The 144,179-nt window shown below is 35.8% G+C and overlaps 2 protein-coding genes and 1 pseudogene across 27 annotated transcripts; 1 reads left to right on the forward strand and 2 right to left on the reverse strand.

Annotated features, from left to right (window-relative positions):
- The first annotated feature begins 11,322 nt into the window (after positions 1 to 11,322).
- On the forward strand, positions 11,323 to 90,744 carry PCM1 (pericentriolar material 1). Of its 26 annotated transcripts, none has more exons than XM_033104083.1 (44): positions 11,323 to 11,919; positions 13,474 to 13,543; positions 21,037 to 21,181; positions 21,825 to 21,942; positions 23,374 to 23,619; positions 24,639 to 24,908; positions 25,614 to 25,784; positions 25,969 to 26,085; positions 27,571 to 27,759; positions 32,074 to 32,251; positions 32,415 to 32,504; positions 34,620 to 34,729; positions 36,837 to 37,050; positions 39,028 to 39,154; positions 40,279 to 40,452; positions 40,941 to 41,098; positions 41,224 to 41,462; positions 43,886 to 44,040; positions 44,178 to 44,307; positions 45,281 to 45,421; positions 46,137 to 46,327; positions 47,548 to 47,751; positions 49,095 to 49,314; positions 49,418 to 49,563; positions 50,075 to 50,268; positions 52,313 to 52,484; positions 54,937 to 55,295; positions 62,109 to 62,273; positions 64,505 to 64,561; positions 66,881 to 67,053; positions 67,401 to 67,532; positions 71,621 to 71,741; positions 73,235 to 73,393; positions 73,645 to 73,781; positions 78,750 to 78,884; positions 80,631 to 80,828; positions 82,466 to 82,525; positions 82,792 to 82,924; positions 83,229 to 83,389; positions 86,069 to 86,144; positions 86,649 to 86,923; positions 88,608 to 88,700; positions 88,814 to 88,931; positions 90,402 to 90,744. In XM_033104083.1, exons 4-44 carry the CDS (start codon positions 21,847 to 21,849, stop codon positions 90,425 to 90,427), a joined length of 6,510 nt encoding a protein of 2,169 aa, XP_032959974.1. In that variant the 5' UTR covers positions 11,323 to 11,919; positions 13,474 to 13,543; positions 21,037 to 21,181; positions 21,825 to 21,846; the 3' UTR covers positions 90,428 to 90,744. The 26 variants fall into 26 exon arrangements, with proteins under 26 accessions (XP_032959974.1, XP_032959977.1, XP_032959978.1 ...); XM_033104086.1 differs by having other exon boundaries at positions 24,738 to 24,908; positions 38,968 to 39,154; XM_033104071.1 differs by having other exon boundaries at positions 11,330 to 11,919; positions 38,968 to 39,154.
- Positions 90,745 to 98,080: 7,336 nt separating this feature from the next.
- ASAH1 (N-acylsphingosine amidohydrolase 1) lies at positions 98,081 to 131,838 on the reverse strand. Its single transcript, XM_033104908.1, has 14 exons — positions 131,259 to 131,838; positions 119,710 to 119,756; positions 115,814 to 115,904; positions 115,179 to 115,265; positions 112,992 to 113,070; positions 107,712 to 107,786; positions 106,377 to 106,422; positions 105,651 to 105,795; positions 105,064 to 105,118; positions 104,857 to 104,938; positions 101,053 to 101,184; positions 100,825 to 100,948; positions 100,344 to 100,400; positions 98,081 to 99,187 (listed from the first exon to the last, which is right to left on the reverse strand). Exons 1-14 carry the CDS (start codon positions 131,334 to 131,336, stop codon positions 99,098 to 99,100), a joined length of 1,188 nt encoding a protein of 395 aa, XP_032960799.1. The 5' UTR covers positions 131,337 to 131,838; the 3' UTR covers positions 98,081 to 99,097.
- Positions 109,648 to 111,658, reverse strand: LOC117021667 (heat shock cognate 71 kDa protein-like; annotated as a pseudogene).
- Positions 131,839 to 144,179: the final 12,341 nt, after the last annotated feature.

Raw genomic sequence — 144,179 nt, forward strand, 5'->3', positions numbered from 1 at the left:
AGAATTGTACACCTGAAATCTATGTAATTTCACTAACAATTGTCACCCCAATAAATTTAAAAAAAAAGAAGAAAATTAGAGGTTTAATTTTAGTAAGTGAAGCATGCACCTAATAAAACTTGCAAAAAAGACACAGGAAACAATGGAGAGCAAATTATCAAAGAAACAATAGGAAAATAATTCCCAGAACTGAACTAGAGGAAGCTGAAAGAGCCTATTTAGGGCCCAGCACTATTACTTTCAAAAACAAAACAAAAAAACCACTCACCCTTGGGCATATTATCATGAAATTTTGAACAGTGATAGTGAAAATATGCAAAAAGGTTTCAGAAGGAGTGAAATCACATAAAAAGTACCAAGACTCAGAATGGTGTCATGTTTCTCCACAGAAAGAATGCCTTAAATTCTGAGGGAATTTACATTTTACAAATCAGGACTCTATATAGCCAAGCTAGCAATTATGTATGAAAATAGAAAAAAAACATTTCAGACATGCAAGAACAACAAAGAAATTTACCTTCACCTAGCCTTTCTGAGAGTTTGACAATACGATCTAAAAAAAATAAGGGTGAAGGAAAAGGAATCAAGAAAAAGTGGGGGGTTTTGTCATGTGGCAATTTGGCTAGGCTAAACTACATTTCCCAGAATCCCCCTTCCTTTGTTTCCAGTTTGACCACAGTTGGAATTCTTATGGGATATTTGGAGGGCAGAAATGAAGAGGCAACCTTTGTAGCTCTCACATGCTGTTGGCTATCTGTTGCCTCATCTCGTTCGCCTATATTGGTGATCAGGCCTGCAACTGCCCAGTCTTCCCTGGATCTTCCTCAGCACAGGACAAGGAGTTCTGCTCCTACAGGACCTCCACATCACCAAGGTCAGTGGCAACAAGAACTGCCACGGGTTTCAGTCCGTCTTCATGGTCTCCAGCTCCTACTTCCCTCACAGTCATCTACCCTTCTCACTTACCTGCCTTGCAGACTTGGAGCTCCAGCATCATATGTGAAGAAAAGAGCCTTTCAAAGACTGCTTAACCAGCTCCCACAATTGCATACACATAAGATCATCCTTTATATATCCTAGAGGCTCTGCTTCTCTGATTGAACTCTCTTACAAACAGGAGCCAAACAGGAAAGCCAAATGCCTGAGAAGGAATTTTTCAAATGCACTGTTGTTTTTTGGACGTCTCCCTGCCAGAGTCCACTATTCTTTTGCTCAAGTCTGGACCATTTCCCAACTCGGAGGGCTCCATGAAGCATGTAAAATATAATATTGAGAGACACAAGACAGATCCCCCAAAATGTATTGCTTCAGATCCCACAAAACCTGCATCCTCCCTTGCATACAGTTAAGACAAAATGGATTACTTAGTCACTATTCTGCTCTCCAGAGGTTTCTCATCTGAGGAATGACTGAAGAAAACAGGATAAAGTCAGTATAGCTAAGCTGACTTAAAATGGAGTCTGTGTAGTCAAGCTGACGAAACTGGTTCAGGCAAAATAGGCTAAAGCATGAGGAATAGATTTTAGTTTACTTGAACTAGCCTCAGGACTTAACCCTTTGAACTTGTCTGTTGAGCATAAATGCCTGGATATATAGATGTGGATATAGATATAAATATAGCTAACCCTCTGAAGAACTTAGAAAAAAATGTTCACGTGTCCAGACCACCTGACATCCATTATCAGTGCCATTGCTACAACCTCAATGCCACTGCCACTTTAATTTATGTCCTTCCCACCTTAGCATAACGTGTTAGTACCTCTTAGTAGATCAATCTACTTCCGGTTTCTTTCCCATGCAGACCATCTCGTAGGCAGTAAAAATAACAAAAATGTGGTCTCTATAAAAACAAATGTGACCACATCACTCCTCTACTTAAAAAGGCTTGGTGACCCTCCATAATCAACAAGATAAAATCTAATTTCTTTCATCTGGTGATCTAGCCTGTGTCAGTATCCAGAGGTAGTTATGTAGTCCCTGTAGTTAAAGCCATCCTGGGTCCAGCCATCCTGACATGGTGTGGAGGCTTTGAAATCTATGCTAAAATGTGAGTACGGGAATGGATCCTGAAAACTTGGCGGCCCAAGTCAGTATTGTTACAGAGCTTTCTTTGTAAGCTTAGTAAGTATAAACACACATATGTCATGTACTGTGAGCCAGCTACTATCGGAACACTTTCTGTATATTAATTCATTGAATCCATGTAGCAGCCCTTTGACATATATGTATTATTTTTAATCCCTACTTTGCCAATGAGATAACTGAGACAAGGCAAGCAACTTGCTCAAGGTCACATATGCCAGAATTTGACTAGAAGTATGCTGGCTCTACAAGCATGCTCTTATCCACTTGCTCTAGTGCGTCACTAACTGCAAACGGAGGCAGTGAGGTCGCCCAACCTTAGAACATGATTACAGCCTGCGCAGGGATGTATGCTAATCAGAGGCAAAAAGTGGAAGCCCAAGCCAGTGGTGGCTGAGGGCAACCTAAACCTGGAGCATAACATTATAAGGAGAATCCTTGTCTTCACATCTTCCCAGTGCCCTGCAATTCCCGTACCCAGCACACACACACACACACACACACGCGCGCGCACACACTCCATGAGACGCTTCTGAGACCAGAAGATAATAGAATCACTGCTACAGAGGATAATGATAGCCCCAGAGCCCATGCAAATGTTTTCAAAAATGACAAGATGAAGGGAGTGTAACAAAGAATGGAGAAAGAGACCTACTTAGAAAACTAGATATAGTCTCCATTCCTCTCTCCATTATGAGTTTGGAGTAATGACTGGCCCCCAAGAACTGAATTAGCTCTCTCTCATTCCAGTCTTAAGTAACAAGGGAGGAGAAGAAGTCAGGGAAATGGAAATGTTTTCTTCTTACAATACATGTTAAATAGAAGAGTAAAGGGTCTTACGCAACTAACTTTAGTAATCAAAGAAGATATAACTTTCTTTGACCTCCATGCTGAGTAAATGGGGCATACTAATTAGTGGAGCAGAGAAAGAACAGTGTTTATTTAAATAGTGGGTCTAGAAGGGAGAACAAGGGAACAAAATTGTTCTGTTAAAGACGAATTTGGAGTTTGCATAGGTAACCCAAGAGGAAGAGGGTGAAAGCTAGGGGTAAATGAGATTAGAATGAGGAGTAGAATGTGAAGACAGAATCCATCAGGATGACAGGAAGTGGACAAGAGGCAGCCAAGAGAAGTTACAGGCTACGGACAAAGATCTTTAAAAAACAGGGTGTCAAGTACTCAGTTTTAAGACGTTTGTTGCAGTGTAAATTCCTCTTCCTCTTCTCTCTTCCACTGTTAATGCCAAAGCTATTACTCAGAGGTGCCTTGTGTCCATGTATTCTGAGAAACAAAGGGGGAAGAAGCTGTATTCTGCCATGGGGATGAGGTGGGATGGAGAAAAAGAACAGCCAAAAGAGGCCAGACTTGAGGGAAATGAAGAATTCAGCAGAAGCAATAAATAATAGGAAAACATTAGCTCCAAGGATCCTGGAAGCCGTCAGCAAGTGAGAGTTGGTTTCCTGCTGTACATGTGATGGAGATCTGGTTAACCAACAACTTCAAGGGCTTGGGAACATTCAAGTAGCTGACATTTGAAGTATGTAAATAAAGTGGGTGTGTTTCTCATGCCACAAACTTGAATGTGAAAGATACATGTACTCTTGTTTTTCTAATTGGATTTCAGGACTGTATTCTATGGGCTTGGAGAAACCTGTAATCTCACTCAATTCAGTATCATATCAGACAATTTAGAGTCTCTCTCCATCCTTGGTCTGGAGTTGACTTCCAGGGCTTATGGTAAGTGAGGTTTGCATAGTGCCACTCTACCCATCTATTCCTGCTGCTGTCACCGGGCTCTCCAAGTCCTCCTCAGTCATCAGTCCACACACATGGCACCTTCCTCCTCTTCCTTTTCAGAGATGCAGGAGAAATCATCAAGTTCTGTTGATTTCCCATCAATTCTTCCTTTTTCCACCCAGGTCAATTGTGAGGGGTAGGAATTGCCCTTACTGATTTTAATCTTTTATCTTGAATTTTTTAATCTTTTGTTTCTAGAGTTACTGGCTGCGACAATCTTCCATGGAGGCAATGTATGCCTACAGCTAGTCTGAATGGGGGAAGACAAAATACATAAGAAAATGGTACAAACTAATACCTATAAATATTGTTCAATTGCTTTATATCCCTCCTTTCTTACTAGTTCAAAATATTCCTTATAAAATAACCATCCTGGCTCAGTACTTTGGGAAAGATCCCGCTGAGCCCACCGGCGTAATAAAGCTGACCTTCCTAACTCAAAAAAAAAAAAAAAATAAATAAATAAAATAACTATCCTGCAAAGTAATGATACGGTATTTTCTTCCATAGCTAATTTCTCTTTTATCATTAATTTTCTAAAATCTTAAAACATTCTGTATGCTACATTGAGAGTCAGCAAACTATGGCCTGTGGGTTAAATTGGACCCACTGATTGTTTTAATATTTTTAAATGGTTGAAGATGATTAATATTTTTTGACATGTGAAAATTATATAAAATTTAAATTTGTTCCAATAATAATATTTTACTGGAACACAGCCATGCTCATTCATTATATATTGTCTGTCTGCTTTCACTCTACAATCACACAGTTGAGTAGTTGGGACAGAGACTGTACGGCTCCAATACCTAAAATATTTAATAACTGACATTTTACAGAAAAAATTTGTCAACCCCTGCCCTACACCATTCTGTTGCACCCATTTGTCAGGGTTTTACTTTTTTCCTTATCTAGATTGGATTGTCCATCCTGCCATCCAATATCCCCCAGGATACTTGAAAAGTACTTTTAACCTTGAAAAGTATTCAGAACGCTTTGATAAAGAGTGTTCTATCCTGTCTTACCAGGTTAATCTGAGTTTACACGTGTTTTGCCAGTTCTCCCTTGGCTTTAGAATCTTTCTTATTGAAGGAGAATTGCAGTGTGGGAAGCCTTTTACGGTAAAAGAGTAAAAAATACAGCCTATCTAGCTGTAGCTTCCCTACAGAAAGCAGTGGATTTAATATGGACCAATGTAACCCCAGACACGATGGATATTCTTCACTAGCCCATGCTTATTTGCATGCGTATACAAAATCTAGGTGTCACCTGCAAATCTCCTTATTTATGTGAGAAAAGGCACTTTTCTGGCTCAGAGTTAACCTTTTATAAAGTGACTCTAGATTACTATCTTATAACTGTGGTAATCGTTGAGTACTTATTTCATATATTTTTATTTTTAAAAAACAGAGTTTTAAAAATAAAAGCTGAAGGTTAATTTTCATACCTTTCTAACATTTTTCCTATTAATGAGGAAACAAAATCTGTATCAGCTTATATTTCCATATTTTTGGAAACTTCCCACCTGATTACCTGGTTTTTCTGCTTAATTAACACCCTATATCTACTTATACTTAATATTTTTCTGCTGTAGGGTGGTGGAAGGCTAGGAAAAAGACATAGATTATTTTCTTTGTAGTCTTTGATTGTTACATCATCCCTTCGTTTAAACCCTCGAACTTGATATGTCCTGGGAAGCAAGATTTCCACACAGGACTACGCGGTTGCATCTCCGATCAGGTTTACGATGAATAAAGAAGGTGGACTAAAAATATATAGACCCCCAAGAATATGTACAAAAAAAATGTAGTAAGAAGTATATAGTAATTATACCTCTATAGATGTAAAGCCATGTAAAAACTGATGAAATGCAAATATGGATGGAATTGTCAGAATCACAGGGTTACCTTTATTGAAGGAGTGATTTTTGAAAGGACATAAATTGGCTATGAAGGACAGAGCAGTTCAGACTGGTGTAAACATTAATATTGTATGTTGAGAGCAGCAATTGGGTATTTTGGAATCTAGTAATAAAAAGTCTGCACTAGGGAGTAATGAGAGATGTCAGGTAATTAGATATGGGAAAAACAGAGGAAGGTAACAAGAGCCTTGGAACATTACTTATGCATGTGGATTTGATATAATTAGATGATATAATTATGTATAGTAATTAATTGATTTAATTATTTATAAGTTCAGGTTTGTGAGCAAAAGAGGTACATAAGAAAAATCATAATTAATATGTTTTTCTCAATGCAAAGACTAGATCAGTGTTTCTCAATGGGGAGTGATTTTGCCCTCATCCCCCACTATGAGGGATATTTGGCAATGTCAGGAGTCATTTTTGGTTGTCACCACTGGTGAAACAGAGTGCTACAAGTATCTAGTGGGAGGCCAGGGATGCTGCTAAACATCCTGCATTGTGCAGGACAGCCTCCCACAACAAAGAAGCATCCAGCCCCAAATGTCAGTTGTACCAAGATTGAGAGACTCTGGGCCAGCTTAAGGCAGAGAAGTGCTTAAATTTAAGCAAAAGGCCTAAGAACTAGGTCAGAGATCTCCAACTAACCCCTTGTTTAACATGATTAATCTCTTCTTTCATCAAGTTACCCACAAAGCTAATATGAAGAGTAAATATAAAATCAGTTATATTCAATTATAGAAATATTCCAAAATTAATTTTACACTCTGCTCTTAATAGACTTTGTGTTTGTAACCATCAACATGGATGAATCTCAGAAACATAATGTTGAATGAAAAAGCAAATCAAGCAAGAATATATACATACATACATATATATATATATATATATATATACACATATACACACACACATATATGAGGTTATAGGAGGAAAATTAAGGAATGATAACACTGATATCATTCAGGATTACATTTATGTCTGCAAAGAAGGAAAATGTGTATGAAGAAAAGCACAGGGGCTCTTAAATACATTGATTATAGTCTATGTTTTAGATTAGGTAGTGGGTTCTTTAGTGAAATTATTGTACTTTATAATTTACATAAATGTCATATAGTCTCTTGGTATATCAAAAATCACATAATAAAAACAATCATAAAATTTAGTTACAGTAGTAGTATTGTGGTCACTGAAGATTTTTCCTTTAAATTCTATCACCACCTGCAGGTTAAATCTAGGTACTGCACAAGACTGTCTTCTCAAAGACCAAATTAATGAACATCAAAATAAATGAACCTGCAAGGCATTCCGGACATAAAGAAGTACAAAAGGCAGGGTTTGGGTTCTAGCCATGCTTAAAATCCATCTTTGGATAAAGAACACACAGAAAACATTAAAGAAATAATCCATATAGCCCAAAATGTTATATTGCAAGTACCCCCTGGTCAGTGTCATACTTAATATTAAATAATAGAAACAAATGGTATTTTACATGATTAAAATAGATAGTATTTTAAATGATTTAGTTTACCTAGCATGATACACTGATTTAGTTTACCGTTAAAATCCAACTCCTTGACTCATTCTGTCACTACCTTAGGTCAGGCCTCAGTTACCTCATGCCAGTTGCCACCTGTTCTTGTCTTTCTCCTCTCTTCTCTTCGCCCTAGTTTGTTCTAAACATTGCCACTAAAGTATTAAAATAGCTCCTTAACTATAACATTGCCGCTTCCAAACGCTCACACTATCTATAGAACAAAGTCCAAACTCTTCAGATCAACATTTAAGATTTTCTAGCTTGGTATCAGTCTGTTCATCAACCTTGTTTTCTTCTTCTGCCTTCCCATCCCCCACTGCACATGCCTCCTCTACTTCACCTAGCCTGCTTTCTGCATTATCTATTGCTTATTCTGGATGTATCATCTATGTTGAAGGTGTGGTCCTTTTCATTGAACATCATTCTTACATTTAGGCCTCCTCCTCCATCTTTAATACACGTGTTAAATTGTTCTTAAATGTTGGAAAACTGAGATGTAGTTTCAATGCGTATCTCTTAGAGGCCACTCATGTTCCCCATCTATATTTCCACCAGACAGTTGCTCCCAATTTCATTCTACATGGAAATCATGGAACTATCATTACCTTGCAGGTAGTTTGTCAATACTCTTTCTCTGAACTCCTAAAGCACTTACTGTCTGTATTATTTATTTGCCATATTCATACACTACTGGTACTAAACTGATCATTTGCACAAGTTTTCTTTTCTAAATTAGATGGTACCTTTTTTTGGAAGTCCGGATAGTTTTGTAGTTTGTTTTTTTCTTTCCTCTCTCCCCTGCTAAGATCAGTAATGCCCATATTTGAGTTTAAGTACCCCTTTATAATGCGAAAAATTTTCAGACTTCTCCCTCCACCACAGACATATTTCCGGGTCCATAAATTAGAAAAACATTAATGATCATACTGATTTTAGTAATGTTTTTGAATTCATATGAATTGTTTCAATGACAATAGCTTCAACATACTTAAAAATAATGTTATATATGTATGTGAGGGAACCAAAGTTTTGCCACCCCAAAATTGCCTTTTGGCATATTGATTTTAGGCTGGTTGTTAAGAAACAAGACCCTTCGCCTTACCTGCCTAAAGGAATTCAGGTAGGAAAACCTGCTTAAAGGAAGGGAGCATCACTTAGCACAACCTAAACTAACAGTAGCAAAGAGAGAAATCTAGGAAGTCCTGTGTGTTGAACTTCCTTCTGCATACCATTGTTTCTATGTGGCCCAGCAAGAATTTGTTTATCACGTTTGCTCTTTCTACTTACCTGTAAATTGCCTGCTTTCCCTTTGAAGTCCCAGGCGTCTGTCTTCTCTTTTGTCCAGAATGGCATGTAAGCCTCAACTGCCCAATGTTTCCTTGGGGCTCATGTTCTTATGGTACTTCCTGCATATACATCTGTGATAAATTCTGGACATTTTCTCCTGTTAATCTGTCTCCTGTTAATTTGATTATTATCTCAGCCAGAAGAACTTAGGTGGGAGAAAAAATTATTTTGCACTCCCTCATATAAAACAAATGGTGATGATAATGATGATGACAGCTAATATTTTGGGGTCTTATCATATGCTAGTACTTATTTAATCAGAAATCCTTCCAAGGCATCAGTAGACCTCAGTTTAAACCTGGGCTCTACCACTTGGAGTCAGAGCTTTGGTGATTTATTTAACCTCCCATTTGTAAAATGGAACCAACGTAGAATCAATCTCTTCAGTATAGTTGTGAGAATTAAGAAAACCACAACAGATGAAATGCTTAATCCTGTGCCTTGTACAAAATAAACATTACTTTTTAAAAAAATCCCAGGTAGGCAATATTATCATTCCCTCCCCTTCCTTTCATAGATGGGGCAATTGAGGCTCAGGAAGGCAAGTAACTTCTCCAAGACCTTAGAGCTGCTGGAGTGGTGGAATTAGAATGAGGCCTAGGGCACCCTGGACTACAATAAACACCTAATCCTTGGTTTCTCTGTTCTCTGAGTTCCCACAGCACTTTGTTTTCTTACAAAACAGAATTTACTTACATCACACCCTATTCCTTCACCATTGACTAAAGTATGAACACTTCAAAGGCAGGGACTATATTTTTGTTACCTAATTAGCAATGTTAAAACACACAGAAAGTACTAAAAAAATGTATGACAGAAAAATAGTGTCAAAGATTATTGCACTGACTACACCTGGATACAGTAGCAAGATACAGTAGGCTGGAAGAGCTGAATTTATCTAAATTATGTATTGAGTTCTAGTAATTGGTTTTGCAAACAACTTCTGTTGGTTATTGAGAACAATTTGTTGTTGGAACCCAAATGCCCATTGTAATGCTGGGTCTTAGCTCCCGCTCCCCACACAAGAACGCAGGATATGGTAAGGCCAAAAAGGAACAACAACGGCCACAGATAGGGAAGTTATACCATTATATTATTGATGCCAGCTGGTCGAGACACAAAAGTGAACATCTGCCAGTGCCCCAACAAGGGGTCTTCCTGCACCCCAGTCTCGCTGGTGCCTGGAAGAGACACAGGATCAACACGATCCGCAATGCAATCCACTTGCTAACCGCACTTGCTAGGTATGGGCACAGAGTCCCAGAGAACAGTTTCCAGGCTCTTGGCCTCACGTAGAAAGGTGCTGGCTCAGGTAGTAGATGGTCATCAGCTGTGGCTAATTGTCCGTCAGCTGTAACCAGTGAGACAAATAGCCACTGATATAACTGCCGCGGATGCGCTGGTTGGAGTCGGGAGTGGAGTCAGTGAGTTGGTTGGTTGGCAGGCAGAAAAGCTGACAGCAGGTTACAGGTCGTGTGACTCCAGCCTCCAGTGAGACTATAGTGCCACCAGTGAGACTATAGTGGGGGTGTCCAAACAGCAGCCCGCAATCCATTTTTTATTGGCCTGCAGCAAATTCCAAAAATATATTTAGTTTACTTAAATAAACCAGGTGAGGCAATACATACTTCACCTTGAGTGAGTGGCTTGGCTGTTTGTGTATTTTACCGCATATGGCTCTTGGTGAAAAACACTGAAAAACGTTTGGACACCCCTGCTATAGCGGTATGACTCCCCTACCTATGGCTCCGTGGGTGTTGCTTTTTGGCTTAGCCACATCCTGCGTTCTTACGTAGGGAGCGGGACTAGAGGCCCCGCAGGCCACCTCGCAGGACACTAGGTGCAATCTGCTGTCGGCTTCTCTGCCAACCAACCAATCCCCTTGCCAGCCTAGCCATGGCAGTTATATCAGTGGCTAATGGCTAACTGGTTACAGCGGATGGCCACCTAGCCACAGCTGATGGCCACTTATTAACTGAGCCAGCAGCTTTCCACTTGAGGCCGAGAGCCTGAAAACTGCTCTCTGCCACTCTGTCCCCACACCCATTCTTCATTCCTCATTTTGCTTGAAACAAACTTATCCTACAATTACAAACGGTCTAAAAGGAGAATGCCCTTACACTCAAGTAATATTGACTTGTGTTTTACCTTTTCAGGTAGGCACACCGAAAGCCTTAATTATCCCTTTGTTGTATTTTGCTGTTTTACGAGAGAACCTGTCAATTTACTAACCTTAAAAAATCTGCAGCTGAGAGGAGCGTAAAGAATTCAGTGTATAGTTTTAGAGAAAATTTCTCGATATAATATTTGATGTAAATCATCTGGTTCTTCTAAGGAAAAAGTAGGACATTAACCCAAGGTGATATTAATTATTAACATTTATTATTCTCCCATTAACTATATGACTTCAAGCCAGTTAACTCCCGTGGCTTTATCCTTCACCTATAAACCTAGGGCGAGAGAGTAAAGACCGTTTTGTTTCCATGCTTTCGTGACCAGGATGTGGGTGGACAGGAACCAGAAAAAGCTATCCCTGTCTTTGGTCTTTTGTCCTCCTTCCGGCACCGTCCGGAGCTGACACCCCCACGGAAAACAAGGAGGAACCCACGCTGGTTTTCCAGCCTCCACGAAGGAGTCGGCGGGGGCGGGGCCGTGAGGGGGGGGTGAGGTCAATGCACTTCCGCTCGGGCCTTGACTCCCTCGTTCAGCCGACCAGCGCCGGAAATCGCGTAGTACGCTGGGATTTGTATTCATCTCCCTCGTGGCGGATGGGCAGGAGCTTATATCCCGGGGTGGAGCTGGTATTCTGGGATATGTAGTCTCTGCTTGTTCGTTGGTGTAATTGGAGTCTGGCTGAAGAGCCAGGGGTTGATACCAGACTCCGGCGGGTCACATGATTCCAGTCCAGAGCGTTGATCGCACTGCGGCTTCGGCCTGGGAGAGTTCTCGCCTGCGCGCGGCCGTTGCCGAGGAGACGGCGCAAGTCTCGCCGCGCGTTGCCCCCTCTGCAGTCCCCCGCCCCTCTTCTCCCACCACAATGAGATCCTAAGATGGCGGTGGCTGCGGCGGTTGGCGCCGACGAGCTAAAGTAGGAAAGGCAGCCATTGGGCCGTAGGCAGCCAGGGAACTTGAGGACTCCCCTGCTGTGGTCTCTCAGGGAGGACCGCTGTCGGTGGCGGGTCGTGGGGGCTGGCCGCTACTCCGCCCTTGGCAGGAGCGGCTGCTTCGTTTACAGGTAATGCCTGCGCGTCCCCAGCCCCTGGCAACCGAGGGCAGCGCGGAGCGCAGGGGCGGGAGAGCAACAGCTCTGGGACACTTGACCCTGTAGGGCCTGGCTTCGGGCCCACGCGTCTCCGTGGGCTCCTGGGTCTTCCCGTTGCCTAGGCAGACAGTCCGTTCCCTCCGCGGGACTAACCGACGCGATCTCCGGGTGAGCATCTAGACTCGTTAGCGACTGCGGATCCCCCTTCTTGCGTCCTCGCCCCTCTGTTTTTTTCCTGGCCCTGAGGGGGAGGCCGCCCTGCGTCCCGGGTGCTCCAGGAATATCCCTTGCGAGCGGAGGAGGCGGAGCTGGGGCTGTGGTTTGGTTCCCAGAGGCAGGGGGTCTAGTTTTCCATAGCAAGGACTTTGCGCCCCCTCCACCCCACCCCACCAATTCCATTCTGTGGGGGCATTTAATGTCCAGAATTTCGGGTGAGGTAGGGCGGGTGAGGAGCGAGGCGACTTTTGGGTTAGGCTGTGAGCAGCGGGATTTCTGCTGCTTCGGGTATTAGAGCAAGCAAAAGGGCCGCGCGGGAGGAGGCGTTCCTGACTTTGGCTAAGTGGTGCTTTCTACTTGCGAGGAGAATGGTTATAGGTCTTACCTGCCTTCCTCCCATTTCTTCCCTTCTTCATCCCTTACTGCAGTCCAGTTGGAATGGGCCCAGTATGGGGAAAACTAAACGCCAAACGGGTTTCGGAAAACGTGGCTTGCTTTGCAGAAACTGGTGTTCGGGGATTAGGTAGTAGGCCCCACTAGGGAGACGGGTCCTCCAAACTTTTCATCCCGCGGCTTCAGGAGTTAGCCTTGTCTGAGGGTAAAAAACATTTTTTATTTTTTTTTATTTTTTGGCCGTTTTGAGGTGTACCTCATGTGCCCTGCTGGTGACAGATCGTGTTTTGGCGCTGGAAGAAGCGGGCTTTCTGGGCGCCCCTACCACCCCCACCACCCCCACCCCATAACTGTTTTCCAGACTCCGCCTACGGGTATTCTCTAGTTACTGGAGTGGGTGTTGTAGAGCTGCCCGGTGCACCTGCTCGTTCCTTTCCCTATCACCTTCCCGGTGATAGGGAAAGCAACCATTAAAAGACTGAGTTTTTGAACTGCAGGCAAACCTTGTGTTTACGTAGTGACAAGGTTATTATGAAACCTAGCTTTAAATAAACTTTTTTTCTTCATCGGATAGGCAAAGTTCTTGAATCGTTTGAGTGATAAGGAAGTTAAGGACTTGATCAATCCGAAAAGTAAACTTTGGCATGGATCTTTACATAATTAGAATTAACCATTGGCCTTACATTCCAAAGTAGGTATCAGATTGTTGTTTGGTAGGATCTTAGAAGTTTGGAGGATTTAAACATTTATGTATATCATCACATTGTTTTTCAAAAGGATTAAAGTAAACAAGTTTAAAATACTGGATTTTTTCTTTCCTTTGGTTTTCTAAACATATTTTAGGTTATAAATGTAGTATTTGTTATTCTATACTTCAAGTGTAAATAATTTACTGAAGGTTTTTTTTTTAATCAAAAGCAGGCAGCAGCTTTGAAGTGTGAAGCAGGAAAAGAGGTGTTTCTGAGCTGCAAAAACTTGTTTCTAACAGGTAATTTGACATCTTTATATATGTATTGTCCTTCCTATTAAAGTGGAAGAATACTTTAGGATGGAGAATGCTGTCAAAATACCAGTGCCTGGTTGAGGCCCTCTCTACTTAGTAAACAGACCGTCTGGGTTTGCTGCCCTGTTTGCCCTGCTTTTTGGCATGCCATTTTAGTCTGACTTCATACTTTTGTTAGAAAGGAGCCACTGACTTCATACTTTTGTTAGAAAGGAGCCATGCCATTCCTAATTATAAAATACTAGAATAGTTTATGTAATACCTTTTGAAATGTCTTTGTTTTTTTCAGTCCATTTGAGTTGGAATTTGTCATGTAACAGCTGTTTGGGTAGCCAAATCATTTCATCTTAAAGTTATCTTTTACAACTTTTGTATTAATTGGCTGTTCCTATTTTTTATTCACAAACTTTACTTTTTGAGGTTATTACATATACCACTGACTGAAGTTTTGTTTTTTCTTTTAGCTTTATAAAATTACTTTAAACATTAGTTTCTATGTATACTCATTATCAAATGCCAGTTAGGTAAAGATATTCTCTGACCAGAAGAAAAAAGTCAGTATAAGTTCATTGAGGGAAACTGCAGTTTGCTAAAAACAACTTAGATATTAAATGACTAAAGGATGGGGATTAGAAGAAATTTTTGTTAGAAGAGTTTTCGAAATGTTCTTTGAAGAAAATCTCACAGTCTGAATTTAATTCTGCTAAAATTTTAGGACAGCCCGTTTAAAAATTTTTTTTAGTATGTTCTTGCTTTCGAGGAAATCAGACAGCTTTTCAGCTCTGTTATGAAATAAACTGACCCTCGTGAAAAAATAAGGACTGACGGTAGATTTGTAGCTTATTTATAATTTTCAGTAGTATTTTCTTTTTTAATTGGAAGACTGTAACAAAGTAGGACAAGAAAAATTGAACTCGGGAAAGGTCAAATATTAGTGTGTGTATTAGAGTTTTTAACACGAGAGTATATGGTAGGAATCTGGTAAAAGAATTATAGAATCAGATATAAACTAGTTTTCCTTTTAACACATTAGGGAAGGTTGATAAGATGAAATAAAAACAGGGCTATTGAGTCAACTCACATTAGAAGACCTTGGTTTTCTTGATAGGGGATTTGGCTATTTATGAAGGAGGCAAGTGTATTTGAGACTTGGAAAGAAATATGAAGCGTTTGGAATTACCACGCTAGGGAATTCAGTAAGCCAACAAGGGATACATAGCAATACATTCATCTTACAAATTTAATTGAGTGCCTCCATATGCTACTTAATGTACTGGAGATACGGCAGTGAGCAAAATAGACCAGATGTCTTAACTCATGGAGTAGGCTTACATTTTGAAAATGTTCGTGTGTGTGTGCGAGCGCGTCTGCACGCGTGTGTGTACAGTATAGCTTAGTATACCTTATGGTGGACACAGGCAGTACCACTTTATAACTTTTCCCCACTGCTTGACAGTGTGAGAGGAGAAGCACAGAAAGCCTGTAGTGGGCTTTCTCCAGGATTGATTTGGCAGAATGGGCAAATAGTAAGGAAGTCAGGGATGCTGACAAGGTATTTTTGGTATGGCATACTTGGGTGGGTTCCTGGAGAGAGAAATGACAGGGTCGAGAGCAGGTTCAGCAGGAATGAGAAAACGAGAGATAGAATGCAAGAATTTATGATCAGAAAGAGGGACTTCAGAAGTTCAGGAGCTTGAACAAATTACCACTTCAGAGTGAAAACAGTATTGGAATAGAGAAGATGAGATGGACATTGGAATTGAGGCCAGAGTCTTAGAAAAATCATTGCAGATGTTCAGGTCATGCAAGCAGGGAATGAAGTGGAGAGGGAAACCATGAGCTAGTGGTTATCAAAATTGCAAGATTTTCTTGGGGAGGAGAGTGGGAAATGGTGCCCAAGATAGGGGGAGTGATATTTTTGATGGCTAATTTGTTCAAAAGAGGAAAATTAAGCATTAGTTAAATAAAAAAGGGCTGCAGACGGTAGCCTTTCCCCATGAATCTGGGAGATTAGGAATAGTAGCATTTTTTTATAAATTATTTCCAAGGAAATAGTGCTTTCAGAGGGATTGGAATTTTATTGAAGCCAAAGAAATAGGAATGTTTGGGAACAGATGGAGAATGTATGTCATACCAAATACTTAGTGCATTTTGTTTTCCTCAGTTTCCATTAAAAGTGCTTATTGTACACTGTATTGAGACTTTCAAAACTACGCAGTATTTCCTTTTTATGATTTGTAAAAGAAATACCCCAAATTATGCAACCTTTAGAAAATTTGTACAGATACATAAAATGCCAGCTTTGGGTATTTCTGACTTTAAGTAAATATTTTGAAAAAAGCTGTACTTGATACATTATTTTATTTGGATGAATATTTTTAAAACCTTCATTTACAGTGGTCAATTGATAAGAGATGATTATGAATAATTTAGTGCATTTAGGAAATAATATCTGAACTTTAAAGATTTTAGGAAAATAATCTTTTTTCTTGATTACTTAATTTCTTTGAATTTCTTCTTTGTGTTCTTACTTTAAAAGTAAACCTTAGTTCTTGCTGGAGGGATGTCTGCGGGCGGTGGGACACAGGGCCGAGGCGCCTCGTGAAATAAATACAGGAAAGTAAGGGGTGAAGAGGCCCCAGTTTCCTCTCATCCCTCGTGCATATCTCGTTTCATAGTTAAGCTGCACCTTCGTTCGACTCACCACTGCAACTGAAACTTTATAGTCGACAAGAAATGAAGCTGGTCAGCAAACTAAATATCGCCCCTGTAACTGATCAGGATTTTACTCTGAAATTATCTGAAAACGGAAACCAAGAAATTGTCAGAATCCAAATCGTTAAGCGTGTTCACAGTGACTTTGGAATCTTTCCGCAGTTAAAAATCTATCAGCTTATGAACTAAAGATGGTAACTTGAGTACAGACAGATTCATTTTATAATCAGAATTCAGGTTTACTTATTTTGATCATACCTGTGGCACCGTCCATTCCCTTTCCCAATTACATATTTTGCTGGTGGGACAATCTCAGGAGCTTTTTTCCAGTCTAATAAAACAGCACAAGAAAAAACCCAAACCAAAAGTAAGCCTTAGTCATAGGCATTTTCATGGCAATTATGCTGTGATATTCTGCTTACTAGATATACAGAGGGTACCAAAAAATGCATATACATTTTAAGAAAGGAAAGAAACTATTAAAATTGTAATAATATATACCCATAACAAAAGATGAATACAAGTCACGTGTATACATTTTTTTGGCACCCCCAGTATATGACACTTCGCTGTAGTGAATTCTGCAACCAGATTTGCTTCAAAAAGATCACTCAGTGAAAGTAGCTTATAAATTGTATTTTTGCATTTTGTATCTTTGCAAGATAAGAGAGCCAAATAAGACTGTCATAAATAGCTAAATGAAACTTATAAATAATATTTTCAACGTAGTTTAGTAGGTCAGAGGATGCCTAGAAGTGCTTTTTTAAAGTAGAATTTTCCTTTTATCCCCAGACCATTATCCATCACTTGCACCAATTGTATTCCAATGGTTTCACCTTTTCAGTCTCATTGTCTGTCTGTTAAACTTGCCTGGAAAAATACCAACCTTCGATGGATTCAATGGAGTGTTCATATCAAGGCTGATGAGAACTGCTGGGGAAAAAAAAATTCACACTGCAGATTAGTAACCTCAGTGAATGTTCTCTGCTCTTACCTGGGTCCTTAATGCTCCCATCATTCTGTTTCCTACTTTTCTCATATCTTTCAGACACTGCCATCTCACCTTCTCACATTTAAAGAATAATTCTATTTCATACCACTTAGGAACTCCCTGAACTTCCAACCACAAAATCTGCTAACCAGCCTTATCCGATTCCTTTTTCCCTTTCCCTTTTGGTTTCTATGAAGAGATGTTTCTCTGCCTGTCTAAAGCTAATCATGTTTCTCATGTTCTGGATTGTTTATATTAGTATGTTACAGAATAAAATTGAGAAGGTTAGAAATACTATATTTTTAATGGTGACTTTGAGGTGGTTAGAGATGTTGGCATGAAGAGAGAAATGACTTGCCTTTATTTTTTAACTGTAATATGGGGAGATAGTTACTCTCTTAGAGAAATCATCTGAATGTTAACATAATGAGTACTGATCCACATGCAGTTATTTAGTTTCATACTAATAATTTTATTTATATATGGATGTGCCTTTTAAACACATTTGGTATCATTATGTTATTAAATATTCTAATTGTTCATGAGACCTCGTATGTCAATCACAATATAGCAGTAAACAAAGTTGTTTATTTTGCAAACTAAGAGACTTTGCTTAGTAAATAGTCCTTTAAGAAAGATTTAGAAAATATTTGATCTATTTTCCCCAAATTTATTTTAATGTATTTAAATTGTTTTAGAAACTTATTTTAATAGTGTTCAGTCATTAGCCTATAAATAGATCCTTAGAAACAGCTCTTCATTTTAGGGGGAATTTATCATAATATAAAGATAGGATAGAAAACATTTCTCCAAATATATTTTTAATAAGTTTATCTTAAGTAAACTTGCTTTATTACTCTACTGATAGAAAGTATAACAATCTCTATTTTGAGAAAAAATTGATACGTAAGAGTTTTTACTTAAATAACCTTAATTTCCATTTTAATTTACAGTTTTAGACAGTTTGCTTTTAGTACTTTTAAATACAGTATCACCTCTACTGCAAATGTATTTTTTGAGCTCCTAGTTGCAAAATGTTGAGTTATTTAAATGGGTCATTTCAGTTCACTGGACATACTTCTCTATGGGTATTGATTATTTTGTTAAGTTCTTAAGTATATTTCCAGCATAAAAAATAATGTATTGCTGAAAATTGGTAAAGACAGAGGAAAGAGGAAAAATCATCATATTCTTAGTCCTGTAACTGACAATTTCTTTAATGCAAGCATTTTAGTATATGCGTATTTTCTTAAAATCTGTGTGCAATTTTGCATTGCTTTTTTCCTCTTTTATACTGTATGATATAAATGCAGGCAATATTGTTCAGCCTTCATAATTATGTGTTTTGAAGGGTATTCTTGTCTAATAGCATTCAGGCTATCGTTTGATATTTAGTTTGTTTGCAGTGGACCAAAATTACAGCATAATAAACAATTTCCTTCATTATAGTGCCCCCTCCATATTTAAGATTGTTTCTTTAGACTAGCTACTGGGTCAAAACTCAATTTTAATTCTTGATACAGTATCGCCAAAATGCATTTCAGAAAGGTTATACGAGTTTAAATTCTCACCATAGTGACGGAATTCTGGTTTCCCTTTGCTGTCATTAGTATTAGGTAATACTGAGTAAATTTAATAGTCCCTTATTTTAATTTTCTGCTGGACTTTATTAATATTTTTATCATTTTATGTTTACTGATTTCTTTGTAAATTGCCCGCTCATACTTATTTTTTTGTGTTTTCTTTCTTTTTTTTTTTTTTTGGTGATTTTTGTTTGTGTTAATTTTTAACAAATTCTTCATGTAGTAAAGATAATAATAATAACTATATACATTTCTTTTATGGTTTTTTTCCCCCCAGTTTGTCATTTACTGTTTGTTCTCAGCATACTTAGGATTCACTTTTATGTGACAAAAATCTATTGAGATTTTTTTCTTTTTATTTCTGCTTTCCAAATTAGTAAGATCTCTCTTTTTAAAGGCCATTCTATTTTCTTATTTGTCTGTTGTTTGACTTTTAAAATGTTATTTATCTATTTTTTATCTACTTACTATCTTGGTGTTATAGTCTTTTTCAATTGGAGAGAATTAAACTCTTAATGCTCTAAGGCATCCATTGTTTACTGTGAATTCCTCTTCTGTGTCTGGGATGGTACTGGGTATGTACCATCCTTGGAAGAATTGAAAAAAACAGTCTTTCAAATCTTTTTTCTGTGTTCTATGTTTGAAATGAAGAATCCCAGTTAAAAAAAGGCTGGTAAAGCTCTAAATCTTTTTCAAAATTGTTAGCAAATTGTCCCATCAATTAAGTAATCCTACATCATAAAATTGTAAAGATTAATTGATAAAATGCACATAAAATATTTAGCATGGGGCTTGGCATATATATACATACAGTAAATACCAATATGTAGATGTTAAATATATTTGATTTTTCTCATTTCTTTCTAATTGGGTATATTTGAGGATTTTTTCTGGGGGCTGGTACTAATTTGGCTATGTAGCCACTCAATGGGGTTGACTATCTTACTCTCCCAGCCTCTATTGTTGCTACTCTTGCTTTTATTTTTCAGATATTAAAATTTTTTTCTGGCTTGTTTATTCTGACTTGCTTTGTCAAATTCCAAGAAGAATCCCAGTGGGTTCATTAAGCCTATACATTTAGAAAAAAATGGTATGTGTATATTTGTCTTCCCACCAGGAAGGTAGTTTGATTTTTGACTTACTGAAATTCTGTGGGTTTTTTTTGTGGTTTTTTTTTTTAGTTTAATAGTGCTTCTTCACATAGGGCAAAATTATGTTATTCCTAGATACTTTATTTTTTTATCAGTATTATAAGTGATTATTTTCCCCTGGTATATTTTTTTTTAAGAGGCGATTGGTGGCGTTTTGAAGTTCTCGAGGTTTTTAAATGCATCTTCTTTAAGAGTGCCACCTTTTCTCTTTTCAATATAAATATTTCTTTCATATTTTTCTGTTTAGAACTTTTAAAACAGTGCTAAATAACTAATAAATGGCATTCTTGTTTTGGTCTTTATTGTAATAGGGATGTCCTTTGTCTTATTTTAAAATTACTGGTTTAAAGCAATACTTCTTTCAACTCTGTAGAAATTTATTAAAGTAATATATGCTCCTTGAAAAAAAGCAAGCTTTATAAAATACAACTGTAAGGAAGTGTCAGTGTATTGTACTTTTTAAGATTTTTTTCTTTTCCAAATTTGAAGTGTTGAATTTTATCACATCATTTATTATTTTGAGATGATAAAATTTAACCTGCTACTTCGTCTGTTAATATATTATTCTAATAGATATTCTAGCATTAAAACATCCATTTGATATATACTACTTTGTCATGGATGATAACCCTTTTAATATTGTGCTCTCGTGAATGGGATAAAGTAGGATCTTAGAATCCAAGCAACTGGGATTTGTATTCCTTTGACGTTTTTAGCTGAATGACCTTGGCAAGGTTATCTACCGTGTTTCCCCGAACATAGACCTAGCCAGACAATCAGCTCTAATGCGTCTTTTGCTTAATATAAGACTGGGTCTTACAGTAAAAAAAGAGCGGGTCTTATATTAATTTTTGCTCCAAAAGATGTATTAGAGCTGATTGTCTGGCTAGGTTTTTTGTTTGGGGGAACACTGTAACTCCTTTGAATGTTAGTGTGTGTACTGTTTGTAAAATGAGAAATGTATTATAACCCTGCTGTGTAATGGCCTTCCCTTCCCTTGGATGATAAAGTTATCTCACCATCTCTTCTTTCACTCAGTCCTCTGACCTGTGCATTTCCACACCCAATGGAAATCCAAAGTCTTCCACCAAATATGTAGAGATCTTAGTTTCTCATGATCATCTCTGCTTCTGAACCTCTGCTTCTACCATTGGTGCTTCTGTTTCTCATCTCTCTGACCCAGGTATGAAATTCGTTACTACCTTCCTTGATTTTCACAAAGTCTCCACAATACAATTTAAAATAGGGTACTAGGCACTAATATTTTTAAAGTGTTTTTAGGCACTGTCTTTGCACTTAGTCCTACTTCTTTCTTCCTGCTTTCTTCTCATCTTACTTACCATTACTTTAGTTCCTAGTAAAATCAAACCTTTCTCCATGTTTCATGCGGAGCAGTTTTGCCTTCTGAATCTTTGACACAAAATGAATGCCCAGGTCTTTGGGGAGTGGGGGTCTTTAGGTTCTTTTCTAAGAGCACTTTTGGTTCTAGCTATTAATAACTTTTTCTTACCTTGTTACCTTTTAGGACTGTATTGAATAAATTAAATAAAGTAATCTTAAAGCTTGCAGGCCAGTACACTTAGTGTATATTCTGAGGTTTTCCTTCCCCTCACCATCACTCCAGCTGTTGTTTAACTCATGTTAATCATAATGTGCCTTCAACTGCTAAATCAATTTGTTTGTGATGAGTGGTTGACAGTGTCTCTTTTTATTTTATAAAATCAGCTTTTCTGAGATTCCTTTATATTGCTAAGCTTCATGGAATGGTTTAAAAATTAGAGTTTGTTTTTACTTGTTAAAAAGGTTAGTTTTCACTTGTTTTACAGAAAGTTAATTGTTAAAGCCAGTATGGCCACAGGAGGGGGTCCTTTTGAAGAAGGTGTGAATGACCAGGATTTACCAAACTGGAGCAATGAGAGTGCTGATGACCGACTCAACAATATGGTATGACATCCTATTGATAGTGTGTTGTTGACTAGTAGTATTAAAACACAACTTGCCCTTACTTAGCCAAATCGAACTCACTGAAGTTCTTTGTAAAGCAAACACATTTTTACTTGCTGGCCAAGGTATTAACTGACGCAAGATATTAGTTGAAGATATTTTTGTTTGCAGGTAGCAGATATCACTTGAGTTAGCCTAAACCAAAAAGGACGTTTTTTAAAATAAGGATGTAAAGGTGTTTTATGGAAAACAATTAAAAGGAATAAAGCTGGGTTTTAGGAAGGAATTGGAAAAAACTAGAAGGTTGTCAAGAATCAATTTTTTGCTACCCTTACTCTGCTTCTGAGTGCCTCTGCTTAACACAACTTTTTCTTCACAGACCAGCTTTCTCTCTTGTCCACATGGTGTACTGTAGCTGCCTTTTCATTCTAAGGTTTTCAGTTATGGCTGCAATTATATACTGACTAGTAATCTCTTAGCTACCATTTGAAATTTTAAAGTATAATTATCCCAATTTGAATTAGATATGCATCCCTTTTTCAGTCAGCTATGGCCAGGATGGAGTTGGGTAGGTAGAACAAGAGGTTGGCAGGAACACCCACACATGGGTTGGGGTAGAGGGACAGTTTGTAGAGAAGGGAGTTTTGTAAATGAGGAGGATATCCCAAAGATTTTACTAACAAAAGCTAAAAAAATTATTTGGTGGGAATTTATAGACTTTTTGTTGTTGAATGAGTTAGGTTATGTGGGTATAACCAAGTACATAAAAAAGTATTTTAGATAAACAAGTATTTTTTATCAGATCTTATATAATGCATTGTTGCCTATAAAAAATAATTTATATATGCTTACCATACACTAGGCGCTGTGTTTTTATGTATGCTATTTTTAATTGTGTTTTAAAGGTGACACTATTTTAGAGATTAAGAAACAGAGACTGGGAAGTTAATTGCCTAGGGTCACACAGTGGAGCATTTTTTCAGAAAACATTATTTTAGAACTCGAGTTAATTATAGGTCTATTTTCTTCTTATCATACATAGTGACTTTAAAGGAGGTCAGTAAAGGTATCTATAATTCATTTCATTATCTAATTATAAGTAGTAAAGAACCATTTCTAAAAATGCTTTTGAAAATAGACTGTAGGGTTGGAATTTGGGGGTTTACATTTGTTAATCATCTATGAAAAGGAAAGTAATCTATTTTTTTTTTTTTTGAAAGTAATCTGTTTTTTGAAGAACAATCCAAGAAATTTAGACTAGACATAATGGGAAATTGGTTAGTAGAAGCAAATAATTGTCCCTAGGACTGTGTGTTTATGTGAACAGTGTTTTGTCATTTTTAAGACTGACCAACGTTTTTTTTCAGCATACCAAATTATTTTCCTGGTTTGATAGAGTACATAGTAACTCTTACCTTTACTTTTTTAAAGGATTGGGGTGGCCAACAGAAGAAGGCAAATAGATCATCAGAAAAGAATAAGAAAAAGTTTGGTGTAGAAAGTGATAAGAGAGTGACAAATGATATTTCTCCGGAGTCATCACCAGGAGTTGGAAGGCGAAGGACAAAGACTCCACATACGTTTCCACATAGTAGATATATGACTCAGATGTCTGTTCCAGAGCAAGCCGAATTAGAGAAACTTAAACAGCGGATAAACTTCAGTGACTTAGATCAGGTTTGTGAATTATTTTAAAAATCAAGTCATAACTGGGGGAAATTTTGCAATGGATTAAATCATTTGTCTTAAGAATAAAATACTGAGCTGTTTGTTTCCTTTTCTTAGTTTCTGTGCATATGAAAAGAATTTTAATCAGTGGTTATGGTAACTGTTCTTTGAAGGGCAACAGAGTCTTATTTCTAAACTTGCTAAGGACAAGTCTTTCTGGACTTTATCACTATAGGATCTGACTAACTTAAACAATTTCATTATGAAACTAAATTTTGCATGGTAGTACTGAATAAGAATGCTATTAAGGAAAAAGGAAGATCCAGTTTAGAATATGTAGTATTGGCTCATAGTGGAATGCTCTGGATAACCTCAAGTTTAGAGTAAAACTATAGTTCGTATTTGTAATCACTGAAATAAAGTTTAGAACTAAGAGCAAGTAGAAATGATAATGAACTTGTAACAGATAATTTACTATCACATCTATACTTTACAAAGATAAACAGGTTTCCAAATATGGATAAAGGTAGATCAAGTCTGGCATGGTAAAGATAATGATCATATATCATTTAGTCATCTATTTACTAATTGTTGAACACTTACTGTATGCCAGGCACTGAGCTAAGTACTTTTTCAGATAGTGCTTCTTAAAGACACATCGTTTTGCTGATGTTCGTATTAATTAACGTTGATTCATTGGGTCTAAAGCCTATATAAAATTCTGTGGACAAGGAAGAATAGCACTGTAAGTTATAAATATGGTTCATAGTCCTAGTACTTCATTTAGATTAATCTTCTCATATTCATCAGTTGAATTGTGTGATAAAATTAGAAATCGGAAGTACTAATCAAATTTTGGTATTTTAGTAGAATTTTGTAGATCTGAAGCTGTTTCAAATCTTACTACAAGCTGTATATGCACACCTCCCGCATCAGTATGTGATGGTGAAACTAAGTACACTGGAATATTTTTTAAAAAATTGTTGGAAGATTAATGTTTGTGGATTTGATTTCTTTTTCATATATAGAGAAGCATTGGAAGTGATTCTCAAGGTAGAGCAACAGCTGCTAACAACAAACGTCAGCTTAGTGAGAACCGAAAGCCCTTCAACTTTTTGCCTATGCAGATTAATACTAACAAGAGCAAAGATGCTGCTACGAGTCCTCAGAAGAGAGAAGTGATTGGATCAGCACAATGTAAAGAGTTGTTTGCTTCTGCTTTAAGTAATGACCTTTTGCAAAACTGTCAAGTCTCTGAAGAAGATGGGAGAGGAGAACCTGCAATGGAGAGCAGCCAGGTGATAAAATTTGCTACTTTTACTCTTTGCTTTCACAAACCTCAAAGTATAAACATTAACATAAAGAAAATTAAATTAGGTTATCTACATTGGAATTTTAGTTAGGTAGAATTAAAGTACTTCCCTGACACTCATCATTAATCTATCACATTTGTTCAAAATAATGCGAATTTCTTTTTACCCAAAGTGACCATAGAAATAAATGGCATATTCAGGTAAATCAAGCCTTCTATTTATCTGTCAAATGCTGTATTGACCATTATTAGTAAAGGGGATTGGGAACAATGGGATTAATAGATTGTTGTAAGAATTTTTTTAAATGATGATATAATTCTTTTAAAAGTGCTTTCAAAAGCATACTACTTGAAATTTATAAATAAATATAAACATTAGAAAAAAATTAAATAATAGTTTGGTATGCAGCTCTATAAATAAAATTTTTTTAGGTAATATAGATTAAAACTAATTTTGAAATTTTAAAATTAATAGTAGTTGGAGCTGTTACTATTGGCGGTTATGTTTTGGTTAAATTCTAAATTTGATTCAGATCTTTTGCATGTATGAATTCACACTAGAATTAGAAGTATCTTTTGTTGTTATATCTGAAATTTAAAATCCGTAAAATTGTTGCTGTTGAATGAGTTATGCTAAATTTTACATACTGTTTACTTTCATGTTCTTTTTTAAAAATATTTCCCTCTGCAGATTGTAAGCAGGCTGGTTCAAATTCGTGACTATATTACTAAAGCTAGTTCCATGCGGGAAGATCTTGTAGAGAAAAATGAAAGATCTGCTAATGTTGAGCGCCTTACTCATCTAATAGACCACCTTAAAGAACAAGAAAAGTCATATATGAAATTTCTCCAAAAAATCCTTGTAAGTTTTAGACCTTTTAAATAATGTATTAAGTTATTTTTATAGCATGTAGTGTGTATGTACTGATGACATTCTGATGCCACCTCAGAGGATTTGATATATTTTCAGAAAATCGTGTCATCCATTATAACATTTTATTGCCCTTTTTAATAGTTGTATGATTTATACCACTAAAATATTTCAGGCTAGAGAAAATGAGGAGGAGGATGTTCGGACTATAGATTCAGCTGTGGGATCTGGTTCTGTAGCTGAGAGCACATCGCTAAACATAGATGTGCAGTCTGAGGCTTCAGATACCACGGTAAGCGGCTTTTTGGTAATTAAAGTGCTAGAAATGAAGACTTAAACTTGTCCTCCATTTTCCAAGATGATATTTTTATCAGCATTCCTTAATGCAAAGTGTATTTTGGGGAAGAAACCCTCAAATTATTAATGCTGAATGTATTCTTTTTAAACATGGAAGTTAAAAGTTTTATTTATTACCATTAAAGATAGTTTTAATAGTTGATTTTAAAATCTAGTAATTTCTGGTCTTCAGCTTACAGACACATGGTTTTTCTAGTTTGTTTCATGAAGCACAGCTTTATTCATTTGGAGGAACATGGGGAAAGTTCACATTCATCGCGGATGTAAGAGCTATAAGTAGAGAATATCATTCCTTAGCATATTGTCTATTGGAAAAGTCTCTAAGTTCATTGGCCATTGAGGAGTCATTTTAAGGCTGTAAGGATTTTTTATTTCTCAGGCTAGCCTAAAACTGGAATAAATCAGATGACTGAAAAGTGGAGATGAAAATGGGACAAGATAGCATTTCCATTGTGATTCATTCACAGTGAGAAAAATACTATAATTTCTGACTGCAAAATGAAATTTATTAAAATATGTCTTTCAAAAAAAAAATCAGGAATTTATTTTTGAAGAAAGATTTGTGAAGTAAACTTACAGAAATTAGTGTGCTTTGAAACGAGTTTGCTTTTAAGCATTTTTATTTTATGCATAACAGATACACCTATAACCATGCATTTGTAAACTTGAAAACCTGTTACCAGTAATGACTTTTCTTGTGAAAGGATAACGACGTTTGTCTATCTTTTGTTTTTGAGATACATTCCAAATACCATTCAGCATTAGGAATTGGAGGGTTTGTTTCCTTTTAGAATTGACTTGCATAGTTTATCTGCCTCCTTTCTCTTTCCTGCCCTTCTTAATTTGAAGAGGAAATTTGAATTTTTTTCCTCTACATTATTTTCACCAGTAGATACTCAGGGCTGATCCAAACAGTTGTTGAAGAATGAATTCTACTGTGGGGAAATTATTTTTTCTATTCACAGTGGTGCTGGGAATAATTTCTTCCTCACATTTCATTCTTGCAGAAATCGAAGGGTTGGGGGTGTGTGGGTAAAGGAATGCTATTGGGGTGGGGTCGGGAATGGTATAGTTGATTATTATAATTTATATACTAGCACATATTGTGTTTACTGTGAAGATAACTTTTTATAACAAAATCGTGATATTATGAAAGTTGATTAATAGCATAAATGTTAAAATATGCTTCAGCAGTTGTTGTATAGCTTGGGAATTGCCCAGCATAAGATACTTAATTACAATAAGCAATAGTCTAGTGTACAGAAATTTAAAAGTCTTAATTAAGCTTATTGCCACTTGGGGGAGGGTGGATTGATTTTTTAAAAGATGGATTGGTAAATTTTTTGTATTTATAAGGCTGGCTTGTATGTTAAACAGGAGTTTGTGTTAAGAAATTAATATGCTACACTATTTAATAAAGGAGGCATCTTTTAGTCTGAGAATTCGGCCGTGCATTGAGGACAAACTAGGGAATTCAGCTTCACAAGAACAGGTTTCAGACATTGACGTTACTACAAGTCCAAAAGGGAAAGTTGACAGACCTCCTCAGAATGACAGGGAACTGAGGCCTAATAGGAAATATAGCCGAAAACGTGGATTTCCCTCAAAGGTATACTTCACAATATTAACTTGGGAAGTCTCTAAATGAGCAACTCTTTTGTTCATATTTCCTTTTTCTTATTTGCTTTTCTGTTGTTGCTATTACTCTCTTAAATATGTAAATTGTTAACGTGCTTAATTATGCTGTAATTTGCTATAGTAAAATGCTGTCCTTTAGTGTTTTTATTCTTTTCTGTTTTCTTATATTCTTCTCCATAGATTATATTTTGCGTGAACAAAGGACTTGAAACTTAGGACTTGAAACTTTCAAAGGACTTGAAAATTTCCTTTTAAAAATTTTTTTTGTGCTAAAATCCATTTCATTTTTTTGCTACTGAGAACTCATAACACAAAATATAGCAGAATATTTGCTTGGACCATTAATTGCCTTTTGTTTCTGATATTTGTGTTCATGGATTAAGATGATACTTTTAAGTTTTGTTTTATTTCCTGTAGTTATTCGTTAAAGAAAAACAAAATAGAGCAAGTTATTAGCATTCCTGTCTTTGTAAGAATAAAATATTTTTAGTGTTGGTTTATGGTTTTGATCCTGTTGGAAACCCTTACCATTTTTTATTTTAAGATAATACTTAACTTGTTTGCTAATATCTTTGCTATTTTTTTCCCTCGAATGTTTGCTGTAAAGGTTCTTTTTTTTAATTTTTCATGATTTGTCTAAAGGCACTCAGGAAAGGTTTAAAGACAACTATTTGTGTACTTTCACTTAAACAGTTTGAATAAAAAAAATAGTATTTGTAAAAAGGCTCATATCCATTTGGCAAGACTAAAGTACTATTTTAATAATCGAGTATAGATAGGACTTATTTCATGTTTTATGAAATTAGTTTATTTATAGCTTATTTCCTAGGATTAGCCTTTCTTTTCTATTATGTACCGTGTTTCCCCGAAAATAAGACCTAGCCAGAGAATCAGCTCTAATGAGTCTTTTGGAACAAATTAATATAAGACCGGGTCTTATTTTACTATAAGTAAAATTTTACTATCTTTTACAGTAAAATAAGACACGGTCTTATATAATGTAATATATATTACTTTTTAACTATAATGTAATATAAGACTGGGTCTTACATTAATTTTTGCTCCAAAAGACGTATTAGAGCTGGTTCTCCGGCTAGATCTTGTTTTTGGGGAAACATGGTACCTATTTTATATTTTTGTGTCTGTTTAAAAATGACAAAACTTAACCTGTAGGTATTTTGGCTTTTTTGTTTTTTCTGACTCTCACAAGAGTTTGAAGATATGGTTGGAAATAATCTCTGGTGATGTTACCATCAAGTACCCCAATTCAATAGAAGAGTAAATAAAAAAGTAGCCGATTATTTTTAAAACCACTAGCATTGTAGAAGAGAAAGTGAATGTGAAGCACAAGTAGATATCCTTTGGAACTTATTGTTCTTCTCTTTAAGTCTTCTGAATAGTGACAAACAACTTAAGAGTTGACAATTACTACAGCATAGTATCTGCCAATTTTACTTTTTTTCCCTAAAGCATTATATTTACTTTTAGAAACCACTTTCCTCTTAAGTTTCTTCGGATAATATCCTTGTAAATAAATACTATTCTCTCTTAAACTTGCTTCTTGGAATTTATTCTAATTTGAGTCTCTTTAATCTTATGATTCTTAGGGCCATCCAAGGGTAGTTCTATCAATACTCCGTTCACAAAATGATTTTAATTTCTTTAAAAAAATTCCTAATTCCCACCATCTGACTTTATTTTTTCTCTGCTATGCAGAATCTGTTCTCCCCACCCCATCTTCATTCCTTCCTTAACATCCTTTCAAAATGTATTCTGTTAGAAGAGGAGGAAAAAAAGTTGAGGTCTTAACTGAGATTCAGAGTTTAAAGTAATCTTGTGACTTGCAGTTTAATAGGAAATGATTAATATTCTTGAGCGCCTACAAGGGCAGAGTCCATTTTGTGGAATATTTCATAAAACTTGATGATATTTTGCATAATTTTTAAAAAGAAGCCTTCCACAAATACCCATGCCTTCATTATTTTTCCATACTCATCTTTCCCCCTACACTTAATCTTAGCTTTTACAGGATTTATAAGCTTATTTTATACCATCTACCCTTTTTTGCTATTATTTTCATCATTTCCAGTTATTCCATATGGGCTGGTTTTGTCTCCCAAACCAGATTTCAGAGAATTGTATGTTAGACTTCTGTATTTAGAACTATCTAAGTGAATAATTTTGGGGTAGATCGGTGTGAAAACCACTGAACCTAGAATTCTGACTTCCCCTAACTGTGATATTGGATAAATTCACTGTTTATCTCCTCTGGGCTTATAATTCCTTACTTTTCACATGAACAAAATTGGAATATTATCTGAAGTACTTTTTAACTATAAAAAAATATTTGGATCCATGAAGAATTACTAGAGGAACCTCAGTTGAGTAGAAGAAAGGAAGACTATGGGTTTTCTGAAATTGGTCTGTTACCTCTATGTAAATCAGGATTTTATACCCAAGTTTTTTGTTTCTTTTTAATCTGTAAACTAAAAATGTGCTTGCTGAAAATGACTGAAGAAGTTTAGATGAAAATATGTATTGGAATTGTGGATATAGTCCTAACTCCCTTTTTGTATTTCCTTTCCATGCAACATTCTCTTAGCATGTTCCTATCCCTGAGTATTTTTATTTCTATTTTTTCATCTTCCCTTTCTTTATATTTGATAGTAGTCCCCACCCACCTCCCTCAGCTCTGTTTTTCTAAGTATTCTTTTTAAATGTTACTTTTATGGATGCAAAAGTTATTAAGCAGTAATAAAACCTCTCGAACTTAAAAAATTGTTGGGAATTCATCTTTGGATTAGTGAAAAATCTGAAGGTAATTGTGTTTACTTCAATAAATAGTTCAGAATTCTTTATAATTAGAGTATCAAAGCTTTGCAAATAAATGTGACTAACAAGGATTAAAGTTCTTTTAAAAAGTTTTTTTTTTTTGAAGTGTAAAAATCCATGATATAAAATTGTTCAGTACACTAGGTAGCTTTCAAGCTACTTTGATGTCTAAACTATTTTTGGGATGTGGGAGGAGTATAAATTGGGTGTAGATGTACATTTTTGAAGGTTTGTAAACTAGATGACATTTTGCCTTATTTGTGTAATGTTTCTTCTAATGAATAACCATTGATAATTCGCTGGAGTATTTGTTGATACCAATTTGGAGAGATTTCTCTTAGTTTTTCTATTGAGATCTGTACCTATTTGGGTCTGGTTTTACATTTTACCAGTGATTTTGATGAAATTATTTTGGATCAAATATGAGAAAGATAGCTATTGATAGTTATCCATCCCCCTTCAAATTGTTTTTTCAAGATGTAAACAGTCTTGAAATATGCCAGAACTAAGAAGAGGAGTTTTGACAGAAAAGAATGTGATATTCTAGGTTAATAGAAATATTTTATGTAAATATTAGGTAAAATCATAAGATTTCTTTTAGAAGGCAAGTCAGTGATGAAAAATACCATTATGGTATAATTTCAAGCATAATTTGGCTTGTTTTTTAGTTATATTTAAATTTGTCTTTTTGCTTCACTGACTTTTATTTTCTCTTGTTGGGTTACGTTTGAATAGTTTTAAGCCTTTAAAACTTAGTATTAAAGTAATGTGATCCTTCACTTTCAAGCAAAATGCTAGGTTTTGGGGGGAATTTTAAAGTATCCTATTTTTACGTCCTCAGATTCAGCTAAAGGAACGTATTTTAAAAGAAAAAATAGTGATATTTTTGATACAAAATTTTCTGCTTTATTGTTTGCTTATATAATGTGATGCAAGTAAATTAAAGCCTTTATATCAGATTATCAGATAAAAAAATATATTTTTTAAATTCCTGTCCTTGATTAGAAAATAGTGTGTTTGTTTTTGTTTTGTTGGTTTTTTGAAACATCACTTATAGGAGTAGTGTGATCTTTTTCAAGGATACTTTTAGGGCGTTAACCTAGTGTGATCTGCTCCTTCTATGTAAGGCCTGGATCCCGTGTGTGTACATGCTTATAGCGCCTTTTACCTTCATGGCCTTCCTGTCTTTTTTGTGTGTCTTTTTCTTTCCTTTTGTTAATACCTCTTTATGCTAAGCCACTCCTTATGTTCTTTCACCATCAAATTACCTAACTCTTAATATGGCAGGCTATCTCTGTGTTACCATTTTATTTTTTCTTCAAGTCTACTAAAATTATATCCAGGGTTGTATATTTAATACTAATTTATTATCTATGTATGTACTTGTCCATTGCTAGTTGAAACAGGAACGTGAATTTTAATAGATATAAGTATGGTTGGTCTTATTTTCTAGGCCAGAGATCCTCAGCAGGAGCCTATGGAAGAGATAGAAAGTTTGAAGAAACAACATGATTTATTAAAAAGGATGTTACAGCAGCAGGAGCAACTGCGAGCTCTGCAGGGACGACAAGCTGCTCTTCTTGCTCTGCAGCATAAAGCAGAGCAAGCGATTGCTGTGATGGATGATTCTGGTATGCCACAGTCTTAGAATGTTGTTTTTATAAGCAAAGTTCAATAAACAGTGGCATTGCAAGATGGATGCTGGTTATTGTATAGTCAGATCTTGATTGTTGACTTGTTTAGAAACCTACACGTGAGGCTTACCCTGTCCTGTGCTTTTCTCTGGTTATGCAGAAAAGATTGCAGGGACAACTCCTGGCCATCATACTGTACCGTGCAGACAGCCAGCTCGCTCTCCTTTTCATCAGAGAGCACCCTTAAGAGGTAAAAGGACAGGCTGTAGTTCTGCTTTTGTACCTCAGACTGACAGAGCTGTTGATGCTTTTATTTCTACCTTTTGTACTTCATTTAACTGGGATTGCCGTACTTTGGTTGGCTCCTAAAAAAGGGTTAAAACCTTGATATAGTGATTATATTTACAGACCTTCCTTAACATCTAAATTTTATTAAATTCTTTAGTATTGAGTCTAATTTTATAGTCTCATCACCTTCAAACCTAAGTGTTTAATTTCTCAAGTTGAAAACAAATTGTTACTAAAACTCAGTAAAACTAAGATGTATTTTCTAGTAGACTATCATCCCAGTCTAATAATAATTTGTCTACTGTGGGCTCTCCATTTTAGGTCCTTGCTGAGGTTACCCTGTTGTTACTCAGTTTATCCTGCTGCCCACACCTAGCTTATTGGCTCAGCCCTCTGATCACTGTTATGCATAATTTAATTTTGCATTTTCATAAGGAACTTAATGACTTGCAAGTAACTTACTTTTTTGTAATAATTATATAACGATATGTAATTTATGTAGTATAGTACATAGTAACAATTATACAGATTTTCATCCCCACTTTTTCCTTGTAAAATCCAAACTGTCATTAGCTTTTACATTTATATTTAGGAAAAAACAAAATATTTTGCCAATGACCAATACTAGTTTGGTTAATGACTAACCTATTAAATACTTTTCAAATTTGGAGTATCAGATTTCAGACTTTCCTGTGATAGTTATGTTATTTCAAATACTTATATTTACATCGTCTCATTTGATCATCACAAAATTGTAGGTTAGTTGCTGGAGCCTTTGTTCTTATTCTCATTTTGTAGAGTAGGAACTCTTAACAGAGTTTGTGACTTACCTAGGCTTATACAGAATTTTAGTAGAATCAGATCTCTTGAGTTCTTGGTCAGTGGTCTTTATTTTACGAATATGAACTTTTAAGTAAGCAGATGATCACTTTAAAAAAAATGTGTATGTACCATCATTAAGCAGGGACCAGGAGTAGAATGAATAAGAGTATACTTTTATTTTATATACTATTTTAAAAAGAGAATTTTAGGTTAGAAATTTTAAAACAGATTTCCTCTTGGATTTTTGACATTGTGCAGGGCAATACTGAATGAAAACCAGAATTGTAGTATTTAATCTTCCGGTATATGAGAGGCATCATCATTGTCGTGGGAAAGAGTGCTCGTTTCATCATTTAACTAGAAAGTTATTTATTAGTTATCTAGACTGATTTCATTCTTTTCAAAACAGAGTTTGGATTAGATATGTGGGATTCTCTCCAGCCCTGAAATTCTAATCTCTCAATGGAAAAAGCTAGTGTTTTCCTGTAAAACATAAGCAGTTTGTAGCTAGTGTCTCTTTTAGAGCTGGAGAGGATAACCATGGGGTGGTTGGGTAGTAGAGCAGTAACTTATCAAAATTTTCATCAGCATACTGCCTAAGGAAGATAAAAACAACTGTCTTTTAGTATGACTTTTGCATCACAAGCAAAGTACTTCAGTAAATTACCTGCTCTATTGCAGGGATCAGCAAACTATGGCCAGCTGAATTTGGCCCTCTGCCTGTAATAAAATTTTATGGAACACAGCCATGCCCATTTGTTTATGTATTATCTGTGGTTGCTTTTAACTTATAATGGTAGGGTTTGGGCAGTTGAGACAAAAACTGTATTTTCACAAAGCCTAACATATTTACTTTCTGAATCTTTAAAAAAGTAGTACAGCCCTCAAACTAGAGCATTGATTCTGTTGGGAGACGTGTTAGAATCTACTGTTCTTTTTCAGACTACCCACTTTCCTGCCACTCCCCCAACCCAACCTGGTAGACCTGCCCCCACTTTGAATGTTTGAACAGAAAAAGATAAATCACTATACTAGAGTTTTGTGAGTTTCCCTTTATTTTCAGCTTAGATGGAAACTTAATAAAATGATCGGTTGGCAGATAAATCTGAGGGTTAACTAATTTTAAATTATGTTAGGTGAGATTTTTTTTTTTTTAAATTTCCTTTTCCCCCTAAAATTTAATTTTAGCTTCCCAGAAATTGTAAAGGTGTTCTATTTATTTGCTTTAATGAATGATTGTTAATTTTCTTTCCAGCTGTAACAGAAACTACTGGTAGCCTGTCTGGCGTCAGTATCACATCTGAACTAAATGAAGAATTGAATGATTTAATTCAGCGTTTTCATAATCAGCTTCGTGATTCTCAGGTAACAATTTTTTATGGTATAGTTGAGTTTAAAATCACATTAATTGAAACAATAGTGCTCAAACTTGACTGAGCGCAAGTATCACCTGGCATGATTGTTAAAAAAAAAAAATGTAGATTTCTGGTCAGTGGGATCCCCCTATCTTCAAAATTATGATTGATACATTTGGGGTGGGCTTCCCCGAATGTGATTCCAGTACTGGTAATGGGGGGCCTATAAGAAATACTAAATTAGGGGAAAATCTACTTTGAAGTGATTATTGAAATATTTCCGTTGTATGCTACTAGATAACACGTTCTTTTTTCTCTAAGGTTAATGGTCACAACTTTTAAACTTAAGTTACATTTGAATCTGTGTCCTTATAGTATTTTACTAACAATTTTAAGAAAGTTCTTAAGTTTAATTTCAGAGTCAGTAAGTTTATAATTTGTTTACCTTTTAAAATAATGATACAAATGCAAAATTTTCAATCTGTGGGCCTTGAGTAAGAAAAGGTGAATTATGAATTAATACATGTCCACTGGAAATAAATATGATTGAAGATTCAGTGTCTCCTGACCAAGTGAAAAATAAAAGAATAAGGTCTAACCACTTTGGGGAGTTATTTAGCAATATGTATAGTACATTTTTTTTTCTAGTAACCCTGCAGTGGCCTATCTTAGAGAAACTCATGTTCACAAAGAGATATTTGCAAGAATGTTCATGGAAGCATTATGTTAATAGCAAAAAATCAGAAACAATTTAAATGTCCATGAACAGGAAAATGGACTAATAAGTTATAGAGTGAACTCCTATAGTCTGTTACAATAACTGAACCAGAGCTAATGAATAAAAAAATACAAGTTTAAGAAGGCTACCACTTAGGTTATGTTTGAAAATGTGTGAAGAATGTATAGTTTTTTATGGATACATACAAAGGCATTACAAAATAAAAGCATGTGTAAGAATGGTAGATAATCAAATTTTAGATTGTGGTTATCTCTGGAGAGAGTAATGGGATTGGGGCCTGGTACATGTACAGCTTTAGCTATATCTTTAATGTTATATTTCTGTTTGAAAAAAGAATTGATGCCATGTAGCAAAATATTAAAATTTGACTGAGCTCAATGGTGTTTATTCATTATATGATTTCCTAAGCCTTAGTGGATTTTTGAAATGTTTTATATATGTATGTATATATTTGTATGTATATATATACACACACACACACACACACATATATATGTTTGTTTTTTTTAAACAGAAGAACATGGGAAAAGAAGTGGTAGGAAAAACTGATAAGTTAATAAGTTAGAGTTAATGATGGTAGTTCTAAAAAAATGGCAAGAGAGAATATTCTTGAAGGTTTGTGTAAAATGTGGAATTTCTAGATTAATTTAGACCCACTGAATTTGGATCCAGATAATGTCCAGTGAATCTGAGACCACTGTTTACAATAATTATGTGTATCTATAAAACTGTGTACGAGGTGTGATCAAAAAGGATGGTGAATGTTTAAATTTAAAAAAAATTATTACAGTAAAAGACACATTTCCATTAATCCTCCTCAAATACTCCCCCTTGCTTTGAACACAGTTATCCCATTGTTGTTGCCACTTTCTGAAACAGTTTTGGAAGTCCTCTTTCATGAATGTCTTGACTTCATCCTCCATCATTACAACACTACGTGTCACACGTTGCTTCTGGTACGGCAGTTTCTGTCAAATAAAAACACTATGGTGTGTCCTTATCCACTTTATTCACCGGCTCTGGCACCGTGAACTTCTGGTTTTATCCCAGAGTTAAGATGACCACGAAAGGTAAACATTTTGAATCAATTCAGGTCATGGAGGTAGCCACGACAGTGCAACTGAAGACACTCATGAAAGAGGACTTCCAGAAGTGCTTCAGAAGGTGGCAAGAACGATGGGATAAGTGTGTTTTAAGTGAAGGGGAGTATTTTGAGAGGGATTAATGGCAATGTGTCTTTTACTGTAATACATTTTTAAAATTTAAACCTTCACCGTATTTTGTGATCACACCTTATGGTTAAAGACTGTGCATTTTTAAAATGAAAATGCAACCTTTAGTTGCCTTAGTTTTACTTTTTCTTTTTTCTTTATGACAGCCTCCAGCTGTTCCAGACAATAGAAGACAGGCAGAAAGTCTTTCATTAACTAGGGAGGTTTCCCAGAGCAGGAATCCATCAGTGTCAGAACATTTACCTGATGAGAAAGTGCAACTTTTTAGCAAAATGAAAGTATTGCAGGAAAAGAAACAAAAAATGGACAAACTGCTGGGAGAACTTCATACACTTCGAGATCAGCATCTGAACAATTCACGTAAGTCAACCTTAGCTGCGTTAGGTGTAGGACATGTAAGTATTATGGCAGCACATGGAACTTAGTGAACATTTGGTGAATGAATGAATACATAGTTCCTCAAAATTATAATTTTTGTGGGGAGATAGGACTTGCATGTGAAAAGATTTTAAGTAAAAAGGCAGTGTATGATAAAAGCCAAATAGATGGTAGTTCTGTTCTATAAGTCATAAAATAGAAAGGATAAAGTTGGGCCTTGAAAATTGGTAGGGTTTTAATGAGAGAAAAGAAGAGAAGGTAACTATTAGATACTTGGACATAATAACACTGCATTTTCTGGCATATTCAAAATTTTTCCTTAAAAACTAATCCAAATTAGTACTTTGATTTAAAAACTACGAAACAGATTTAGAAAGTATACAAAAACAATGAAATATGGAAAACTTACATAGTACACATGGTTTAGTGCAGAATTTTTATAACCTGCATCCTTTTTTAACATACATAGTCATCTCAGGTGGGAATAGGAAAGGCATAGTCATCATAGTTATACTAGTTCTACAGGAAAGGCAGTAATCATCCAGTTATACTATAGGAACTATCTTCTCTACAGATGTCATATTTGCCCCTAATCCAGATCTGGCACACTTCCTATCCTCATACTTTCCCAAGCCTGGTTCCTACCTCCTTCCCAAGCAGTTAGTAGTATGAGCTCAAACATTGGAAATTGAGTCTGTAGGGTCAACCCAACTTGTCATTATTCTTCAACATAGCTGCTGTTTTATTAAAGAAAAAACAAGGGATAGAAACATTCCTCAGGTCCCTGTTCCTTGTTTTTTACCCATCTCCTATTTCTCTGCCACCTCCATAAGAACCTGACTATTTCTACCATGAAACGTACTCCTTTCTTTTACCTGATCTCTGTTAGTCATCTCTTCTACAGTATAATCTAATCTCAATGCTTATTCTTCCTAAACAGATTTAACACAGCTAAGAAAACCTTAAAATTTGAAGGTTGTACTCAAGGCCTTGTGATCAGTTTTATACATGTAAAGAAAGTAGCACTTTGCCTACTGAAGATGCCAAAAAATAATTTTCTTCCCATTGGGAAACAGAATGAAAGCAGTAGCAAAAAGTAGAACAGTCAAGGAGTAGAGTGAAGACACTATTTGGAAACCAGCCATAGCAATTGATAATATAGGCAACAAGTAATCATTGTTGTGAGAAAGAGATAAATGACAAGTAGTTTTAAAGTGGTAGGAGATAAAGAAGTGCAAAGGTTCTTAATCTTCATTCATTAAACCCTTAAAGGCATAAGATACTCTTTGTTTGATCTTTGTGGACAGAAAAGTAAAACATAGTTCAAGGACTATAAGGGATTAGCCATCATCTACTTAGAACATTTTATTGCTGAGCAGTATTCCATTGTATGTGTATACCACAGTCTCTTTAACAATTTTGCTTTATCTTTTGGAACAAGAAAAGTTTCATCTTGGAGACCAGATACAATTTCCTCTGTGCTGTGGATTTGGAACACTCTTAAGGATGTAATATGCTAGGGCTGCCCTGTAAAGATTTGTAGGTTGGTGTACCTCACATCAGACACAGTGACCTTGTTTAGCTTTACCTGGAACCAAGTTTATCAAGGAAGACTAGTTACTTTTTAAAGGTTGAATATCATAATTCTTGTCAATTTCCATCTTGCCTGTCTTTATTCTTTCCTTTCTGTTTTAACTGGTTGAGGGACATGTTAATAAAAAAGTGGCTTGGATGTTGTGTCCTTAAGTTTCTACAATTTAAATCTGCAGAATTTAAGATGTTAGTAATTTTTACTATTTTTTTTTTGTATTCAAACAAACTGAATAAGTATCGTTTGATGCCACATTTGTTTATTATTAGTAACTAGTCTTTTTTTTTCCATTGTTGTGCCCTCTTCAGCCTCTCCACAAAAGAGTGTGGATCAAAGAAGTATAATTTCAGCTCCCTCTGCTCCTATAGGCTTAGCACCAGTTGTCAATGGAGAATCCAATAGCCTAACATCATCAGTTCCTTATCCTGTTGCTTCTCTGGTTTCTCAGAATGAAAGTGAAAATGAAGGCCATCTAAATCCAACGGAAAAACTCCAGTAAGACACTTTTACTTATATTGTTACAAAGATTGGAATTGGATAATGGGGATAAATTCTGGGATTTTTAAATTTTTTTATTGGTGGTTGAAAGTCCTGAAAAAACTGAACTTACTTAATATGCTAAACATTCTTAAGTGATATGATGGTAGAAGTGTGTGTGGTATATGGGCAGCCTTTGAATTGTCCAGGAGATATGTGACATTGTAATACAAGTAATTTCTGTGAGGTAATGCATTCCCATTTCCAAATAAAGATTTGGAAATGGATGGACTACAGTTAAAAGAGTTCTATTAGGTTGGTGCAAAAGTAATTGTGGTTTTTGGAATTATTTTTAACCTTTTAAACCGCAATTACTTTTGCACCAGCCTACTGTATTCCAATGGTTTAGAACCCAGGCTTTAGAGTAGTCAGACAGCTCTGAAATTGTATCTTTCAAGACTGTGACTGTGGATAAATAACTTACTTGCATTAGTCTCTGTTCCTTCATCCGTAAAATAGGCATAATAATGTACCTGTTCATAAAGGTGTTTTAAGGATTAAAAACCATGGGCATACCTCCGGGCACTTACTAAAAAGACTCAGAAGACTTTCTTGTTATTTTTGGTAAACACTATATATTCTCTATGTTACAGACACATCAGGAACCTTCTGTAAATGCTCAGTAATGCCTGCATGCCTGAGTTGTCTGAGAGCTAGCATTCAAATTGAGTATTTTATGCTTTTCATTTTTGATACATATTAAGAAACCTAGGAATATTTTTGACATTGAGTTCTAAGCTTTTAACATTTATACTACTTAATGAAAGTAGTGAACACTCAAGGTGAACACTTGAAACAGGTTTTCTTATGCTTTTGTCCCTAACACAACATAAGAAAATAAAGTGATGAGATTTTGAGGAAGCTGTACTTGAGATTAAATTCTTTATAGTCACACCCCTGGTTATTTAACTAGGTTTACATTTTGCTTGTGCTGGCTGCTATTATATGAAAATAATGCTTGCTTTACTTTGTTACTTTTTTTTTTTTTTGAGCAATCTGTTTTATTATACAACTCTATGACCAGAAAATGAACAGAAATACACAATATACTTACCTGTACATGTAAACCTATTGTTTATCAGGAAGTTAAATGAAGTTCGAAAAAGATTGAATGAACTAAGAGAATTAGTTCATTATTATGAACAAACATCAGATATGATGACAGATGCTGTAAATGAAAATACAAAAGATGAAGAAACTGAAGAGTCAGAATACGATTCTGAGCATGAAAATTCTGAGCCTGTTATTAACATTCGGTAAGAACTTTTTTAAAGTTTGTTTTTCTAATATATTTATCCTACCATAATACTTTTAATATGGAACCAAAGAAACCTCAGTAGAGTACTGACTATTTGCCTTTTATTTAAACTTTTCTCCTATAAATCTGCTGTTTCGGTCAGTGTAATTTCACTTGCCCTGTAAAGAAAAACATAGAGAAATATTGAATACAGTAATTTAGTAAATTTGCTATTAGATCAAATGCAAGTAAATTATAAGAAGTATCTAATTTAGCATTTTCCTACCTCTTTATTTTTAGGTATAATTTTGATTTTTTCAGATGTTTTTCTTAAATTTCTAAACAGCAAAATTAATGAAAAGCACAAGCCAGTTATTCATGGTATGAATTTAAATGGGGAAATAGCCAATTATGTTCATAGTTTATTATTTTATTAATAATTCTAAAACTTTGATTTTTATTACTTTTATTACCTAAAATAACTTCAGGCTGTTTTCTTTCTTTTAGAAATCCACAAGTAGCTGCCACCTGGAATGAAGTAAATAGTAATTCTAATGCACAGTGTGTTTCTAATAATAGAGATGGCAGATCAGTTAATTCTAATTGTGAAATTAACAACAGATCTGCTGCCAACATAAGGGCTTTAAACATGCCTCCTTCTTTAGGTATGATACTACGAATATGACTGTATTCACAGAAATTTTTGCCATATTCTTGGGAAGTGTATTTTCTTTCATTAATGCTCTTGAGTTTATTAAATTATTGATTTAATGATACATGTTTTCCGCAGATTGTCGATATAATAGAGAAGGAGAACAGGGGATTCATGTTGCACAAGGTGAAGATGATGACGAGGAGGAGGAAGAAGAAGCAGAAGATGATGGAGTCAGTGGAGCTTCCTTATCTAGTCATAGGAGCAGTATGGTTGACGAGGCTCCAGAAGATGCTGAGTTTGAACAGAAGATCAATAGACTTATGGCTGCAAAACAGAAACTTAGACAGTTACAAGATCTTGTTGCTATGGTACAGGTAACTACTACTGGGTTTTTTAAAAAACTGTCACATAGTACGTTCTTACAAGGTAAAATTTATGTGTTTGATAATTATTAGTGTAATTTTACTAGTACACATTTATGTGTTGAGTTCTTACCATATTCCAGGTTTAAGTGCTTAATACTTTACATGCCATATATCAGACATGAGCAAACTTTTTTATTAAAGGCAGGTTAGTAAATATTGTAGGCTTTGTAGGCCATACAGTCTCCATCACAACTACTCAATGCAAAATCAGCCGTATATGATACATATAAACAAATGAGCATGGCTGTGTTTCAATATAACTTTATTACAAACACAGGTTTGTTTCTTTTTTGCTGGAGACCTCAGTCTTTATTTTTTTAAATTTATTTTTCAATTACAATCTAATTTTTCACTATTTAGAAAGAATGCTCCAATGAACATTATTGCAAAAGCCTCTTTTGTATTTGTGTTTCTCAAGGGCAGATATGAAGAAGTGAAATTGCTGTGTCAGAGTTTATGCACATTTTAATTTTAATGGTAACTGCTTAATGCTCTCCATGTGACGGTATTGTTGATCTAAGCAGTGGTGTATGAGTCCATTTTCCCATACCTTGATTACATTTTATTATGTAGATATAATGTGGCTCGTTTAATCAGTACTGAAATTGGCTTTTGGCTTTTTCCAACTTTTCCCTATTATAAGAAGGGCTTTTGTTATACACACGTATAGAAACACATACATGTTTTTGCTTATGTATTCAAAGTATATCTGAAGGATATATAAACATAACATTGGTTACCTATGGAGAATGGAGAGAAGTAGGGGACCTTTTTAAATGTCTTACTTTTTGAACTTTGATCATAGTACTGCCACTTAAAAAAATTAAAACAGCTTCTAAAACAAATAGTAATAGGTTGTGCTATCTTGAACATCATTGTACTTGTTACTTTTCCATTTTCTTTAAGATTCCTTTCTTTAGATGTATTACCCAATATGGGAATAATAGATCAGAAATGATGAATAACTTAGTGGCTTACAGATGAATCAGCTTAATTTCAGGCCTGTATTTAATGGAAATCTTTTGCTTTAGGGAGTGTCTTAAGACTGCATATGAATGAAACTGCAAGCCAGAGGGATTAAGGGATCTCTTCCTGAAAGAGAGTTGTTAAAAAAATAATTGATGAGTTTTACTCATTGTATTAAGAGTAGTCTTTTTCTTGTACCTTATATATATCCTGTTTCCCAAGAGACTCAGCAGAGGGTGTAAACAGTTATATAGTTATCATGATTATACAAAGCTGTTACTATTCTTGGTTAGATTAGCTTAGACAATTTCCGTGGCCCTTATGAAACCTTATGTGTCCTAGAAGTCTCCAGGTATCTATCTCTTTTAGTTCCTTAGTCTGTGATCTGTATCAATATAATAATTCTTTAGTCAATCACTTAGTGTTGGAGATTATGTCATTTCAGTTGTTTAGGCACCCTTATACTATCGTCTGAAACTTCATGCAATGTTGTTTTGTGTCTTGTATCATACTTTAACTTTTCTTCTTTTTATTATATGAAAATGCCTCATGATCTGGCTTCTTTATTCTTGAGTCCCATAGCCATACTAGTAATGAATTATGCTAGTTTTTAGATTGCAGAAACCAGAATAAAACCGTCTACAAACTTACAATTGATTACAGTGTTATAATTAAGAGTCAGTTCTAACTTTTTACAGTTTTATTAGAATGATATTTCCAAAGGTTACAGTTTTATTTGAGGACTTCAGAGAAAACATGAATGCATAAAATTATGTAGAATTAAATGTTTTTAAGAAAGTGCAGAAGTTCACCCCGAATCCCCTATTTTAATAAGTACGTTGATTTCAGCAGAAGATGAAGGCATGCACTGCAGTTGTTTTCTCGGTACTCATGACAGGTCTGAGATGGTATGTTCTCATTAGTTTCTGTATTGTGAGCTGTTGGCACTTGTTTTGCAAACTAAAGAGCAAGTGAGGAAATGGAAATTTTTAAGTAAGCAAATGAAAATAGATATTGATTATTTAAAATGCTTAATGTAGAAGTTAAATCTTAAGAAAAATTATCTAATACCAAGCGTTGCCAGCTCCAATAGTTTATTTTTTATCTTCATATTTTCTAAAAAACTGTTCTTTACTAGCTCAGATCTGGTCAAGATAAGAAAAGGCAACTTAGTATTTGTCGTTACTGAGTAATGGGCAGGTCAAATTTTAAATGTACTGTTTTTATAGTTTTAGCACTTCATTCCTGTCATTGGTAAATAGAGGATGAACTTCATTGTTTTCTAAAAAACACTCACTTTTTCTACTTCTTTAATTTTTGTGTTATGTAAATTTGAGATTAGTGATATATATTAATGTATGAAGTGGATATATCCAGGTCATTTTAATATAATGATGTGATTTTAGGATGATGAAGCAGCAGATGAAGGCGTTATCTCTGCCAGTACTTCAAATTTGGATGATTTCTACCCAGCAGAAGAAGACACCAAACAGAATGCAAATAACTCTAGAGGAAATGCCAATAAAACACAGAAAGATGCTGGAGTAAATGAAAAGGCAAGGTGTGTTAAGCTTATAGCCTTCATTTAAGAAAAATGTCATGCCTGTTAAAGAGAAAGATTAGGTGTACTGTAGTACATCATGCTTAATTCTGTCAGATTTATTGTAATCTACAAATATAATGTCAATTTAATTATAGAGAGAAATTTTATGAGGCTAAACTACAGCAACAACAGAGAGAGCTCAAACAATTGCAGGAAGAAAGAAAAAAACTGATTAAGATTCAAGAGAAAATCCAAGCTTTGCAAAAGGCATGTCCTGACCTTCAGGTAATTAGGAAATTTCTTTCTTTCTATTTGTCTGAAAAGAGATGTTTTAAAACCAGTGCCAGTTGAAAGTACTCTATCTTTTTCTAGTACTGATCTAACGGATTTTTATCTATTTTATGATTAATGAAATGGATGAAGTAATGAAATGGGTTAAGGATATATATTTACAGTGGAAGATAACACATGGGAATTGACTGATTATTTCCATTCTTTCACATGTTGGGCTAGCTAGCTAAAGATTCAGAACATGAGTATATTTAACTATTTATTAAAATATTCTGGTTTGAACTTAGCAATTAAGGGACTAGCATTTCCATCTTTTATTGGCCTAAATTTATAGTAAAGCTCTTAAGCCATCATGCGCTAAGAAATTAAAATACTTTATATGTAGTTGGAATATTGACTGTATATACCTTTGCTTATTAACAGTACTCTAAGCATAGGTCTTTGAGATTGAGCAGAGGATGAGCTATCTTTGACTTTGTCAGGTAGTCAGGAGTAGGGTTAATATGGGAAGGGATTACCAATTCTTTTTGAGATTTTTGTTCCCTTCAGTCAGGTTTTGTTTTCAAGGAAAAGGAAACATATTGAATGATATTTCTAATATAAACTGTTTTTTTCTAGACTCTTACCTTTTCCACTTTATCTAATCCTTTTTTCGTTGTTCCTGATCTAACAATGTCCAGAGGAATATATGCTTGAGTTGCACTGAGTATGTGAAATTTTCCACAACAACATTTTATCCTTCTTGTATCTATTGTGCCTGAAGGTTGGTTAATAACTCATCAACGTTAGCCTGTGTTCTCATCTTTTATTATGTTGGATTTTCTTTGGATCATGATGGAGATTGAGGTCTGGTAATAACAAATTAAATATGTTATAGAACCGTAGAGAAGTAGTAAAATAGCTGCTTTTATGAAATTAACGTAATTGCTTTAATTCCTCATAATGATTTTTATAAATCCTTTTTTAGCTGTCAGCCACTGGTGTGGGTAATTGTCCCACAAAAAAATATATGCCAGCTGTTACTTCAACTCCAGCTGTTAATGAAAATGTAACCAATACAAGCAAATCTGTTTTTGAGCCTGAAGATTGTTCAGTAGTAGATAATGAGGTATTGTATATTATACCGTTGTTCCTGAATCTTAAGTCATATCTTTTTTTTAAATTTACTTTTCAATTACAGTTAACATACAATATTACATTAGTTTCAGGTGTATAACATAGTGACTTGACATTTATATACCTTACAAAGTGATCCTCCTGATAAGTCTAGTACCCATCTGACATCATACATAGTTATTATAATATTGTTAACTATATTCTCTATGCTGTATAAGACACATCTTAAGAAGTGAAACGTTTTTAAATGTGGCATGTTTTGTGTCTTTTAATTGGAAGAAACAGTTTGTTCCAAAAAGTAATTAAGTTAGGATCTTTTCAAAATAGTCTTGATCTTTATTAGCAAATATTTGGAAGAATTACATACGTAAAGGATAGTTGCAGCAAGTAGTAATCATTTCAGTTGCAAAGACCTATCCTTTGGCATTTTATTTATATGTGATTTGTATGAAACATCGTGACTTTCTCTAAATAATTAATGAAGTATATTTGGGCGCTACTTGTTTTCATTAAGAGTTAATAATTGCCTAATTTTTTCTTATTCATCATTAAACTATTCTTTTAACCCTTCATGGGTATCTCAGTGTAAAAAGGATCAGTGAAAGTAGAAGTCTGCTGTAATTGACAGTAGTATTAGCTCATTATTCTTTAAAGTGAAACAAATCCAAATATTTTCGCTAACTTGATTCTGATTTTTAAATTAATAGTTGTGGTCAGAAATGCAAAGACATGAAATGTTAAGGGAAGAGCTGCGGCAGAGAAGAAAGCAGCTTGAAGCTCTGATGGCTGAACATCAGAGGAGGCAAGGTCTAGCTGAAACTGTATCACCAGTGGCTGTTTCACTGAGAAGTGATGGATCTGAGAACCTGTGTACTCCTCAACAAAGTAGAACAGAAAAGTAAGAGAGTGTTTTGTAAATCATTGTTTTAAACATCACCTACCTGAGGCATGTAGGATAGGGCAGTGAGGGTGCTGTTTAAGCATCACCCTTGTGACTCATTTTCACTAAATTGGGCTACTTTCTATTCAGACTTCTCATAGCATCAACTTTCTTTTTTAATTACTAAGAAACTTGATCGAATATTGGTACAGATTTTCTTGAATTAAGTTTTAAGCTTAGGAAAAGAAAATGCTTGATGTTTTGTGGTTCTTTCAGGCCAGAAATAAGCACTTCATTATTTAAATTGAGCATCTGCTGTTTGTAAGGTCTTTCTAAGTATCTTAAAACTTTATTATATAACATTTTTAGTTTTTAGGATTTAAGTTTGAAATTTTCACATGAAGAATATTTCTAAAAGAACTGGTCACCAGTAAGATCAGTTAATCAGTTATCTATACAGAAATACTCAGATCTAAAATTTTGAAATCCAAATTTGTTGTAGCCTAACGTTTTGATATCCTCAGGTGGCATTTCTGGAACATTGCACTGAGTCTTACTCTCTTTCTTCTTCTTAGAAGAACTTTTCCTGTTCTTGAGTCCCCATGTGCATTTATTGATCAGACTATATCTACAGTATTTTATTCTGTTCTGAGTAACACACTTTAACAAAGTTCTTTATTAGCAAAGTACTTTAACAAAATTCTTTAGTTTTGATAAGCATCTAGGTTTCAGAACCATGGGTCTAGAATTGTGCTTTCTAATATGGCAGCCATTAGATAATAGATGACTCAGTTAAAATTAAATAAAATTAAAAATTCATTTTCTCAGTCACACCAGCCACATTTTAGTGCTCATGTACCTAGTGGCTAGTTTATTGAACAGCACAGATACAGATCATCCCTACTATTGTAGAAAGTTCTGTTGGACAGCTCTGATCTAGAAAACTGTCACTAAAGGAAAAGTTAAAAGTTGAGGGGGTTTAGTGTAGGATGAAAGTTCCAGGGGATATTATTACTATTTTAATTTATTTGCAGAATTGTTTTGTGGAAGGCAGAGTAAGCATTCTATAACTGCAAGGGGAGAGTACTACCCATCTCATAGTACTATGATTAAATAAAATTTTATATACACATACACGCATATATTTATATTAGGTATAATGTCTGGCACACAGTAGGTGGTGAAGTATTTAGCTCATCTGCAGAATGATCTCGTGGTTTTTATCTCTTAATCTCTAGAACAATGGCAACTTGGGGAGGTTCTACCCAGTGTGCACTAGATGAAGAAGGAGATGAAGATGGTTACCTTTCTGAAGGAATTATTCGGACAGATGAAGAGGAAGAGGAAGAAGAGCAAGATACCAATTCAAATGATAACTTTTCTGTGTATCCTCCTAACAGCGTGAATCATAACTCATACAGTGTAAAGGAAACTAATAATAGGTTAGTTTCACGTTTTTTTTGCTTGATTTAAAGAGTCTCAGGTCTTTCTGACACCAAGCAATTTTTTGATTCTCTGAGTCAACTGGGTGTCCTACAATTTAGTTCAATTCTGACGCTAAGTATGTGGAGTTAGGGCAGACCCCAGCAGTTAAGGGGCTCAGTCCCACAAGACTGCCCTCACTTCAGATGCCAGTCATAAGACCCAAGTCCCCAGGGTGTTCACACTTCTGTCTGACCTGTATATAAATTCGGGGGTTCCCATAACCCCTCTTCAGGTTCCATAATTTGCTAAGACAACTCACAGAACTCAGGAAAACGCTCATGTTTACTGGTTTATTATAAAGGATACAGCTCAGGAACAGCCAAATGGAAGGGATGCGTAGGGCAAGGTTTGGATGGGAGAGGGGGTGCAGTGCTTTCAGGCCCTCTGTGGGCGCACCACCCTCCCAGCACTTCAGTGTGTTCACCAACCAGAAGCTGTCTTAACCACTGCCTTGTTTAGGGGTTTTATGGAAGTTTCATTACATCCACACAATTGATTAAATCATTGGCCATAAGTGATTAAACTCAACCTCTGGCCCATATCCTACCCTCCTTGGAGTTTGGGGAGTGGAGCTGAAAGTCCCAACCCCTCTAATCACCAGGTTGGTTTTTCTGGCGACCAGCCTCCATCATGAAGCTAGTCAGGGTCTTTCAATAGTCATTAGTATAAACTCTAGTGTGGTTGAAAGGGGCTCATTATGAATCACAAAAGATACTCAAGAATTGCCAAGAGTTTTAGAAGTTCTGCTGGAAATCTGGGACAAAGACCAAATGTATTTTGTATTATACCACATGAGTGTTGCAGAGATGCATCCTAGCTAGACTGGATCAAGATTCATAAGCTTTGAGCTTTGCTCCTGTTTTGGGGAGTTTACAAAAAATTTAAAAATCGTAGATAGTGAAAAAGGCCTGTAACAAAGGTATTCATTGCATTGTTTTTTATAACTGAAAAATGTTTCATGAATAAAAGCTGGTAGAGTAGTTCCGGTTGATGTAATGTGGCTAAGCTTATACCATGAAGAATGGAAAAAATGCTTATAATATAGTAAATACTTTCATTTTGCAGAATACAGAATTATGTGGATATTTTTGTAAAACAGGAAAAAAGCCTGGAAAAGAATAAAAAATGATAATGGTATAAAGCCAACAGCCTGGAATGTTGACCCCCTTTATTTTCCATACTTTTTGAGTCCTTTGAACTTAGAATACTGGCCTGTAGACCAGGATACTAGGGTTTATTGCCAGATTTTAAAAACCAGATAATTGCATATGATGACCTAGTGCTTTAAATCTTTTGTTAGGTGGAAGAACAGTCGCCCTTTTTCAGCAGATGGAAATTATCGTCCTTTAGCCAAGACAAGACAACAGAATATCAGCATGCAACGTCAGGAAAACCTTCGTTGGGTGTCGGAACTCTCTTATGTAGAAGAGAAAGAACAATGGCAAGAACAAATCAATCAGCTAAAGAAACAACTTGATTTCAGTGTTAATATTTGTCAGACTTTGATGCAAGACCAGCAGGTAAAGTTTGCTATGAAAGTAAATTTTTTTAATCTTGTTTTTTAAGCATTACACAGTTTTCTCAAGTCATCAGTAACTATTACAAATTTTTTTCTTTCCATAGACTCTGTCTTGTCTGCTCCAAACTCTTCTCACGGGTCCTTACAGTGTTATGCCCAGCAATGTTGCATCTCCTCAAGTACATCTTATAATGCACCAGTTGAATCAGTGCTATGCTCAGCTAACATGGCAACAGAATAATGTACAAAGGTAATCTGTTTCTTAGAAGTCATGAGACTGTATAGCAAGGGCTAAAACTGAGCAGCGATTTTACAGTTATATTCTGGGATGAAAGGACCTGAGCCAAATTGCATTTTCAAATATTCTGTCACTTGAGAATTTTATGAGCAATGATTTGCCCAGTATTTCCCTTTAATATTGTGAACTTCACTTTTTAAAAAAATTCATAGTGTTCAACTTTACACTTCGGTGAATTTACATTAGGTGAGTTACATGATGTGTGACTTACACCTTAGTAAATCTGCAAACAAGAAAAACGATGAGTTTCATATAGTTATACCTACTATCTGAGAGAAGTGCTAAATGCAGTTCTTGTTCCAAAGGCCAAGTTATTGAATTAAGTCTGCACGACAAGCAAATATTTCTTGTAGCAGCAGTCTGTTCTGTTGAATTACTTTTTACATATATTCTTTCTGAATGTCCTTCAAATAGATGGTAATATAACTAATTTTTAAATTACCGACTTCTTAAATTTTTATAGGTTGAAACAAATGCTAAATGAACTTATGCGCCAACAAAATCAGCATCCGGAAAAACATGGAAGCAAGGAAAGAGGCAGTAGTAGTGCATCACAACCTCCATCACCCAGTTTATTTTGTCCTTTGAGTTTTCCAGCACAGTCTGTAAATCTTTTTAACATACCTGCGTTTACTAATTTTTCATCATTTGCACCAGGTAAGTGACTGAAAATTTAAAGGGAAAGTAAATACAGAGTGTTTGCGAATATCACTTGTCTGTTACATGGATTTTTATCCCTGTCATTTGGAATGGTAAGAAATGTTTGCAAAGAAAGTTACAAACTCGTTTCTACCTTGATTCTTCATAGTAAAAACTTAAGCTTAGTATGGTTGCTAATAGAATTAAGTAAACTGAATGACTGCTTAGTTTTATAACTTTGAATTGTTTAACAACTACTTATTAAAGAGAAAGGGAATGTACCTATCCAATGACTAGTGTATACCAGGCATTGTGTAAAACACTGAGAGAGTAAAGATGAGTGAGATCATGTTCTAGAGGAGCTTTAAGTCTCCTTAGGAGGGACTTTTAACGCTAGGGAGGAAAGGAGAGAGGGAGGGGGGAGGAAGACACACTACTAAACTAAAGGTAAGTACTCATTTAATTTTATTTAGCTTAGGATTCAGACCTTTTTCTGCACCCATTTTATGCTCGACACTAGATAGATGACTGGGATTCAAAGATGAGTAAGACTAATGCCTTAAGGAATTTCAAGTTTAGTGAGGAAACTGAGTGTCTGTCAGTGCTTAGTGCAGTACCATGAGTACACATGAGGTGAGTGGCCTGTTCTTCCTTCCGTAGGGAAAGAGACCATCAGCAAATGTGTTTTTTCCAGGGGAAAAAAAGTGTTATTTAAGATAAAAAATGAATAGAATTTATTTCCAGGGAGATTAGAAGGGAAGGGGCTTTCTAATTACTGGAACCACTGAAGAGTTACAAAGCAGTGAAACAGTATATCACTTAGGGAATTTAGAGGTCCTTAAGTGTGGCTAGCGTTTAGGGCCTTGAAGGGTAAGAATATTTGATGTGGTTGGAGAACAGCAGAAGCCTTTTGTGCTGTGCAAAGCAGCTTAGACTTCCTGTGGCAGACAGTGGCCCATTGAAGGATTTTGAGCAGGGGGATAGCATGTGAGTTATATTTTAGATGACACTAGTGATAGTGTTGAGAGAGGGAAGGAGCTAAGAGTACGCTGGTGAATAGAAGATAGAAGGCTGTTGCAGTAATAATCAGAATGAAAGCTTGCGGCAGTAGGCAGAGAAAACGGAGTCATTCAAAAGACATTCTGGAGGTAGGATCAGTTAAGTGACTGGCTAGGTAAGGTGAGTCCTGAAGGAGGATTTGCCAGGGATTATAGAAGGATAGAGGTTTGGAAGGGCTTTGTGAATATAAATACAAATAAAAATACCACAGTGTATTATCTTAACAGGATTATAGAAACAATGGCATTAGAAAATTTAACAAACTTTTTATTTCTCAGGTGTCAATTAGTATTGGCAGTAAACCTTTTTTAAATAGGCTTTTAAGTAACAAATAATATAAGAAGTTGCACATGCAGTTCCTTTTCACTGTAATGTGCTTCATACCAGGGCCAACCAACCCTGTGCAGAAACTGTTCATGCTTCACAAACCAGGTCATTTTTATGATGCCTTCCCTGATCCCTTTTCCTCCAAGTTGTTAGTAGGGCCTTGCAAATACCTCTAGTACAACACTATATGGTAAGTGTTTAAGTATATTTTACTTTCCCAATTAAAGTAAAACATAAAGAACATCAGCTTTAGAGTCATTCAGACGCAACATTTAACCTGCTCTTTTATTTACTAGACGTTTTATCTCTAAGCCTGTTTTTTCACTGATGAAATGAATAGAACACCTGTTTCAAATGAATAGAACACCTGTTTCATAGTGTTCTTTTGAACATTCAGCAAAATAATATGTAAAGTCTCTACAATAGAGTCTGGCATCCTGTAATAATTTGATTATCAGGTAGTGTTATTTCTAACTCTTAGCTTTAAGGAAGTGGGATCATTATCTTTGTGTCACCAATGCTGAAAACATTGGGCTAAGCTGTTATCAATGATTTAATAAATGAGTGTTAGTTTAATTAACAATTTTGTTTTGGTTGATGTGAATGGCACATTGAATTAAAACTGTATATTAAGGCTAAAGGTGCTTTATTCTTACTCATTGCTTTTATTTATTAGGTATGAATTTCAGCCCTTTATTTCCTTCTAATTTTGGAGACTTTTCTCAGAATATTTCTACACCCACTGAACAGCAGCAACCATTAGCCCAGAATTCTTCAGGGAAAACAGAATACATGGCTTTTCCGAAACCTTTTGAAAGCAGTTCTTCTGTTGGAGCAGAAAAACAAAGGTACTCAGATGCGAGCATAATCCATTATTTGCTGAAAGATCACTTTTGTGATTACGTCTAATTGTATGTAATTTGAAAACACAGGGAGGATATTTGTGATTTTTTTTGGCCGGGTAGTGTTGGGAATATGAAACTTTGACATCTTACCAGCTGTCTCTCAGGCATGTACCAGCTGCCAACCCTGCTATAAGAGCAGTTCAGAGTTTTGATCAGGGTATCCTGTGAGATTCATTTTGGAAGGATAAGACCTGACCCATAGAGTGTTTTGGCCTTGATTCGGTATCTGTCTTTAAATTCGCTGATTTAGGACTAGTAACTAATATTAACTACTGGAGGATAGTTGTGTAAGTGATGGCTTCTTTATTTGATTCAGCACTCCTGATCAGACTAGTTCCTATAAAGACCTATTCAAATGTAATGTGAAGTACTGTTAGATTATAAAAACAACTTTAGCCAAGGAAGTTTTAGTGATATATGGCATCATGGATTTTTCTGTTTGTCATGATTTATTAGTTTTTAATAGGATAATCTTCCCAAATATAATTTTGAGTGAAATACAAACACTAGTTTGATTGGGGAAGGTTAATCATTCTATAAGCATTTTTATAGCTAGATAAATAATGTTTTTAATGATTGTGTTAATCCAGAAAATTATTTTGATGGCCAACTGGTGAAAATATTATAGCCTTTTTATTGTTACTTACTTCAGAAAAAACTCTTTAGGAGGATGAAAAATTGGAGGTCAGTTAACCCTAATAATTTGTTCTATAAGAAGTATCGCTATGATTTTGTCTTTCCTAACCCTTTACAGGTATATAATTCATATTACTGTTTCCTTTTAGTAATGGGATTAGGTGTGTCTTGGGCTCTTAAATTAGCAAGTTGACACTGTTTAATTGTTAAATCATGAATTTTTTTTTTTACTCGATTAACTAAAAATTCACAGAATTGAACTTTGTGTTTGCCTCTATGAATCCTATAATTGACCTCCCTGACTTTGTTTTTCTTAGCTGTACTAACCATTTTTCCCTATTAAATCTTATGTTGCTTTATAAAAATTACTGTATTGTCAGATCCTGACTGTTTAGTGTATAGTTGCCATTCAGAAATGATGGTTGAATGAATCTCCATCATAAGCAATAAACATTTTTTCAAAGTTTTAGTGAATAGCCTTCCTACTGGAAGGCTCCTGCATTATTACCCATATTTTATATATAATTGATACTAAAAAAGAATGGCAATGGATATCTAATACTGTTTTAGATATTTGACGTACTTTAGATTAGGCATCATCTCCTTTCCAAAATCTTAACTAGTGTAGGTTCCCTGAATTAAATGGCTGTAGGTAATAAAAGTTCAGATGGAATGATGTAGTCTTGAGCCAGGGTCAGAAAACTTTTCCTATACAGGGCTAGATAGTAAATATTGCAGGTCATACAGTGCTTGTCATACTCATTTATCTCTGCCATTTTTGCATAAAGGCAGCCATAAACAATATGTAAAAAAATGAATGGCTGTGTTCCAATAATACTTTATGAGCACCGAAATTTGAATTTAATGTAAGTGTGTCACAAACTTCTTTCTTTTTTTTTTTCTTTCCCCAAACATTATTTTAGCCCTCAGGCCATACAAAAACAGGCAGGAGGCTGAGTTTGGCCTGCAAAGTGTCGGTTTGCTAACGTTTGTCTTAGGTTAAATCCTGTAGGTCAGAGTCTCCTACTAAATTACGTTCTTAGCAACAGAGTCTCCTACTAAACTACGTTCTTAGCAACGCTGTTGTCCATGTTAGGTTCTTTGAGAAAAGGTTTTGGCCATCTCATATTTTATAAAGTACATGGGCATATTAAAAGTGCTGAGAAATCCTGCAGACCGGTTTAACTTTGTTTTGACTATTTTTCTGAAACTTAGATGACCAGTGAGTAAGATAAGGGATGCCAATGCTTAGCAGATAAAATTTGGAAAATGACACTACCAGCTGAACTAAACGACTTAATGTGTGGAGAAATTAATAGTTGTATGGCCATTGTTTCACAAAATTCTGGTTTTACTTGGTCTGCCTTTGGTGACACAGATTCATGTATGTTTCAAACCCTCTGCTACAGCTCTTTCTTAGCTATTCCTCCATGTTTTTTTGTTTTTTCTTTGTATGTCCCATCCTTCCTTGGTTTCCTTCTCTTTTCCATTATGAATGCTAGATCTTTGGTTCGGAACATTTGCCAGTCAAAATGGTTTAGTGAGAAGGGTTCAATATTAAAGTTTAAGATAATTTAGCACACTAGCCTATATTAGAATATTTATATGTTTAATACATTTTTGTGAAAATATTTTTTATAGTTTGTTTTTATTTACCTAAATCTACTAATAAACTATAAATTAAGTGCTATATCTGGAGTTTTCATTAAACATAAAAATCTATCATTATAATCTACAAAAACTTGTTTTCATTGGTAAGGAATCAAAAAGAGCCTGAAGAGGAGGTGGAAAACAGTAGGACACCATGGTTATATGACCAAGAAGGTGAAGTAGAAAAACCGTTTATCAAGACTGGATTTGCGGTATCTGTAGAGAAAACTACAAATAGTAATCGCAAGAATCAATTAGATGCCAGTAGGAGAAGACGCCAGTTTGATGAAGAGTCATTAGAAAGCTTTAGCAGTATGCCTGATCCAGTGGATCCAACAACAGTAACTAAAACATTCAAGACAAGGAAAGCATCTGCGCAGGCCAGCCTGGCATCTAAGGATAAAACTCCCAAGTCAAAGAATAAGAAGAGACATTCCACCCAGCTGAAGAGCAGAGCTAAAAATATGGGTAATTACTAAAATTTGTTGAATATTGATGAGTATAAGTGCCTTATTCTCATGTGCTGACACATTTAATTTCAGTATTGCTAGATGGGTGGGCACTGTTCTAGATCTACTTGAAAAAAGTCATTTTTAGTTACTTATACTATATATATATATATATATATATATATATATATATATATATGCGCACACACACACACACACATATTTGTTTACAAAATTTATCAAATAAGATTTAATATTGGATATTTTTTAAGTATGGCATATATTCTTTTTTATGCTTCTTAGAGCTTGTATTTCCTATATATGTGGTTACTGTGAACTCAGAAGAGTTTTTTCACATCTTGTAGGTTACTTAAATTGCTAAAATGCCTAAGTTTTACTCTTCTCTTCCTTTTAATATTACATCTTGTCCTATATCCAACACTTTAGTCATGACTTTGGGTTAGATCCTTGAGTGATTCATTTAAAGGAATGTGAGTCAAAGTTCATTGCAGTCTGACTATATCGTATAGATGAAACCACTTTTAAAACATGTTTGCTTTTAGCCCTGTAGGAAGTGAACCTTAGTCAGTAAGGTATAGGATTAACCCATATTTTATTGATTTGTGCCATTGAGTATCATATCAAAGTTCTCTTTATAGTGTTAACTACATGTTAAAAATAGTTATACTACTAAAATCGGGAGTATTAGCTAAAAGATGCTCCTTCAAATTTGCGAAGGGTACTTATTGGCTGTGTCTTTGAGTGGTTGTTGTGGGTTCAAGGAGATAGTATTCGGTGCTTAAGAATGAAGTATTCTAGGCTTATAGTCAGAAAAGTTTGAAAAATCACTGCACACTGCAAACTCCCTCTCTTGGAAGCTGTGTGTGTGTGTGTGTGTGTGTGTGTGTGTGTGTGTATATTTACACACACATAACGTGTATATACGTGTGTGTGTGTAGATATATATATATAGTTCCTGAGAAATGTAGTAAAAAATTCACTTGTAAGCTTTGGCAGCATTCATCTTAACCATTTTTGGGTAATGGAACCCTTGAAAAGTCTGATGAAAACTATGGATGCACAAAAGAATACATGCAGGTTTTTTTTCATTTCAATACTTCATGTATCCTTCAAGTTCTGCCCCCATGTGAAGAATCTGATTTGATGGTTAAAAAATGTGAACGGGGTAACATTTTTCTCAGCATACACATCGTCATTCTTGAAATAGTTTTCCAGTTATATAGGTTTAGGAGGAGACAGTTTGTTAGTAATTTAGTCAGTGATCTCAAACCATTAATATGAATGAAAATACAACTACTGTGTTTTCTCTTGGTGCCACCAGAGAACATTTCAGTAGATAATGGCCATTTTGAGAGGCCCTTTTGGTAACTCACTGAACTTTTTATTCCCTACTACTTTGTCCCCCCCTCCCCCCAAAAAACAATACTTTCATATGAGTAAATGAAGAAAAACGAATATCTGTTATCCCGGCATTCTCTCACTCACCTAGTTAATTTGAATGTGCTAGGGCAGTGCTTCTTAAATGTTTCATACATATCTCCTTGGGAATTTTGTTTAAGGGCAGATTGTGATTCAGTCGGTGTGGGGAGGGACCTGAAAGTGCATTTGTGACAAGCTCCCATGTGTTGCCAGTACTGGTCTGTGGACTGCGCTTTGAGTAACAGGGTCTTAGAGGACCCTTAGTCAGCTTACGGTCATGGCTACCTAACCCTGGAAATACTGGTCTATTTGTATTTTCGAAACCCCTGTAATCTGAGGACTTAGGCTTCTATATATGCAATGCAGCCTTTAACATCAAGGCAAGGATTGACATTCTGATCTGTATGCTCTCTTCCCCCTTATTTAAGTTTAAAAAATACCTGCCAAAGACATGCATTTCACATTTGATCAACAGGCTTTGAAGACCATTTGTAAGGCACACACACGCAAAAATAAAAGACTTGATAGCAGAATCAAACTAATGTAAAAATCAAATTAGTCAGCTAAATCCTTGCTATTCAAAATGTGAGCCATGGACAAGCAGCATTAGCATCATCTGGAAGCTTATTAAAAATGCAGATTCTTGGGCCCCTCTGATACCAACGGAATGAGTATGCATTGTTTCTCAGTGTGCATTTTAGTAAGATTCCAGATGTTTTAATATGAAAAGATGCACATTAAAGTCTGAGACACACTGGGCTAGTGTCGCGTCCCGCAAGACGAGAGTTGTGGGGAGCGAGGAGGGCGGCGCAGGGTTAAGAAAAGACAGTAGCCATGAATAGAGTTTAAGCAGACCAAGGGACCCCCTGTCTCAAGGACTGGAAGCCCCTAATCGGGCCTAGCATCAGCTTTTGTTAGTTAGGTGGGGAAGTAAAGGAGATAAAGCTTGTCAATCTCAAGATCTGTGAATCCTATACATCATAATAGCAGCTGGACCATAAGTCTCAACTTCCCCAAGGGACAAAACCTATATGCATATGAATAGATGGAGAGCACATCATTGAATCACTTCCCTTGCAGGTTTTGGGAAGGAATGCAGCCACAGAGGCTGAGGCTTTCCTTAGCCTGAGGAAGGTGGGGGCTGTGCCCACCTCTGTGAACCCCGTGGGTTCTACTGTTGGTCCCCACTCGACTGCGCCTGGCTTGAGTTGTTCCTTCCATGAGGAATCTTACTCGTCATTGACTGTCCAGTCATCTTTTTGGGACCAAACAGGGAGGCCTAAGGTGCAAACACAAAGGTTTAGCAAAGTCCCTGAAAGGATCCGTCTTACAGACTCTCCTTTCTTTGGGGGCAGGTACAAGGAAACAAAGGGGTAGGCTGCTGCGTGGCGACAGGCTAGATCACTAATTTATGTTGCTTTTGTTTTCGTTATGGCATAGGAATAGCCACGATTTCTTAGAAGAATGTTTACTCGGTCATAAAGGACGTGGTAATGGAGGTGAATGGAGAGAAGATTGGAAAGCATTCCAAATTGTAGTAACAAGAAGTGTGGAGTGAGGACGGAGCAGGAAGGGAAGATGAGAGGAACTGGGGAAAGAAATAGGATATGACAAATAGACCAGCATGGTGTGACGTAGGTTGCTGACACAGTGCAGCCAGATACACTGTCCCAAATTGACTATACTGAACTGTGTGTGTGTGTGTGTGTGTGTGTATGATGTGTGTGTACGTTTTGCACATGTTGACAGTCTTTCAGAAGTGGCATGTTAAATCTTTACTTTCTTTCCTGTGATAGTAATATATTTTAATATTTAGAAAATCTTAATAGTTAAAGATATATGTTACTGCATGTGAAGTAAGATTTTACAAATTACGTGATAAATCATCTTTTAAACTTCAGTTCAAATTCAGACTATATGATTTCTCTCCATGCTGGATATTTTAGTTATCAGACCTATAATTTGGTTACCAGACCCATAATTTGGCTACAATCTAACGGGGCCCATTCCCTCTTGATATTATTAGAGAGGAGCAGGAGCATACAGTATAGATCTTCCTCATTCTTTTCTTTGAAAATTGGCTAGAGTTGTTAGTGTACTGACTTCTGGGTTCTGCCCATCCCTCAGTCTTTTCATTTCTTCCCTTCCCCCCTTCCTGTTACTCACTAATGAAGATTGAGAGGAAATGGATGTTAAGCATTAGGCTTGGGTAGACCTAACAATGTGGCCAGTAAAGAAACAGCCCTTTTTAGATTCGGAAAGTTTTATTACTTACACAGGTAGAGAAAAGGAGAGGAGCTAAAGGTGCCAGCTCCCTGTGTCCTTATTCCATACACCTCTAGGGCAACAATGAAACAGAAGGAGCCAGAGGACAGTTGTAACATGAGTGGTGGGGCACCTGTTGCAATGGCACCAATGCTGAGCTGTAGCTAAGCCACTTTATAGATATATAAAAGAATGGGGATGTGTCCTCAGGGTGAAACAGAAAGGTTTCACATGTCATCAGAACCAGGGAGGAGATGAAAAACTCTCATGACAGCTTTGCAGCACAGAAGGGGAAGTGAGTAAAAATGGCCATATAGCAGCTCCTCACAAGCCTTCCATGTTCTTGTGTTCCATGTTCCAGGAGGTTTATCATAAGGCCTTCTGGGAAGGCGCAGATTCAGCTGCAGTTTAGTAGTTATCTGGGTGGCCCACGTATGTGGATATATGCAGTCTCCAGGGTGCCATGGCTGAGCTGTTTCCCTACAGTGGAGACACAGTTAGAGGCACTGTTCTTCTAGCTATGTCAGCCACTCATGCTGAGAAAAACAGAATGGGGGTAAGGGAAGGAGTGATGGAGTGGGATAGGGGATAACACCTTTAAAATAATGAACATCATGTGTTGTTTTGGCTGGCCTAGCCAGTGTTACTCCAAAGTATTAACCTTCATTAAGTCTCCTATTTGCTCTGGAGGATTACTGTTAAAGTATCCAAAGAGAAATAATTCAATCACAGACCGGTACCTTACCTTTGGAAATCTAGCTCTTGATGTTTTTAATTTGGAACTTATATAAAACCATAGGTGTTTTTTTTAAAAAAAACTTTTTATAGCATTTGAATAATTATAATGTGCTTCTTTTCATACAAAGAAGAGTAAGTTTTGTAGAGTACGTTTGTCTTTGAAATGCCTATCTGGGCTCCCCAAAGAGAATTTTGTGTATGCCAAATAACGTATATTTCAATTTTGATTAGAATTCATTAAACACTTTTCAAATTCAGAAGCAGTCAGAAGCTTAATTTCATTTTTGTAAATGTTCTCGTTGGAGTAACATACTTTAACTTATTTTCTTTCAGAGCTTTGTTTCTAATTAAATGAACAAAAGTACTACCAATCATATTATTTTACATATTACTTTTGGCAATCAGACCCTTTATTGTTGGACTTGTTTCATGTATGTTTTATATGAAATAACCAAGAGAGCTCTTTTTCCAGTAAATTTCGTACAGAATGAATTAGAGTGGCTAGACTTTAGACTGACAGATCAACAAAGAAACCGGGAACCTAAATAGGAGATGATGAAATCCTAACTTGAATTCTAACTTTAGAAATAGAAAGGGAAGGTTAATTCCAGATCTCCAGATAGGATATCACAGACTAAATTGACAGTATATTGAGAACTTGTCCTTAGCAGAACAGCTGCTGTGATCTGCAAATTGTAAGCAGCAAGGCTTTAGATTCCGCGGGCTCTTTCAGAGAGTGTCTGGGACAAAGATCAGAGCTGTATGGTTCTTGGACAAAACTTGGTGGAGGAGATCCGTGCAACCCTCCTGTTTTTGGCACCTCTCTCCCTCCCAAGAGTAGCAGTCTTTGCCACTGTCAGGTGCTAATCAGCAAGGCTGTCTTTGAACAAGTAGGTGGCATCTTCCCTACCCTGAGCCTCGGGGAGCATTTACCTTTGCAGCTTTGGAGACTGAGGCATACACAGGCTTCCTTTTATGTCTCATTGGAGACCAATAACATGCTAGCCAGAACATTGCCTCCCCACAGAAGTGAGCCTTCCAAGAACTGGCAGCACACTGCCATTAAAGTGACCCAGCAGCTGCGGCCAGCCTTAATGGCAGGTAAGGTCATGACTAGCCTAGTGAACATACCAACACATATAAAAGGGACCAGAAGCCAGAGAGAAGACATAAAAGCACACCATTAGAACAGGCAATATCTGGTAGAAACAGAATTATTGAAGGAAATACACACTTGAAAAAAATAGTAAGAACACTTAAGTAGATTGAATTATAAATTGTTTAGAACTAGAAAAAAATTACTTTTCACATATAATGTTTGGATTATTTGAAAAAAGGGGATGAATGTTATTAAGTCCCAAATTAGTGGCCTAGAAAATTGAGAAGAATTATGTCGTTAAACAGAGCAAAAAGTGCTAAGAGGTAGAATCAAGAAGAAAATGATTAGAGGCTTAAGGACAAATCTTGGAGATCTGATACTGAAGGAGTTCTAGAGGAGGGAATAAGAAACAGGAGGGAATAAGACGCACGCGCGCGCACATACACACACACACACACCCCCCATGAATATTCTGATAAAATTCCAGAATCCCAAGGAAACAGTAAAAAATCTAGTAAGCTTCCAGACGAAAGAACAAGTTATATACTATTTAAAAAAAAGAAATTGATATCAGACCATCTTACAACACAAGTAGTAGAAGAAAATGGAATAACATCCACACACGGACAGAAGAGTGCAACTCAAGAATCCTGTACTCAGACAAGAGACCTTTCTTTCACCTGTCAAGATGAAAAGGAGCTATTGGCGTATCCTATCTGGGGAAAACAACAGAAACAGCATATGAATGAGAGTAGAGAATAGGGGAAGATGAAAAGTAGAAGTAACAGTTTAGTAAGCAATATATGAGTATAATGAAACTTAGAAGGAAAATTTAGTAAAGACCTTTTAAACCAAATCATAGTACATAAAAGTTATAATAACGTAGGTGTGTTTGACCACATATGCCCATTACTCTTCTATTATGAACATTATTTATATACATTGGATGTGATTTTTTTTTTCCTTGTATTTCCTAATATTGAAAAATTGTTAACTTGGAGTTTAGTTGAAAATTTGGGACATACAGAGTCTGCCATATGAATTGGAACATACTCATTAAGACAGATATCAAAGGAAACTGAAGTGATATAAGTTAATACTGTTACCCTATGCTTCCGAAGGCTATTTAAAGGATATCTCCAAGATTTATCATTTACTGTTTTGTATTCTATTTATACCAGGCCTTCATTCTAAACTGAGTTAACCTGTACTATTTCACTATGGGAATCAATTTCCCTTTCAGTTTGAGTTAGTTACAACTGATAACAGTTGTCACTTTTTTTGCTCAAGGGTATGAAAGTGCCAGTATGTCTAGCACATGTGAACCTTGCAAAAGTAGGAACAGACATTCAGCCCAGACTGAAGAGCCTGTTCAAGCAAAAGTATTCAGCAGAAAGAATCATGAGCAGCTGGAAAAAATAATAAAATATAGTAGGTCTACAGAAATATCTTCAGGTATGTTCTTTTCTTTTTGGTTTGCTTTGATTTAAGGACTTCATCTTAGATTTGAAAAGTTATATTAAAACCAGTTTTAAAATTGGTCTATCATAGTTTACTATCATGTGCAAGGTTTTTTTAGTAGAGATGACGGCACACATTTCTTTATACCAAGAAATATAAACTGGAAATATTTTTTATTGTTGTGATACTAGCTTTTGACACATTTTGATAAAATTCTGAACAAAATATAGTTAACATTAATTTGGAACTCCTAATTTGAAATTCTGAAAATCTTATCTGAATAAGAATTTGATATACAATCATATTCTCCTGCTTAAAACCTTTGGCCTTCTCTGTGCCTACTGGAGAAGGTCCAGATGCCTTAATGCAACATACCTGGCCAGCAGAGAGATGCTTCCTGCCTGCCTCTCCAGACTTATTGCTTATCACCCTCTGCCTTGAATTTCCTTCTTTCAGTGGCACTGAACTGAAGTTTTCCCATCGCTATCAGGTAGTCACCTCAGCAGTTGTCTCTTCTGCCCCAAGTCCTTTGTGCTCTTCTTAAGCCCTGTTCTCTGCTGGACTCTTAAATAAAATCTTAATTCTGCAACTCTGAAATTGCATCCATATGCAAGTTGGGATAGGTTTCCCTTTCTCCTGTTTCGTTTTTGTTGTAGCCTGTGTAAAACCTCTTTCATTGCCTGTATCACATTGTGTAGTATTTACTTATTTAAGTGTCTTGTGTTGCCTTTTTGTGTCCCTTGGTAGCAAATACCCTTTCATATTTGTATCTTAAATGTTAGCATGACACTCGACACATGGTAGTCACTCAGTGTTTACTGAATGAATGGAGTCATATGTATTTGCCACTGATTTAGTTTCAATAAGCATTGGTACTTCTTAATTTATAAAAAATAAGTATATTTCAAAGAAATTTGGAGAGGGAGGCAGTAACTATAGACTCTCAATTCTTGGTTTTTAGTGAGACCATTGATGAAAATGATAATAGCAGCTACCTTTTGTATTATGCCTCATTGTTTGTAAATTAAATAAATTACTCGTCTCATTTGAGCCTCATAATCCTGTGAATTGGTTTGATTTCCACTGGCAGATGAGGATACATGGTGAGAGAGGGTACCTGATTTTTCACAACACTCATAAAGGGCCAGTAATATAAACTGTTACAATTTTTCTGGAAAGCTTCAAAAGTCATGCCCTTAACCCAGTAATTGTACTGTAGGCATTCATCTTAAGGAAACAAAAGTGAAATAAAAATTGAGATTTAGTTTTGTCTGAACAGTATGATTCCAACTATGTTTAAAAAAAAAACACTGAATGAAAAAAGACTGGAAGAAAATGCATCAAAATGTTAGTAGTGGATTTACCATCTTTATTAAACTCTTCTATATTTTCTAAAATTTTTATAGTGAGTATTTACTACTTTTGTAATCAGAAAAGAAACATCACAGTTTTTTGTATTTTGCAATGACTTCCTCAAAGTCATACTGTTGGGAAACGATAGAGCTGAAGTTTCAATCCTGGTTTCCTGTTGAGTCTGATCTTTTTGACAAAAATATCAATTGTATTGTCCTGACCCTGACATTTATCCAAAATTTCATAATTTTTATCTCATTTCACTATCTTCATCAAATAATGATATCTTCAAAGAGTAAACATTTGGGTAGAGGCAAGGCACTAAATAATTACCTAAATGATAGTTGGTCATAGTACTTCAAGACCTTATTACTGTCACTTAGAAAAATAAAGTGATTGAATTTTGGTGAACTGAAAAATGTTTCAGTAGTGTAAATATGCTTTTATATTTACATACTTTCTAAAAAGACTTATTTTTAGTTTTAACAATTAACCTATACTTTATAGTAATAGTTTTTCTTACATGATTATTAGTGTGTAATATGACTGCAAGTATTGAATTACACATTCTGCTCCGTCAGGAGTTAATGTATACTTTGATATGTATACTTCTAAGAGTGAATGGTAGAAGTTCATTATGACAGTCATCATTAGTCACATTATTAAAAGTTTCTAGTAAATCAGTTGATACTTTCTCTGATTAGATTATTTTTAAGTAGAGCATAAACCATACCTTGTGATAACATTTCAGTTCAGAAGATTTTAAAGAAATTTGTTTATTTCTTTTTTCATTCATTTATTCATATTATAGACCCTGTCGTTTCTATTCATACACATTTTATGTTCATCCTTATGTCTGCCCTTTCCTACAGCACATGCTAGGAGAATACTACAGCAGTCTAACAGAAATGCATGCAATGAAGCGCCAGGTAACAATATGTTTAGTTTTTGGTGTCCACTTTTTGTTAATTTTTTTCCCATTGGCCCTAAAAATCCTTAGTTTTATTGCTTTTTTTTTTTTTTTTTTTAAGATTTAGCTTAGTGAATATATGTTATTTGGCTTATGAAAGTGAAATAAAATTCATACTCATTAAAATTCTGAAGCTTTTTATTTATAATTATTTGGTTGATAAAATTGGCTGCTTTTCTTATTTTCATTTTCTGTTAGTGTATGTAACATAACCAACACATTTAGATGGATAATAGAAAACCTTTCTATAATTTAGTGTTTTAGTGAAGTTATTTATTTTGTATTTCTTAAATGCTTAAGAGCATTAATAACTTTTGGAAACATATACAGCTCTGATTTATAGTGTTAAGTACGGTGTGTGTCTTCTGTTGTAGTTGCTTAGTTTTCATTACCCATCATCACCTATAAAAAGTAAACCATTACATAAAAACAAATATGACATACAACCATGATAAATAAAGATCATGGAAAATTATAGATTCTAAAATGTTGGTTTTGTCTTAACTACGTATTTTCATTCAGTATGATTCTGTAAGATTTAGAATTGTAAATATTCTTTAATGCCTTCTATACTACACATGGCTGAAAAATAAAAGCCTGTTGTGAACTGTTAGAGGAATCTAAGGAAGAAAAACAAGGACAACACAGATAAAGCTGAATATGGCAGTGACACGTCCTAAAGAAAGAAACTCTCTGAAAATAGAGAGGATAAAAACAAGATGGAATCACAGAAACCGGACTGTGAGCAAGAATTTTTCTAGTCTAAACTAAAGCATTTTAGTCCATGAGGAGAAACAAAAACTTTTCACCACTCTATTGCAGGCGGAAGGGATGAAGCATCTGTTTGACATAATTCATTATATGGGAATAGTTTAATCTTTAGTGATTAGTATAGATTGATAATTTTATCACACACACAGGTATGAAAATAGTAAATACGCTTGTTACTATATCTTTGAAATAATATTTTCTAAGTTGAAAATATATCAACTACGATATAGTATATAAATTGAAAGATTGCATATTTTAGCTTCTTACCTAGATTTTTCCTATAAGTAGAGATTTCCTACAGAGATAGCTTTGGTTCCTGCTTATATTATTTTTGTAGAAATCTATCACATTTGGACATTTTAAAGCTACTAAGAGAACTTTAGTGTATCATTTCATTTTATACTCATAAATGTCAGAGGCAAAATAGGCAAGTTGCATTTTATTATTCTTAATTATATGGAAATTGAGACCTAAAGATGTTAACTTACTTAGGAAATGAGTGAAATTTTTTCATTAAATCCCATTTCACTTTGCATTTTCTTATCCCTCTCTTGCAAAAAGTGAATTAAATCTTTATGGTCTTTGCACATTTATTAGAAAACACAATATGTTAAAACACTCAATATTTCAAATTTCTTTTCTTAGAAACTTATAACTCATTTTTGTGGAATTTGAATATTTAACTACTTGTGGTTCTATTGCTCTAGAAAGTTTATAGAATTTGATACCTAGAAAAGCCACTTGGCCATAGAGAACAGTTTTTAATTTGTGTTCTTAAAAGTAAATATATGACTATACCTTTCAGGGTGATAATTCTGTATTAAATACATATAGCAGAATTGTTGCTAAACAAAGTGATGCCTAGGTTCTGTGAAACTGAAAAACTTCTACTGCCTCCTCCAACTTACACTGAGTATGTCAGTAAGACACTGTAGTAAGATTGACCGATTATGTTTATGTTACAGTTACAAATTCAGTTTTTCATCACTACAGTGATGATAGCTAAGATTTCAGAATTAGTAGACATAACTAGATAGATCTTACAATGGTAGCCCTCATTGGCAGCATACAGTATTCTCAATATTAATAAATAAATTTCCTTTTTTGTAACAAGTTTATATTAGCAAAAAAAGGAAATTATTTGCACTTAGCTGATTTCATTCAAGTACTGAAAAATTTCCACCGATTACTCCTGTAAATGGGTAACATTTTCCAGATGTTTTTTATTGAGAAATGAGTATGGTCTAAGTAATGCTATGTATGCTAGTATGAGTAATGTTACTCATACATTTAAATATTTCTCTAATATAAAGTATGTATCTTGATATTTTTAAGATTATTTTTATCTTGGTAATTTTAAGATTCTTTTTCTACTTTAAAAGCCCAGAAATAGAATTAAAGTATGTTCTGATTTTTAAGTAACTTAAAGTTGAGAGTAATGATACAGTAGAAATTATCAGGAACATATTTTATCAATATTAACTTTCTGATCTTTTATATATTCCAGAAACTGGAAGTGATCTTTCCATGTTTGAAGCTTTGAGGGATACTATTTATTCTGAAGTAGCTACATTAATATCTCAGAATGAATCTCGTCCACATTTTCTTATTGAACTTTTCCATGAGCTTCAGCTTCTTAATACCGACTACCTAAGACAGAGGGCATTATATGCATTACAGGTATCTGGTACCTAATACTCTTTTTCCTACCCTATTGGGTATTGCCATTCTTCCCAATTACATCTGGTTGCTTTCTTAGACTGAAGTATTGTCCTTGTTCCATACATACTTCGATCTGTTTTCTGTATGTTTTCTTGCCATTTTATTTAAAACTTCTTGTATAGATCAAATAGCTTTTCTGATCAAAAGTCTTTTTCTGATTCATTTTTCAGTGTTTTATCTTTAATGTTATTCCTCACAGTTAATCTGTGAGATGAGAAGTATTGCATTTGTTTTTCTATCTGCTTCTTTTAAATTTGTAATTAAATATATATGTTTTACATAAATACCTTATTTTTTTTATTTAGGACATAGTATGCAGACATATTTCTGAGAACCATGAAAAAGAAGGGGAAAATGTAAAATCAGTGAATTCTGGTACTTGGATAGCATCAAACTCAGAACTTACTCCCAGCGAAAGCCTTGCTACTACTGATGATGTAAGCTAATAATGATTAATGAAATGATTTCAGTATGCAGTAAACAAAAGTTACATAGGTTGTTATAAATTATGAATATACCTAATATGTTTGGTTATCAGCCTTTTTTTAAAAAAAAGTCTGGGTTTAATCCATTGCTTTGAAATGACGTATAAAAGTCAATCAAAATACTGCAACAAACATCCAATGTTAGGTATGAATTATACATTATAAGGTCTGAAAGAGCCATATATATGTCTCTGTTGCCCAGCATAGGAAATGACTCATAACAGACATTTGGCAAAATTTGTTGTGTTCATTCAAGACATTCAGTAAACCAGATGACAGTCAGATCACAGTAAGAACCCTTGGATAAATAAAGATAAGTTGGGTCTTTGGGTTGGAACAGAAGCCTAGGCAAAAGAAAGCTATCCAGGACAAAAATGTAATTTAATGTAGTAAAATTGATTAAGAAAATTTTGAATAAAGTGAAAAGGACCTGGAACTGGAAAAGAGTGGTGAGAAAAATGGTATATTTTCAATAAACTATGAACTCCCAATAACACCTACCTAGCAGGTAGGACCTATGTGCTAGATAGGTGCTATTTAAATGACTAACTGGCTTACTACTAGGACACCGAGGATATAACATGCTAGGTATTTGGAAAACAGCTATTTAAAGGTTCAGACCTTGATTCTATTGTGAAAGATCATATGTGGTCTGGGATAGCCAGTATGTTCTATTTTATGCCAACTCTAGCACCTGGATACCCATGGATAAGAGTACCATAATTGATTAGCAAATACCTGCTTTAGTTAGAGAGTTGAAAGCATATTACTGTGTCTCAGCTCGTTGTTGATATGTTAATAATTTTTTTCTGAAGAGATAGTGTTTTCTCAAAAGACCATCTTGTCTCTTCTTCACATACAGTAATTATTTTATTATTGAGGACTTTTCCTGGATTTTTGCTCTTTAACTTATACTCATGTTTAAAACAATATTTCACCAAGGCATCTTTTCTGCTTAAAACCATTCTCCACCATGCTCCAACTCATATACTACTGTAAACATAAACCTGTGTCTAAAACTATGTGGTTTTAATTGACTTGGCAATGTCAAATATAAATCAATGTAAATAATTGCTACTTGGGATTAGTTGTTATTATGACTAATTGAAAATTGTGTACTCCCTTTTGTGGGAAATGAAAAGTGGTCCAGCTGTATACATAAAAAATAGATGTTAAGTTACATTCAAATTCATTAGGCACTGAAATAACTTCCTGAGAGCATGAACAGTGTCTGTTCTTAGAAATCTTTTTTAATAATTTTATATCCTTAACTCCAGTACCTCCCTTTTTATCCACATTTTATATAGGTAGCATTACTTCCAATTATTTTAAAAGATTTGAGCACATTGCTGTGTACCATCAATAGTAGATTTTGAAAATTAAGCTATAATTTATGATCAAGTTAACTTGACAGGTTTTAGAGTTAAATAAAGTTTAAAGATACTATACTTCCTAATAAGAAGGTGTCTTAGCTTAGACTGGTAAACAAAGTACTATAGATGATTTAAACAATAGACATTGATTTTTCATGGGTCTGGAGGCTAGGAAGTCCAAGATCTTGCTGTCAGCAGATTTGCTTCTTGATGAGGTCCTTCTTGGCTTGCAGATGGCCACCTTTTCCCTGTGTCTTTACATAGCAGTGAGAAAAAACTCTAGTGTCTCTTCCTCTTTTTATAAAGGCACTATGCCATCATGGGGGGCTCCAACCCCTTGACCTCATCCAAACCTGTGACCTCCCAAAGGCCCCACGTCCTAATACTATCACATTGGGAGTTAATGTTTCAATATATGGATTTGGGTGAGGGGGTGCTCACAAAGAATCAGTCCCTATTTATAGGGACTTGGCCTAAATACACTTAGTATTACTTTTAAATCACTAAGTTCTCTAATTTTTCATCCAAAACTTAAATTCAGCATTAATGTCAACATCTCCCCTTTATTAATGCCATTTAATTAGCACCACATCCAGTATTCACACCCATAGATCTAGAGTAGTGCTGTCCAGTAGAACTTTCTACAGTGATGGAAATATTTTACCTGTGCACTGTCTAATACAGTAGCCATTAGCCACATGTGGCTATCGAGCACTTGAAATGTGGCTAATGAGGTTGAGGAACTAAATTTTAAATTTTATTTAATCTGAATAACTACATGGCTAGTGGTTACAATATTGGACAGATAGTCTCGTTCTCCATGTTTCTAGGCCAAGGTCCTTTGAGCTTAATGTGTGGCGTTTCTACACACACATTTCAGAGCATGTAAAGGAGTCCTCATGCCCAGGAAAAACAAGTGAAAGTAGGCATCTGGGAGTTACAAGTAAAGGAAAATGAGCAATTGAGATTTAGGAAGAGGAAGAAACATTTTGCATGTTCTATTCCAGGTGCTACAAAAATGGCAAAAGCACATCTACTGGCAAATTTTACTTGAAGGAGCAACAAAATGGTTTCATTTTCTGCAACCTGTTTCCTAATTCTTGAATTTTCTTTGATCAGAGAACAAACCTTTCATTTCACAATTGAAGAGAAAATTTTAAAAGGTCAATAGCTAGGAGAAAGAACACAATTGTGAAATGAGTTTCAGTCAAAATACAAGTGAGACCCTCCCCCCAATCACATTGCACACAAAAATTAATTTGAAATTACTTAAAGTCCTTGAAAAGCTAAAACTATAAAACTTCTCAAAGAAAACAAGAAATCGTCATGATTTTGACATAAGCAAAGAAGTCTTAGGACACAGAAAGCACTAACTATAAGAAAAGATTGATAAATTCTGCGTTTCAAAAGTTACCATTAGGAGAAAATAATTTCAGTACTTATATCTGACAAATGACTATATAAATGACAATCCAGACTATAAATAATCTTACAAGTCAATTGTAAGGCAAACAACTAAGTAAAAACTGAGCAAGAGATTTAGACAGGTGCTTCATGGAAGAAAATATATAAATGGCCAGTTTGCAAATTAAAACCACATGAGATGCTCCCTTACACCCACTAGAAAGGCTGAAATTAAAGATTGATAATAAGTGTCGGTGTGAATATGAAGCAATTGGAACTCGCACACTGCTGGTGAAATTGTAAAATTGTACAACCACTTTGGAAAGCAAGTTGGCAGTTTCTTATACAGTTAAACATAAACTTGGCATGTGACCCAGCAATTTCTCATATAGGTATTCATCCAAGAGAAATGAAAACATATGTCCACAAAAATACTTGTACATTAATGTTCATAGCATCTTTAGTCATAATAGCCTCAAACTGGAACATCAGCAGATAAATGGATAAATAAACTGTTATGTCCATGCAATGGAATTCTATTCAGCCATTAAAAATTAATGAACTTCTGAAACACAACACAGATTAATTTCAGTAACATACTGAGTAAAATAAGTCAGACACTGAAGAATACATACTGAAATGGTTCCATTTATATGAAGTTGTAGAGCCAACAAAACTAATCTGTGGTGATAAAAATGACATGAGTGGAGTGTAGTAGAGGCTGACCGCAGAAGGGGGTATGAAGGAAATTGCTGGACTGATGGAAATGAACTTTAGGGAAGGTGGTTATATGGTGCATATATTTTTCAAAACTCATCAAATTGTACACTTAATGGGTGTATTGTTGTATGTAAATTATATTTCAGTTAAAGTTGATTTAAAAAATTTGAATGATGCTGTCATGTTTCCCTTCTGATATGAGAACCAGATATCTTAGTAAGGTATTAAGCATTTTTAGGGTATGGAGATAAGAGAATTTCCCTAAGGGTGTAGAAATAATTTAAAATACTAACTTTTCCAAGTTAGAATTTAATCAGTAACTGGCTCTGTGTATTTTTATCTACATAATGACAAGTGTTCTGCAAGGTTACTTAATATTTTAACATTCTTTGATTCTGTATTCAACGTGTTATAACTGATTACATCACAATTGTATAGTTTTATGTAAATATTTAAGTTTCTATGTTAAATTTTTAATAATCGCCATAAACTTTTAAAAAGAATTATTAGTGATTTTTATTTGTTTTTAAATCTATAACTTAGGAAACATTTGAGAAGAACTTTGAGAGAGAAACACATAAAATAAGTGAGCAAAATGATGCTGATAATGCTAGCGTCCTGTCTGTATCTTCAAATTTTGAGCCTTTTGCAACAGATGATCTAGGTAAGCAGAATTTTTTAATAATCTTAGACCATGACTTTAAAATAGTCTTTAAATTAGTCTTTAAAATAGTCTTTAAAGACTTTAAAATAGTCTTTAAATTGCATTGATAAGGAAACAAAAGTCTAGAAAGGCAAGTTGTGGTAGAAGGAACAGGGACTTAAAAGTCTATCCATCAGTCTAAATTCAAGAATCTCCTGAATGTTAACTCTTTGACCTTGGGCAAATCATTTGGGAATACTACGTTCTTTTGAAAAATATACAGAACTTTCTAGTAGGCATAATAGAAATTCAGAAAATGTTCATTTCCTTTTCCTTAAGGGAAAGGTCATTCTTTAAGGTCTTCCAGTTAATCAGTGGGAAAAATTCAGAGGTAGCAATGCCTCATTCGATCACATTTTCAGTAACAATGTTAACTTCATAATTTGAGGTAAGAATTGAAATTTCTTATCATAAATAATCTTTAGTGAGAAACCCAGGTAATTCTAAGGCATGGCTCATTGGCTTTTTTTCATCAATAATAAAACCAAAGAAGCTTAAGAGGGTTGCGTAACTCAAAGGGAGAGAAAAAATCCTGAATGCTAAATTTGGAGAGGAGATTAAGGGAAATGAAAATTCATTTTCCAGGTTGTAGCCTATCAAAAGATACCCAGGTATTCAAGCAGTCAGACCTCCATTGCACTTAATTCATATCGTAATCCAATGTCCCATTATTCTCTTGTGTGTCAATATGATGAGAACAAGATTTAGATGATTACAAAGGCATTTTTCCACTGTAAAGAAAAGGGCCAAGCCTTGCCCTATCATTAGATATCTATCTTTTACCAAAGCAAAAAGTCTTTTGCCTTGATTATCGAGGACTCTAAGCCCAGCTCCCTTCAAGACTGTACTGAGCTCATCCAAAGAAAAATCACTTTGTGACCAACACTTTCTCCTTTAACTGTCCCCACTTTCTGCGTTGCCAAGTGACTTTCAGTCCTACCTGTTTTCTTTCATTTACTGATGTTTTTTTTCCCCTCACAGTCATTCACCTCTAGCTTTGTCAAAGTGGACAAAATAAAATTGGGAAATCTCATTCTTAGGTCTTTCCTTTACCTTAACTGATTGTGTTAGGTTGGATTGTTTGCATCAGAATTTGCATGATATTTTGAGACTTTGTTACACTGTTTAAGCAACATGATGTACCGAAATAAGAACTTTGGAGTCTGAGTTCGGAGTCTAAATCCCTACTATAACATTTAACTGGCTATGAAACCATGGGCAAGTTACTTAAGTTCTCCGAAAATGAGGGTGTTATCTACTTTATAGGGTTATCTTAAGGATTAAATAAATAAATGTGATAATGTTTGCCACATACCTAACTAACATAATACCTGGAATTTGTTAAAGCTAGTTTTCTTCCCTATGTTAAAAAATTATTTTTTATTAATTTTGAGGAATACATGAACAGATTTGCTTTTGTATGTTTTAGAAATATTTCTATATTCCATATGCAGGTAACACTGTGATTCACTTAGACCAAGCACTAGTCAGAATGAGGGAATACGAGCGTATGAAGACTGAGGCTGAAAGTAACACAAGTGTAAGATGTACCTGTAGGATTATTGAGGATGAAGATGGTGCTGCTGCCACAACTACTGTTAGTAATTTAGAAGGTATGTGTGTTCTTGAATTCATTAACAGTAAAAATCATAGTTCCACATATAAAAAATTAAAAGCCCCATCTGATGTATAATAGTGATGTTTAACCACTTTCTTGTAATTTTTAGGGGTGGTAAAACTACATAGATGTTTCTTTGTATTATTTTAGCATATATCATCATAATTTAATATTTAGAGTATAAAGGCATATGTATAATATCACAGACTTAATTTTGCTAATGCTTCATTTTCTTTTTATAAATAGAAACTCCTATTATTGAAAATCATAGTTCACAACAACCTATAAGTGAAATTTCTACCGTCCCATGTCCTAGAATTGATACTCAGCAGCTGGACCGGCAAATTAAAGCAATTATGAAAGAAGTCATTCCTTTTTTGAAGGTAAACAATAATTTTTGAAAATAAATAAATGTTATGTTTTGTTTCTTAATTCATACAAAGGACTCCATTGTAATGAATTCAGAAAATACATGTAAACAAAAGAAAAAAACTAAAAACCCATTAATTTTGTGACTCAGAGATAGCTCCTATTAACATATTGTGAATCTTTCTGTAATATTGTGCATATTACAGGATATGCACAAGCATGCACAATATTTTGTGCATTCTGCTTTTTTGATATAAACGTCTTTCTAGATCACTTTTTCTACTGCATAATTTTTTTTTTTGCATAGTTTTTTAATGGTTGCACAATATTCATTCAAAAATATTTGTAGAATTCCTGCTTCAGGTCAGGTTTTATAGATATAACAGTGAACAAGTCCAGGCCTGTCGTGAAACTTACATAATAGAATGAGAATGTGGACCCCAAAAAGTAAATATAAAACATACAAGGAAATGTATATCAGGTAGTTACGTGTGCCATGCAGAGAATTAAAATACAGTGAAATAATGGTGCCTGTTTTAGACTGGATGGTCAGAGAAGTTTTCTGAAGAGGGAATATTTAAGCAGAAATGTGAATAAGGAGCCAGCTTAAACCAGAATTATTCCAGACTAAGTGAAAGGCCTTAAGAATGGAACTAGCCTGGCATGTTAAAGGAACTGGAGGAGGACTCATGGTTGTAGAACATTTGTGTGAGATGAAATGAGGGAGGCAGGGGCCAGTTATGTAGCACATTATAGGCCATGATTAGAAGTTTGGACTTTGTTTGAAGTTCAAGGGGAAACTCCCAGGAGGGTTTTAAGTAAGAAAGAAAAAGTCTGGTTTGTTGTGGATAATTGATTTTAGAGGGTCAGGAACACAATGAGATCAGATGAGAAATGAAGTGGCTTAGACAAGGATGTGGCACTAGAGATGGGGAGAAATAGACAATTGGGATGTATTTTGGAAGTCACCAGGTTCTATTAATGGTAGACAGGGTTACCTAAAGCATGGCACTAGTTAAGAGAAAGGTCTAGAACAGGAACCCAGGACAAGGTGAGCCAACATTTAGAAGTTGTGCAAAAAACGAAGAGCCAGAGCTGACCAGTAGGAAGGACTGCCAGTAGTGAGCTATGTTGATTGTAACTGTGAGGGTTGAGTAGTCACAGAATAGTATTTTCTGTTAATTGTTTTATCAGTTCCTATTGTCAAATACTTGTTTATTCTGGTTTCTTTTTCACTATTATAAATAATACTTAAATGATTTAGCTAAATTTAAATATATATCACATTTTTATTACAAACGGGATATATGTTATATACTGAAATATAATTAGAAATAATACTTAGACATAGAACTTCTAGCTCTAAGGGTATAAACGTTATTAAGGCTTTTGAGACATCATGTTAAATTGTCTCTCAGAAACGTTTAACAATTTAATTCCTACCAATAGTGAAAGTATGAGACTGGTAAGCAGTACTATTAATTTTGTTTAATAACAATCAATAGGGTAGAGAAGTGTGCAAGCAATGGAAAGTGAAGACTGGACTTTATCTGAGATGGCAGTCTTTTTTACTTTCTAATTTAAAATGGAAATTTTTAAAATTAGAAATGAAAAGACAGTTGTTTCATTCAGGTATGTGAAACTACAAAATATGTTGTCATTGGGCTCATTTCTGACAACCTCTTTGTACTTGTCAATGTATAAGATATGGACAACACAACGTTGTTTCCATATACTTATATTTCTTCCCTCGGTAGAAGTATTGCTTTCATAGGAATATTTTGAGAGAATAGAGATCTTTGAGAAGACAATTATAGAAACAGCTTTCTCTGAAGATTTTATTTTCAGAAAAAGAGAGAGAGAATCATCTGTGTAAGCCCAAATGATTCCATGTAAAAACTGAAAAATTGAGCCTTTTCCTGTGCAACCACAACAGCTCCTACAAGGTTTTTCTATTTGCTTCCTCTTCTCTAATTTTTCAACTCTCCAGCTAGTGTTAGCGCTTAGAAGGCCTTGGCGCTTGCTGATACTTTTTCTGCCCTGAATGCTCTTCTTTAACATACCTGCATGGCTTTTTCCCTAGAATCCTTCAAGTCTTCAGTCAGTTATTCTTTACGTTTTTTCAGTCTCTAGTCATTAGTCAATTACCTTTTTGGTGAGCACATTTCCCCTTACTCCTTACCTGCTTTTCTTTTTCTTCATAGTCCTTATCACCTTCTAACTTATTTAATATTTTGTTTATTTTGTCTCTCTCCCCGTTAAAAATGTAAGTTCCATAAAGTTGGAGATCTAACTCTGTTATGGTCACTAACACTGGTCTTATCACCAGTGCCAAGAGTGGTAGCTGCGTATAATAGTCACTGAATAAATACTTACTGAATGAATTAATAAATGAATGGATCCTTCAAATCTCAACTAATCAAGCTCTTGGGGCTCTAAGAAGTATTGTTTGAAAATAACTGGCCCATAGGATCCAGATGAGATACAACATCACTCAATACAACCTTTACAGCCTGGTCCTGGTCTCTTAACTATTCCTTCCCTCATATCTTGTATCCTACTTGACATTGTTCAAAAAGGCACATTGCCCATGTTACTTCCTTTGCCTGTAATGCTCTTCCCCCATCTCTGTCAGTCTTATCCTTCAGGACTCAGTCCAAATAGTTTTGCATGTTCTGATGGGCAGAATTCCTTCTTCTCTTTCCTGCCCCTGGGATATTTGGTACATGCCTTTATTATAGCACCTATGACAAAGTATCATAATTATTTGTATTTGTCGCCCTACTAGAATAATACCTTTCTAAAGCTCTTAGTACTTGAAATCCAACCAGGACTTCAGAGACTGGATACAGGGAATTTGAGGAGATAAGACAAATACCTCAGTTTCACCAATTTATCTCCCGTTATTTATAAAATATGTATTCTTCCTCAAAAAGACTATTTATATTCCTATAAATTGTAATAATATGCAGATATTCTTATAGAAAGGTAGGTATTTATTTAAGAGTTTGAAACCATTCCCTCAAATTAATTGACTTGAACTAAGTTATTGCTTGGTTTCATCTTAGGCATAGATAACAAAGCGTTGCCTTTCTTCTTTTACAGTTTTGTGAGTAATTTAGTAAATATTTTTAAACTTTTTTTTCTGTTGTTAAAATAGTAGGTATGTTGGTAATATTTATTTCATATATAGTTATTTTCTAAGGTTAAAACAAATCTAAATGATTTAGCTTATTTTAGGGAATACAGCCATCCTCAGTTAGGAAATTTTATTGCATTTACCATTTTGTTTCTGATTTAAGTGACAACCTTTCACAAGTATTCCCTTACTGAGTTGAGCTCTTCAAAAGCTTTGTAAGGGCAACAAAATGAGTAGAACTAATGATTTGATTTTTAACTATTTTATTATGTCTTATTTCACTTTAAATCTTGACTTTTTTGTAGAATTATAGAAACTCTTTGTTAATGTCAGCTTACAGTCACCTACGGTAGACTTCTTGACTCTCTTACCCCGTGAGTCAATAATTGATTTCCCCCCCTAAGAATGGTCAATTTTATTACTTCCTTCTCTCTAGTAGCATAACTTTAATTCATATCCTTTTGCCTAGACTGCCTGTCGTAATAGCTATGGAGTTAATGTTTACTAAGAAAACTCTTTAGCCTTCAAAAGACTTTACCACTGGACCTGGTACACTTTCTCAACTTCATCTCTCTCCATCTAGGTACACTCACTTCAAATTAGTCAACATTTAGCATTCCTGCCATTACTTTTGCACATACTAGCCTACTGTACATGTTGTCACTATAAAAAATACAAAATAACTTTATTCTTTTCTGCCTGGCTGAAATATTTTTTCTTCAGGGATATTTGTTATTGACTCCAATATGCTACCACAGATCCTTATCGCACCTAGTGTGTGCTGCTTTTATGATATTTATTTATTCTGTAAGTAATCAATGTGTCCTGTGAGCTAGCCACTGTGTTGGGTGATAAATGAGAAACAGTCCCTGCAGTTAAAAAGTATTAATATCATCTACTGGACAGTGCATAGCTTTAGTGACTCATATATCTGACTCCTCCTGGTATTCTATCCCTTGAAGACAAGGGACATTCTATCCCTTGCCTTTTTTTCTTTTAATTGCCTGCCTTGACGCATGAATTCTTTTTAAAAAATGGACTTACATCCTTAGATTTAAGGGACCTTAGACATCATCTAATTTGGCCACCTCATTTTACACATTTGTTTAGGAAAAACAAAACTGAAAAAACAAACTTACCCAACTGAAGGTTAAAGGACCTGCCCAAATGAGTAGTGGCAGAAGAGGGCTTAGAACTTTGAGGTTATTGATATATGGGTGTTTTATGGCTACACCTCAGAAAGCTAACCATGATTAGGATTATTATATAGTTTGAACATGCTTCTAATGGAAGATTAAGGAGAAGAGACTTGCCGAAAGTGGCCTGTTAAGAAGTTAGGATAGTGATTCTCTTTGACCTGCATTTTGTAATGTCTAGATACGTTTTTAGTTGTCAGGACTTGAGAGGATGGAGGGTACTACTGGCATCACGTGTGTAGAGAACGGAGTGCTGCTAAACATCCTACAACGCACAAGATGCCAGAGTGCCAGTGTTGAGAAAGCCTGAGAATGTTTGTAAGAGTAATTGGAAGGACCTGAACTAAAAAGAGGAAGACGGACAATATGGAAACTACAGCATGAGTAGTTTCAGAAAGAAAGTGATGAAAAAGTATTGAATCAGCAGCTTCTTTTACTGGCTATTATCTGCTATGGTGGGTCAGAATTTGCAGACTTCAAATTTTGGGAGTGGGAGTTTGGCTAGTCTTTATGAATAAATAATTCCAAATGTATATCTGAAAGTTGAGAAACATCTATGCAAGAAAAATAAAATCTCATATTATGTGGATTAATATTTTTTGAACAGTAGGTAAGTTTGTATGCTAACCAGCTAGGATTTTTCTCAGGAGCACATGGATGAAGTATGTTCTTCTCAACTTCTGACTTCAGTAAGACGCATGGTGTTGACCCTGACCCAGCAAAATGATGAGAGCAAAGAGTTTGTAAAGTTCTTTCATAAACAGCTTGGAAGTATATTACAGGTAAGAGTTTATACTTGTGTGACATCAATATGTACCGTCTGGTTAGGATTTTTTTGGTTATTTTCTGGCATGCTTCTAATGGCATTACACAATTTATTGTAGCATCTAGTTGGGGCGACATTCTGGTATTTTTTGCATATTGTAGCATCTAATTGGGGTGACAATCTGGTATTTTTTAGGTTATTCCTTTAACTGGTTAAAAAAAATTGTATTAGAGCCTGTGTCTTCATTTAATTTGACTATCTCTAAGGCCTATCCCAATTCTAATAAAATTTTGTTTTGATTTTTCTCCTACCTAATAAGAACATTTCAAGTTTGAAATGTTTAGAAAGTATTCTATCGTATTTTCTAAAACAATTTTTTATCAATCTGGGAAATTTTAGAAGCTAGAAACGAGCAATAGTTGTGGAGACTTCTTAGGCTGTAACAGTAACCTTAAATTATGTTAAAGCAGTGATTCTCAACTGGGGTGGCAGTTTTGATTCCCATGAGACATTTAGCTATGTCGGTAGACATTTTGTTGGTCACAACACACAGGGAGGCATCTGGCATCTAATGAGATGTTAATAGTGCCAAGGTTGAGAAACCCTATGTTAAATAAGGATACCTTACTCCATATAATAAACATCTTTACAGTTAAATCCACCCATGTGTTTTTCCATTGAGATAGTTTAGTGATGTGTATTGTTACTCCAGACTAGAAAATACATTTTTCTTTTAGTCTCTATTACAGAATTTTCCTATGAAACTTTTCCTTCTAGTCCTGTGTTTAAATTCGTTTTAGAGACAGTATTATCACTTTGTTAATTTTTTAAAGCCCTAGGTTTGATGCAGATGTCCACCACTATGATTTTCCATTTTATTTTTAAGACTAAAGTATAAATTCTATATAGTTTTTAAATTGTCCTGATTCTATTTAATCTATAATAATACAACTAACATAATTTTTATAAGGAATATAAGGTTTCAGTGGATAATTTTTAGATAAATGTATTTTTATAAATTTAGCTTATTTCTATAGAAAGAAATAACTCTATTTTAGAATCAGTCTGAAAGAGAAATTGTGTATAGTTTAAATACTTTTGTTTATCAAGATCCATGCAGTCCTTCCTTAGTTTTGCCTACTATTATCACAATTGTGGACAAATCTCAAAGTATTATTTGGAAATAAAATTATTTTCTAAGTCTCAGAAAATCAGACTATTTTCATTTTACCCCATCCTGATTTTTCTTTTACCCCATCCTGATTTTTTTTTCCACAAGGGGACGTACATAAAGAATAAAAGTGATGTACATTAAATCTTGCCCAGAGTATTGAAAGTTTTTCATGAGATAGAGCTTAAATTATTTTCATTTTTTTCTTACGAAACCTGTTCAATGAATTTTTTTTTTCACAAAGCACCCAGCATTTGTACTTCTTTCCATGATTGTGCTTGATAAGGTAGATTTTTGGAGGGGAGGGAACACCAGATATCATAGTTATTTGCCTGTAGTCCATATTTTTAGGAAGAAAGAACAAGAAAAGTGGTTTTATTAAGAAAAGAAAAGTCTCAAATAGCACGCAGACTTCATTTGATGATACTGTATTTCAACTTGAATAGAACTAAAATTTTCCAATCCTAAAAAGTAATAAAATTGTTTTTCACAAGGTGAGTATTATAATTCAGACTTGTTCATCATCTGTATTACTTTATCCACAGTTGAAGTTAACTATAATCTTAAAGTGATTTGGTTATCTTTTAATAGGATTCACTGGCAAAATTTGCTGGCAAAAAACTGAAAGACTGTGGAGAAGACCTTCTTGTAGAGATATCTGAAGTGTTGTTTAATGAGTTGGCTTTCTTTAAGCTCATGCAAGATTTGGATAATAATAGTATGACAGTTAAACAGAGATGCAAAAGGAAAATAGAGGCAGCTGGAGTGATACAGTCTTATGCCAAAGAGGTAAATGACACGCATTTTGATTTTAGAAGTAATTATAATTAGCATGTAAATATAGTTCTTGATTATTATTAACTAAAATTATACTTACCCTCAGAAAAGTAGTTTTAAAGTAATACCAGCTAACCAGATTATAAATCAGTACATATGCTAGCCACATGCTGAATCTCAGTGGTAACAGCAGTGGCTGCAGATCAGGAATGCAGATGGGAATTGATGCCTAATGTACATTGTCAGATATCCACTTCCCATTATTTAGGTTTCCAGAGAAGAGAGGATGACAGGGATCCGGTTCTTGACCAACTAGTTGCCTGCCACAGCTATTGCCAACCCCAGTGGCTTCCCTGGGTGTTATATATATCACCCCAGCCAACATACATGCTTATTTATCAGTTAAGATTTTTGTTGCGCGTCCCTCTAGCTTCTTATAACCTGTTAAATTAGTCTTGATTACTTGTGAGATTGAATGGGTTTTTTCCCCTCAACTTGAGGCATTCCAGAAGGCTTTTTCCCTAGACCTGTACCCTTTTTCTTGACTAATAATGAAAGGGAAAGCAGATCAAGACCCAAAACAGAATGAAATAACTCTTCTTCCTTAAATCTAAAGTAGATAAAGTCAAGCCATCTATTTCACACTTTTTATGGTTTTATTCTAGACATAAATAAGTTTCAGATTTCAGCCATTGCTTCGTGCTTGAAGGTTAAAACAGGATGATACCATAACAAATGATTGGAAGGGCTACTTTAGATAGGTAATCGCACCAGGCTCTTTAAGGGGTAAAATAGGAGCTTAAGGTATGAAAGACAAGAAGTTTATAATGAGGATGAAGGGGAAGAGCATGGAAGGTGAAGGAGAGACCTGTAAGTGTAAAGACTAAGGCAGGATTGAGCAGTTTGGAGAAGAGACAGAAGGCCAAGAAAGCAGGAACACATTAAATGAGCTGAGAGTGTAGGCGATAAAGTCACAGAGGTAAGTAAAGCCAAATTACTGGGCCTTAGAAACCGTGGTAAGGACCTGTTTTATTTTGTTCTAAGCCTGATGGGAACCCATGGGAAAGCTCGAAATAGTGGAGTGACATAATCTCAAGTGCAATTTAAAAATTTTGTCTGGGTACCATATTGAACAGGAATTACAGGAGAATAGAGATAGAAGCAGAGAGACCAGTTGTAAGGTTGTTTCAGTAGTCCAGGTAAGAAATGATGTGTCTTAGCTTTGAGTGTGCAACTACAGAGACACTATGATGATTGGGTCAATAAGGCACTGTAATGGTTTAGATGTGGATAATAAAAGTAAAGCACGAGCTGGTTCTTAGTTTTCTGACTTGCACTTTTGAGTGAATGAAGGGCCATTAACAGATTGGGATGGTGGCATTTTGGAAGGAAGGGAATCAAGATTTTTGTTTTGGACTTAGTAAATTTGAGATACCTTTTATGTATCCAAGGGGAAGTTAGTAGGCGGCGTTGCTTTGGTTTTGTTAATTTAAAAGATTTAAATGAAAGAGTTTAATTTACATTTCTAAGAAAGCAATCAACTCTTTGGATGATGGTCAAAACAAGCAGCATTTGTTCAAGTTTACTGAATACCCAAGTGTAATGGTGAAGGTTTACCCCTAAATTCTGTTTAATTGACTTGCTTATAGGCCAAAAGGATTCTTGAAGAGCATGGCTCACCTGCTGGAGAAACTGATGGCAAAGTCAAAGTACGTGCTAATTAATTTGTGACTAAAAATAATGCTTTTGAAACAAAAAGATTAAATGATTTTGCTAGCTTTTACCTTAATGTTTGAGAGCAAAGTATATCATGAAATGTCCTTTCTTCTGATTTTATTTCCTTTTAAAAACAAAACTAAATTGCCAAGTGATTCCTTGTGGTTTTTATTAAATTAATAATGACTTATTTTTATGATAGATTTACTATATGCCTTTTAAAAATCTATTTTAATTACTCAAATTTATTTGTGGCTAGGACAAGGATGTGACTGAAACAGTTAAGCAGACTCAAACATCTGAGTATAATGGTGAGAGTCCCAAAAATGTGAGATCTGATGTTTCTGATCAAGAGGAAGATGAAGAAAGTGAAGAATGTCCAGTGTCTATTAGTAAGTTTAAAAGCTCATGCTAGGTTTATACGCTAGTACTTTATAGGTCTTTTATTGAAACAGTTTGGTGGATTATAATGAATATAGAATTAGGTGTCAGACAACTCTGAATTTGAATTCTAGTGTGACACTGATTAAATTACTTGTCCTTTCTGCATCACAGTTTTTTATAGTACTTACTGTTTTGAAGATTTCATGTTGTATGTAAAGTACTTGTACAATACAGGAATGCAGTAAATTGTGTTAATAGCCATTATTATGACTGAGTGTGACAGATTTCTAAAAATTCTGTTAATCAACTTAGATTTGTCCAAAGCTGAAACTCAGGCTTTGACTAATTATGGAAGTGGAGAAGATGAGAATGAAGATGAAGAAATAGAAGAATTTGAAGAGGGACCTGTAGATGTCCAGACTTCACTTCAGGCTAACACTGAAATTACAGAAGAAAATGAACACGATGATCAGGTATTCCAGTGTGGACTAACACACCTTCCACCAGGCTTATTTTAACTATTAAAGGCACATCGTTTTTAAAGAGGTCAACATTTACAGCTTTTCCATTTTCATTTTCATGAATACAAAGCTTTTCAATATACTTACTGAAATGTGAAACACTGGTTTATTTTGGTATTTAGCAATGTTTAAAGCACTGTAATCTTTTTTTGTGTGACAAGCCGTAAAAACTTTGAGATTACTTTAGAATATCTGGATTTTTAATTTGTCTTTTTCCCACCTATACATGGAAATAGTATGTAACAAAATAAAATCATTCCCTTTCCTACTGGTGCGTCATCCTTCTCCAGAGGCAACACTTTGTATGTGTTTTTCCTGCTGTTTACCGCTGTGTTTTTGAATAATATGCATCTCTGTGTATATTTATTTATTCATTTATGTATTAGGTGTTATCTGTCAACTCCCTATTATAAGTAGGTAAGGATTTTTAGGTCACTTATGACGCCTCATTTAATTATATCTTTTGTTTAATTCTATATATAACCAAATGTTTAGATTTAACCAAACTATGTAAATATTACTGACTGCTGAACTAAGCACATACTGTTTATTGTTTAGTGTTATTTTTTTCATCTGAGTTTAATAATTGTCTCAATTTTTTATTTTCTTTGAACATGTAACCAACTCTTTGTTATGCCCACCAATAGCTGTATAAACCTCTTGGTGGAATTTTCTACATGAACCAATTTGTCTGTTTTGTCCTTTCTGGAGTACTCCCCCTTCCTGCTCCATTCTAAGTTTGGCTCTTAGACCTGCTGAAAATAATGAAAAATAATGGAATCCATAATAATACAGTTCTCTGTATTATTTTGAGGTTGTTTAAGAAGAAAAGGAAACCTTTTTTACTTAGCCATATTGAAATTGCAACCACAGTTTTCTTCTTGAAACACTTTTAGATGATATTTTTAAATTCCCTTGTCTGAGGTCAGGTTAAGCATAAGTCATACATGAGCCTGGGAATCTCTATTGTTATTTTTATTAGATCTCTGATTCTGGAAGCCAGTGTTTGTCTTTCTCTTTCTTGGTTTATTACCTCATTTTGGTGGGGCACATCTTCCAGGAATTCTCTAGGAAAGAGTGAGTAAAAGATAAATATTTTGAGTTTTTACATGTCTAAGAAAATCTTAATTCTTCCATGGTGAAAATCATTTTCCCTCAGATTTTTTAAGGTATGGCTTCTTTATCTTCCAGTTTTCAATGTTGCTGTTGACAAGACGAGTGCCTTCTTAGTTCTGATCCTTTGTGTATACCTTTTTTTCTTTCCTACTCCAGAAGCTTCCTGGAGTTCTGAAATTTTACAAGGATACAGTACATTGTTGCAGGTCTCTTTTCATTCACTATATTGGGTACTCAGTGGGTCTTTTCAGTCTATATCATGCCCTTCAGTTTGGTAAATTTTCTTCATTTTTTTCCCCACCATGTTTTCTTTCCTTCTGGAATTAACATTACCAGACATTATTAGCCCTTGTGGATTGAGCTCCTAATTTTTTCTTTTCTTCCTTTTATTGTCGTATTGCTCTATTTTACTTTCTGGGAGATTTCTTTGACCTTAATACTTAAATGAAATTATTTTTATTTCAGGTGTCATATATTTTTAATTTCTAAATCCTTTTTTTCTGATTGTTACTTTTTTATAGCACCCTGTTACTTCATGGAGGCAATATCTTCTCTTACCACCTGGAGGCTTTCTTCAAATGTCTGCTATTCCGTCAGTGCTTATTTTAAAGAATGATATACCAAAAAGCTGCTTGGAGTTCTTTTGGGCTTCACTGTAGGGCAGTTGGATAGACAGTTAGCTTTTTGATAGAAACTCCCAAATGTCAGTATCTATTGGTCTTGTCTCTGGGGTGGTTCAGTTTCTCCAAAGAAGGGTCCTCTAAGGACCCTTGGTTGCTGGTATTCTAGAGCCAAATGTGAGAATGGAGTTGAGGGTCCCATCATTATACAGACTTGCACTGAATCCCTCTGTTTTCAGTATGACACTTTACCCTGTCCTTATTCATGCTTTCCTTACCCTAGCTCTACCCCTGATGGCCCCCAGGCCTGAGACTTAATAGTTCAATTTCTTCAAAATGTAAACTTCCATTTTCTGTTGAAGTTGGGAGAGGGAACCTAGGTGTCCACATTTTTCTTAAACAACTTCAAACGACACCTGCCACCCTCTTTTCATCACCAACTCCCACCCCATCACAGTGTACATTTTTTTCTAGAGTCTGGCACTTCCAATTATGAGGTGAATCTCAGTTTTGTTTTCTACTACTAAAGGTGCTTAGTTTTGTTCAGCTTTCTCGCCTCCTGGTCAGTTCCTCTTTCATTCACTTACATCTACATATGAACAGATGTAAGTTTTATTTAAGATAGAGTCTACACTGAAAATAAAAATAGTGGAATCTATAATATTCCAGTTCTCTGTGTTATCTTGAGGTTGTTTAAGAAGAAGAGAAAACCTTTTTACTTAGCCATCTTGAAATTGCAACCATAGCCTCGTTGAAATACTTAGAAGATATTTTAAAATTCCTGTGTATGAAGGTCTCAGGTTGAACAAAAGCCACATACTACCAACCATCTTTTGTATAGTGACCATATATTTTAAATAGGCCCTGCTATCAAGACACTTCTTTTTCCTTTTAGGTTCTACAACAGGACTTTGCAAAATCAGCAGAAAGCAAAAATGTCCTATCAGAACAAGAACCCACTACTAGTAAAGGTAAGAAATCCAAATAAGTATTCAATTTTAAGATGATTTAAAGTGCCTTTTATGTGCTTAAAATTAAATTCTTAGCTAATGGAAGTTTGAAGGTATTTTGGATCTAATATATGTCTTTTTTCTCCCTCTAAAAACATTGTAGAAAACATGAGGGCTTTGTTTCTGCCAGCTGCCGTTAAAGAAAGTTGACATAAACACACAGAAAAATTCTGCAAGGAAGACATCATTAGATACAAATGTGGAGGATTTTTTTAAAATATGCATTCCTGGGCCTTAACTCCTGACAACCTTGTGTCATTAGAAATAGGGTAGATTTTAGGAATCTAATTTTAAAACTATCCCTAGATGAATCTGATCAACTAACTTTAGGAACTATTGACAAGGAAAATTTGTAGTTGCCTTTTCTTTTGGTCTTAAATGTCTTGATTATTCTGATTCATACATACTGTCTTTTTGGGGGGTAATAGTAAAACTTAAGAACTGGTGTATTACGCTAATGTTAAGACTTTCTTTTAATGACAGATGACCAAGATAGCACCCCTGTGAAACCATGTTACCTCAATATCTTGGAAAATGAGCAACCTCCAAATAGTACTGTCCAAAAGGACTCACTTACTACCATTGATTCATCTAAACAACCTAACGCTTTGCCGTTACCTTTACCTGAAATCGAAACCTTGGTGCCTAAAGTCAAAGAAGTTAAATCTGCTCAGGAAACTCCTGAAAGCTCTCTGGCTGGAAGTCCTGATACTGAATCTCCAGTGTTAGTAAATGCCTATGTATGTATCATTTATATTTCTTAATATTTCTGCATTTTACTTCAGTGAATATTTCTTCATTTTCAGGATAACATTTTAGCATGTATACACAACCCCGCTTTGTGTTTAGGTTTGGAAACTGTTGGAATATTTTAATTTCTTAATTCAAACTTATTTTAAACTTGAAGGTGATTATAAATTAAGACGACCGTCTCAAAACCTAGAAGTTATTCTACTTATTATAATTTTGAGAACCAAAGAGATGAATTTTAGGAGGCAACCTTGAGTGAGCTCATATCAAGTTCAGATCTGAAGAGATAAAGTAATGATTCTTGAATCATCATTTGACTACCCATACATGACTTCTCAACTATTTAGAATATTTCATAAATCTTTGATAAACCTGAAAGTTTACATTTGGGATGGGAAATAAAACAATGTAACAGCAATAGAGTCCTTATCTCTATACAGTGAATGACAGAAATAGGCTAGCATATCTGCACTTACAATGTAAGTAGGACCTTTGTTTCAATAATTTTATAGCAAGTGGGTTATTTTTTGGATACTTGGGTTGTATGTATTTTATATACTTTGTCTTATCAACAAAAATGAAGGGACTTACAATTACTTTTTAGGTCTAAGGAATGTGTTTCACATTTTTTAATATAGATTTTCTTCCCAAGCATATATTTACAGTTATGATAATTTTTTACAGTTAATTTATAATTTTTTACAGATAATTACAGATAATTTACAATTATGATACAGTTTCATAATTTCTAAGAGAGGGGGCTTATAATGTTTCAAAAACATTAGTGGAAAGAGTAACGTTTAACTCTTGTTTGTTTCACTACCAGTAAAATTATGCACTTAAAACTCTGAAAGTTACCTGTTAGATTTATTCTTATTATCATTTGATGAGTGTGTAGAGTCGCTATAGGAAGTACTGAATTAAAATTAAGTTCAAGTTAGAATATAGAGGGTCTTGAATTCAATTTTAGGCAGGGAAGATATTCGAAGTCATGATTTTTAGATGAATCTGATGACTGTATGAGATATGTTGTCAAGGAAGCAAATGTTTGGAGGTTCCGTTATATAAACAAAATACAAACTAAATGAAAGATGAGTGAGAAATGTTTCAAAAAAAAGAAAAGCCTAAGGTTTCTACTTGGGTAATCAGTATAATGATGATACTATTAAAAAATCAGAAAGGAGAACTAGGAAAATAATTCAAATTTCAGAAAAACAGCATGAGGTGATCGCAAAAATTAGTTCTAAATTTATACCTCATCTTTCTATTTGAGCCTCCACAGAATGGATATTGAAAATCGGTAAATGTTTACTTATAGTCTGCTGGATACCGCTCTGATGTATTCTGTAAACATTAAGAAACAAGAGTTCTAATTATTTTAGCCCTCAGTATAACTCGACTATTTCTCCCTCTAACCTGTATAAACTGACTCTTGGAGAAAATGAAAAAAGCACAATAGTACGCTCAACATCTCCAGGTGTGGAGCCTTTCCTGTGAACTCTAGATTTGTTTTATTCATAGAGTTTGAATATATAAGAAAACCAAGTATAGAATTACTAAAGTATACTTATGTGTAAGAATCCACTCTGTCTCTTGGCATGGATGACTTTAATTTTGACCCAGAGATAGAGTGGATTGATTGCCTTCATTATATATAATTTGTTTATCATACAGGAAGCAGAATCTGGTAACATAAGTCAAAAATCTGATGAAGAAGACTTTGTGAAAGTTGAAGATTTACCACTTAAACTGACAATATATTCAGAGGTACTTGGCTCTCTTTAATTAAAATTATCTTTATATCTATATATAAAATTATCTTTATATATAACAAACACTGTTAAGATGAAAATCATTTTGTATTTTTTATCTTTCCAAAGGCAGATCTAAGAAGTAAAATGGTAGAAGAAGAACAGAAAAACCATTTATCTGGTGAAATATTATGTGAAATGCAGACTGAAGAATTAGCTGGGAATTCTCAGACACTAAAAGAACCTGGTATGAGTTAACCAATTTTAACCACATCATGTTGAAAATTACTCAATCTTGATGCCATCATTTTGTTTTGTTTTTTAAATGCACTACTAGTACCTGGAAGATTTAAGCCAAATATTGGAAAGGAAACAATTCTGTAAAAATTTTAGTTCAGCTTCCTAATTTATAAAATAATATTATCAGATAAGTTTTTCTATTTTTAAAATTTTCAGTTTTAGCAAAGTAATATATGCACATAGTTTAAGAAAGGAAGGTACAAAAGAGTTAATGATAATTGTCAAGAGCCCATTGTTTTTAATTGTTGGTTTTTGTTCTTTTGGAGGAGACCCTCTGTCTCAATATAATATTCTTATAATTTTTCTTAATTTAAAAATTTAGATATTTCTTACCTCCCAAATGAAAAGTGGGTATTTAGATCTATGTCTCCTTTAAGTGTTCATATTGTTTTTTTCATTTGTTACCTTTGTTATTTTTAATATACAGAGGGTACCAAAAAAATGTATACACATTTTAAGAAAGGAAGAAAGCTGTATCAAAATTGTAATACTCAATATATACTGATAACAAAAGATGAATACCACTCACATGTATACATTTTTTTTGGCACCCCTGGTATATGTTTTCTAGTTTCATGAAGTGTGGTCATGAACTGCTCCTTCCCTCTTGATTTTGCCTTCTCTGTTCAGTTTTAGTCATACTCTTACATTATTGTGGTTATTAAACTAAAATCACTTACATTTTATTTTTATAACTATTATCTTCTATGTTTTTCAGAAGATTATTCTATGTAAATGTGATTTATTGCAGAGCCAAGTGATAGTCCCAGATTTCCTTCTTTATGAGTCTAATAGCACAACCCTGGGCAACTCGGAGAGCGTTTCTTGGATCGAGGTCAAAAGATTTGTTACTGTCTATCAACTCATCAATTAATTAAAATAACATACAATTTTTTATTTTTGTTTTTCTGGAAATGGGGTGAAGAGAAGGGCAGACCAAATATCAAACCTTCAGTTAATTTCCCAGAGTTCAGCCCCGTTCTGCTTGTTAGAATCTCACCTGCTGCCCGTCTCAGAGAGTGTCTTGGCTGCAGCTTCTTCCCCTCTCACTGCCTCCCTCTGCTTTCACCTTTCTGGGAATCTGTTATCTCGTGTCCTCTGTTCTTTCAGAACCATTCTTCTTCTGTTGTTCTGGATTTATTCATTTTTTTAGTTCTTTGCTTTTTTTTTTTCCAGTGTGGGCTTTTTTTTGTTGTTGTTGGAGAGACAGGAAGTATCTGCTCAGCTTGCCATCTTAAATCCTCACGTGTTCTTTTTAAACTCTTGACTGTGTGTTATCAGGGAATTATTGTAGTAAACTAAGTATTTCCTTTGTAATAACTATATTAAAAGTGAAAGCATTAATGAAAACAATATTAAATTCTAGTAATATCTTAATTCAGTAAGTGGTTTATAAGGCATTATCATTTTGTTTCAGAGACACTGGGAACCCAAAGCACATGAGATGTCTTCAGAGGCTCATCTGACTCTCTCTACATAGTCAATGCATATATGAAAATGGTTCTAAATAAACATCTTTTGATCTGTATAAAAATGTAAATTAATTCGACACTGCATTTTTGGTAGGTGTGTTAATTTCTGCCCATGGCAGTTTAAAACACCAGAAACTACATTCTAAACAAATTCAGTCCTTGATACACTGAGGGTTTTTTTCTTTCTTACTTTTTTTTTGGTCTTGATTTTTTTATCCCATTGTGATGTTTGGTAATGTTAAATTTAAAATATAGTTTTAAATAAAGTTTGGACTTATCTGTAAAGTATCTTTTTTGGAAATTATGTTGAATTCTATACAGCAAGTCACTGTTCTATATAATTAGACTATTCAAAGAAGAGCAGTGGTCAAGAGTTAAGAGAAATACACTATTTATTATAAAGCCCAGCCATTAGGCTAGGCTTCCAGATAATGCCAGTGTTACTGTTATTGGCTCTAATGTCCTTTTAGTCTTATTCCTGTGCAACAATAGGGCAGGTTATAAAGGTTTCCAGGATATCTGTGAAGTTACTGTAGAATATATATTAATATTCTATTCAAACTGGGTTAAGTTTAGGACACGTCTTTAGTACCTAGAACTTAACATAATTATCAATTAGATAAGTATTTTCCACAATTTCAATTCCTATCTATGTTGCCTCCATCTAAAAAAAAAGTTTTATATAATTAGAGTATTTCTGCACAGAGAAGTAACATTGTGATTAATTTTAAATGAAAAACTGAGCTCTTTCAAGTAGGGATTCATAGAACTAAATTTATGTACCAGAATGTAAGGTTCTATATGCTTTTGGACAAATTTAACTTTTGAAAAGATGATCATTTAAGACCAGAACATAGCAGTTACTTCTGCATGTAGTGAGAAGAGAAGGAGGTTCGCAGATGAAGTATTAAGTAACAAAAATGTGTGTGACTTCTTCATCACTAAGTTAAGTCAGCTTTTAAAAGGTCATTTACCTTTAGATCCCCAAATTGTCATATATCCAGTAAGGCTTCACAGAGCCAGTTAACAATTAAGTCAACCTTATAGATTCTTCCTTGAATAAAATATGCAGAGTATATTTTAACTTTGTTAACAATTGACTGAAATATACTATAAGAAAAGAATTTGGTTGGTATTCCTTTAAAATTCTTACCTGCCTGATACCTCAGTGTCAAATTGTAATGTCCAGTCAGGGAGTATTAAATGAGCATTTCCCTATGAGGACATTTACTGGATTGCTACTTAATTTAAATTACATGAGACATAGCTCCAACTTTAATAAAACCTATTCAGAAAACTGTCATTTCCAGAATCAGGAATTCTCATCCAGTTGGTGTGTCGTTAGGGGAATTGAAACAATAAGTTACATTATATGTATACTCCAGTTCTGTATTTGTTTTCTAGATTGTACAGGAAGAGGGGAAAACTTCATTTTGGTACTTAAGCCAAGCCTTACATATGATGACTCTCTCTCTGCATGCCTGTTACAGATCGATACAGTGGAAGAGTTAGTTATATCTTAGTTATTACTGTAGTACTTACTTATTTGACTTATGTTATAGCTGCTGTAATCTAGTCTGTTGTTCTGTATTTTAGTAGATAATTTAGTTTTAAAATACCTAGAGCTTGAGAGCAGATAACTTGTTTCCTGTTTTTCCCTAGTAGCTATTGCTAAAGGGTTAGGCATTAGCTAACCTGTTTGTCTTGATTTATAAGTAAAAAATTTGGTTAGAGATAAGAGAGGGAGAAAAGGTCAAAAGGAGTGAGAGAAAACCCACACAGGTTGAGATAATGCCTAAAATAGTATGCTCACCAGACTGCGCAGGTATTCTTTGTATTTTGTAACATTCACTTTGGGTAAATGCTTTTTCACTGTTAATAAATGTATATCCTGCATATGTGCCTGAATTGCATTTTCATTTAAATGGACATACTCATTTATGCTTCAGAATTTATTACAGAACTGTGGCTTATTTGACAATTTTAGATGTAGTAAAAAAATCAAAACATGAAAAATAATGACATCAACTCACCAGAGAGCCAGAGAGATTTCTTAAATTTGAGACCATTTTTCTTACAGTGCAGCTATACTCCACTATTTCTCAGTTATTATATCTATCTTACATACATATGACCGTATTTCCCCGAAAATGAGACCGAGCCGGACAATCAGCTCTAATGCGTCTTTTGGAGCAAAAATATTAATATAAGACCCGATCTTATATTATTATATTATATTATGTGGTCTTATAGTAAAATAAGACCCGGTCTTATATTGATTTTTGCTCCAAAAGACGCATTAGAGCTGATGGTCCGGCTCCGTCTCATTTGGTCTCATTTTTGGGGAAACGCGGTATGTAGAGAACATTCCCATCCTTACTCAACAGTACACTGGCATGTTTCTGGCTTATGGCTCAACTTTCTTTACTATAAATAGCTCATTCTGCATCTGTCAAAGACGTAATTGGCTCTGGATTTCACTTATTTCACTGTGTAAGTATGGTTGCCCAGTTGCCTTGCCTGGAACAGCCAGCATGTATTGTTCTTGGTTATTTTGGAAACTAATCACAACATAAAGTTTCAGTACAACAGAATTCTCTTGTATAATAAATTTTCTTGCAGTAAGACTTTTCCTGTGTGTAGTTATCCCTGATATATAGGTCTAACAAATCACGTGATTAATTTAAAATAATGTAGTTGGTAATACTGTTATTTTGTTAGAAATTCTCACCTTTAATTAAGTGTATCTCCCAGAGTACAGCAGCATGTTTAAGGCCATTCTGTTGATCAAATGACATCATGAAAGGCTTTGAAAAATGTGAAGTGCTATACCAATTCCCAGCAGTAGTATTCAACATTTGCATTAACACCTCACTTTTAGTGAGAATGTGGACACACACTTTAAGAGTTCTCCCATTTCCGCTGCTGCTTCACTTGTCGCCTCACAGTTGATACTTGGTGTTTTCCTAGATGGGGAATATGGGTTAGTCTATCAAGTGCAGTAGTGTTCATGGAAATGCTTTGAAGACAAGTGCTACACAAATGTAAGGCATCATACATGGACCCATGTTGGAGAAGGAGGGCTAAGATTCTCCTTAAACTTATATAAACTCAATGATGAGGTTTTTGCTTACTTTCCAATGTTCTGACATTTTAAAAACCTATTTCTAAGGCTGAGTTTTAAACACTACCAGAACCCACACTTGATTCCATGTATTCTTTGCTTACAGTCTTCCCTAACATGTCCTGGGTATATACTCTTTGTAATTTTCCCCTCTTTAGGTAAGGAGGCAAAGTCCAAAGAGCCTTCATAATAGTGGATCTTAGATGTGGAATTTTCCCAGTGTCACTTGTACCGTTCTAGGTATCTTCTATTTCATATTCTCTCCCCTTTCCATTTCCTCACTCTATCTCCACACCCCCCAAAAAGGTTTATGAAGTGGGTAGAATAATGGGGTTTAAGCTACAAAATTAGTATTTCAAATAGCTTTTTGGATTGTATAATTTTCAGTTTTACTTTGGATTATATCACATATGATTTTGCCCCCCCTTTCTCCTGATTTTTATATTCCACCACCACCAACTGTCAAATTTAAGATTATACAGGTGTTCAGTAGATTCATTTCTAATAAGCCCTTTTTTTTTGTGGTCCTTCGTTGAATTCTGTTGTATTTTGGCATAATTCCTGGTAATAGCTAGAAAAATAAGGCATATTTCAGGATGTAAAGTTTTCTAACTAAAGAAATAATTTTCTATTTCTTATTTCAAGTTATTTTGAAAGTTTTTCTGGTGGTGTCAGTGGTCACTTAGATTTTCATGTACAAAATTTCTATGCCTTTTAAGGGGTTGTCAGGATTAAGAAACTCAACTTATATAACATTGTATAGTTCAGCTTTTTTTCTTATAAATATTATCAGTTGTTTTGATATACATTAGAGCCCTTTTGTTCTTTATCTTAAAATTCTTTCACAGATAATGTTTGGACAGTGTAATGAAGCAACAGAGATAGTATTAGAATGACATTTGGAAACATGATGCACAGAACATACTGTTGACATTTCGCATTTTCCTATATGCAAATTCCTCATTTTCCTATATGCAAAATAGAATTGTCCTGTATCTGAGGATGCTTTTAGTATTTACATTTTAACAAATGGTAACTAGCTACATTGTTAAAAGGAAGATTTATGAAAAGGAAAATGAAAATGTATAAGCAATTGTACAATTATCAATGTTTATTAAAATCACAGCGAACAAAATGTTGAAAACCTTAGTCTCTATCTCATAATTGGGATTAAGTTATAAGGATCCACGTGACCCCAACTTTTGTCAGTTATTTCATTATTTGCAAGGGTCTGGCCCATTTGTTTGGCATGGTGGCACAGCCTAAAAAAAAAAAAAAAAAGTTCCTTAACAGAGTTTGAGGCAAGATCATCAAACCATACTCCATAGCACGGGAGAATGATGCTTCTATAGAGTAACAACTTTTCATCCTATTCCCTCTGGGCTTTGTAAAACCTAAGTCAGATATTATATACAAGGTGTGATCAATACGGTGAATTTAAACAAAATTTATTACAGTAGAAGACACATTGCCATTAATCCCACTCAAAATACTCCCCCTCGCTTCGAACACACTTATTATTCCATTGTCCTCGACACTTTCTGAAGCAGTTCTGGAAGTCCTCTTTTGTGAGTATCTTAAGTTGCCGTGGCTACCTAGCTATTCCTTTTTCAAGTCTGCAACGGTAATAGGTAAGTCATATTCATTGATTAACGTGGAATTTTAATTTAAAACGCATTGAACTCAGTGATATGATACAATAGATTTTAAGCTAATCATTGAAAAGCCTTTCAAAAAACCGGGATTTTACTTAATATCTGTAATTGTCATACATACTACAAATAATTTTCTCCCGGTCTGTGCTTTGCATGTTTTCTTTCAAAGATGTTATGTCCTTTTAAAAAAATATTTGTACTTTAAGTCCTAAGAAATCTGCTTCTGCCAAGGTCATTGAGATTCCCCCCCATTTTTAGAGGTTCTGTAGTTTTTATAGCATTTACATTTAGGTATATCACTGATTCGGAGTATTTTCGTATGGTGTGAAGTGTAAGAATCAAGATTTATTTTCTTGCCCTGTAGAAATCCAGCCAGCACCATTTGTTGAAAAGACGTCTCTATTAAATTATCTTGTCATCTTCGTGGAAATAAATTGGCCATGTATATGTGAATCCATGTCTGGAATCTATTATGTTCCACTGATTTTAATGTCTAGTCTTACATCAGTGTCCCACTTTATTGACTATTGTAGCTTTACAGGAAGTCTTGAAATTAGTGTAAGTTCTCGTAAGTTGGTTTTTCCTCAGAAATTTTTGACTTTTCTATGTCCATAATTGTGCATTTCCAATTTTAAAACCATGTTGCTAGTTTTCACAAAAACTGACGTTTTAGTGAAATTACATTGAACAAACAGATCAATTTGGAGGAAATACAAACAATATTGAGTTTTCTAATTCATGAATATTGTGTAGCTTTCCAATCATTTAGATCATCTTTTGGCTAGATACAGAAATTTAGTTTGACTTTGTTTTTCCCTTTCAGCACATTAAAAATGTCATTTCATGTCTCTGTCTTGTATGGTTTTTTTGGTGTGGAGTCTGTCATTTTCTTCTCTGTATAATGTGTCTTATCTGGCTGCTTTTAAGGTTTACTCTATCTGATTTTCAGCAACTTGATTATGATATGCCTCTGTGGGTGTGTGTGTGTGTGTGTGTTATGCCTAGAGTTCACTGAGCTGTGGGTTTCTAATTTCCATCAAATTTGGCAAGTTTTCAGCCATTATTCAAATACTCTCTCTTCTCCTGCATTTACAATAACGTGTATATTAGACTACACAGAAATAATTTATTTGAATGCAGAGATTTGCTCAGAAATTAAAGAATACTCAGGCAAAAACTAAAGGATGAGAAAAGGAAAGCCTTAAAACTGGCTTTTAAGGGCATTTGCCAAACCCAGTGAAGTTTTTCTTTGTTTTTTTCATGGCCACACGGGGTTTAGCAGTCAGGACACATACCCCAGTGGTACCCAGTGGTCAAGATCTAAAGGAAAACCATTTCCAGCACCATCTCCTGAATAAAACCAATCCCACCAAGAATTAATATCCTCAATATAAGATTAACGGGAAAATAACCTGCATCCCGAGTACTACTGCAAGAACTGCCTCCCTTTTGTTGGTGTGAGGATATTCCCTGAGAATTCAAAGCCATAACCTGGCCCTGAATACACTAAGGTCTACAAAACCATCAAGACAAGAATTTATAGTAGTAGTGCCCCTCAGGCCCCAGCAGAAGTAAATAAAATCCTCTGAAAGAATCCACTTTCAACCCAGTCCTCAAAGGATTTCCACAGATAAGCTTCAGTGGGAATATATGCTTGCTGTCACAAATAATAAACATACAAGGAAACAAGGCATCACAAACATAAACTAGCAGAAATAGTACAATCGGACCTGCAAAGGTTTCAGACATTCAATTACCAAGCCCAGAATATAAATATTTTTAATAACAAAGATTTAGAAATATGAGTAAACACCAATAATCTGTAAAAAAATTTACCTAGATCTGTAAAAGAGCCAATATTCAATATATAAAAAACATAATAATTGAAATTAGAAACTGAAAGGCTTTAACAGATTTGCCACAGCAGAATATGAGCTGCTTAACTATAAGACAGGCAAATTACAGAGACTGAAAGACACAACTATGGAAAGTGTGAAAGAGGTTATGACTTAGGAAAAAAAAGGTTAAACATGCATCTTAATTGGATTTCCAGAAGAAAAGGAGAAAGATTGAGCTGAGGCAAATTTGAAAGATAATGGCTGAGAATTTTCAATGAAAAATGACCACGGAACAACACATCCAACAAATTCTAAATAAGAAAAAAATATCCAGAAACATTACTGAAACTTCAGAACTACAAAAAAACCCCAAAGATCCTAAAAGCAATCAGAATGAAAAGACACTGCCTGCAAATGAATAATAATTGGACTGAGAGCGTATTTCTCAACAGTGGTATTCAGAGAAAATAACAGTTTAATCTAGAACTATGGGCCCAGCAAAAATTTCCTTCAAAGAAAAGACAGAGTCTGAAAATAGCATCAATAGATGCTATTGCTAAATAAAACTTTCATTTGGTAGAAGGAAATGATCCCAGGTGGAAGAAGGTGAAGAGGTGAGAAAGAATAATGAGCTATTAATGTAGTAAATATGTATACAAGGGACAAAATCCAAATAAAGGTTTAATTAATCAAACTCAATTTTAATACAAACCCTCTTATAATTCTTCTTGCCTACGTAAGATAATACTGACATCACTATAGTTTTGAGGAAGCAAAACAAAACCCGTGTGGAGGAAAAGCTGCCTTTGAACACATGCACTCTGGGCTGATAACTATGGGTTAGGAGGTAAGGATCAGTCATGTAAAATTGTGACTTTCTATAAATTGAATAATCCATTTACACATAACCCTTAATTCAGACATTCAACTTTGATTTCTTCCTAATAAGCCCTACCCTCAAACCAACAGGTAGGTATACACTCAATCAGCACACAAGACAGCTGACACAACTTCCAGTGGCTCTTTATTGAATGTCATGAATACAACTGACAAAATACAGAAATGGAGTGGATATCATTGCGCTTAACATGCATTTCACAGTTGTGAAAGTTTGAAAAGTTCGATTAGCACTTTTAATAAATACTGATTTCTGAAAAACATTTTTAGTAAATATTTCATTTTTAAAAAATATATACTGATCAGAAAGAAAAACTCAAAATCTGTTTGTTAAATGAATGATACAAGAGTTTAAAATAATGGGTTCACCTTCCATTTTCCACAACTCTGACCTGTTTACTTACTATTAATTCACGGAACCTGGGACTCAGTTTTTGAAGTTAACTTTCTGGGGTTGCTGGGAGGTAGGGTAATTATGAAAAAGGAAACACTTCAATTCTGGGTATAAAAGACTGCCTTGTATAACTTAATGAGCCCCAAAAAGGACTACAATTCCGAGTCAAAGGCACAGGTATTGCCCGTTCATATATACAGATGAATGTCTGTCTCCCTCCAATCAAAGTTAGTGAAATTACTTTGCTGTCACAAACAGCAAAAACATCAGTACATTAACTTCAGAAGCAGAAACAGGAGGAAAAGGCTGCTACACAGAAAAACAAATATGTAGATAAAAGTGAAAAACTGAATAATGTGGACTGTTTACTGTAAAATTATCACTCACATGGATATTGGATTCAGTGCCCACAGCAAATCCAGCTTTATTCCATGGAAATGGGTCCTCCAGTAGTTTAATTGCCTATCCCCATCCCCAAATGTCTAAGTGAAATGAAACTCGGCAAATTCTGAATGACTGCTGTACTTAAATTATCTGTAAATACAAACATCAACTGTTAGGGCAAAAATAGCCTATGAATTGTAAACGTTCCAAGAAGGACAAGCTCATGCTGTGAAGAGAAGCTGCCCTGAGTCTTAGTCTTTAGAAAGAGATCCGATGGCTGCACTAGCAGCCACACGTGAGCGCCCATCTTCATGTCACAGACAACGCATTCTGCAGGCCAGGTGTATGCTCACCAACCTATACAAGGGTCTGGGCAATCCCGCAGGTAAGTTTCAAATTGACCTTTGGTAACGTCCATCAAGGTTGTGAATACAGTCAGCTGAAAGAAAAGTTATTTTTACTTAAAGGATGCTTCAATTCTAAGATGTCCTGCCTCAGTAGCTTTTCTGTACTTGTGGAACTCCTTTATGAAGTTACTTAATATTAAATAATTAATATATAACATTATACATAAGATATAAAAAATATAAAGATCCAAATAATAAAAACAATTGACTATTCCAGGTCATGAATATAAATTGGCTTGGGAGAGAATCTTTAGTTCTTGACAAGGTCTTAACTCCTGAGCGGTACACTGCTTCACAACCAATGCTGTAAGACTTCCCCCTCCCGTCTGTGTAAGCTGCAGTCATGCAGCCTAACAATCTATGAGGTCTGAACAGTTGAGCTTTGGCTGTCCTTATCCTGAAAGCATGTGCAGTGAGGACACTACAGGCATGCAGGTTACAAGGCACACACACAGGAAGGCACACAGAATCTGTAAATAACCTCTGAGGGCCCACGAAGGTGTTGTGGACAACGTAACAAGTACGGCAGAGTCAGTAGGCTTAAGAAAGGCTTCCTGCAAGAGCCAGGTTCTGATCCACATGTGAATGGGCAGGAGGAATTTGTTCTGGCAGAGGTAACGGAGACACGCTGATTTTCGGGAGGGTTAGGAAAAAGGACCAAAGAATAGAAGGAACTAATGGGAAAAGCAGAATACACACGGGGAGACTACTAGTAAATTGGATGATTAGGAAACTTTTTGCAATTTTTTAGCTACAGTGTGGGGAAAACATACAAGAATGTAATCAAGTTTAAGAGAAACCTCAATCCACCAAGACACAAAGCTCTATCTAAACACGGACTTCAGACTTTGTTTTGTCGAGTTTTAGGTGTTAGTCGTGGTGTACAGCATAACATTCCTGACAGGGAGAAGTCAAATTGAAATACTATAATTAATTCAATGCCATGTAAGTAAAGCTGGAAACAATACTGACCATATTGGACATCAAGCCACAGTAATCAGTTTCTTTGTCACATGCCAACAATTACTATTTTAGTCACACAAAAACATTTAAAAAAATCAGCCTTAAGCTAAATGTGGACTTGGGATTCTCTCTGATTTATCCAATATAACAGGAAAAGATAAAACACAGGACCAAATTCTTCATTTAAGAGCAAATTGTGTGCGTGTGTATTTATTTTTAAAATACCTTGTTGAGGACAGGTTTTGTCGACAGGACATCATATATGGTTGATAATGAGATTTTCTAAAACACAAAAATAGTTTTGTTCAGTAAGTTAAATACAGAAGTCAACGGCCTTATCCACACAAATGGATCATTAGAAACCAGGACCTTCTTCAACCAACCTCCCCCCAACCCACTACATGAATTTCCTTCAGAGTCACTGTTAAAACATAGGTAATGGTTCTCATGTATCACTTTTTCTTTTTCATTTTTCCTCTCTCTAATTCTTGCCTGTCTGTCATTCAACTCCACAGAATGGTGTCCAGCATTAGAATAAGAAAGGGAAGTACAGCCCTTTAAATTAAAATTTTGCCCTTTAAATTCTAAACAAAAACTCAGTGGGAACTGTTGAGAGATACTGAATAATAGATTTATAAATTTTTCAAAGGCCAAAGTGACTTTCATGGTCACCATTTCTTTCGGTATATGACATCGTGACTGTTACCTCTTGGGTTGTGTGGTTTAGACACATCTTTGCAGCATTTCTGCGATCATCAAGGAAGAAGGGATTTTTCCAGCGGTCATAGTTAGTTTCAACCACATACCATCTATCCTGCTTGGAGTCAAGTCTAGATACAAAGAGAGATTCCTCTCAGGCTTCATGCTTTAAACCTGTACATATGTCAGCCTATGTTTTAGTTGCTACTTATTTGGGTTTAACAAATGTACTTACTCATATACATCCAAAGACTTTCTTCTGTCTCGTGTAATCACACAGCCCTCCCCAGACTTGTTGCCTCCCAGGATAAAGTATGCTGGGGCCAATAGCTTCGATTTGGTCAGGATATTCTTGGCTTCTTCATAACTACATAGAAACATTTTTTTAAAATGAAACGTTTTTAGTTGACTTGGGATGGAAATGTTTTATCTCTGGAAACTAAGCAAAAACAAATATCTGAAGAACGTGTATTTTTTTTTTTTTAAAGAATGGTGAGCAGGGCTCAAGGAGGAACAATCCCAGACTCCTATGTGATGAAACACAGACCCGAAATAGTCCTTCTAGTCTGAAGGACAAACAAAACAGCCTCAAGAGATCATCTTCCACTCTTATTGTCTGTGCCTTTCACTCAACAATAGAACAAGGGGAAATGGAATTTACCACCATAGATAGGATTTGGGGAACAGAAAGTGAACACTGAGAATTAGGGCTATTAATAACTGAAGTGAGTTTTCAAAGACTACTGAATCTTTTTTCCCTGGAAAGCATTTAAAATAGAATTAATGCCCGTTTAATCTAGGTCATTTTGATGTAGTACTGGCTAACGGCAATTTTGCTATTATTATAAGATTTCTGCACCCGCACAGAGTATAACTTCTGGGTTAATAGGTATTATGATTTAAATGAATATTTTATTGTACAATTTTTATTTTGTGTATGGGTGATTTTTTTTGACACCAAGAAAAACCCACAGGTGCCCTTCACAGTGGCACTATGCCTAGCACTTCTTAAACAAGTCATTCGTTTCCTTGTTTTAGACACAAACACACAACACACACACACAAACATGCACGCACGCACAATTTCCATATGAGTTTCACCTAAGAAATTCTGAAATAATTCTTCAATGGAAGACATGCTGGAAAATATTTTTGTATTTTAATATGAATAATTTAAAATAAACTACAATACACTAAACTGATCATACACCGTGCTCCAGTGGGCTTTAGTCCCACTGGATGGTTCCACAACCACGAATCAATGTGATACACCACATTAACAAAATGAAGGATAAAAATCACATGATAATCTCAATAAATGCAGAAAAAGCATTTGACAAAATTCAACATCCATTTATGATAAAACTCTGTACCATGTGGGTATAGAGGAAATGTCCCTCGACATAATAATAAAGGCAGTATATGACAAGCCACAGCTAACATCATACTCAATGATGAACAGCTGAATGATTTTCCTCTAAGATCAGAAATAAGACAGAGGCCCCCTCTCACCACTTTTATTCAATATAATATTGGCAGTAGTGGCCCGAGTGATGTCAAGAAAAAGAAGTAAAAGGCATCTAAGTCAGAAAGGAAGAAGTAAAACTGTTGCTATTTGCCGATGACAAATACATAGAAAATCCTGAAGACTTCACCAAAAAACTGTCAGAACTAATAAATTCAACAAAGTTGCAGGATACAAAATCGATACGCAAAAATCAGTTGCTATGTGCTAATAATGAACAATCAGAGGAATTAAGAAAACAGCCCCATTTACAACTGCATCAAAAATAAATAAATTTAACCCAGGAAGTAAAAGACCTGTACACTGAAAACTATAAGACACTGATGAATGAAATGGAAGATACAAATAAATAAAAAGATATTCCATGCTCATAGATTGGGAAATTAATATTGTTCAAATGTCCATACTACTCAAAGCATTCTACATGTTCAGTGCAATACCTTTTAAAATTCCAATGGCATTTTTCACAGAAGTAAAACAATCCAAAAATTTATATGGACCCCTCCCTCCTCCCCCCAAGAAACCTGCAATACCAAGCAATCTTGAGAAAGAAGAACAACGCTGGAGGCATCATACTTTCTGATTTCAAACAATATTACAAGCTATAGTAATCAAAACAGCATGGTACTGGCATAAAAACAGACACAGAGATCAACAGAACAGAACAGAGAGCCCAGAAATAAACCCATGCATATGTGCTTAATAAAGTTATGACAAAGGAGCCAAGAATACACAATAGGGAAAGGACAATCTCTTCAATAAATTATGTTGGGGAAACTAGAATGCCACATGCAAAAGGATGAAAGTGGGCCACTATCTCACCCCCTACACAAAAATCAACTCAAAATGGATTAAAGACTTGAATGTAAGACCTAAAACCATAAAATTCCTAGAAGAAAACACAGGCAGTAAGCCCCTTGACATCAATCTTGGCAATGTCTATTTTGGATTTGATACCAAAAGTAAAGGTAACAAAGACAAAAATAAACAAATGGGACTACATCAAACTAAAAAGATTCTGCACAGTGAAGAAAACCATCAAGAAAATGAAAGGGAAACCTACTATATGGAAGAAAATAATTGCAAATCATATATATGATAAGGGGTTACTATCCAAAACATAAAGAACTCATGCAACTCAATAGCAAAAATAATAATAATAATAAATCCAAACAATCCAATTGAAAAATGGGCAGAGATTCTGACTAGACATTTTTTCAAAGAGGACTTACATACAGATGGCCAACAAGTACATGAAAAGATGTTTACCGTGTTTTCCCAAAAATAAGTCCTAGTCAGACAATCAGCTCTAATGCATCTTTTGGAGCAAAAATTAATATAAGACCCGATCTTATTTTACTATAATATAAAACCGGGTAATTATAATATAATATAATATATAACTATGTAACTATAATTAATATAATATGATATATAATACATTTATACAATAATATAATATAACATAATACCGGGTCTTACATTAATTTTTGCTCCAAAAGATGCATTAGAGCTGATTGTCCGGCTAGGTCTGATTTTCGGGGGAAACAGTAACATCACTAATCAGGGAAATGCAAATCGAAACCACAATGAGTTATCACCTCACACTTGTCAGAATGGCCATTATCAAAAAGACAAGATATATCAAGTGACGGTGAGAATGTGGAGAAAAGGTAAGGCACTGTCAATGAGAATGTAAAGTGGCGCCACTATGGTAAACAGTGTAAAGGTGCGTCAAAAATCTAAAAACAGAACGACCATACGATCCAGCAATTCCACTTCTGGGCATTTAGCTGAAGGAAATGAAAACACTACCTCAAAAGATACACGTACCCCCATGTTCACCTCTTTATTTACAATAGTCAAAACATGGAAATAACCTAAGTGTCCTTCAATGGATGGATGGATGAAGAAAATGTCGTGTACACACACACACACACACACACACACACACATGCACGCACACACACACACAGGCACACACACACACAGAGCCATTAAAAAAGAAGGAAATCTTTCCATTTGCTACAACTGGATGGACCTTGAGAGGTCATTATGCTAAGTGAAATAAATCAGAGAAAGACAAATACCATATGATCTCACTTATATGAGCATGTAGAATCTTAAAAAAAAAAAAACTCATAGATACAGAGAACAGATTAGTTGTTGCCAGAGGCAGGAGGGTGGGGGAAGACGAAATGGGTAAAGTGGATCAAAAGGTACAAACATTCAGTTATAAAATAAATGAGTCCTGGAGATCCAATGTACAGCATGGTTACTACAGGTAGTAATACTGTGTCATTGAAGGTTGCTAAGAGTTCTCAGAAGGAAAAATAATTTGTAACTAATATGTGTGGTGATGGATGTTAACTATACTTATTGTGGTCATCATTTTGCAATATATGCAAATATCAAAACAGTTTTGTATACCTTAAACTAATGTTATACATCAATTATATTAATAAAAAAGTTTAAAAATAAATATTAAAATTGATAATAAAGTACCCAGATTACCTTGTGCAATTTTCCAGAACTGATCTAGAGATAAACCCTATCCACATGGCATCTCTCTTTCCCAAAATCCACTCTATGACACCTGTAAGAGATCAAGCATATACAGTGTCACAGGACCTGTAAAAGGTGAGACTATTAACCAGAAGGCTTAGTCCAGCTCCCTCTTAAAACGTCTATGAAATTCCCATTTAAGAACTCTCTACTCACCCATATAACCGCCACTTGTACTGAAACGTTCATTTAGTGTAAGACTAAATAGTCCCTGGGAAAAAGACAAAGCAGTGAAGTCAGAAACTTAGACCATCCTGTTTAAGGCCCTCTCACTTTATATGGTATAACAAGGCCTGGGGTAGGTAATGGGGAATGCAAAGATAAATCAAAACCATGATCATATCACCTTCTATCAACGAGCCTTTTTAGAAGTTCAAAGCATTTTCACATCCAGTGTGTGAGATAAGTAGGTGGGATGTTATTGGCCAGACTTTTCTGACAATGGAAACTGAAGTGCAGAGAATTCATGCCTAACTTGCCTGAGAGGGAGACCCAGGACCAGATTCCAGGTTTATATTCCCAGCCCTCGACATCCAGGCACATGCTTCTTCCCCAGAATGGGCTCAGGAACCTTCACTTCCTTTCTCCTCTTTTCTACCGTGAAGGTGACAAGAAGTACAAAGGGATGAACTGGGGCTTTGTATTCTTTTTAGGTCCTCATTTCCTTAGATTCTACCCATCACAGAGAGTTAAAATCAGGTCACAGAGCTACCTGTAAAATTATGTAACAGTAAATTCCTTACTGGTTTGAATCCTGTTAACGTGCCCACATAGCCAGCAAAGCTTGAAGCCTTGAAGACAGTTTTATTGTTTCTTTGGAAGTCCAAATTCACTGTTAAAGGTTTTAGTTCCTCAGTTACGACCCAGGTATTATTATTTATATTCCACCTACAAAAGACAAATTTCAGTAAAATTTAAGAACAACGCTGATAATGATGACTGGTGAATATGATGGCATGGCCAGGCATTACTCTAGGTACTTTATCTAACCTAATCCCTAATGATCCATCCTAACAAGAACTCTGCAATATGGGGGGTTTTATCCTCCACTTTTCACATGACAGAACTGAGGCTCAGAAAAGGTAAGTAATTCTCCCAATATAACAGCCTATAAATAGCAAGCTCCAGATTCAAATTTAGGTCTCTGGTTATAAACCCGTTATATGTTTTTCAGAAAGGCCAAGAAGACACATAAAATAGAATGCTATTCTTCCTTTTAAGCAATAAAACTAGATATGCATCTGGGGCCTCTAAGCAGGCTCCAGATTTCTGTTCACTGCGTGCGCCTCAGTTACATATTCTCAAATAACTGATAAGAGTGTGCCCATCCTGTCTCAAAATGAACGAATCCAGTCTTTTCACTTCTGGTCACACTTGGAGCATGATTTGGGACTGACTTTTCATCAATGGAATACAATCTACTCTTAAGGACTGATATACAACATTTGTTTTTTTTTTTTATTACTTACCCAAGAAATATTCCAAAATCCATGTTTCGCCCATGTAAAAGATGACCTAATTTAAAGTAAAAGAGACATAGAGTAGCAGTAATGAAAATATGATTGATCTTAAATAAAAGCTGGACACTTAACTTTGGTTAAAATTAACTGTTGAATCCAATAGTAAGAATTAACAGCATCCCGATACTGTAAATCTTAAGATCAAACTGTTATCTCTGTCACATTAGTCAGAACCCCTATGATCCCTGAGAGCACAGGGTTCCAGGAAAGATTACATCCTGGGAAAAGGATCAGTGGTCCTTCTTTGGTTCACTGTGACACAGTCCTACCCAGACATCACTACTGTAGCCTCACCCAATGTCACGTGCTGATATGCTTCCCTTCAGGCACTGTCACTGACAGCTCGACACCTCAGGGGCAAGGTACAGGCAGACTTTATACCCAGAGTATAGGTCAAAAATAAGAGTGCATTAGGATACATCATCCTGTGCCTTGTACTCTGGGGATTAGCCAGGGACAACACAGGAAGTGAGGATGGTCTACAGAGGGTCTCTTGGCTGGGAAATGATGGGAGATTTGTCCTGAGCTCCAAGGAAAGGCAGGGATGATTATGTATATAAAGATCATGATGCACCCCTGGGAGTACTTATATCAAATCATGAAGTTGGGTATAGGGAGACTATGAGGACGGGTAAGAATGTTTACAGTCCTGAAATATTTCTTCTAATTTTTTTTTTTTGCCTACTTTAAACTTTAATAGGCAGTACAGTAGTAGTCCTAACATAAGGATAGTTTTCAATTCACTTTTTTTTTATTACTATTAGTTTCAGGTGCACAAAACAATGTAATAGTGAGACATTTACATCCCTCACAATCTACTACCCTCTCCCCCAATCTACTACCTCTCTCTTCCTTATGCTGTATTCCACTTCTTGTGTGTGTGTGTAATATATATATATATATACACATATATATATATGTATATATGTATACATATATTAAATTATAGTTGACATTCATTATTGCTCAGCTTCAGCTTCAGGTGTACAGTGCAGTGATCAGGCATCTACACCATCCTTGAAGTGGTCTCTCTAATGGGACAAGTGTCCATCGGATACCCTACAAAATCTTTACATTATTGATTATATTCCCCAAACTATCTTTTGTAATTCCGTGTCAATTCACTTTTAAAAGTTAACCAAGATCCATAAAACTGTATGCAATATACAGAGAATTTGCATAGTAAGCCTAGATTGTATAAGTTCTAATTTTATTTGTTTAGAAGATTTTTCTTTCGCTCCATAGGTACTTTGCAGTGCCCACCCTCCCTCAGCACACATTTACCTTTTTTGTCTTCTGTTATTATTGAAGTACAAATGGTAAAAAATTCATAGAAAATGTTGAATGAAATAATTTCTCCTATGAGAAAAGATAGGACATTTTTTGGTTAATATACAGAACCGTGACATTGTTAGAAAATTCTTTTTTAAGAAAAGGTTGAACTGTCTTCACTGTGTGAGCTTTTGCTTTGGCATTCCTAAGTGTCTGCAGACCAGTCTGAGTGTGCCTGAACAGCTGGATGGGTGAGGGTGTCTCACCAGCCTGTACACTCTGCTGACTAAGGATAAAGCAAGTTCCCAAAGAGGGAACTTTTGGGCAAGTTGAACATCTGGGCATGTTGAAATTTGACTACAACACAATGTCCACATTTTTTCATCAATACGCTTCATTTTAGCTTTCTTTGGGGGGGAAGGGCTCAAATATGATAATTTAATACATCTGGCTCTTGATTGTATACTGAATATGTATTTTGCTCAGATCTTTTAGTGTGACTAATATTCAAAGTTGAAAATAGAAATACAGGAAATATATACATCAGTGCAGAGCTTACCAAAAAATCCATTATGAAACATTTTAATTTTTGAATGTTCTTCCAGAACTGTATAATAATACAACTCAGCATTTAATTCAGTGATATACAACACACTTTTTCTCTGTTGCATTTTACGAGTATGTTAATGCGTTAGACTTAACATGTTTTTTTTTCCCCACCCTAATTTAATGTTTTATTTCCATTTGATTTCTATTTTGGTGAAACTCCACTCAATTTTCTTTTATTATGAATGGTATGTTAACCTTCTTAATCTATTTTTATTTTGAGATATTTATATGTGGCATTCATTTGCTGGAGTTCTTTATAGAATGAAGGAATTAAAGACTTCTCATACAGGCTGCAAGTATATATTTTCTGTATGTTTTGATTATCTCTTTAAAATCATTTTTCTAAAGAAGCAAAAACAAAAAAAATCTAGCCACTTTTGAAGATAAATGCTACTGATTTTCTGAAATTCTCAATCATCTCTCTTGTAAAAACAACTTATATAGCTTGGTAAGTTAAAAATAACTTTTGGGATAGCAGAAAAAGTCTTTTATTAAATGCTATGAACTGGAACTAGAATTTTAAAAACAGCTTCCATCAATATCTAAGAATATGATAAATGATATGATGAAGGATACGATGAATGAATGATATGCAAGACCTCCTCCCTAAAAAAAAAGAAATACAACTCAGAGAAATCAATGAACTAAATAAATGTTGAAATTTCATATATCATGTTTATGGACTGGAAAACTCAGTATTATAATCTAATTCAAAATATCAACAGGCTCTTTTGTCAAAGTTGACAGGCTGATTCTAAAATTTATATGGAAATGCAAAGGGTCTAGAACAGTTAAGACAATTTTGAAGAAAAATAAAGTTGGAAATCTTACACTATATAATTTTAAGACTTACTAAAAAGCTTTAGTGATTGCAGTAGCGTGGTACTTGTATAAAGAAAAATAGATAAATGAAACTTATTAGAAAATCTCCAAACATAATCAGGCATATATACAATCATTTGATTTACATCAAGGGCACCACTGCAATTTACCGAGGGAAGAATAGTCTTCCTAATAAATGGTGTTTAGTCAACTGGATATTCCATATGGAAGAAAACTGAAACTTGACCCCTAACTTATACCATACACAAAAGTTAACTCAAGATAGATTATAGGACTATATGTAAAAAGTAAACATAAGACATCTAAAAGAAAAGATAGAGAAGAATATTTTCATGACCTAGGAGTATGCAAAGATTTTTTTTTATGGTTCCAATTTTAAATAGTTTTATTTAAGACATTGCATTTTATACTTTACAATACAGTGCGTATAAAGTGCATCGTTATTTCCTTTCCCTGTGCACTTATTCCATATTCAAGTATCAAGAATGCTGTTATTTACTAGACAGAAGCTCACCTTTAAAATGGCCATGGAATTTGCTACAAATTTGGGTGCTTCCGTATTCTGTGTGGAACAATGCTAAATCTATGCTCAAGGTTGGCTTAATCAACCTCTTCCATCCACAGTGGGCCCAGAAGAGGCACCACCAGAAGGAGGGTCTCCACCACCAGGGAAGCCCTCAGGGATCTCTCCTGGCATGCTTCCTGCACTCTGGTACAGCTTAGTAATGATGGAGTTGCAGACATTTTCCAGCTCTTTCGCTGTTGTTCAAATTCTTCCTTCTCTGCAGTATGATTCTTATCAAGCCAGTTGATGATTTCATTGCACTTGTCAAGAATCTTCTGTTTGTCCTCATCATCGACCTTGCCTTGGAGTTCTTCATCTTCAACAATTGCTTTCATGTTGAATGTATAGGATACAAGTAAATTCTTGGAAGACACCTGGTCCCTCTGCTTCTCATCTTCAGCTTTGTACTTCTCAGCTTTCTGGACCGTGTACTCCATCGCTTCCTCGCTCAGACCCCCCTTGTTACTAGTGACGGTAATCTTGTTCTCTTTTCCTGTACTCTTATCCACAGCAGAGACACTGAGGATGCCACTGGCATCAATATGAAAAGTGACTTCAATCTGAGGAATACCACGAGGTGCCTGTGATTTCAAACTTGCCAAGCTGGTTGTTATCCCTAGTCATGCCCGCTCACCTTCATAAACCCGAATAAGCACACCAGGCTGGTGGTCAAAGCAGGCGGTGAAGGTCTGTGTCTGCTTGGTAAGGACGGTAGTATTGCACCTGATGATGACAGTCCTGACTCCACCAGCAGTTTCAATGCCAAGGGAAAGAGGAGGGACATCCAACAGCAGCAAATCTTGAACACTTTCAGATCTGTCTCCAGATACGATGGCTGCCTGGACAGCTGCACCATGAGCAACAGCCTCATCAGGGTTGATGCTCTTATTCAACTCTTTTCCATTGACGAAGTCCTGTAGGCGTTTCTGAATCTTGGGGATACAGGTAGAACCACCCCCCAGGACAAATCATGGATCTGGGACTTGTCGAGCGTGGCATCCCCAAAGGGCTTTCTCTGTAGGGTCCAGGGTGCCATGGAAAAGGTCAGCACTCAGTTCTTTAAATCACGCACGGGTGATCGAGGTATAGAAGTCGATTCCTTCATAGAGGGAATCAATTGCAATACGGGGCTGGGTGCTGGAAGACAGAGTGCACTGAGCACATTCACAAGCAGTCCGGAGGTGACGGACAGCACTCACGTTCTCACTGATGTCCTCCTTATGCCTACACTTGAACTCTGCAATAAAATGGTGGACTCTTCGGTGGTCAAAGTCTTCTCCACCTAAGTGGGTGTCCCCAGCTGTAGATTTGACCTCAAAGATTCCATCTTCGATTGTGAGAATTGACACATGAAAAGTGCCACCTCCCAAATCAAAGATCAGCACATTTGCTTCAGCTCCAACCTAAGCCATAAGCAACAGCAGCAGCAGTTGGCTCATTGATGATTCTAAGTACACTGAGAACAGCAATGGTTCCAGCATCTTTGATAGCCTGACCTGAGAGTCACTGAAGTAAGCAGGTACTGTGACGACAGCGTTGGGCACAGTCTTCCCAAGGTAGGGTTCTGTGATTTCCTTCATCTTTGTCAAAACCACAGATGACACTTCTTCTGGATACAAACTTTTTGTCCCTGCCTTGTATTCTACTTGGACCTTGGGCCTGCCAGCATCATTCACCACCATGAAGGGCCAATGCTTCATATCAGATTAAACAGCATCATCAAATCTATGTCCAACCAGGCAACAAAAATCGTGTTGGTGAGGTTCAGTGCAACTTGATTCTTTGCGGCACCACTGTTCGGTATCAGTAAAGGTGACATAACTTGGAGTGGTTCTGTTTCCCTGATCACCGGCAATTACTTCCACTTTTCCGTGCTGGAAGACACCTACACAGGAGTCTTGTCATTGCCAAGATCAATGACTACTACAGGTCCGTTAGACATGGTTGCACAGCGTTCTGGAACTTTCATTCTCGCCCCCATTCTGTGAATGGCCCCAGGGAAGGCCAGGTGGGGCTGAGAGAGCCTGTGCCCAGAATTGACACATGAAAAGTGCCACCTCCCAAATCAAAGATCAGCACATTTGTTTCAGCTCCAACCTAAGCCATAAGCAACAGCAGCAGCAGTTGGCTCATTGATGATTCTAAGTACACTGAGAACAAAGATTTCTTAAATGGACACAATAAGTACTACCCATAAAAGAATGAGAGAATGGACTTCATTAAAATGTAGAATTTCTGTTCATCAAAAGACACCACTAAGAGAATAAAAAAGCAAGCTACAGACTGGGAGAAGATACTTGGAATACATATATCTGACAAAGGGCTTTTAGTCAGAATACATAAAGAATTCCTTCCAACTAAGACAAAATGGGCATAAGACTTTAACAAGCACAGGAAGGAAGGAAAAGGTCAATAAGCTGTTTCAATGCATTAGTCATCAGGTAAATACCAATTAAACAATAATGGGGTACTATAAAAACTCAACAAAATGGCTCAAATAAAAAAAGACTATCAAGTGGAAAAGTACCAAGTGGAGAAAACTAAAACTATTATATTTTGCTGACTATCAATGGATACAATGACTTTGGAAAACTGGGTGGAAGAACCTACAAGGCTAACTACCCTACATACAGCTACCCTATAACCCAGTATACATCCAAGAAAAAGGAGTGCATTATACTCATCAGAAGACATGTACAAGAATGTTCATAACTGCTTTATTCCTAATGTCCAAAATTTGGAAACAACCCAATATCCTATTCTTACCACAGCATACTACCGTGTTTCCCCGAAAATTAGACCAGGTCTTATATTAATTTTTGCTCCAAAAGATGCATTAGGGCTTATGTTCAGGGAATGTCATCCTGAAAAATCATGCTAGGGCTTACTTTCCAGTTTGGTCTTATTTTCGGGGAAACACGATACCTTAATGATAAGCGCAAGATTTCAGACACAACAGTTCATACTATTCGGTTCTATTTATAAGCAGTTCAAGAGGCAAAACTAATCTATGATGAAGTCAGAATAGCTGTCACCTGGGGGACTCAGTATTGTCTGTGAAGGGGCATGTTGGAGCATTCTAGATAGCTGCAATTTTCTGTATCTTGATCTGAGTTTGTGATTATGGTCAGTATGCATTTTTAAAACCCTATTGATACTTCAGATCTGTGCTGTATACTTCAGATCTGTGCAGTTTACTGTATGTATACAACACCTCAATAGAAACATTTTAAGTGGTTTAATCAATTTTTTAAAAGCTGAAAAATGAACTTTACCTAAAGGTATGCCGGTAATATCTGAAATCCCCTTCATTTCCTCCTCATAAGGGCCAGGAAAGTTGCCAAGTAGACCAGGCTGAAAACCAAATAAATTAACAATCATTCAACCTAAAAGGTTGCTTTGAGATTTGGTTCTTTTACATATAATTGATTCTACATACTGCTGCCACAACAGGTGATCTGTTATTTTTAAAAATACTTTTACATCATGTAATTCTTAAAGATCTATGCAATACTCACTGTAACTCTTGCTTTTGAATCCCTAAGCTCATTTGTTCTCAGGTGATTCTCAGATTGTATTTCACCCTATTCTCCAGAGAGACAGGGAACTGGAATAATTCCACTTGGATGACCTCGTATGACCCACAACACAGGACCATCACAACTAGCACTCCTTATCTCTATTCAAACTCACCCGTTAGCCATTGGCACTACTCCCTCATTACTATTTCCTTCCCATACATCAAAACATACGTATTCTAGTCACTAACGAAATCTTTGGTCACGGTTAATAGCTGATCTTGGGCTAAGATGCATTACTGCATTCTGTTAGCAAACAAGGACACACGGGCAAATTCAACTTTTATCATACTGGATATCATACTTTTTTCCTTAACTGTAACTATGCACTAACAATGAAATCAAGATTTAAGCTCACAGCCTCTTGCTAAGATAATTATTTAAAATGTCCAAGTCTCATTTTTCACCAGGTTGCTATCTGTGTGTAATGTGACCTAACTAAGCACATTATGTGATTCCCTAGGAATTCAAAGCACAGTACAAGTGGGATAGTTCCTTCAACTTAAAAACAAAAATGACTTATTGAACATTTATTAACCATTTATTACATCCAGGCGCTGTGCATAACACACAGTATGTCACTGAACCCTCAAAACCATCATAGATAATATGTTATTAGGAAATTCTCCCTGATGAGAAAGCTGGAGTCTCATATGTTAAGAAACTTGTCAAACGACACACAGCTAGTATGTGACTGATCCGACCTTAAACCCCAATGTTTAAAGGCTACACAAAACCCCCCGTGTTGTCTGATTACAAAGGCTTTGCACCCCTTGCATGTGGTCCTCCCTGCTGACATGCCTGGGGGGCCTGGGGCATGTGGAGATGGGGGAGTCTGCTGCTGCTGCTCCTGCCAACATGTATTTGGGGGGAGTCTGGTTAGTCTGACCATAAAGCAGAGCCTTAATCAAAGGCCCAGGGAGCAGAAACCTGAGGGAGAGCAGGTTTGGTGGTTGGCAGGTGCAAGTATCATAGGAATGATATGCCCAAGGCATCCAGCCTGGCGAACAATAATTCTCAACCAGGGGTGGTTTTCTCCCCAGGGGAGATTTGGTGACATCTAGAGACATTTTTGGCTAACACAAATGAAGGGGTGACACTGGCGTCCAGTGGGTAGAGGCCAGAGATACTGCTAAACATCCTACAATGCACAGAGAGCCCCCACAACAAAACAGTATCCAATCCCAAACTTCAGTAGTGCTGAGATTAAAACATCTGCCCTGGGACCTGGTGTCCTCCCCAGTCCTTTGCACCCTGCAGGCCAGTGAGGGCCCCAGAGTCAAGACTGAAAAGGGGTGATCAGGGGGTTCTAGGGGCCAGGACCTAGATTTTTCCATGGGTTCCACCTAAATGAAAAAAAAGGGCTGAGAAATGGAAGAAAATGAAATGGTTTGGTGAATGCATAACCACAAGGAACACACAAGGCAAGTAAGTTTCAATGGTCACATCTCCTAAGAGACTCCATGAAATACAGGGCTGGCTGAGAAAAATCTTTAGATGTCCTGAGATACTAAGGCAAAGTACTTAAGAAAAAACCCTAATTTTCAATAGTGAACTTGCAAACTCAAGTATATATAAGAGGAAGAAAGTGCCGTACTCCCAGATGAAATATGTGTATTTTGCCCATTGCTCTGTAAAACTGTCCATACTTTTAAAAAACATTAAAGAGCAGTTAATTGCCAAAATATGCCATGCTATTTTAGTCCTGTTACTCTAATATTACCAAGTCCCAGAATTTTAAATCCCTCTGAAGCTTTGAAGGCAGTCTAAAATAAATACAAACAAGTCCAAACTCCTTAGAAGAGGTATCAGTATCACAGCCTTTTCTGAACTGTGTGTATGTGTGTGTGTTTAAAATTTATTGTGTGAAATAATAGTTCTTACCAACTTTTGATCCACTATCTGCATAATTTTTCCACTTGGAACAAATGCATTTACTACATCCTTCATGGAATTCACGATCACCTTGAGCTGAAAAGTCAATGAATCAATCAACTAATTAATAAGAAACATAAAGAAGTGTTAAGATTAATATCAGTATAATGAAAACAGATACAGACCTTTTGATTTATCCATATGTATCTAAACAAAATAAGAGTGCTAACTGAAAATATTTTCAATTAATGTATAAACATAATACATCTTTAACACAATTAACTAGTTAGATGAAGGTACATGATACAGAGAGAAAGAAACAAAGTCAATGGCTAGCAAAAGAGCAAACTACAGAGGAATGACATCTTTTCATCTATTATCATTTATTGTAAATGACAGAAAAGTATCCAAAGTCCATTCTTAAAATACTTGGTGTGTAATTTCACGAAGTGTACATTTATAAATGCAATTATATTCAGTAATGTCAGAAATAGGAAATTTAAGAATCCTAGCGGGGTGGCCGGTTAGCTCAGTTGGTTGGAGCATGGTGCTGATAACACCAAGGTTGCTGGTTCGATCCCTGCATGCGCCACTGTGAGATGCACCCTCCTTAAAAAAAAAACCACAAAAGAATCATAGCATACCGCTGGTGCCTTTTCAGTGATCAATTCTTGCCATCTCTTGTAGGGCGGTAAATCAAGATTTATGGTGTACCACGGAACTGGACCCCTGTAGCTGTAATGAGAGGTGTATCATCTTGCAATGTGACAAGCATTTTTCTGATGGAGGTTAGATCATTATATCCATCTGGATATGTTATAGACATATGCTTAATAACAATACAGAAGTTAGTACTCATATCAAAAGTTGCAAAAGCTTATTTTCCGGTGCTTCTGTCCTATGTTGTATATATAATCATAAGTAGTTTCAGAAATCTTAGAATAGAATTATACATTCTGCGAGGTTAGTGTGAACTGGTGATATGAGAAAGAATCAGTTTTGGCTCTAGAGTATAACCTGAATATCACCACTAGGAAATGCCTGCCTTTTTTTCCCCCTCCTGTTCTCTAAGCTTGGGGACTTCTTTAATTGGTTTCCTAGTCAAAATTCCCTCTTAGACAGTCCAACACTATTGCCAAATCATTGTCTCTAGTGTTGGCTTCAGTAAGGTCACCTTTTAAGACCCCAAAATGACAACAGGTATTAGCTTCCCATGGCTGGTTTCAGGAACCTTCACTAGTCACTCAGCCATCTTACTGTTCCTAATATACTTCCTCTCTTCTCATTCTTCTGTAGTAAGTCCAAGCCCAAGCACTGTTTGATCATACCCATTTCCTAACTCCCTACTCATCAATTTACATACAGCCATTTCTGCTAGGAGGAGACAGCAACACCCACGCCCTTCTCTTATCAGTGGACCTGGGCCTTATTTCGGGTAGATGAACTCGACAACATTTCTGTCCCTATGGAAACATTATCTTCCGGCACTTGTTACTAAACTAAAATAGCCTCTAAGGGTGTGCCATTCAGTGACTTAACAGCTTAAAACTATTCCTGAAAATAGCCAGCATTTGCTCCATTATTGCTCCGCTCCAGAGAAGCATAAGGTGTACGTACTCTGATGCATGGGACGACGTTACCAGGCTGGTAAATTAAAGTGTTATCCAGACTTACATCTACAGCAGAGACAGGTTACTTCCTAAAAGTCATGAGTTGTGGTCCTATTTATATATCTGTTGTCATGAATAATTATTTGATTCTCTGAATAATGCCACTGAGCTTGGGTCCTGGGTGTATGTATAACGTTTTATGAAACTGTTAACCAGCAGCCACTTGTGTTGTGATTCAGATAGAAAAGGAAAGCACACTCAATTTTGGAAATATACATTTAAACAAAATCACAATAAATGAATTTTTTTTTCCTTCTCAAAGCATTTTCAAAATGCCATTTCCCTAGCAGCTGATGTCTATATTAAATACTTAATATAAGTACTTAACTCCTAGAAAAAACTTTACATAGAGACAAATTCAGTTTCTGACCGATCATAATTGAACATGTAAAATTCTGTCCCACAATTCAATAATGATTTTCAGTAGCAGGTGCTGCTGACCACCTCCCCTCCCCGCCAGTGTGCATTTGCACGTGTGTCTAACAGCAATGATAACTGAGTGGCCTCTTGAAGCTGTGCACATAGGTGGCTCTGACATATGACGTGCTCTACAGGAACTCCAATCAGCCGCTCCTCCCCTCATAACAATCAATATAACCCAAACCAGGGCCCTAGATCTGCCCTAGATTCCTGATTCTTTTTCAGTGCACAGCCTCAGTAGGCTCAAGAACTCCAAAGAAGAAATGAAGAGGAAATGAACTCATTAGAGCAGAGGATTAAATTAAGTAGGGATGGGGAGACCCCAGAAACCTCTCTATAATAAAACCTCCACTAATCAGAATTCTTTGAAAGAACTGTTAATCTGATTAACAAAATTATCTTAATAACTAACACTCGGCCATGATCCCATACTTCGCATTAAACATTTTTATAAAATATCTCAGTATTGAACATCTGCACCTCAATTTCCTAGACAAATACACAGTATCTACCTTATGAAGGCAGTGAGGATTACTGAGTGAAATATGCAAACACTACTTAGCAGGACTGGTATTCAATCAATAGTAATTACTATAGACTATTTTCCTACTTTACAATAAACACTTAACATGACATTGTTCTTGAGACTTAGCATCTGCTGTGCCCAGCTCATAATCAACATTAAGCACTGACTGGACCCACTTGGCTCCCCGAGGTTTGGAAACTAATCCAAGTGACACACACACCTATACAAATAACAGAGCAGATGCTGAGCACCAGTGAGCAGTAGAAATGAAATGCTAATGGGATACAGATGGGTTCAGGGGTGCTCTGGTGCCAGTCCCTTGACCTCCAGTACTGAAGTGACTGGTCAAGCTGGATAAACAGGCGTTTCTTTCCTGCCTCATGGTTGCCCAGGCATACCTCCAGTGTACCTTTTGATCTACACACTTGATCAAAAAGGATGACCTGAAAGGTACAGGAGGATTGGTTGTCAACCAAAGGTATATGAACACCACACTTTTCTTCCACATCTCAAGATCCATTTGTAGTTCAGAGAAGAGAAGGATCAGAGCAGAGTTGAGGAGTTCTGGGTTGGGAACAGACTAGCGAGGTAGGAAGGAATCCAGCAGAAATACCATTTTCTACATACCATTATATGAAAAATATTTATATAATGTAGATGTATGAGAAAAATGTGTTTATTGGTATATGTGTGTGTATATACACTTGTATGTACACACACACATTCGGCAATTTGGAACCAGTTAAAAGAAAGTAGGGAAGATTTGCTGGGCAATCAATTCATAGACACATATAAAATGCACATAAAAGAGAGTAGGAAAAAAGCCTAAACGTGGAAGGTACTCATTAAATATTCGATGAATTGGGGCGGTGAGACCAGCCAAGAGATTCACACAATCAACAAGGCACTAGAGACTAATATGGTGCCAGTGGTGACAGAAAGGAGGACCTCGGGAGAGCAAGCCATTAGAGAGAAGGCTGGAACGTGCCTGGGCTTTAGAATAACACAGACATCGATTACTTCAAAATTACTTCCTGCCAAATATTTGCCTCTTTCTTTAGAAAGGTAAGTAAATCAAAAGAATTTAATTTATTCTAGTTTCACTGTATCTGGAACAGAGGCTGTCCAGGACACATAATTTAGGCAAGTGCAGTACAAAATATATAATTGGAGCACTACAAAAACCAAATGTCATCTTGATATTACGGTTAGAATTGTATTCTGCCTTCCCCTACCCCTAACAGGCTACTATCAGCGGGAGGGAAGAGCAGGGCCAAAAAGATTACCCTTCCTTATACCTTTTTCTTCTTTCTACATCCTGGTACCCTCTGGGCTGGTGGGCTATTCTTAAGTCTTTCTCACAGAGCTATGTAGCCACAAAAGATTTGAAAAGGTCATATACATACACCTAGACTAAAAATATTAAATGTTAAATACACTAAAACAGGATATTGGCCCTTCTCTTATGTTTTCCAATCCTGCTTTTCCCCTGATAGCTTTGATTATCATGCCAGGGTTTATTTCTTGAATGTTTCACATATAAGACTCTGGACTTTTTTATTTCAATATAATCTGGTAGTTGATACTCAGGCACCACAGAAAAACACAGGTCAGCTCTGCATTTGTCAGGATGAGAACAGCGCTTACTGGTAGATAAAAGAATTTAGCGGAGAATAGAAACCTTCTTTTCTTTTCTATTTTGATGGGCTAGAAATGGACATTTTAAACATGGGGTACTTTCATATTTGTCCAGGGTCTTAGTCAAATGCATAATACACAAACCTGAGGGAGAAAAATTTTTGTCTTTCTGAGGATAGAGGGCATGACAAGTTTTTACTCACTATCGTTATTTTTATGAGATCATTACATAGGAAAAATCTCCACAAAGGTTAAACTGAGTTTTGATCATTTGATGGTTACTCACGTTGGTCCAGAAGGAGGGTAGGTTGATTTTCTGCAGTCCTCCGTCCACTAAAAAACAAAGAAAACGTAAAATTTCAGAAAATAACAAATTGAATAAGCAATTTTCAAAAACAGTTAAAGTTTGTGACGACAAAAATCAAGTAATGATTTGCCCTTTTAGACCATTTCAATACCTCTTAAGTTTTCTCCTCCCACAAAATTTTCTAAAATCTCAAACTTAAGTGCATTTTCAATCTCAACTCAACTTGCACTAGTTCCTGGTGTTGTAATTAGGCTTCTCTACTGCAAATATATTGAATGAAGAGGACATGTAGGAAAGTAGATGGAGAATGTTTGTGTTAAATAGGTTGATTTGTCATTAAATTACTTGATAGGATGTGACGTTACTTGAATTTATGAGCCAACTCTATTGCAATAGGGATGTGCATCCCAAACCAGATTTTCAGGGCACACTATCCAGTGCTCTTCATAATCTGGCCATAATTTACCATCCCTGCCACTCCCCCTATTATGTACAACCACATGCAAACATATCCTATGATCTCTCATCCTGGCATGCCTACGCATGTGCTGTTCTCCCTGGCTAGAATGCCCATTCTCTACATGGTGAACTCTAGGCTTTAATTTCTAAGATCCAGTTCAAATGCTGCCTTTTTTTGTGTGACGTCTTCATCTACTTACCATATGAAAATAGTCATCTCCTCCTCTATACACCCACAGCATTTGTACACATCTCCATTATCATATTTATGACATTGCGTTATAATTATTTGTTTGTGTCTCTCTTCACTACAAAACTCTGTGCTCCTTCAGGTAAGGATGGCCCCCAACATTGAGGCCACTGCTGAGGCAATGAATGAATGAGACAGCAAATTTGTGTGACAATGGAGCTCTTACATCTTGTTTTAACTTTTAATAGTATGGGAAGTATACAAAGTGGCTTGTATAAAGTACATGTGACGCAAACACTAATTGTCAAAATAACTTTCTACAGTATAAATTTCTCACATAAGTGTTGTTTTGCCTTGTAATTTTAGGTTGGTTTTATTAAGCAATAGTATCAAGTATCAAATCATTAGATTTGTCAATCATTAGAATTTAAATTATATACTATGTGTAAATCATTACAATATAAAGTATTACATATTAAATATTAATTTGACAATTCAGTATCAACTTAGCAAAAGCTAATTTCCAAAGCCACTCAATGTTCAATAATAGTGGTTGAGGGTGGTTCTTCTTGTTTAGAAAAATTTCAGTCTCGGCCCTGGGCTCAAAAATCACAGTAAACCTTTAGTGCTGCTAACCTATCTAACTGCTATGTGGGAGGGGATTCAGCATCTATTGCTTACAAAAATTCACAGCAATGATGATGGTTAAGTCTATGAGAGCAAAAAAAATTCACTGTTGACATTACTAGTTCAATAACACATGACAGACTTAAGTATTTTCCATAAAATACCTGCAATCGATACTATAATAATGACAAGCTTTAAACATCGTGCATTTTCCCAAGTTCTGTACATTTGTCCAACTGAGCCTTTTTTTGCTCCACATATATATTTGTATGTCAGTTGTTACTGTCAGTTGTTACACATCATAGCAGAGTCTACTTTAGGTCTTACTAAATGACTGAATTCTCAAGTTCTCTGAAAACATCCTTGCCTGTAGTTGCTTCATACAGACTATTCATAGAGATTAATTCTTTAGTCTTAAACTTGGTGTTGATGCTCTAATAAGTATCCATAACTGATCAGTAACTTCAAGAGCCAAGAAAAACAGCTGGGAACCGTTTGCCTTGTTCTTTAATTGATATTAATATTGGCACCAACTGTTCTCATCTACAGGCTAACAGTGTAAACAAATTTTCTCAGGACACATTTCTTCTGCTGCTGCAATCAAATTCAATTTTAAGTCACCACTGGTAAGTGGCTTTCCTCTCTTTGCTAACCAATGAGCTACTTGGAGACTTACTTTGGTTGCAGCCTCATTTTACTTTTTTAAAATTTGTAGATAAATTCTGCTGTGGTGAGACACTCTGCTTTACATTTTCTTCTTTTTCTGATCACTTTTTTCCTGTAATTTGGGAATATTGTGATGACTGCTTAATCTTGTACTGTCACGTTTATTGTCTTGTTTTACCAGAATTCTAGTGTCACTGCATAACAAACAATGCTTTGCCATCTAAATCAGTAACAAGATAATCCATACTTCACTTTGTCTCATGAGAACATTTTCACACTTTGATATGATAGGTTTGCACCAGTAATTTTTTTAAAGATTAAAATAACACAATATATTGATACATGTGGCACTTAAAATGTTGTTGAGTTATCTGAAGTGCCCGAGCAGCAGTGAAAAGCCGTGAGTGCACCGTATACAGGCTCTCTTGAAACAACTCAAAGATGGCGGTCGTAAAGCAGCCACAAACAATCAGCAAACGGACAAGTGTCGCTGTGTTCCAACACAAATCTGTTTATGGGCACTGATATGTCAATTTCATATAATTTTTACATGGCACAAAATATTAATCTTCTTTTGATCCCACGCCCTCAACTTTTTAGAAATGTGAAAACCATTTTAGCTCACAGGACTGATAAAAACAGGTGCAGACTGGATCTGGCCTGCTGGCTGTTTCCTAACCACTGCTCTAGGGTACCAACACCCATACAAGCGGCCTTTGGTCTTGCTAGACTATTTATTCAGTCTCTTCAGAGGAAAACCCTTTGAGGTAGTGAAACCCTTTCAGAGGAAAACCCAGAGAGACAGAGAAAGAGAGGAGAAGGAGAGAGATTGTGTGTTTAGTTTTTTGCCCAGCAATAATGCCATACACAGTTCTGTAGGCAGAGGTCAGGATGGGGGCTATTTTCTGTTTACTGGCCCCTCATTTAATTCTCTTTTCATCCTCATGTATTATTCTTACTCTCCAAAATAACTGCTACTCTGAGCCAGAGCATAGAATGTAAGAACAAAAGAAAAAAAATCAGAAACTATGGGGTAAACTGTAGTTATTAGAAAAGTATGGTCCCAACTAGAGAACAGTCTCAACTAGAACAGGAATTCAGTAAGTTTCAAGAAGAATAGATGTCAAAAATGTTGAGAAAATAAGTCAGAAGCTGAAAAATATACAAGATATAGTGATGGTGGCATAGGTTTGGTTTCTTCTACTGAGATAAAAAGAAAAGAAAGCAATTAGAAACTCCAAGGGAAAAAAAATCTGTATAGAAAATGATATAAATACAAAGCAAACTAAAATGTGGTACGAATATGAGTATTTGGTAGAGAATACATTTGAATATTCATTCAGTGCCATTAGTTTTGGCTTTAGAATTATAGAAAAGGAAATGTAATCATAGTACACTAAGCAATGACCACTATTTACAAATCTACTTTTTTAAACACTGTTTACTGTTTTTATCTTTTAAAAGGAGGCATACAGACGAAACATGGGCGACTTGATTATAGTTATAATTATGTTATCAATGTTTACTAAGCAAGAGTAAAATATATAGAATGGAAGAAGAAAATGGGAGAGAAAGGTAGAGGGATCAAGGATGTCTACTTTCACTGCTTCAATATTGTGCTGAAGTATCTAGCCAGGGCAATTAGGCAAGAAAATTAAACAAAAAGCATCCAAATTGGAAAAGAAGTAAAACTGTCTCATTTTCAGATGACATAATCTCATATAGAAAATCCTAAGGAATCCACTAAAAATTTTTAAAAACAAATAAATGAGTTCAGCAAGGTTGAAGGATACAAGATCAATGTACAAAAATCAATTATATTTCTATACAGTCACAATAAGCAAACTGAAAATGAAATTAAGAAAACAATTTCACTTATAATAGCATCAAAAGAATAAAATATGCACGAATAAATTTAACTGAAGATGTGCAACACTTGTACGCTGAAAACTACAAAACACTGAAGAAAAAAATTAAAGACCTAAATAAATGGAAAGACATAAATATTCATACATCGGAAGACTTAATACTGTTAAGATGGCAATACTCTCTAAACTGAACTGCAAATTCGATGCAATACCTAACAAAATACTAGCTGATTCTCTTGCAGAAATAGACAAATGACCCTAAAATTCATATGTAAATTCAAGGGACCCAGAACAGCCAAAACAATCTTGAAAAAGAATAGCAGATTTGGAGGACTAACACTTCCTGATTTTAAAACTTACTATCAAAGCTACAATAATTAAGACAGAGCAGTATAAGCATAAAGGTAGACATAAATCAATGAAATACAAATGAGTGTCCAGAAATGAACCCTCACATTTATGCCAATTACATATCATATATTTGATGAGACTTGTATTTAGAATATATAAAAATCGTACAACTCAATTAAAAAATAGGCAAAAGGATCTGGAGAGACATTTCTCCAAAGATGTTAAGCTAATAAGTACATGAAAAGAAGCAACTAGAAACATCATTTGCCAAGAGATAAATGCAAATCAAAACCACAATGAGATACCACTTCACACCCAGTAGGATGGCAATAACAATAAAACAAGTGCTGGCGTGAATGTAGAGAAATTGGAACCCTCATACACTGCTAGCAGGAATGTGAAATAGCACAGCTGCTTTGGAAAACAGTCTGGCAGTTCCTCAAACAGTTAAATATAGTTATCATGTGACCCAGCAATTCCATCCCTAGGTATAAGCCTAAGAGATATGAAAACATATTTGCACACAAAAAATTGTACACAAAAGTTCATAACAGCATTACTCACAACAGCCAAAATTGGAAACAACCAAAATTTCCATTAACTGATGAATGGATGAATAAATTATGATGTAGCCATACATTGGAATATTATTAAGTCATAAAAAGGAATGAAGTACTAAAACATACTACAATGTGGATGAACCTTGAAAACATCATGCTAAGTGAAAGAAGCCAGTCACAAAGGACCAGGGACTGACTGTATAATACCCTTTATCTAAAATGTCCAGTATAGGCAAATCTATAGAGACAGAAAGAATATTAGTGGTAACCTAGTGCTGAGGGGTAGGTTTCAGGGTAAGGGCTTTTTGGGTGGTGACGAAAATGTTCTCAAATTTATTGTACTGATGGTGGTGTAACTCTATAAATATTCTGAAGCCATTAAATGTGTAATTTTAGTGGGTGAATTGTATATGAATTGTATTTCAATAAAACTGTTAAAAAAAGAAAAAAAGAAAGGTATAGAGAAGATTGTTGAAAGCAAGCTAATTTTTTATCCACCAATGCAGTATGAAAGTAGACAATGCCTAAAGTTGATTCAGAAAAATTCAGCACAAACATATTATGAGTAGCAACATTAATAAAGATACCCAGGGGGTGACAGTATAATAAAAACTTTCAGCACCCAATATGACATGGGCAATCATTAATCAAACCAGACTGAGCTGCCAACAACTAGTACCACAGTAGAGTTAGATTCTGGTTAAATATCGCCCGCGTACAAACAGTGAAAAATGTTTGTTTCTAGAGAAGGAGGATGGAGTAGAAGGAATGAAGCAGGAGAATGTTGCTTTTCGTCACAAGCCTGTCTATATTATTTCATTTTCTTTAATTATTACACTTTGATACAAATTTTAAAATATTAAAATTTAAAGTCGCATGACTTCATTTACATTATGTGGAAGATTTTCACACAGTGATTTTCTGACATTTTTAAACGTGTTTTTAACTGCCATTATCTAAAATTATTTGTAAGTAACAACATATAACTACAATGGAGGCAACATACTCTAAATTCACTAGTCCTTGTTTAGTAAAGTTGGAAATGGATACCAAAAAGAAGCGTACCTAAGAAAGTCTTAATTTACAACTACTGATTTTCCAAAACCATAATTTAATAAGAGCCATTATTAACTTTAGAAATTCAACTTTTACTTCATTCTAACTTATTCACCGTAAGATTCTTTTAAATATCAGAACTTTTGTGTTGTTTCGGATTTGATACACAAAAATCCAAATGCCCTTTTTCCAAATTTCAAGTGAGGAACAGAGTGAAGAAATAAAACGGCATCACTACTGTCAAACTAATGTGTTACTACAATCAAGTAGGTTCAGGCATGAAGAAACAATTCTGTTCTTGTTTTAACCAGCCTGGGGACTTAAATTTTTGAATTTTTCCAGTTATGTCAATGCCTGGATATACATCAAACCTCCAGAAAACCCCTCTGATTCCCCCCCTGAATTGCAAAGGAAAGAATATATATGCATTCAGATCACCAGTCATCTAGAGGATCACCATCTCAGACCAATTCAGAGGCTAAGAATACAGGCTGATTCTTCATACTATAAGAACTTTCAGCTTTTCTTTCTTCTTTGGAACACTGGGTATTGCCTAGAGTTTACGGTTTACAAACCCTAAGATTTTTAAATAAATCTTTATCATTTATTTCTAGCTCAAGCCTCCAGACCCTTTTTCACTTCACTTGACACAAGTTATCAGGAACTTTAGGGTCATGTTCTGGATGCAAAGCCCAGCTCTATTAGTGATTAGAGGGTTACACAGCTGACGACAGACCCAGTTAGTTTCTAGATCCTCAGTTCCCGCTTTCCCTGCTCTCTCAGCTTCCCACAGAGATAACAACAAAACTACTGCCTCAGTTGAATTCCTAACAGGAATCTGTACTTCCTTCAGGGCTTTTGATGATTACTAGAATCTATTTATTTCTTACAAGACAACTGTGAGGAAAGTTGAAAGTGCTCTGTCATGTCTTAGGAGAGAATGCAACCTGCCCCAGAGGTAAGAGCGCAAATTAGCTGTCACACATGTAGGAGTCTAAGATCCATAAGACATTTTACTATGATAGCACCGGCAGCAATACATAAACATGAATTATATAGATATGATATCTACTGATATCTGGCTGTAAGAGCGAAAGGTAAAGAAGTCATTTTAAACAGGTTACATTTGGGGCTAGAGTGGAGACAGCTACATCCTCATCTAAAAGGGAGACTCCTGTAAGGAAAAACAGCATGAAAATCTATGTATAGACTTGAAATAATTACAATAAGCTCATTTGTTATTTAAAATTTCTTACTGTCTCCACATTTAACTACACCTGGTTTTAATAATAGACAACCTTATCAAGATAAGTAAACATTTAAATAGATAAGAGGTAAAGATTATAAATAGATGATAGGATAAGAATATTATGTAGTCTGCTTGGTATACTGTGCTACTCCGCTGTGGGAATAAACACAACCAACTTAGGATCTCAATTACTCTTTCTCACATGGTCTTTCTCATTTTTGCTTCCTATGGCCAGAGGAAGTGGTGAAAAATCTCTGTAAAACATTTTGTAAACAGTTTCTGGGGCAGTGAATTCTCTAGTTATTCTGGTTATTTATAGGAACTTGAACCTCTTTGAAATTAATCAGTCTTTATGTCTTTCCCACTCATTCAGAAAAACTAATTATAGAGCTACTGGACATACTATATTTAGGAAAATAATATAGAAAGTGAAAATTGTTTCATTCATGACTTGAATGCTACACACCTAAAAGAAATGACATAACTTACACAGCTCCTTAACTATGAGTCCTGCAGAATTAGTGAGAACCTCAATGAAAAGACTACGAGAAGTTCAGAAAACCCTGTGTGCTTGTCATATTCACACACTAAGAAAAAAGCAATGAGAGATAATTTAAAGAAATTACATAGCACACACCAGTGTTTATACCAGAAAAGAAGCTGAACAATTCTAACAATTTTAATTCAATCCTTTAATTCAACAACTATTTTCGAAATAAAATTTTTCTTAAAATGTTCTCTGTGTACAACAGAGTACATACACACCTACTGAATGCTAAGAAAGGGCATGTTTCTTGTAAATATAACAAATTCAATTCAGCATGCAAAGTTTTTCAATTGTTTGCTGACCTTTGACAGGGTGGCACCCTATTAAACTAGGAATATTTAGGTAAAACGAATGTGAATAAACCTTCCATGAGGGCAGGGACCTTTCTACACTGTTCATCGACCCATTCCCAGCATTTGGAACGAAGTCTTACACACAGTAGGCATGCAAGATTTGTTGACTTAGTGAGCAGATTATACTTGTGCATTCCTTCCTTTGGAGAACTAGGGAAAAGCAGATGCACTATAATAAAAGTGGGCAGGCCAGATCGGGTTTATGTGATTTTTGGAAACTTTGTGGAAATCATTGCTAAAAGCTGATTTAGTAGCAAATATCAGCAATGCTACTACTCATATGAGAAGATGATGTATAAATATAACTTCAATTCAGCAATTAATTACTGAGCCATTACGTTTCATTTTCACATTTTAGAAATCTGCTCAGATTGATTACCGAGAACAGTCATCTCTCCCGCTCTGATTTGTTTCCTTCTGATCACTCCTCAGCCTACTGCAATCCATTATCTGCTCCCAACACTGCTCTGGCCAAGGTGACCAAGGCCCTCCAGCTGCCAAGCACAACTGACACTTGACATCTCAATGGCATTCAACATAGGTAACCTGTCCTACTCTCTCTGAGCTTCCGCAGCACTCACTCTCCCATTCTGGCTGCTGCTTTGTCAGTTCTCTACCCGACTGACACATTCATATGGGTCCCTTGGCCTTTGCCTCGGCCTCTTGTTTTGTTCTCTTCCTATATCCTCTATCTGATCAATGTTCACCAGCTGCAATGGCTTCAAATAATATGCCTAAGACTCCAAATATCTTTCTTCTCAGCTCCAGTCCCAAAGGCCTGCTGGATATCTCAGTGCCACCTGAAATTCAACATAACCAGAATGAAAATGATCTTCAATCTTCCACCCCCAAACTCTTCCCTCCACGTGTTCCCTGGTAGTGATGCCACCATTCGCCCAGCTGAGCACCTCAGAAAGGTGCCTATCTCTCATCCTCATCCAATCCTTCGCTCTGCTCATTCTACCTAGTTTTCTCTAGAACCATCCACTACTCTCCTTCTCCACTGGCATCACCGTCCTGGGAGTCACCCTGTTTTCTCCCCTGGACTACTGTCCTTACATCCACGCTTGCTCCCTTCCAATCCAAAGTGATCTTTTCAAAGTGAAAAATTTATCTTGTCACATCTTGTTTAAAACCATCCAATGGCTTCCCAGTGTTTTCAGGACAGACTTCAAAATCCTTAATAAGGTCTACAGAGCCCTGGATGACACCGTCTCCAGGTGTCCTCCAGACTTTTCTTGCACCACTCTTATAACCACCATCTCTTAATAGGTTTTTTAACAGAATCAATTGTAAAGAATGACTCAGGAAGACCTTAAAATATGCCATATTCTGAAAAGCCTCAAAAACAAAATAAAACAAAACCCACAGACATTCCATATCAAATGACTTTTGTTTGTAATTTAAAGCCAGGCCTCATTATTCATTTATTGGAAGTAGTTTTGAAATATATTTTGTTACTGTGTGGTTACAAACAATTTATCATATTAAATGATTCAAAGTGAAAAACTGCTTATTCTTGTCAGAGACTGAGATCACTAAATTTCTGTGAGGTATCAACAATCCTTTCAGCCAATGGCTGCCAGAATTTTCCATATCAGTAAAAAAATTAAGAGGGCCCCAGCACCAGGGAGTCCAAATTTTTATTCTCCCAAGTGGAGATGTTAAAACAACACAAAAACCCACACACATAAAAGAAAGAACACTTTAACAACAAAAATTGGAAGGCCATAAAATCAAAATAAAAGCTAACATTCTAACTTAATAATTTTAATTTTATGCCCTCATTTTTCTCATTTCATTAAAGACTTGTGAAAGCAATTTCCCAAACTGACACCACCAGTAGCTGGACTACATTTTGACAACCACTGTTCTAGATAAGAACTATTAAATTCATGGAGACTGTTAATTCTTCTTGTTCTAAAAACATCCTTTAAAATACTTTTGCTTGAAAAAAATAAAGCAGTGAGAAAAAAGAAAATGTATCCCCTGACATCTGAAACTTCTCTGAGGTTTTCAACTAGACCTCAATATTATCACAAGTTGGTCTGACACTCACAGCCAGGCCATTTCTGCTTTTCTGTTGGATATAACCAATCTCACTTACTTCAGGTAAACTTACTCTGAGACCAGATAAAATCAGACAAGGCAAGGCCACTCATGATTCTGTCAAAACACAGACAAAACAAGCGTACTGTGCAACCCACAAAATATCAAACATTCCCTTTTCTTGATAAATGAATGACTGTTTCTTCTTTCCCCAATCATAGCATTGTGCCATTTTCTAAAAGCATTCAACCTAGAGCAAACCCTTGATTCCTTAGACCTACCTCCAAATCGCACAATCAAAATCCCAATTATGACATAGGTTTTTCCTAATGCCCTTTATCAAGAGACCCCCACAGTTGGCCATAGTGTACATTCTCCCTCATGCAGAGCAATAATTGTTCAATTACAAGTGTGTTTCCTGGTGGATTTGGCTGAAGGGCATTGATCTGTATCAAAAAGTATTCCCTACCCACACTAAAGCAAACTAATTTTATTTGTCCTTATACTCTTCCAATCCTTGTCTACATGTACATACTGTGCATTTTTGTTATTGAAATCAACTGTACAAGCTATTTTGTATCATATCAACTTGTAATGCATACTATCCCACCATTTTATTCTTAAAGCAGTTCTCCTTTGAGAAATAAAAGAATAGGAGAAAGCACATCTTGCTCCCAGTTGTCAATATTCTGCTTAAGCTATGCAAGATCATTCCGATCAAGTCTGAGATCAGAAACGGACAAGTTCCTCTTTTTCTGATCAGTTGGCAAAGACAAATGTAGTCTCGGTACTTGTAAAGAAGAGAATTATGAAAGAGCACCAGACTGGGCGTCAAGAGGCTTGAGTTTAGAAATGCTTCAGTAAACAAAAGCGTGACCTCTGGCTAGACATCTTCTCCGTCTACTCCCTCTTCTGTAAAATAAAGAGTCAGGCTGGTCCCTCACTACCTCTTGCAGTTATCAAGTCTGTGTTCCTGGGACTTCCTCGCAGGGAAAGAGCCACAGGACAGGCAATCACATGGGGAAAGAGCCATGGGACAGGCGTTCACATGACTCGGGGTGAAGGCCACAGCAACCACATGGGGCCTGTCTGGGCTGCACCCACTGCTTTGCCTGGGGACGCTTCAGCGTTTCCCAGGGCCCTCGGATCCTTAGCTGCAACTTCTTCAGCACCTCGACACCAGGCAGAGAACGCCAAAGTCATCAAGCAGTCGCTGGAGTTATGTACACCAGTCGAGTGGAACTTTTTCTCTCAACAGTTCAGGATGCATGAGGCTGGAACTGGTACAACGAGAGTGATCCCCTAAATTTGGGGGTGAAAATCACAACCACGATTCTGCAGAGATTAGGATTTCCTAAAAGGTTTTCTTGTTACTGATGTACTGAGTCAGTCCGCGATGGGGTTCCCCCACACTCCTGCGCAGGTAACCACAGACCCGGACCAGGTGTTCCCGACTCCACGCCGACCCCCGCCCTGCCATGCCTGCACCTGTGCCCTCCCTCCCCCCGCCCCCGGCGCGCCCCTCTCAGCGCCCTCGGCTCGAGCTCACCCACCGGCGGCACGTGCTGCGCAGTGGCACAGGTGACCGCCACGATCAGAAGGACGAAGTTTAAGAGACTCCGGCCCAGCATCGTTCCAGCCGCCAACGCCGCAACAAATCGCTTGCAGGGACAGCGAGAGGAACCTCCTGAGCTCAGAGCAGACCGCGCCCCCGCCACCGCGTGACCGGCGACCAGGACCGCACCATGCGAGGTGGGGAGGTGGGCAGGGCGTGGAGGAGACGGGGCGAGAAGGTGAGGACAGGGCTTTTCTGTGTCGCGGAAATGGAACGGGGAGCCTTCCCGGATGGAGGAGAGGTCCGCGGGAGGGACCTGCAGGATGGGAGTCAGCGCTCGCGTTAGGACCGTGCTGTTGGTCAGACACCCCCCTCCCCGCCGGCAATGGTTGGGCCGAGCCAAAGTGCCGCCCCCGCGGGTGCGGCGGAGGAACTTCTCTCCCGGGTCTTGCCCTGCCGAACTTCGCACAACCCCGCGCAGCCCCTGGAAGCCTGAAGGTGGGGGCCTCCTCACGTTCCGGCCGCCGCTGACACGAAGGCGGAGATCCCGCTCCTCTCCGGGCCTAGTGCCTTCCGTGCGGCGTCACCAGACCGCCCAGGACGGTCTGCGCTCAAGCCACTCGGTGCCGAATGCCCACGAAACGGACCCATCTTAAGAGTCTCACAACGCGGGCCGAAAACGCGACCCCTACCCATCTTTGTCCTCCGAGGAGAGCAGGCCAGACGTGGGTGAGGTTATTAGTGTCAGGGGCCAAGAGGGGGGATAACCTCACCCCCACGACTACCCCAGGCCGTGAATTACCTATTTAGGCTTTCACGGCAGAGCTGACAAATCACAGAATTGAGGCTTCAGTTACTTGCACTTAGACCCAGGTGGAGTGACCAGGCAGAACTGCCAACCTTCCTCACTCTGTTTTCACCTACTGAAGGGCTTTAGCTTATCAGATTTGAGCAAAACCTGGGAGAAGGGTAGCTTCAGCTGAAAAACAAGTAAATTTACAGATGTATTTGCTTGGCATTCGTGCCTTCTATGGAAGTTATCGCTGGTAGGATGAATTACTTTCAAGTCCAACAGGAAATCATACTCTCTTTGTGATTGAGTCTTTCCACTTTGTGATTGAGTCTCTTTCCACTTTGTGATTGAGTCTCTTTGACATTCCAACTAGCATTTTAAAATGTTTTTGTAAAACCGAGAATACTGGAACCAACATTTAATATATTTTTAATATATTTTTTTCGTGTGTGTGTGTGTGTGTGTGTGTGAAATTGCAATTTTACCCATTTATATTGATTGCTTAGAAAAATAATCTTATTGGAGATTAGGAAATGAGAATTTGATGTTTGGGGGTTTCTTTCCTAAACTTTTTTTTTTTGGTAAGATGACAGCATTCCTTTTTGAGGAGGAGGAAGTTTGACTTTTGAAACATGTCATATGATTAAAGTGGTTCCTAATTAAACAGTAAGCAAGCAGATCATAGAAATATTCATTATTTCAAAATATATTTACTGTCGGCCTACTACGTGTCAAGCATTTCTCCAGACACTGAGGATAAGCAGAGATAAAAAAAAGACAGCATTCTTCCCTCAGGAGATTTACAGTCTAGATGAGAAATGGACAGTAAACATCATACATAACAATTTGTATAAGATGTTAGAAAGCAGTAGATGTTATAGAGAAAAAGCAGAGTAAGGGAGATCAAGAGTGGGGAGAGTCACCATGTTAAATATGATGGATAGGATAGGCATTGTTGAGAAAGTGACCTTTGAGCAGAGATCTGAAGGAGGTGAAGGAGGTAATCTTGTGGATGCCTAAGGAAGAGTATTCCAGACAGGGAGCAGCTGGTGCAAAGGCTTAACTGAGAACATGCCTGGCGTGTTAGGCTAAAGCAAGGAAGTCAATGTGGGTGGAGCAGAAGGAAGAGGAGAAAAGAAGGAGATGAAATCGAAGAGGTGAGATGGGGAGGGCAGATTATATTGGCCATTGGAGCCATTATAAAGAACTGGGTTCATTCAGGGCAAATATGTAATGTGTAAATAGGTCAAATTATCTTGGACCTTAAAATCACTCTGTCAGAGTAGAGGATTCCCATTGTTTAGTACACAAAATAACTATTTGATTTGAAGGTCATTTACCTCGAATACTACTGAGGGCACTTGAAACATGTCACTATACATTTTTTCCCTCTATGAAAGGGTATTAAGTGGTAGCCAGGTGGTGTGGCAAACTCAGATCCTTTATGCAGAAAATTTATGTCAATTGGCATAATATTCTTAGGCACAATTTTCTTATAATTTTGCATTTAACTTTCAAAGGTCTTTTATGTACTGTTGATTCTATTTTCAGGCAAATTAAAAGTTTAAATATACTACCCTAAAATTATACCATTATATGCATTTTTTTCGTAAACATACCTTTTTAAAAAACTACTCCATTCTTTAATACTAGAAATGTACAGAAAGCCAAGGTAAGACATGTGGCCATAGGAAATTTTGCCATGGTCTGCGGCATAACTGACATGTTAATGGAAAATGGTATTTATATGTACAAACGACTGTGTTGGCGGGAAGGGTGGTTCAAATATTAACTCCACAGCAAACATCAAGTATAAGACTTGGATAACCTGTTTATAAGAGTCAGCATTAGTAATCAAATTGTTTATCAGAATAGCTGAAGTTCTTGGCAAGCTGTGGACCTTTTCTAATCTGCCTAACATTCCTAGGTTCCTGAGGTGGAGATTTAAAATCATTGCAATCAAGTCACCCCACCCTAAATGAAATCTACCACACATAACACCACATTACCCAGAACAGGTATGACTTGATTTATAAAACTGAATATTCAAAAATTTGTTCCAGAAGATCAAGAAATACGGAGATGGTATTTCAGTTCTAAAAACAAACATTTTACGAGAGTATTTGCCAATGAGTTGTTTAATTTTAAAAAAGCCTTAGTATTTTTAAAATATAATCTGAGTTTCAGAAATAGATTTTTGCCCATCTTTTTAGGAGAATAAAAGTTGTAAAAAATGGAAAATCAGAGGTCACACAAAATTGTTACATGATTCTCTTTCTCCAGTAGCTTTATCACACTAAGAGTATGTGCTTTATATTTTACTCTTCTGTAGAAAAATATGTTAAATCATTACCTTCAGCTCAAGGCATTACACTACACACCTACAAATTTAGTGCTCACATTTAATCCAATTATTTCCGCATATTATGTGAAAATAAAATAATTATTTTAATTATCCTTCCCTTTTAACTTATCTTTCTGTTTCTTTGTGGAACATTTTTGATGTTTTAATTGAATCTCTGACATATTAGAGTTTGAAGAACCATTTATCCCATTTCCACTGTCTTTGATAAGGCATATGGTTCTGACGTGGAAATTATTTGTCAGTTGAGCTCAAATCCAATACTCTCTAAATCTTTCTGTTGTTCTGACTTCATATTTCTGCATTGTTTCACTTTACATAAACCATTATAGTTACCTATATAATGCTCCAACCAGTTGTTTTTCATATAAGTTTGTAAATTCATGTATTCTCTGAATAAATTTTGAGCACTTACTCTAGGTGCTGGGCAACTAGTCAACAAATAATCCCTGCCCTCTTGGGGCTTTCAGTCTCATGGTAGAGAATAATGAAGATGGAGGAGAAACTGTAAATCAAATGAATATCTTGAAAACATTCAATACACTTAACTCATTATGCTATATTCTAACTTCTGGTTTAATATTGGGGGTGTTTCACCCACCTCAATTCCACTCCATTATGTGATTTGGATGAGCCATATCCTTATCCTTAGTCTTACCTCTGGAGGTGGGCCCTGGTTGGCCTGACATTTAAGGTTACCCTAGCCCTCTTGCCCCAGTGCTTGACTTCAGTCTTAGTCATTTGGACTCTTGAATCCAATATGCCATGGTTCGAAGCTCAGGGCTTTTGCTATATGCTTGAGGCACTTGTCTTTTCTTTTCTAGCAGGAAAGAGTAAGCTAGTAGTCCCCACTGCTGCCGGCATGCATGCTGTAAACTTGAAGGGAGCCACTAAGGATGAATAGATACTGTGGACAGCACAGAGGAGAGAGATGGAAAGAAACCGGATCATTTGGACACTGTTAAGCTGCTAGATCAACCAATCACAGATTCTGTCGAAAAACCAGACTCTTCGTTAACGTGAGCCACTACGCTTCTTTACTATTTTCACTAGGTCAAGTTGGTTTGCCTGCAAGTTGATTTATTGTACCTGAGAGCATCTTAACAGACGTACACACTAAAATAGGTATTTCTACCTTATCAAGACCAGAGTGGGATTTATTGTGAAGCTGTAACACTTATGTTTTAAGACCTTCCTTGCTCGTATCTCTTCCAAGCCTTCTACCTAATTTTACACTTGTAATTCTTTTCCTTAAAAAGGACCATCCAAATTGTATGAGCTTCAGGTCTCACAAAACCTGGATCTACCATCAGCTATTTTGGGGAGAAAACTTCCACCTTTTCTCTCCAATCCCCTCAATTCATGTCTTTCTAGGGGAGGAGTGACTTACCTAATTAGTAAATAGCCGGAAGGGTTACTGCACATGTGTGGCCTTGCCTGTCTGGCTCTCTCATTCATACCTGCCTGCCCACAGTGGTAAGCTCACTGCCGCAAGCCCTAGATGACAAAAGTGGCAGGGGAAGTAGTTGCCGCCTTTGACCATATCTTCCCAAATTGGCACCTCTCCAATAAATTTTTTAAATGCTATGTTAACGTGATGGCTGCAAAGATTCTGAAGAAAGCATCACAAAAGGCTGACTCTGGGAGATGTGGAAAGAAGGTAGTCAAGGAATGGCGCCTTCTGTGAGTATTTGCATCTGCTGCCCTGCCGCCCAGCCTTACCCTGTCCTGTTTATTCCCCTTCATGTTAGAAACTGGCTGTGCCCTTGGGAAGCAGTTTGCACTTGTCAAGTGACTGTATGAATTCATCCCAGAGGAGAAAGAGTTGGGACCCACATCTGGACCTCAGGTCCAAGCTGTTTCCTCTGTTCCAGCTTAATCAGCAATCGAGCTGATATTGATACCCATCTGATGACTGTATATATTTCTCAATTGTTTCTCAACTTGGAATGATAAGGAGAAGAATTATCATTCTGAAATGACAACAGACATTAGCAATAGCAATTATAGTAATCATATATGTATGAAAAGTCCTAAATGACCAACTAAAATTACCAAGCCGATCACTAGATGTTTATGAAAGATACATATGCCATTCCTGCTCTCCAGGAGTTTACAACTGGAAAAGAAAATAGCACTAACAGATACATATCAACTTTTGAAGCTGACCACAATTCTTACATATTAGGTTGAACCATATGAAATTGCCATTTTTCTAGGTTAAAAAGTAGTTGACTATCGGCACGCGATAGCCGACCTAATGTGACCAACATCCAACACAGTCACAGTTATTTGACTTGACTTGGAAGCTGCTGCCGCCACACTGTAGATGTCTGTAGACTCCTGGTGGCTCCTGCTTCCCCTCACCCTGTGAAGGTTTTTCATTCCTGGCTCATTATCACTGTTTCTGACATGAGTACTATCAGCATTCTTGGTGATTGAAATAGCCACAAAGACAGTCCTTCCAATATTCCCGTTTCTTGACCTCTTGCGATGTTCTTGGCCTCTATTTGACCTCTGATACCCAATTCCATGATCGTATCTCACACATCGTATCTTACTTCATTTTGCTTTGGAATACCACTCTTTTTTGATTCTCCTCTTTGTCACTGGCCACCTCTTGAATAGCCTCTGTTGGTTTTTCCTCGTCAGCTGACCTCTCTCTATAGGGATGTCCCAGGGCTTAGTCTTCAGATGTCTTTGTTTTTCCCTTTACCTATGCTCACCCCTTATATAATGTTATCCAATCTCATGACTTTAATGCCTTTTCGATATTGATGACTCTTAAAGTTATGTCACTAGCTCAGACCTGTCCCTTGAACTCAGACTCTCATATCTAGCTGTCTTCTCAATGTCATCTACTTTGGATAGCTAATAGGCATCTTAAACTTAGCATGACTAAAAATGAACTCTTTTCTTTCTGTTCCAATCCACACTGTCTCTTTCTCAATCGTCCCTATCTCAGTAAATGGCAGTTCTATTTTCTAGTTTGCTTATGCCAAAGATCTTAGTTACCTTTGACTCTTCTATTGCTTACCACACACCCGGCACACCGACAATTCCTATCGGCTCTACCTTCAAAATATATTGTTTGCAGAATCCAACCACTTCCCACCACTTCTACCTCTGCCTTGTTCTAAGTTACTCCCATCTGGATTGTTGCAATAACCTTGTAATTGGTATCCCTGTTTTGCCCATCACCCATCTAATCTTCACATAAATCAGGTTATGTCAGTCCTCTCCTGAAAATCCTCCAGTGACTTCCCACCTTATTCAGAATGAAGACAATGTTCTTACTATAGCCTATCAGGCCACTTATGATCTGGCTAGCTTCCTGCTACTTCTCTGATTTCATATCCTACCAGCTTCACCTTTTCTCATGGTGCTTCAGCCACAGTAGTCTTCCGCACTGGACTTCAAACAAGTCAAGAATGTCCCATCTGAGGAACTTTGTATTCCGGCTCCATCTCCCTGGAATGTTCTTTCCTAGATATCTATATGGCTTACACAGATGCTCAAATAGCCCCCTATGAGGCAGGCCTTCCTACAGCATCGTATAAAGTCTACGTCTCCACACTTACTCCTTGTCCTCCTTTCCCCACTTGACCTGACTTTAAACATTATCATCATCTGGTTTGATACATATTTACTTTATTTGTTTAGCATCTGTCTCCTGACCAGAATGTAAGCTCCATGAGAGCAGGGATTTTTTGTTGTTGTTTACTGCTTATTCTCAGTACCTAAAACAATGTCTGGCACATAAGAGTACTCATTAACAAATAGGTATTTGTTGAATAAATAAAATAACTAAAGGAACTGCATTAACATCGTATACCAAATTGTGTTTAAAATAATATAAGATATTACCAAATTACAAATGGATTGTTTCCAAAAGTTTTTAAATCCAATGTTTGGAAATCAATGTGCATTTTTTCACATGAATATAAAGTAGGTGCTGTTATAATCCCCATCTTATGGTTGAGAAATTTGAGGCCTAGGGTAAGTGACTGTGCTTAGGTTTCTGATTCCAAGGCGTATAACCAGGGCACTAAATTCCCAGGCCAGATCACAGCACCTTCTGTGAGTCATATAGTTCTGATTTAAAGTATTCTACAAAAAGGAAGAACTACAATGGAAGACACCTATCTTATACATGAACAGCTGTATTTAGAGTCTAAGTCTAGACTGACCTCCTCTCTTTCTAGATTGTTCATTCAACTACACCTCTTCCTTGATAGGTCTTTCTGCTTTCATCATCCTATCTGCTTTCTTCCTATATATCAGCCTCCCTATTTTCCTGCCCCTCTCTAGCTTGGATGCCATGATCCATCATTTCAAACAGACATTTGCCAATACATGACATGTCTTGCTTTTTGTCCTTTTATTGCCCACGCTGTAAAACCCCAACCCTCGACGAACACAACTATGCATATCTTCTACATACCTGCACCTTGGCTGCTGAGTTCTGCTCTACAGATTCGGTATCATTATAAATTCAAAACAAAGAAATCTACTGGGCTCTTAATACTATGTAGCAAATCTGTGATTCTCATGCACTTTACCTCTCCCTTAACTCTTTTAAACCCTCTACTCAAAACTTTTTTTTTTTTTTAAAGATTTTATTGGGGAAGGAACAGGACTTTATTGGGGAACAGTGTGTACTTCCAGGATTTTTTTTTTCCAAGTCAAGTTGTTGTCCTTTCAATCTTAGTTGTGGAGGGTGCAGCTCAGCTCCAGGTCCAGTTGCCGTTGCTAGTTGCAGGGGGCACAGCCCACCATCCCTTGGGGGAGTCGAACTGGCAACCTTGTGGTTGAGAGGACGTGCTTCTACCAACTGAGCCATCTGGCCACCCGGGAGCTGAGCCACAGTCCATTGACTTCATTCTAGTTGCGGTGGGCGCAGCTCACTGGCCCATGTGGGAATCGAACCAACAGCCTTGTTTCCCAGAGCTCGCTCTCTAACCAACGGGAGCCACCCGTCCGTCCCTCTTCTCAAAACTTTGATCATCTACTATTTCTTGCATTACTTTCAGATTACCTTTTCTTCTTCATGGAGAAAATATAAATTTTGGAAGAGAACTACCTCAGTTCTCTGCAACCAAATCTACATACGGGTCTATACCTATGCCCATTCTTTGTACTTCTTTCCTGCTACGTTGGAGAGCTTGTCCCTCCTATTTAAGTCCAATCTATCCACTTGTCTTTTGGGTTTTCACCTGTACTTCCTATTCAGGAATACCATGTTATAAATTATGCCTTCTCTGTCTTGCATCTTCAACCTCTTCTTCTCTGTTGGCTTCTTGACCCTAGCATTTAAGCATACTCATGTCTCTTCTATGTTAAGGAAAAAAATATTCTCCCCTGGATCCTGTTGCTAACTTCACTCTCTGTAACCCAAGTCCTCAACAGAGCAGTATACTGGAAATTCCCAAACACGAATCCATGGACTAGTATCAGATTATCAGGAGATGTTTATGCATTTGTGGCAAAATAAGAAACAAATAAGTTAATATTGTTCATGTCTACCCATTTAGCAAGTTCAAGATATACATTGTCAGATTAAGGTTACCAGTCGTCTTTTTCTGAGGATTATCTTTTATTTTGATGTTACAGACTTCAAACATTTTTTTTTGAAATTTAATACTTTTTATAAAATTATGGTGTTGGTAAAATTTTTTTTAATATTTCTGCTTGGCAAAACAAAAACTTGCTAATCCTGTCTAAACAATACAAAATTTTTTTGCATTTATTACTGTTCCTTTAAATTAAAAAGTGTGGAACCCACTTTATTATATCTATTTCCTTATCTCTCAGTCACCCACCAACGCTTTCTGATCTGGATATCAAACCAGAAATGCCCTTACTGAGGTACCCAATGAGCTCTGCAATGCAAAAGACAATTTGATTTCACTGCATTTTTCAGTGTGTTAGATAAAACTGACCACTCTCTTTTCCTTAAAAAGCTCCCCTTTTATGACATCCATTATATTACATTCTACTGGTTTTCTGAATCCTTCGTTGACTTCCTTTCCTCAGTCTTTTGCGTTGAATATTCTCTCCTATGCATACCTTCACACATACAACTCCTACTCATCAGCTTATGTCCTCCCTGACCTACATCTCTCCAAAGTTTAGTCACCGTATTAGTCAGTTCTCAGCTATCCTGTACTTTTCCTTGTGAGTTCTTTGCACACTTAAAATTATTTATTGTTTGTTTGAAGTATGCCTTCCTTCATAATCTGTAAACTCTTATCAAGACGGGGACCGTGTCTATGTTGTTTATTACTATATCTGCAATATCTAGCACAATGCCTGACACGCATTGGTGTATAATACATATACGATGATTAATTGACTGATTACTTATAGAACTCAGGATCCTACCCTCGAAATAACAATGCTTTGTGGCAAAATGTGTTCAAGTTCTAACTGAGGTTCTACAAGGCTGTCTTCCTTCTCTCCTCTTTCCTCAACCATACTTCTCTCTCTCTCTCTTGTTCTTTCCGTACACACAAATAGTATTCAGTCTCCAGCCTTTCTATAGAAAGTCTCCAATTTGTGATGGGCATTAAAGAAGTGTGAGTTCTGGAAGAAGGACTAGGTCGAGGATGGCTGAGGGGTCACGTAGGGTGAAACACCTTGGGGATCAGGCTTTTATCTCTGAGTATCTCTGAGATAAGCTTTCCCTCTATTCTTCAGGCTCAAAAGTAAAGTTTCAGAGATTTTCTTTTTTTAGTAAAGACGTAGGAAACAGAGATTTATCCACTGTTTGGGTCTCCTCAAAGAACCAAATTATGGCTTTGTTTAATCCTGTAAAAAATTTTTTGTTTCTTATTTCAGTATTTTCTACTATTTATTCCTTTCTACTTCTTTTGGATTTATTTCAGTTTTTCCCCAACTTTGTAAGTTGAAGGCTTAGCTCATTAATTTGGAATATTTTTCTTTTCTATTATAAGCATAAAGACTATACATTTAGTTTAAATCTTGAAATTAATTGAATTTATAATTTCTACTTTTGCTACCTCCCTGATGTTTTGATATGTAACATTTTCATGATAATTTGGATGATTTTATAATTTTCATTTGATTTCCTCTTTGACCTATGAGTTTTTTAAAATGTATGTTTAAAAAAATTTCCAAATGTGGAAAATTTTAAATTTATCTTTTAAAAACACTCCATGTGTGCTTGAACTTTCTTTCTTCCTTAGCTCTGTGTTAATTTCTATAATATAAATTCCAAGAGGGAGTAGTTTTGCATGTTTGATGGTTTTCTCTATATGATATATATTTCTTTTATGATTGGTATATTGGAGAATGGTAAAGAAATTAGTGCTCTTCCATAAATTCCAAAGGAAGCAACTCTATGTGAATATAGGAATCACTTGCAAAATATCAGTTAACTTTGTAAGTTATTGTTCGTTATGGTTTCTCAATAATTCATTGCATTTTGAGGAATATATGGTCTTTTTTTGTTCCTTTTTTTATTTTTGGAGGCTAACTATGGCTAAGGGTGGAGTCAATTTTTGTGTGAAATGTTCTTTATATATTCTTTAGGTCACACTTTATGATTACACTGTTCAGTTCTCTGAGTGTTGTCTGCTTGATTTATTAATTATTGAGAGAGGTAAGCTACATACCTACAGTGATGGTAGATTTGCCAGTTTTTCCTTGTAGTTCTCAGTTTTTGAGGTTGTTATTAGATGCATGCAAGTTTAGAACTGTTTTATCTTCATAGTGAAATCACTCTTTTACCATTATATAGTAACCTGGTTTATGCCTGTAATTCCTTTTGTTTTGAATTTGTAACTAACATAGCTATAATTTTTTTTGTTAGATATCTTTTTTACATATACTGCCTTTCTGAATTCTTATGTTTCTTTAAACGATTTTTGCTCAATATTTAAAAATCCAATTTAAAACTTTTGGAACAGTTGGCTCATTTATGTTCATTGTGATGGTTAACATTTTCACATTTATTTCTGCCGTTATATTGTGTGCTTTCCCCTTTTTTCTCTGTTTTGCCTTCTTTTGAGTTAATGTCTTTTTCTGCTTATTGGATGATATATGCTCTTTGTTTTCTTTTAGTGGTTACCCTAAGTATTTTAATTTGCCTATTTAACAGAGTATAAAGTTAGTCAACATTTTTTCCTCCTCTTAAACAACTCAACGACCTTGTAATAATTTAAGTCCAAACCCCCAGTTAAATGCTATTATCAAATATTTTAGTTTTAACATCCCTTTTATAAATTAAACATTATTGTTGCTCTTTTATATACAGTCAGTTTTACCAATTATCTTCAATACTTTTGCTTAACATTTCTTCTGGCATCTCTGTCCTTCCCTCTGGGATCATTTTCCTGCTGCCTAGACTTTATCTGTTTTAATTTCTTTTAAGAATGATCTATTGTGATACATTTTCTCAATTGTTTCCTGTTGACAATGTCTTTATTTTGTTTTAGTGCTTTTTTTGTCTTTTTCTTGAAAGATGGTTTCATAGAGTGTAGCATTCATTCTAGGATGACAATTATTTTCTCTCAGCTCATGGAAGATACTGTTCTGTTGTCGTTGGCTTCATATCTGCTCTTGAGAAGCCAGCAATCAGCTGAATTACTATACTTTTGTGAGCGGTAACTCTTTTTTTTTTGGCTGCTTTTAAGATGAAACTTTTTTGTATGTAGCTCTGCAGTTCCACCATAATGTGTTTATGTATGTGTTTTTGTTTATCATTCTTGGAGTTCACTGGGATGTCTGAAAAATTCTCAGTTGTTACCTCTATTACCTTTGTCCCATTTTTTCTGTTACCTACATCTATTATCTCTTTCTACTTCAACTGGGCACACATTAGACATTCTCATTACATTCTCTGTGTCTCCTAATCCTTATTTTATCATATATTCCATCTCCTTGTCTCTGTAAGCTATATTTGATTTCATTAATTCAGATATCTACTAATTCATTAATCCCTCTTTGGCTGTGTTTAATCTGATGTTTAATCCATCCACTGAATTTTTAATTATTTTTTTCATTCAAATCTGCTTAATCTTTTTATAATTTCACATTTCTTGTTTATATTGTCTTGTTTTATTTCCTTCAACATATTAAATGTAATTATTTAATATTCTGCATTTTTTTATTTTATTGTATTTATTTACTTTTTTTGGTTCTCACTAATGGTGACTTGTTTCTCTGTGAATTTTTAATTTTGATTGTGAGCATATTTTCTTTGACATATTTTTGGGTATGATTTAAGGTCAGAAAGGCAGAACCAATTGAGACAACTTTAAACTGAATTCTCTCCTTGAGATTTATTTTCTTTTTAAATCAGAGGTAGTGTGATTGGAGGTCACAAACCCACTTGTGGTTACATCTCAGAAAGATTTTTTTCCCCTTCCTTTCCACTCAGTGCCAAGCATAAGACAAAATATTGCTTTATTACCCCATTCTGTAATAAAATTTCTCATGCACAGTTAGCCTGAATGTAGTCATACATTTCCTCCTGGGTGAGTCCAGGCTCCTACCTCCAGTATCTTGGGCATTTGTCAAAGCAAAAGCTGAAAGTCTGCAGGATTTGGCAGAAACTTTCAGGTGAGAGCTACCTTTGGTACTCATTTGTCTCTGAGGATTCCTGTTTTCCCTTTGTTTGGTATCTGCAGATTCTTTACTTTCATGTACATGAGTGGTGTTTAAAAATATTTAAAAATATTTTATCTAGTATATTAGTTGTTTAAATAAGGAGTGCCATTCATGGTATCTTATCTGCTTGC

Source organism: Rhinolophus ferrumequinum, chromosome 4 (genome assembly GCF_004115265.2).
Source record: "Rhinolophus ferrumequinum isolate MPI-CBG mRhiFer1 chromosome 4, mRhiFer1_v1.p, whole genome shotgun sequence".
Classification (NCBI taxonomy): Eukaryota; Metazoa; Chordata; class Mammalia; order Chiroptera; family Rhinolophidae; genus Rhinolophus; species Rhinolophus ferrumequinum.

Coding starts and splice junctions, on each gene's coding strand:
- PCM1 (XM_033104071.1), top strand. CDS start 21,847: ATGGCCACAGGAGGGGGTCCTTTTGAAGAAGGTGTGAATGACCAGGAT. Junction 24,909..25,613: donor CTGCAATGGAGAGCAGCCAG/GTGATAAAATTT, acceptor TTCCCTCTGCAG/ATTGTAAGCAGGCTGGTTCA. Junction 26,086..27,570: donor CTGAGGCTTCAGATACCACG/GTAAGCGGCTTT, acceptor TATTTAATAAAG/GAGGCATCTTTTAGTCTGAG.
- ASAH1 (XM_033104908.1), bottom strand. CDS start 131,336: ATGCTGGGCCGGAGTCTCTTAAACTTCGTCCTTCTGATCGTGGCGGTC. Junction 115,266..115,813: donor TCACTGAAAAGGCACCAGCG/GTATGCTATGAT, acceptor TTGACTTTTCAG/CTCAAGGTGATCGTGAATTC. Junction 104,939..105,063: donor TACAAGTGGCGGTTATATGG/GTGAGTAGAGAG, acceptor GATCTCTTACAG/GTGTCATAGAGTGGATTTTG.